The sequence below is a fragment of the Aethalodelphis obliquidens genome, unplaced genomic scaffold, assembly GCF_003676395.1.
Source record: "Aethalodelphis obliquidens isolate GAN/ISIS:26980383/991018 unplaced genomic scaffold, ASM367639v1 scaffold19, whole genome shotgun sequence".
NCBI classification, from domain to species: Eukaryota; Metazoa; Chordata; class Mammalia; order Artiodactyla; family Delphinidae; genus Aethalodelphis; species Aethalodelphis obliquidens.
In genome coordinates, this window is record NW_020837963.1 from 4,337,476 (window position 1) to 4,481,654 (window position 144,179).

General features: G+C 38.2%; 2 protein-coding genes across 6 annotated transcripts; one reads left to right on the forward strand and one right to left on the reverse strand.

The window, feature by feature from the left end:
• Positions 1-12,652: 12,652 nt before the first annotated feature.
• SMAD2 (SMAD family member 2) lies at positions 12,653-112,906 on the reverse strand. 5 transcript variants are annotated; one of them, XM_027118449.1, is made up of 12 exons: positions 112,794-112,906; positions 112,384-112,467; positions 85,405-85,693; positions 54,386-54,475; positions 53,141-53,334; positions 52,204-52,338; positions 49,756-49,830; positions 24,883-24,936; positions 23,479-23,691; positions 20,577-20,714; positions 20,249-20,393; positions 12,653-16,956 (listed from the first exon to the last, which is right to left on the reverse strand). In XM_027118449.1, exons 3-12 carry the CDS (start codon positions 85,638-85,640, stop codon positions 16,833-16,835), a joined length of 1,404 nt encoding a protein of 467 aa, XP_026974250.1. In that variant the 5' UTR covers positions 85,641-85,693; positions 112,384-112,467; positions 112,794-112,906; the 3' UTR covers positions 12,653-16,832. The 5 variants fall into 5 exon arrangements, with proteins under 5 accessions (XP_026974250.1, XP_026974251.1, XP_026974254.1 ...); XM_027118450.1 differs by having other exon boundaries at positions 112,739-112,847; XM_027118453.1 differs by lacking the exon at positions 52,204-52,338.
• LOC113626692 (proline-rich protein HaeIII subfamily 1-like) lies at positions 106,276-119,157 on the forward strand. Its single transcript, XM_027118390.1, has 6 exons — positions 106,276-106,332; positions 112,034-112,302; positions 112,475-113,259; positions 113,455-113,591; positions 114,012-114,169; positions 115,869-119,157. The coding sequence occupies exons 1-5, from the start codon at positions 106,276-106,278 to the stop codon at positions 114,036-114,038; spliced, it is 1,275 nt and encodes a 424-aa protein (XP_026974191.1). The 3' UTR covers positions 114,039-114,169; positions 115,869-119,157.
• The last annotated feature ends 25,022 nt before the right edge of the window (positions 119,158-144,179 follow it).

The window sequence follows — 144,179 nt, forward strand, 5'->3', positions numbered from 1 at the left end:
GGGACAAAGAAGTTTGGAGAGAATAAAGAGAGGTCCTTGGTGGGGGTGATATCTGAACGGGGCTTTGAGGGATGACTAACGTTATATCAGGCTGAAGAGAGAAGGACATTCAAGGTACTAGGACCAAAACAGGCAAACACTGAAGCCAGAAAGAGCAAGTCTGGGGTAAGAATGTCTATGTAGAGCCAATACTTTGATAATATTAAAGATTCCATCTTCCTCATCAGTTTTCCTCCTGCAGTCTTTCCAATAAAGCAAGGCCATGCTTAATAATGGCAGAACAGAAAAGGCTGTGTACTAGAGTAATAGCATTGTAACTACTCAGCTGTGACGTTTAGAGTCTTTATTTATTATTTTATTATTCTTTGATATCTCTAGGATGAAGATAAGGAGTCTTGAAAGTTGGGTTTTATTGAGAATGAAAAGGGAGTTCTAAATTCTAAGAACTCCATTCACATATCAAAAGCAAACTTGGACAACTGAACGTGGAGATTTACTCTAAGCCATAGATACAGGGAACTTGGGATATGAGGTAAGGAGAGTCGTTTCATTAGGGAGAAAGTAGAAAGACTCCTAGCGTAGGGAGAGAGAAGGATTCAGAAAGGAAGAGTAGGTTTTAAAGAAGTAAGAACATCTGTGACTTCACTGTGTGTGTGTGTGTGTGTGTGTGTGTGTGTGTGTAGGGGGCAGGATGGGGATGGAGGGTGAGACAGAAATTGCATGATGGGTAAATGGACCACTTTCCTAGGCATAGCCTGGGGAAGATTGCGAGCCACTCAGAGAAGTCCTTCTTGTGACTCAGAGGCATATGCAATACGGCTTAGGGGCACTAGCTCATGATTGGTAGAGGGAGCTGACCAGCTAGTCTGAGAAGACTCTGTTGGCTTCCCAAAGCTTGAGCAAGATGCTCAGGACATCCCAACGTTCCAACCTCCCCCTTTTCCAAGAGTCAGCAGATAAAGAGTCCTAAAGTTGGAAAATGAAGGCTGTTGAAAGGGGAGACCTTGAAACCATGGGCAATGGCAGAGTTGTGGTCAGCAGCGGGACATGCCAACATGTGAACAAAAGCCAAGGAGTCATTCACATGCACCAGCAGATTCAGTAAGGACAGTAGCCACTGAACAGAGACAGCAGGATGGAACAGCAGAAGCAAGACTGCCCAAGGACCTGAGCACAGTCACTGAAGAACCGCTTCCCCCATCACCCAGAGGTGACTTCTACTCCCCCATCCACTAGAGCCATCTCGGGGAGGAAGACTGAAAGACACTTTGAAAAGCTGAGCATTTATTCCAAAGAGGCAATTTGAAGCCCAACATAAACTGTTGGAATAAGAGAATGAGTTATCTTTGACTGGCAAGTTTAAGGTCATCTACCTCTTCCCACACCCTCCTAAATAAAGCCAGATGGGGCTGATGAGGAATTTTCAATTAATTATATGAAATAAAGAAAGTGCAACTTACTTTTGCACAGTCTAAGTTGCAATGTGTGGGAGGTGGGAAAATGGAATAGCATTGACGGGGCAAGGTCTGAAAGCTCACAGGGAAATGCGGTCTAAAGCAGGGGTTTGCTGACTGACAGTCACTTTGGGCTTTCTAAAAATGCAGCTCTCACTGTTCCTTTCCAGACCTGCTAAATCAGAATCCCTCAGGGGAGGCCAGGGAAGCTGCATTTTAAAAGCTCTCCCTGTGACTACATTTCGGAAAACAGTTATCTAAGCACTGGTACAAGAATTAGCCTTGGACAGGACGTCACTTCCTCCCAGTCTGAGGGAAAAGACAAGTGCAGCACCCAATGGCAAGTTCAGTAATTGGAGAAGTGACTTCAGCCAGTAAGGTGGTAGGATAGAAAATCGAGATGGCTGGTACAAACTGGTCTCAACATGCTTGGCTGTGAACAGCAGGACAGAAAGTCGTTACGGGGTTGCAAGGAAGTTTGTCTTCATTTTCCTGTTGTCTTTTAAAGTGGGAGTTACTGAGGACATATAGGCTGCAGGAAGGGGCAAGTGGCCACTGAGAACTGAAAACCTGAGAAGGAATAACTGATTGGAAACCTTCTAGAGGAGCCAGGCAGAACCAGCTGGGCTCAGAGTCCATGGCTTAGTCGTGACACAAGACAACTTTTTCTCTGCCACTGGGCTGAGGAGGGGAGAAAGAGGCACTGGTGGTGAGGAGAATGAAAGTTCTGGAGAGTCACCGTGGGACTGGGGGGGGGGGGGGGGCGGGTCACCTAAGGGCCGATAAAGATACATCTCACCGTGGGGCCTCTTAGAACCTGGAGATAAGATCAACTTTCCTTGCAAATTTTAGCTCCCAGTCCACATTTAGCAAAGACAAAAATACCCAAAGGCTTTCTTCAGGGAGGGCTGTGGAAGTGGATTGGAATGGAAGGAAATTCTTTTTTTTTTTTTTAACTATATCTATGTATTGTTCAGAAGTTTTGGTTTTCATGAAAAAAATGTTCTTATATAACCATGTAGCTTTTAAAAAAAATACCAAAGCGCACTATGACATTTTTGGATTGTATGTAAAACGCATAATACTTTTGGATAATATAAGTTAGAAAATAAGAAAAGATAGAACTTCATCTAATAACTGCCTAAACAATTTACCAAAACATGAACAAGGAAGTAATCACGAATGGTTTAATGTAATATTACTAATTGATTAACTTGGCATGTTTAATACTATGTATGTCCAATACATTTTCTATGCTCATTATATCCGAACATAATGCTAGCTGATCAATAAAATTCTTTGGTTCCACTGCACACTTTTATTTTAGGACACTTGCAACAGACATGACAAAGAAATGTTTAGTTTCAAATACACTAATGAAAGTATATAGTCATTTAAGGCACATTAAAAAAATCATGCAGAGAAAATGTCTAAAATGTTTATATTTAATTTCAAACACCAAATTTGTGTGTTGCTCAAAAAAAGTTAAAAAAAATTGTCCATTATGGCTTGCTGAATGGCTTAATTTTAGAGATTTTTCTTATGATCTGTAATAGCTTTCTCTAACTCAACGTGCTGCTGGAGATACTTCAGACATTTCCTGTTAAAAATACATATACATCCAAAGCAAGGAGGAGAAGAAAAAATTACACCACCTAAACAGTGGTTTTCTCTGGTGGTTGTAATCTGGATTATTTTTTTGCTGGTGCTTTTGTATTTTACAAAAATAATGGGTGTATTATAAAGTTAAATATAGTTTCATCCACTGTGCCCCCCGTAAAAGACCACAGAATATTTCTGTGTATTTACATGAATGTGATAAACAAAAGGAGTTGTGTGGCCATTAAAGAGGAATATGGGGAAGGGGAGCTCATTTAAACATATATTCGAGGAGGTATATACTCAGTTCTCTGAAAAATGTGGTAAGGAAACATTGGGCACCTAAAAGTTGAAGGCTGAAGTCAATTCCACTTTCCAGGGCTACCAAGCCTAGCCATGTCTCCAAAGAAACGCTCGCTCCCCAACTTCAACAGCAGAGACTCGGACCCTCCAGACAATTTTGATACTTGTAATAAACAGGACACAGATAATTGTGGTGTTTCCTTTTTTAAAATGTGTGTCAGAGTTACAACATACCGTGATCCATCATTATTATTGGTGAACCTTTCCTAAAGCACTTCAGGCCTCCAAAAAGGTCCAGCGTTAGGTACAGCAGGCATACAGCTTCTTTGTACGTAAGAAGTCCCAGAAAGGTTTTGGAAGTGGCATTAATGAACGTAAAGTTCATCATTAAGAGAAAACGTTTCTCTGAATCAAAGGCTTCTTTTTACCTCATTTGTGAGGTGGACTCTCCTAGTTCTGTACAAGCCAGGCTCAAAGTTTAGAGGGTGCTGATTCTGGTCATATGATAATGACCAGGGGCAACCGCAAGAACCTAGAGTAGACAGAAAATACACTGCTTTGGTTTTAACTCACCTTCATGGCGTATGTTAGAAGAGGCTTCTACTTAATGCTCCATGGACTGAAAACACTTGAACCAAATATATCCCAGCTTGGGATGTCCTCAGCTTCCCCACATTTCCCACTCTTCACTGGCAAACAAGTACAACAGTGAGACAGCACAAAGCGTGGGCACGGTGGATTGATTGCTGTTAGGGCCCCAATTCTTCACCCTCCTGGTACCCTCCTCCTTTGCCATTTCACTGTGTGGTGCCTTTCCACTCTGAGCTTTGCTTGGGGCTTGCTTCTGGGGAATGCCGATCAGTCAGTAGGGAGGGTGCAGACTTGAAAGGGGCTCCTGGGACTGGGCTCGGTTGCTGTTCCCTCCTGCCACCTCATGGAAACATGCCTGGGGTAGCTGCAGGAGGATGAGACACAGAAAAGGGCTGAGTCAAGGCCACCTCCCCAGCGAGCCAGGCAAAACTAGAACTACCCAGAGACGCCCCATCTAAATCACTGACCTAACTCGTAAACTAAATGAATGTTTGCAATTGCACGCCACTGGGCTTTTATGGTTGTTATGCATTACTTCTGTGGCAACGGTTAACTGCTCCCATAGGTTTTCATTTACTTGACATCTCTCAGTGTGGTATCTCTTGCCGCTTTTCTGAGGCAGGTTTGGTAGCAAAGACCTTCTTTGCTGCCACCACCTCCTGACACTCCCTCGACTGTGGATTCAGTCCTCCAGCGCTGAGCTTCTACTCTGTGTAAAGTGTTCTCATTTAATCCTCATAACCACCCTGAAAAGCAACTTCCTCATTTTGGGGAATTGGAGGAAATGAGGAACTTGAAGCAGCAGACTGTTGAAATTATCTATCTGATGTCACCATAAATTGGCAGAATCAGGGCCCAAATGGAAGACCTCTGATTCTGAGTTCAGCTGTATTTTCCATTACATCAGAAATGATAACCAAGGCTTAAAACTAGCAGAATGTGATTCTGTCCAAAGTCATTAAAGACAGAAAAAGTTTGTTTTAAAAAGGCAACTGAGTTTTATTCCATTATCCAAGATAACTGAAGTAGTTGACCATTACAGGGCTCTTTTCTTCAAGCATCCCGCCCTTAGCATTTTTGTTGCTTAAATGTCCTTTAAGACATTGGTATTCCCAGTTGAGAAACAGCCAACCAGGAGACTAAATTATATAAATCTTCCATTTCTCAGTTTTATCTAAGATTTTATGTTCAATACCCCTTTTCAGCCAATCACTAATTATGTAAATTGTAAATGTGAAGATTAGTTGTTCCTTGGTGGCAATACTCAATAGAATAAAAGTACACCCACAAAACTAGAAATTAAGAGAGGATACACAAAATATACACCCATGTTAAAGGTGATTTTCTGAAGGATGTAATAACAAGCCAGATTCTTAGGCATCTCTCCCTTTTGTGATTTTGGCTCTTAAAAAACAGAAACAAATCAATTAAATATTCTAAGATAAGGCAGTTTTCTAAGGGTTAATTGCAGGAGGTTATAGGGGTAGGATGGAAATGGGGGAAGCAGAACATAGAGAATTAAGTAACATTTTGCTGAATGAAAATCACACCATATGAGATGTCACATAGACACTGCTAGAAACTTTACTCCAAATTTAGTTTACCAAGTCTAGCTTGATTTTATTAACATATTTGATTTTATACTTATGTTAACTTAAGCACCTAGATACTGGAATGATAAAAGACAGGAAAACAACTGTTTAGTTAAAAAGTAGTTAAACTTTTAGAGGATAACGTTTTGTCAGTGGGTGTTGCTTTAGAATTTAAAAACTGAATTTTACTTTGCATCTTACTTCCTTTATGCATGTAACTTGGAGCAGAAAATTCCCCCTTTAACAACTTCAGAGCAAAGCAAGAAACCACAGTGGTTTGCAGGCCACTAATTCTGTTACAGATGAAAGCATTCAATTATCTCTATAAAATTCAATTCCTTAGAAAATGTGTTTATGATTGACTAAGTACGTTTTTAAAATGTGGTGATACCACATGCTATTATTCAAGATTTTGATTTAAAAGTTGGAACAAAGTAACTTGTGGTTCTTGGGTAAAACAAAGACACTAATCTGTTTTTTCAATATAAAAGTATTTTCATTATAAAAAGGCAACCTAGAATACTTTTTATTCCAGATGTTAGGCTAGGCTTGTGTAAATCTTCATTTTTTCCCACTACAGCCTAAACATACTTAAAAACTGCAATCATTTAAAAGTGGGTCATCAGTTATATTAATATCTTATTTACATGGCATTTATGTTTAAAATAGTGTGATCAAATACTGCCAATAACAAGTTAAAATAGCTTAGAGATAAGATCTCTCATGGAAAAAACCTTAACAAGATCTAAAAACAGAGTTAATTCTAGCTTAAGTTCAAGATGGGTGGTCTCAATGGAATCACTGTTGGGCAGTGGTTAAGGCCTCTCTGATGATTGCTACTTCTCACCATAAAAGTCTACAAATACACAAAATTCTGCATAAAATTTCAGAGGGTTCTCTAGATTAATCATCTCCAGCTGTGAGAAGAAAGTTAAATTTCACTTAATACACACACACATATATGTACATGTTTAAACTCCCCCCGCCCCAAACCAGCAGTCCATCCTTGGCTGGGGTTATGGCTGGTGTTCTCATGTCCTCTGCCCCAGCCAGCCAGCTCAGTAGCACAATCTCTGTGTAGATTACAAGACCCAAGGTGTAGAGTTATGTATGGCTTTTACCTCCTGGCTATCTAGGTGCTATTATTAGATGTGGGCTTCACAGTAGCACCTGCCTAGCTTGTGGTTGTCAGTTTTCTGCTCACCATTCATAGCAGCTCAGTAAAGTTGTCCAGCTTTCATGCACGTTCAGATCCACAAGTTCTGTTCCAAGACCTCATTTTGACTGGCCCCAAAAGTCCTCTCCATCTATCCAAATTCAATGCATCCTTGAACACTGTGCTTAAATCGTATCTTGTCCTTCCTCGTCCTGCACCACACAGTTCAGAAACAACTTCTCCTTCCTCTGTGATCTTATCCTTCCTGAACTACTTTCTAAACTTTTTAAACAAACTTATTGCTGCACAGCATTAAAGCAGGTACAAAAAAATTGAAGATTATAAAAACTATGGCAAATCCCTATCTCAAATAAGGTCATGTAGCTTGGACTGGAGCACAGTAACATACTCTGTTCTCATAGCTTCCTAAAGATCGTGTTGGCTTATCACAGAACTTGCTACCCATAAGTCTGATTCAATGTTCTTGCCCTCAGTTAGTGTGGTCCGCTTTAAGAATGTAATTAAGTCTATGTGCAAACTAGCATCCGATCAATTCTACAAGTATTTTCATATCTATTCATTGCAGCAGAAAACAGCTTTTATGTATGCCTTTGACTTTTTCTTTTAGATCCCTACATTTGCAAACTTTTAATTTTTAGGTTGGGCTCATCTTGTATTATTTTGATGAAAAGGATGAGTCTGTTAAAAAGAAGCTGGATAACTGCATGGTGCAAATATATTCTTGGGCAGCGGATGAACATGACCTTCACCCTAGTCCTTGGGCACACCTCACGCTGAGAACGAGGGCACTGGAGTACATCTGTGTGATATTAATAGGCATGCTTCCCACACTAGGACTTCCAATTTCTTTTGAAGCAAGTGCGAAAAAAGGATTTGCCAACTGGAGAGAAAGGCCAAACATACAAATAATACTTCTCTCCTACCCTTCAGTCCCTTGAATATGCACAATTATGGACACTGGGGTTGCTATAAAAAATCTTCCGACACAGATAACCAGTGTCACTAACACCAGGGTAACAAGCAGGAAAGTTCCCAGGGTGAAGTGACGATGGAAAAGGATCTCTTCTAGTCATCTGTCAACTGAAGTGATGTTGCAGTTCAATACTGGAAGGCTCCTTTTAGATTGTTTATAGAGTTGTATGGTGTAGCAATTTAAGTAGGATTTGTTCAAGTAGGTTTCCTACCAACACAAAATTGTTAATGAAATCAAGCTAGGCCCTGGGCTGTTCAATGCCAAGCAGCATAGTGTATTTTAGATTTTGAGGTCCCTTTTGTTGCATCCTAACGTAGGTGTCTTAAATGGTCTAATGAAAGCAGTCTGCTAATGAGAGAAGTATTGATTCATCCTAGGAACTGAGTTCCTGCGAGGCACAAAGAAAGTCTGGTTGATCTAAAAAGTTTGTTTTTCAATTATTTCATGATGATATTAATTATGAGTACACCTTATGTATTATTTTTCAATGAAATCTTTAAAAGAATACCATTTGCTGTTTCTGCTAAGAGTACATTTTGAAGGTAAATGTGAATTTCACTTTCTAGTCCATTTACAGCACAGATCATGTGTATTAGATCATTATTTGGTACAGGCAAGCTCTGAAGTAAACTAAAATGCCTAACCTACTAGCACTATGAGGTGCGTTTTGTGTGTGTATACTAAGCAGTGCGTTATCTGTCTGCCAGGGGAGTGGGATAATCTTTTTATATAACACCAAACTTAAAAAATAAAAAGATGCACTCAATAGCATAATTGCATTATGTGAAAATACACATAACAAATTTTGTTTGTTTCTGTACAATTTAGAGTGTGGTCAGCAAAATATAATCCCCTCTAAAAAAAGATCAGTTTAAGTCAAAATCAATGAAAACGATTAAAAATTAGTCCCATAATAACATGGTAAACAACTCAAATCGCTTCTTTTTAATGCTAGGAAAAATGTTCACCTTTCAATGGTGACAGTACTATTAACACAGGTAGAGAGCCAACAAGGTAAAAAGTGAAAGCACATACACAGACACACATAAATATATATAAAATTTGACCAGAAATCACAGGACATTTAAGCAACGTTTTCTTAACTTTGTTTTTTTTTTGTACTTTAAATAGACTAAAATATTTGGTGTGGGTGGTGGGAAGGAAATCAGTATTTCACAATTTTAACTTGAAAACCAGCTGAAATAAAGCCTCAGCTCACTGTTTAATTAAAAAAAAAAGGAAACACATCATATTTTGACAATCATAGGATTAAAGCTTACAAAGAACACATCTACCATCTACATCACAGTGCACAGAGGATGCAGTCTGAGGACTACCACAGGGAAACAATAACAGACTCTGCATCCATCATATTGCATTACAAAATTAATGCCGTCTTAGAAAAATCTCACCTCCCGTGGTCGGTGTTGCAGCTGGTAAGCACCTGAGGGGTAGGAGGCTATCAGAACTTAGGGTGCTGCTCAGTCTGGATCAGGACACCCAATTCCTTCACCTGCCATTGGCTGATGCATTTAATAATCTCAATACAACATTCACTGAGAATAAACATAGTAATGCCACATTCTGGCTTCTTGAGCAGGATAGTCTGGGGAATGTAGTAGAGGATAGAGCATCAAAGGCCATATTTTCCCTCAAGAGAGAAGAAATCCACAGCATTACTCAGTTTTCCTTTACTGTGAAAATTTAAATTTAACCCCATAAAGACATGATCTGTACTTACATATACACACAGGTTCTGAAGAACTTTGCTATCTAGTTGCCTCTTCTGTTTCATTAAACCACCAGTTACCTTCCCTGGATTACTGTGTTAGTCTCACTACCACGTTGGTGCCATTAGCTATTATTGGTATAAATCTCACATTCCATACACAATAGTAAGTGACTGGAGGACACATATGCTATAGGGCAGCTGAATTTAACCGCAACTATTACAATGTTTAAGGTGAGGGTAAGTCACAAGAACACTTAAGGCTATCAGCTCCTCCTTGGTGTGCCTGGGGACTTCCTGGGTTTAGCACTCAAAGTCCTGCATCCAGGGGACTGCCTCAGTCCCAGGCACACCAGGGCAGTTGGTCACCCTAAGAACACTACTCACTCCTCCCTTATTATCGCTAGAGAAAGTGTAAGAATTTTCAAGAGTAAATAGGGCTACTTACGAGGGAACTGGCTTAAAAATATTTTTAGGACATTTGCTAATCATTAGTTCCTAGAAATATCTTATTTAACAGTGTCAATTTTAAGAATAGTTGGTAGAACATAAGCAAATTGTTGAGCAGTGTATAAAAGTTCATCCTTGAAACCTGTTTTCCCACAAATCCTCTATACGTTCTTCTGGTTTTGTCCAGTTATATAGCATTTTAGCGTATCTTTTTGAGATTTTGAGAGCTAAATGAATAATAGTTTTATATTTTTTCATATTATTTTCTTTTTAGGTGAAAACACGCTTTGCCAACTATTTCCTACATTCTTGTTTCATATATTAACATGAAGACTGCCAACTGGGGCTATTTCCCTCAGATTACAAAGGCCCAGAATTATGTTACTTTTAACTGTGCTCTACCAGAAGGTCTGGCCTTGGGAAAAGATGGCTAAAAAAAAAAAAAATTCTCAGATATGAATGTTTTTATTTTGCCTACAAAATGCTGTGATCTAGCTCAACAACCACACAACTGCTTTCATCTTAATCTTTATAGTTTTTCTTGTTTTGCTGTCTTGTATAGAAATGGTTAGTGTCACAGTTTCACTATCACTAATAAAAAGATATAAATGTTTATGCCTTAAAGGCCAGGGTCAAAACAGCAAAAATGAAGCCTGAGGTAAAGTTGGTCTGAGAAATGACCATTTTGGGTTCTACATTTTGCCAAAAAATAGGGTGTTTTTTGAAAATGTAAAAGCCATGCATGTTACCTACTTGCTATGTATGTGATAATTCTTTCTCCTGATTAAAATTAATGTGTGTATATTAGTTACATAAAACCAACAAATGACTACATTCTTAATGCAGGTACGTACATTCATCAGAAAAGGACCCTAATCGTTTTCACCAACATTTTTTTTTGCTGTTTGAACAATCCAAGAACATGAATAAAGAGAGTGACAAACAAGTATTTTCTTAGGAACTTACTGAGAAAGGAAAATCTCTTTGGAAGAAAAAGACTTTAGTAAGACTTCTATTCCTATGGACAAATGCTGAGAACTAACTTTGTCACAGCACTGTAATCGGTAGGACTGACAGAACCAGAAATATGGCAAGTCACCTAGTGACTAACGCTGCAAAACCGCCAAAAGCTTTAAAGCCACAGGGAGAAAGAAGAGTCAAGTGTGAAATGAAAACTCTGTAATAGTGAAGCACTTTTAAAATTCTAAACCCTCACTTTTGTCCTTAAATCAATATATTACGGATTTCATGGTTCAATAAATTAGCATCTTTAATTAGAAAGAGAAAGTAAATCCCTACCCCTCACCCAAAAGAGCAAACTGGAAATTCTATAGAAAGTAAGAGCTTTTTTTTTTTCTTTTTTAAAAGAGGGTAGAAGAATATAATTGGGGGGGAAATTTGGTTGGAGAAACATCTAAAAGTCCTTTGTGTGGAGTCAATGAATCCTCACTTCACTCCTAACATCAGTGGTACTATTCTTTCAAAGGGCCCTCACATCTCAATCAATGGTGAAATTTTGGGTCTATTATGGATCTCATGGCAGCAAGCCAATTGACACTGAAGTTAACTCAGGCTAATACACTCTGGTCAGATCCTCTGTGAATCAGAAATGGCCCAAAGAACTTTGGAAAATCCATTTCTGTTGAGCACAGCTAAGAAAGTCATCTTGAGGCTACCCTTCAATACAGGAAAACTTGACTTGGTAGTGGTGCTTCCCAGGGTATCTTAAGCAGCAGTCTTATGCCGGGGGAAAGAGCAGGTGTGGCGGACACACAACCTAACATTATTTTTTTTTTTAAAAAAAAAAGGTAACCTTAAGCAAGTACCTTCCAGAGACCACTCAGAGCTTTTCTTTTTTGATGTTCCAGTTATGATTCTTAATTGTCAAGCTGCCTAAAAATGGCATATTAACTGAACTGCCAAATTAGGACCCTGGCAGAATAAAAAATTTACCCTGATGGTCTGTCCATGAAAGGAAAATGTCTGCAAGAAACTTAAGAATTTTTTTACTGATATGAGATTTAAACAATAGAATCATTGAACACTGTTAAAATGTATGCAAATGACCCCTACTGTTAAGATTTTTCTGTGAGTGTATATATAAATCCATACATACACATTATATAATTTATTTCCTACTAAAAAGATTTAAGGCAGTTATGCTATATATAAAGTCAGCTATAATATCCAAGATAAAACAGTTCCTACTCAAGAAATTATATGAACACATTAGACAAGTTCTCATCATAAAAGCTATCATGAGGCTATCTATATCTAGTATAGCTCACATTTCCTGGTTGAGGTTTCAAACATAGGAATTCCACTCCAAGAGATAATTTGTCCCTCAATCCCCACACACAAAAGGTAGTCTTGAACAGACAAAATATTTATGAAAACTTGAAAAGGAAGATATAAAAGGAATTCAATAGGACTCTGACAACCTCTAGACACCACACACTATCATTATTACTCTTGATTGTACTAAATACAACAACCCAATATGCCCCAAGGTGGAAACAGGGCTAGTATTATGAGGAAATCATTGGCTGCAACTACCGGAAAAGTTGATAATCCTGAACATAATTTACAACAGAATCTGCCGATGTACGCTATCATCACAAAAACATTTAACTGGAGAGAATTTCTGAGCCATTTGTAAGATTTAAGTGACTGACCAATCTCAACAATGTCAACCTTCGTGGTGAAGAAATTAGGACCCTGGGATTGAACAGCACCATCCTTTTTGGTCTTTAGTAAAGTTCAAAGGAGAGAAACATTCCGATGTATGCAGATACAACACGGTTGGCAAGGAAGAGGGCAACTGGCAAAACCACTAGGGATACATGTTGTCAAGAGAAGGGAAGGAAGAATAAAATTCAGTTGATGAACATAAAGGACTTAGCAAAATAAAGTTCACGAAGGAAAGAAAATGGGCAATAATGTGTTATGTCTAAACCTCAATGTGTTGCACCAGAGTAAGAGACAAGATCACGGGTTGCTTATGTCCACAGTCTACTTAGTTATCTAAAGAGATACTGGGGAATGGTGGAGGGGTGGCAAACTGTGAAGCTGGAATGTTTAGCTATGAAAGTAAAGACTGTACATAAAGACAGATGCTAAGTACAGTGAGGATTGTCTTGCGTTACATTACTTCCCACCATCAACCAGACCAGGAGGGCACTGATTATTGAGTAAATGCTCAAAGTATTTAGTTATTTAAAAAAAAGAAAGATGTTAAAGGTATATTTGGACAATTTTTGGAAGAGGTAGAGAAACCAACTGGGTATATATACTCTTTTATTTGATTTCAACTAGCAAGAGACTAGACTGATTGTTTTTCAAGTTCAAAATCTTAGTCTTGATGAAACTGACAATAAAGGCACAAATAAAGTGAAATTATCAATAAAATAATTTTAACAAAGGAGAATATCTGGCAATGTTTAAAGGACAGATGAACCAAGCAAAACTAGATATGATGTGAGGTTTAAAAAAACCCCAGATATTAACAATTTGCAAATATATACTTAGAATACAGAATAAGAGTAAGAATACAGAGTAAGAATATATAGCTTTCAAGAAAAATTAGGCAGATTTTCTTCTGGCAAAGTGACAGGTCCTGAGAGAGAAAGTAACCCCACACGACTAAGATGGCTTGAGAGTCAGTACCAAATCCCAGTTATCTTTTTATTACTCAACATCTATCACACTGGGTAGGTAAAGCACAGGCATCAATAAGTGTTTATTGAACGAATGTATATCATAATGTACAACTAGCACACTAACTGGTATAGTTCAAATCTAGTCAGGAAAGTCAAACTTTTTTTTAAGCAGTAAAACTTTTTTAAGAAAGAAATCATTCTATTGGAGTTCCTACGTGGAACTCCAACACAGAATAAAAATGAAGCTGCCACTGGCCAGGCCAAAGTCAGTGGGAATGTCACCAGCCTCCAATTCCCTAAACCAGCCCTAAGGTGTATGTAATCCACTGTGAAAACCACCATTCATCTTAGAAATGTGACAGAAAGCATGATCATTCAGTTCTCATGTTGTTAAACTGAGGAAATTACCAGCACTGTGTGGAAGAAATTCTAAATGATGTTGCTAATCTAAATAAAGACAAAATTCTACAGAGAGATCTTATCACTTAGAAGAATGAAAACAAACCCTATAAAGGGAAAAAACAATTGGCAAAAATTAGGCCACAGTGGCCAAAACAGAATGCAAAACCAGCATCGCATTAAAAAGCAAGGAAGACCACTGAACACACTCATACAAATGTAACCACCACCACCACAAAGTCAACTGCTTGACAGGTCTAACCGCTGAATACATGGGCGCTTCCAAAGAGGTGAGTCCCAGTTTCATACTGTACAGAAGAATGCCACCAGAACTGCAGAGATGTGACCCACTACTGAAATGCTACAGGTGGCACTGCTCTGCTTAACATATCAATGCAAGAGCAACTGCCAGGATGTTCTATCACTTTCAACCAGACAAAGAACAGTGTTCCCTAACATCACTACAAGTCCTCTAGTAAGCAAACACTTCCAAAGGGCAGAGCCTCCACATTTCCAACAGGTCTGACTGTGGTAATACCTGGGACATTTACTCTATCCACAGGATGGGCTGCAGAAGTAATCATTTCGGACAGCAGGACATCTGGAAGCAAGCAGCCAGTCACTACAATGGTGAAAATCTGCCCAAGGCAGAACTGAAGAAAGGGTTGTTCAATTAAATGGTATTGACCTGGTGTAAACTTTTTACAGGAAGGATTTGAGGAAGAGGAAATATTAGTGAGAATGACACATGAAGCAATCTATCACAAAGTAAGGCCACCTTCAACTATTATAAACTGTAGAACCAATCTGATCCTCAAGTTTGGACCTGTGTAGAGGTTTTTGTATAAAGCACAAACACCTAGTAAATTATGAGTTTCCTTTCAAATAAGCCTTTGCATTTGATGCCATTTTCTTTGCCAAGAATGCCTATTTTTCTCTCCACAAGGCTTGCTCCTTTCTCACCGAAGTGTTAGCTCAAGCATCACTACCTTTCAGAAGCATTCCCCCTGCTATGCTTTATCACAGTACCCTGTTTTATCTCCTTCATAGACAAATAAGCTAATTAAGCATTATAGAAACTGCTATCTCAGCAAAGGCAAGGGCCTTATCTGTCTTGTTCACCTTTACCCAAAGGCTAAGAAAGTTCCTGGCACACATAACAGGTGAACAATAAATATTTGTTGAATGAATAAAAAATTACTATACCAAGTTTACATAAACACATACATGCATACACAAATATAGGAAAATGGGGAATATCTAATAGAAAACAACCAATGCTGAAAGTACTGAAAATAACACCTGTAGATAAAGGTGAATATGGTTTCAAAAAACAAGTACCAAAGATAATCTGTCTTTAAAAATATGAAAACTTACTAGAAGGGGACCAGGAGTGGTTACTTTCCATTTCTACTGAGATGCAAACAAGAAATGTTTAAACTGCAATGAGTTAACAATAAACATAAGGATTATCTGCTGCAGGGTGGATTCCAACAGAGTTTCTGACATCTCCTGTCACTGTAGAGCAAAATGCATGGTTGGTTCTAACAGTCACCACATATTCAGGATTAGTTAAGAACAGCTCAGAGTGTAGGTAATTATAAGCTAAAAAACTTGCTAAACTGCTTCTCCCCCAAATTTTAAAATTCAGAATTCATAATTATGTAAAATAACATAGATTGTATAAATTTAATACAACATACCTTAAAAACAGATGGCCTTTACCTGCTGATCATACCTCAGCATTACTTTTCTAGGTATTCTGCTGAAGCAATTACATTTACAAAAGGCCCATTCCATAATACAATCTGGTAACTAAATCAAATGGAACTCAACTCAAAGAGCACTAGGTTTGCTACTGAAATATTTTAAAATACCTTTTTAAAGAGCGTTTATCTCTATAGATTGAATTTTTAAAAAGGATAAATATATTGAAATAATTGTAGCATATCCCTGAAAATAATTATACTGCCACCTGTGCATTTTTTATGAGGTGTAAAGATAAATCAAAAGACTGCTAGGTTACACAAGTCTATTACCATCTGCTGAAACTGAAATCTGGTGTAAGACAAAGGGACTTACTCCATATGATTTGTTACCATACCCCAGAATTAACTGGTGCTGGCGGTATCAGTGCAACCATTATTGGTGATGGATGTCACGCTACACTGTTTTGGTATCAGGACAAAAGTGGAAATGGAGGAGAGGTCTGGAAAAATTTCCGTAAGGTTTTAGCAATAAGTAAACAAACACAAAAAGAATGAATATTTAAGACCCACTGAACACATTAAGGTCAAGGATTTCAAAAGTTAATCCACTTTTCTTCCCCCAAGAGTTTATTTTTGGTAAAAGGCAGAAAAATTAGTTTTTCTACAAGGGAAATCTGCTTCTAAATGATAATTTGAAAATCTTGATATATATTATATATTAAAAAAGACACACAAAAATAACGAAGAAGTGGGAATAACAGATTAGGTACTGTAACTTTATAAAGGCTTGCCTAAATCAAGAAGCAGCACACACACACCTAATTTATGCAAACTAAAAATGTATACAAACAGCACAATACTGTGATACTGGATCATGATACATTACCTGTACACATAACTACTACTGTTATTAATAAACCTTTGGGACACTCAGTTTTATGCCCAACAAGACATCAGTAAGTCTTTAAAATCTTCTCTTCCTCCTTTATGGGAGGGTATTTCTAGACACTAATTTTCCCATCTAATATTCAAACATAGGAAACCGATTCCACAAGGTGCTTTAATTGATGAGACCTCAAGTGCTGTTTTCTCTTGAATTTTTGGATAGTAAACAGTCCACGGGGACCACACACAAATACTATGACAGAAGAGTTGGTACATTAAGTCTTTTGATGGGACTTGACTGGTGACAAAGCTTTATGACATGCTTGAGCAACGCACTGAAGGGGATCCCATCTGAGTTAATACTTTGTCCAACCACTGTAGAGGTCCATTCAGATGAAGTTCAATCCAGCAAGGAGTGCTTGTTACTGTCTGCCTTCTGTTAAAAGAATGCAAGAAAATAATTATGAAATTAAAAGAATAACATGGCTATGGAAGAATTTAGATAAATCAAAAGGTTGTATCAATATATACTAAAACCTAGATTCTTTTCTGACAGAGTATCAAGTTTGCATATCTACTATTTTAAAAACTGTTTAATCCTCAAAGTACTTATGTGACTTTTTTTCTTTTAAAGAGAAAAAAAACACAGTTTTCCCCTCAAATTAAAATTAGTAGAGTAACCTTATATTTACCATCCAAAATGGGACACCTTTAAGAGAGAATGTAGTCACTATAAATAATCACTGCCAGGGCAAGAGACGTAAACCAGCACTGTCCCAAGCAAACCAGAATATATAAAGTCACCCTACTTATTAATCATCCACAGCACAGAAGATACTCAAATAGCAAATGAAGTCCAAATGGAATAGGATTCAAATTTAAAGTATAGCAAAACAAAAGAGAATTCTGACCCAAGCTAATCACAGAACGTTAAGAGTTGGGGTTCAACTTTCCCTGACAAAGCCAACAACCAACATCCCTTTTAGCAAAATCATGCAGGCTTTTACTAAGAAGCACCTTTAGTACTTCAAACAAAATGAGCTACCCTCTGGGAATCGCAAATTGTTCAATGACATCCTGTCACTTCCACATACTGATTTTAGTTCTTATTTATTATATACAATAAGTCAGTAAGTCTGCTTGCTTCTTCGACATGACAGCCCTTCAAACATGAGAAAAGGCCATTATCAACTCTTCACCTCCATGTGACACATGCTCAATATGATTTAAAACTGTATCTCAAAGGATGTGGTTTTCTGTAGCAGATGGTGTCAGTGCCCCACTATACTCTTCAGATTTTCAGTGTTCTAGTCTAGCCAATTTCCAATTGTAGGCATCTGCATTTCTGTGCCTGAGAACTTCTCTGCTCCGTCCACATATATAGCAGATCAGAAGTGCCAGGAAATTAACATCCCCAGGAATAGACCTCAAGCAATGACACAGGAATTGGCATTTAAAGGTCCAGTTTCCCTTCCCTCTGGGTGGGATAATTCTGTGTGTTCTTTACTGTTTTCCAAAGTTTTCCTAAGGGAACAGCTCTAGTGACCCACCCACTAGAGTAGATGGGTTAAGAATGGTACTGGCTGCCTTTCCTCCCTACCTCTCTTCCCTACTTCCTCCTTCCTGACCAGTGCTCCCTCCATTTCCTGAATAAACTTCTTGCATGCAAACCCTTGTCTCAGGGTCTGAGACACACATTATGTGTCCCCCAACTGTTTATTCGTTTCAGTACTAATTCACTTAACTGAGACATATTTCTCAATTAACTATGAATTCTTTACACATCTATGTTTCCTGCTTACTACATGTCCTGATTTTTACGCTAAGCAATCAAGCTGGCAGTAAAGAAACTAAAAGATAGTTTTAGAAATCCAACCATTAGATCTATCTCCTCCGCACCAGTGTCATTAAGGATAAAAGGTTCCACAGTTCACAGATATATAGGTATTTGATTTATTTTGATCTGTAAATGTTAAAGGAAACTACTTTATTATCCAAAGTAGATGTACCTGACTCCATTATCCATGAAAACATACTGTATATTACTGCTTCTCATATAGATTTTAAATTAGCTCGGGGTTAAAGAACAGCAGAGTCCACAGTGAATGAAGGGCAGTATCTCTCTCTACCAATCAAAACTGGTCTTAACAGGAGACCCACAGATATACATGGAATTCTCCCTGACCTATGCAATTCATATCTAATTCCACTGAATTTCTACCATGTTCTTCAACATTATGATCTTTTGAAGAGAAAAAAAAAATGTCTGACCTAATAAACTGGTATCAGATGGTACTATCTGAATCTAATTTTAATATCAACTATCAATCTAATTTAATATCAATAAAATCTAATTTTATTAACAATTTGATAATTTTTTATCAAAGGGAAAAAAAACCTCAGCATTCTTTAAAGTTATCACATCTCAAAGGGGAAATGATTAAAACAAAAGAGAGCTACAGCAAAGTCAAAAAGTGAATTCTTCTACTAACATAACTTGGACAAAATAGTGACAAGTCTTCATTCTAGAATATACATACATAACACATATATTTATAAAAGTATTCAAACCAGTAGATCTCAAATCTCACCATCACAAAAGTCATACACCTCACAAAACTTAATACAGGGAATCAAGTTCAAATGAAATGAAATAAATTCTGAAGAAGGGCCCAAACTGCTGAATGAAACAGGAGTACTATTACCATTCTATATGAATATCTTCTTAAGCAGACATTCAGACAGTAAGCAATGTGAACTGAAGAAAGACTAAGTATTTCACTTATACTTTCATTCTTTAATATGCTGATGAAGTATTCCCTGTCTTTGCTGTGGAATCCAATCAACTGTTTAATTTATCAATAGCGTAATCTATCTTACCCCTTGATGACAGATTAGCTTTGGTAAAACTTAATTACATAACTGCTACTTACTATCCTTAGAGAAGAGGTTAAGAGTCAAGCAGAGCTTTCCTCAAGTCCCGTCTCTACCACTAAGAATGTGTCCTTGGGCAAACTATCAAATCTTCTCTAAGCCTATTTCCAAATAAATATTAGTCTGGACCATTTTTTACCTTAGAAAGATTGCAACCTTATAAAGAAAGGATAAAGACAGCAACAGTAATTCTTAGCCATGTTGAAAGGCGTGAGATACTGCACCTAAAACACAGCACAGTGCCTGGCACCTAACAAGTACTGCCTTCTATTACTGAATGAAGTTCCACCTTTTAACCTTATACTGAAGTTGTCTCAACTTATTTGTCCAGCCTTATTCTTCTTTACTTTCTATACTCCAGTCAAACTGAACTGTACTCTACTGCCAGGATCATCACTTCCCACCCCACAAACCTGTGACTACCGAAATCCTAGGCATCTTTCAGAACCCAGACCCTGTGTCATCACTACCTCCCCCAGCCCCAGCGAAACATCTCTCCTTCCATGAACTGACATAACCCTTCCAATATGCCATTTATGGTATTTAACACTCTGCATTCTATTACAGTACCCGTCCATACACGTTTTAATTCTTTGTTCCATAATGCCAGCACAGGAATTTGCAACAGTTTTGAATCCAGAGGCCTCCAACTTTCTTTTGTTATTTTACATAAAGATCTGCTGACTCTATAAACCTCAAGGAAAATAAATACACATGAACTTCAGAAGATACAAAGAATGAAAGAAAAAAGAATTACGTTGTGGAAATTTAAGAACCGAATATGTATTTCATACCGGTATTCTGCTCCCCACCCTTTCACAAAACTCATTCTTATGGTGCACATTCTAGTTAGCTGATACACGGCTTCAAAACCCTGATTAACAGACTGAGCCAGAAGAGCAGCAAATTCCTGGTTGTTGAAGATCTTCAGGTTACAGCCTACGATTGAGAAAAAGATTTAAAAATTATGTAAAAAGAATATTACTATTAGAAAATCATTTTAAAAGGGCTACAGATTTTAGAATATGAGCATGCAAATCATCTCCTGATTCCTAAAAGTAATAGCAAAGAAAAACTCAGCAAGTTGATACAATAGGTTTATTTACATTGTTGTATCCATACCTGGTGGAATTTTGCACACTGTTGCAGGGTGCCAGCCGTATCTCTGATTACAATTGGGGCTCTGCACAAAGATTGCACTATCACTTAGGCACTCAGCAAAAACTTCTCCACCTATGTAATATAAGCGCACTCCTCTTCCTAAAACAAAATATATATGGAATCAGTTTTACAACATTTACTATTTCAGCATGACTTTCAAAGAGTCTTCTCAGAGGATAGTAAAATGACATAAAGTATTTTGATGACTTTTTCCATAGCTATGCTTTTTTGAAATCTAACTTTGAAACATACCACTGTACATTTTTCCAAGTATTTTTTAAAAATGATTTTATTGATTTGTAAAGATAATACGTGCTTATCAAAAATACTTAAGCAACGCAGAAAAGTGAATGGATAGCAAAATAAAGAATTTTATACAAATTACAGTTATTTCTAAATAAATAAAAGAATTCATTTGAAGGAATTAACTAATGTCTGGATTAATATGCCTTCATTATAATAAACAGTATTTCTTTAAAGAGCCCACTATGGTTAAGAAAAAAGGTAATAAAAATTATCAAGAGATCAGAGTCATCTGCCCCTTTTATAACTATATATATTATGGGGGCAACTAGGTCCCTATTTATATAAGCAGAATTAGATAAGAAAAAATTATATTGGGAGATTTTAATATACCTTTCAGAATTTGACAGATCAAATATATACATAAAATATGAGCAGATCAAATATACATAAAATATTAGCAATACAAGGATTAAAGAAAAAATTGTGAAAAGCAGAATTCTAAGATAGCACTTAAGATTCTCACCCTGGTGTATTTATCTTCTCAATTATTCAATCAAACACTAATCTACATACTGCTTAAAGGGATTTTTCAGATGTAATTAAGTTCTCAAATCAACTGACCATAAGAAACTAAGACTACCTTTGGTGGGCCTGACTTAATCAGGTGACAGCCCTTAAAAGGGACTGGGCTGGCCCTGGTGAAAGTGATTCAAAGTGTGAGCAACAGGAATTCAACACAACAGAGTCTTCACTGCTGACTGTGAAGATGGAGGGGGCCACGCAGGTGGCCTCTAGTTGCTGATAGCAGCCTCTAGCTTACAGTCTGCAGGAAATGAGGATCTCAGCGCCACAACTTCAAGGAAGTGAACTCTGCAATAATCACCTGTGAGCTTGGAAAAGGACCTCAAGCTTCAGATGAGAACACAGCCCAGCTGACCCTTTGATTTCCCTTTGTGAGACCCTGAGGAGACTCCTAACCCACAAAAACTGTGACACAGTAAATTTGTGTGGTTTTAGGCTGGTAAATGTGTGGTAATATGTTACGCAGCAAAAGAAAATTAATAAAAACCAACAAGCCAGATTTACTACATAAATATGGAACCTGGTGCCCAGTTCTCTTAATGACTACAGAATACTTATATAAAAAATAAAGTTGTTCACTTGACCATTAGGAAAACATTAAGTCCAAAAAGTAGAGATTTTTCAGGCTATAGTTTCTGATCAAAAGCACCCAATAAACTAGAAATCAAAAGTAAAAAAAGATAATCCAATAATTACAGCACTCTAAAATTTTGTACAGAAGTAAATAAGGTAGGGTAAACCTTTTGTTAAATGTTTATGCAGAGCCCTAATTAGAACATGGAAAAATCAGAACTGTTTTACTGAAAAGAGGGCAGATATTCAGAGGCCTTCCTCACCTGTAAGATACCTGAGTACCTTAGGAAGATGATATAAAATATACACATCAAGCAAGATTTGAGAAATTCCACATGGAGCCAACTAACAGACCTCTGAAGTCACTAGCACTTTGCAATATCACATTGACTCTTTAGTGATCAGCATTATTTCTCATAGGAGGTGATGGTTAATTAAATGAACAGAAGCAAATTATTATCAAAAGAAGTTACTTTAAGGTGATGAGAACTATGTTAGTTATTTTTGTGGCGCTCAAACTATTTTTTACCTCATTGTCAAAAAACTACTGACGACCCAAAGAGTTGTTGTTTATGTGGATTACATCTATGCAAACTTACCATATTATGTGTGAAAACTGAGATTCAAAAAAATTAATTCATTTGAAAATCAAAATAATAAACCCACTACATATTAACATAAACAAGTTTGTGAAAAATAACTATTTTGCAAACCAAAGAAAAAATTAGTGAGAAGAGTAGCAATGTTTTATATTTTTGCAAATATCCTTAATGTCTGGCTTAAGAGAAGACAGTAGAATTCTCATCAGAGTCTACGTTTAATTCCTTGCAAAATCGTAAGCCTTGTAAGCCTCTGGAATACTTCACTGTACAGTCAAGAGAGAACAAGAGTGAAAATGGCAAACAGCATCTTAGTACCACTGTGAAAATTGTTTTTACCTCACCAACTTGCTGAAAGGGTGCCTGGGATTACCACATTTTGAGATTCTATGAATTATTTTTGAACAAATTAAATGGTCGTTCTTGTTTTAGATATCCTGCATCAGATTAACAGTGTGCAGATCTGACATATGAATTCACTGAAAGGGGGAAAAAACTAGGAGATGTAAACAAACTGAAAGAAAAACTCATGATTTGTTAAAATTACATCCCTAAAATCTGAACATGACAATTTTATGACTGGTAGGGGCTCAGCAGAGTAGTTATTTTAACACGTATTTATTGAAGGACTTCCCAGTATCGAGGGTGCCAAATTAACAGAAGCTCAAGATAAAAGTTCACAGACAGAAGGATCACCAGGATCTACTAAAAGCTGTGAAGCTGTGCACTTCAACATGACTGCCCTTAAGGTGGGAGAGAGAAGGCAGGCTTTTTTGCACACAATCTCTTGATGTGGTAAACCACATAATGCTCACATTATGAGTATATGGCACTGGTTTTTCACATAAGGGAAAAAAACATACCTATATGTCTTCTTGTCATTTCTACTGTAGCATTTCTGTTGACGTTAGAGAGTAAACCTAGGCAGAACCTCTCTGAATTTGATGGATCTGTGAAGCCGTCTACGGTGAGTGAGGGCTGTGATGCATGGAAGGTCTCTCCAACCCTCTGGTTTAATTCGTAATACGCTATTGAACACCAAAATGCAGGTTCTGAGTAAGTAACAGGCTGCAAATCTGGGGCAGAAAGAACAAACACATAAAAGAAATGTGTGTGAATAATTCAAGCCACCTCAAGCCAAGAATAGACTGAATATCATCACCTTTACATGTTCTATGCCAGCCTACACTGGCAACAGCCCAGGAAACAGACTTAACATCTACATCACGAACTCCAGATTCCAAAGAGCACTCCAGATTTTCAATTTCTCAAATATCCCCTATCTCATTAAGTCATTCTAATCTTCAAACAGCTTTCTTAGACTTTATGGTGGATCATTTATTCTAACAGTAGTTTTACCCTGCTTGTGCCACAGTCAATTTGCATTATAAAGTTAATTTTGGGTAGGACAGAGTAGAACAAAGCTGAAGCAAAGATTAATGAGTCAAAAGCCACAGGGGAAAAAAAGATGTCATGATAGGATACAAAATACAACATATTTTTGACATTTGTCTATTTTAACATGAGATTCTCACTGAGTTACCCTAGTTACAAAAATAGAAAACCCAAATATACACAAGAAACAGAAAGTAATAAAACATACAAAAAAAAGAAGAAAACATACAGTATGCAAGTGGAAACAGAATATAAATCAAAAGAATCTACATATTTCACGGGAAAATGAGGATCACATGTATTTAAGTGCTGTCATTTTGATTAAAATGCATCATAAGCAATATCATGGGAAAAAAATGACAATTTTGTAGAACAAATTCCAATGTGTAGAAACTGAAAAGAAATTGTGAAATAGTGAGGTAAAATGAAGACCAAGAATAAACTACAGACCGTATACACACATATATACATATGTATTAGCTATCACATATATATATCATCTCCCATACTACATGTACATGTGAGTGATATATGTCTATATATATTTATACACACATCTCATATGAATAATTGCTATTATAAAATACATCAGAAACTAAATATATACATAAAAATCTAGCCATATAAGAACATTTTTCATGAATATGATTTCCATGAATAAAAAGATTATTAACTTCTTGTATGTGCCAGGAGAAAAGAGTTTTAGTAATATTGAGGCACATTATCAGTATCATTTTTAGAAAGCACTAAGTTGAACAATCATTTGATTATTCGCTGGGATCTCTTTCTCATATATATGGAAAATAATTACCAGAAAGGACATTTAATTAAAAAGGTATAAAAACAGTAGGGGAAAAGTATTTGCAACTTACCCAAACTATGATTAACAGGGGAAAGAGTAGTAGGAGATAGTTCTGCTGGAGATCCTGAAACAAAAGATTCAATTTTAAACCAGCTGTAAAAGTATTTCCATAAGTTCTAACCAAATAAATAATAAAACTGATTGTATCTGGTTGTAATGGTCACAGATGATACACAGATAATTTACATACCAAGGATTCAAAATATACAACTGCTTAATGGAAGTTTAATTTTGGAAGCTTCAATAGATAAAAGATACAAAAAAGTCCTGGCTTCAAGCTACCCTCTTCCAAAGGCATCCAATGTTGCCAGTTCTTTGTGTACCTTTCCAGAAATATTCTTCAAACCATATAATATATTGTGTTCTGTGCCTCCTGCTTTTTATGTACAAATGGTAACACAGTTCTGAACTTTGCTTTTATATTACTTATTCTATCAGAAATGTTGATATGTTTCCCTTTTACTTATGTATCTATTTATCCATCCATCCATCCATTCATCTATTAGCTGCATAACATTACATTATGGAATATTATGATCCCATATTGATGGATATTCAGGTTATCTTCAATCTTTTGCTTTAAGAACCAAGATTCCAATAACTAATCTCGCACACTATGCGCATTCTCAATTGTATCTTAAGGGTAGGCTCTAAAAGAGAAACTGCCAAATCAAAGGGTTGTCCATCTGTAATTTGATAAATTTTGCCAAAATTGTCATCTATAGAGGTTGTACCAGTTTACATTCCCAGCAACAACATAAATAGGGGAGGCTCATGTGCTATTGTTGATAAGTAAGAACAAGGTCTTAACAAGTATAGTTTTAATTTGTATCTCTCTTATAAATGACACTGAGCAGTTGAATACTTGTTTATATTTTATTTCCTTCCTGTGAATAGTCTGTTCTTTTCTTTTGCTCAATTTTCTATTGTGGTGTTGATCACTTTTCTCACTGATTTACAGAAGGCTCTTTATTGTTTTAGTGATATTAGTCCTTTCATGGTATGGGATGTAAATATTTGGTCATCTGGCTTATGATTCTTCATCCCAATTTTGACTAAGCAGTATTAAAAAAAACTTTTATGTGATATAATTTACCAATCATTTTGGGGTATGTCACATTTTGATAAAACAGTGGTGATACCAGAAATTCTTGTCTTACTCTTAACTTTAAGGAACTACTTCTAGTATTTGCCCATTAAGTATGATGCTGGCTGTGAGGATGAGAGAGAGAAAATTCTTTATTTAGGAATTCTGAATCAATAATCGTATGCAATACTGGTCTGCAGATTTATGTTGCAAGCACAAATGTTACGCTGTCTCATAAAGACAAGCTAGAAGATTTAAGTCTTTTCTATGCTCTGTAACAGTTTATTTAAACTACTTAGCATTGGAATAACACATTCTTTAATATTTCAGTAGAATTCCCATGTGAAATTCTTTGCAGTTAAAAATTTTCTAGGGTTTATTCTAAGACACTTCTCTATTGCTTCTATGAAGGTTGACTGTTCAGGCAGCTCTATTTCCTGCAGTCAGTTTCAGTAAATTATATTTATTAGAAAAGTATTCATTTCTTCCAGTTTTAGGTAAACTTGCTAAAATCTAATCAAGAAAATAAGGGAGGAGGGGGCACAAACACATAAAATAAGAAAAAGAAGGAAGAACCACAGACACAAGAAAAACAGTGACTGAGATTACTTCACTCAATTTCATGCAACTAAATTTTAAAACATATTTGTTGTAAACTGTTGTTAAATAATATTATAATTGCAGGAAAAATTTTGTTTTCTTATCATTATTCTCTACATATTTTGAAAATGTTACCCAAAAAAGCATGACTTACAGCCCCCAAGCTTTAAAAATATAGCAATGGCATAGATGTAGAATAAGGTCAGATGCCCCCTGTGGACCTCTCCCCTCTCCACACTATAACCATGACCTAAAATACCAGGCAACACAGGTGAAACAGCAATTTCCACATAAACAAATGAATCAAAAATAAAGAACAGGTGATAATGATTTTTGAGAAGACAGAACAGCCTTCCATAACAAAGTTCTTATGTTCTTTTTTTATTCTTCAGTTTGAAAAATCTGTTGGCAAGTCACAACAGGTACAGCTATGAAAGGTCAAAATATATTTAGAACAATGAACTAAAACTCACTGCTGTTTCCTGAAGCTGAGATAAAATAAACAAAGCCACTATTAGAAATGGAGGAAACTGCCCAATTTTTCATCTTTTAACTGTTTACTCCCTCTATTAAATACTTATAAGAAGTGACTAGTAGAGTCACAGTTCATTAATTTAGACTAAGAGGAGTCCAGTCAGATGTGATAAAAGTTAGAAATATATATTATGAAAAGGAAAGTCGATTAAAATCATATATAAAATTTTTAGAAGTTAAATTAAGCTAAAAATTTATTAGCTAACAGAAGTTTTTAGAAACTTTTTTCTTAAACAGAGCCAGGTTAAATGATGATTAACCTATTAGTTATTCGTATATACATGCTTCTACTGAAGTCTGGAACTTCCAGTTATGAGAAGTAATGATCTCACTATTTAAAGCTAGTTTCTATTACTTGCAGCTAAAACATCTAGAGAAATCCTTGTGCACATAACCTTGCATACAAGTTCGCAGATATTTGTAGGATACATTTTTTCAACAAGGAAATGTTAGATCAAAAGGAATGTGAGGTTAAATTTTTATAAGTACCAAAGTACCCTCCCAAAATGTTTAGACCCACCAACAGTTTACGAGCGTTTCTTCATGCCATGTCACTACCTTCTGACATATAACAATTTGAAAGGTTTAAATGGGGCAACTCTGATATTTAAAAATTTTACTTATTTTTATTTTGTTATAAATAGTGCACTCATGTTCTTTATGTCCCTTTTCTATTAACTACTGTCTTTTTCCTCTTTATTTGTAAGTTTTAAATTTAGAAATCAGTTATTAGGCTTGTCATACATTTACAAACATTTCCCCAAGATTTTTGGTTTGTTTTGGTAGGTCTTTCAAGGTTAAAAACAAATTTTTATAACATTATTTTTTAGAGTTTTAGGTTCACAGCAAAATTGAGCATAATTTACAAGAGTTCCCATATACCCATACATGTATAACCTCGCCTGCCATCAGAGTCGCGTGCCACAACGTCAATTTATTGTAACTGAGGAACCTACACAGACATCATTATCACTCGAAGCCCTTAATTTACATTAGGGTTCATCCTTGGTTCTGTACTTTCTACAAATTTTGACAAATGTATAATGACATGTATTCACTATTGTAGTTTCATACCAAATAGTTACACTTCCCTAAAAATCTTCTGTGCTTACCTGTTCATCCCTCCCTGCCCTCTAGCCCCTAGCAATCACTGATCTTGTTACTGTCTCTATAGTTGTTTGTGCCTTTTCCGGAACATCACATAGCTGGAATCATAAAGTATGTAGTCTTCTCAGATTGGCTTCTTTGACTTGTAATATGCATTTAATGTTCCATGTATTTTCATGCCTTTATTTAGCAGTTTTCATTTTAGCACTGAATAACATTCCATTGTCTGGATATGCCACAGTTTATTTATTCATTCACTTACTGAAGGACATCTTGGTTGCTTCCAAATTTTGGCAATTATGAATAAAGCCACTAAAAACATCCATGTGCAAGTTTCTGTGTGTACATAAATTTTCAACTATTTTAGGTGAATACTAAGGAGCATGACTGCTGATCACATGGGAAGAGTATGTTTAGTTTTGTAAGAGACTGCCAATCTGTCTTCCAAAGTGGCTGTACCATTCATTTTGCATTCCCATCAGCAATGATCTTGTTGCTCCACATCCTTGGCAGAATTCAGACTTTGATCATTCTAACAGGTGTGTAGTGGTAACATTTTAAATTTTATATATTCAAATTTATCAACCTTTTCTTCTATGGTTTTATATGTTGCATAGTTCTTGCTCAGATTATTTTAAAAATTCTTCAATGCCATGTCCTAGAAATTAGAGTCTCATTTTTTAATTTAAGCATTTTCTCTAAATGGAATTCATTTTGGTATGAGATAAGTTACATGCTTAGTATCTATAACTTTTTGAGAAATATTAAAATTACTTTGAATTTCTTGAGCAAAATTAACGGCAAAGAAATGTATATTTTACTTTTATAAGTTTCAGTGTGTTAACTAACCATAAGTTACTATCATTCAAATAAGAAAATAAAAATAGACTTATTCTTTCAAAAGGCATATATGGAAGAACAGGAAAGTTAAAGGCCTTAAAATCATTTAGTTTTATCTTCTTTGCATTCATATTACAGAGATAATCCCGAAGAACTAAAATTATCTACGATTTTGTTTTTATACCAAAAAAGGCTTAAACATATGCTTTAAAAGAATCTCATTTACTGAATACACAGACCAATCGCATTCACAAACCCTTCAAAAAACTGAGAATCACGATGGATTATTCCTTCAACCATATCCCTACCTAATCACCAAACAAGTCTTACCTCAGCAATATATTGCAAAGGCAGGCATTTCTCCCCATGTCATCTGAAACGAGCCAGAGGAAGTCTAGTGCAGTAGTTAAGAACAGAATTTCTAGAATCTGAGATCCTAGGTGCAAATTCCTCTGTCACTTTCTACCTATCTTTCTATGATGTTCATTGCAGTACTGTTTTTTATGAATTACATATAATGTTTAAAGTTTCTTGTTTTACCTGTTTATTTTTTATAATGAACATCCACTTGTTGCATAATTCAAAATGCTGCATTATAATTTTAACCTGTAAAATACTGTTTAACTTTTATTTGACATAGAACGGTAAAAATGAGATTAAGCAAAAATAAAAGAAATAGGTACTATGTCAATTCCACTTTAAAAATACACACTTCCTTCATGTTTCTTTATTATGTTCTATGTATTTCCAAATTTTCTACAAGCATGAATTATGTTCATAATGAGAATACAGTTGCTCTTCTTGTGTTTTTATTTGTACCTTCTGTAGGGTTCCCCTTATGGCTAGAATGTAGAAGACTGTTGGAAAAAACCTTGCTCCTACAATAAGAAAATATCAGAAACACTAAAAAAAATTATATTTTTTACCAAAAAGTGACCCAAAAACTATAGATCCATTTAAGTCTAAGTGAAGTAGTTTAGAGAAGGATGAGCTCTTCCTATTTAAGTAGAGAGTGGTAACCATTTTCATTGCTGGGAGTATCTGCCAAGTTAGGACACAAACACATGTAGGATTGTACTTGCCAAAGGAGAAACCAGCTGAAATTTTAATGGCCGCACGCTGGCAACTGGAATCTGAGAAGCCCAACCACAGATACAGTCTTCTTCATTAGCCAATTCTAACCCTCATGTCTTTAGCTGAGTAGTACATGCTAGCACAGGAAGTTTCAGGCAAAGGCTGCAAAGCAGTGAGAGATCCTATAGTCTCACCATACTCATATCTGAAAGACCTGCTGAGGTAGGGGACTGCCCCTCCTTAAAACCTGAGGTGATTTGATGTTAAGAATTAAATTATCACCTATTCAACTCAACTCCTAATATATGGAAGAGATTAGATCCCCAACTTAGCAACCAGAGAAAGAAAAGGGTGAGTCTTTCATAAGGAAAATATTATCTATATTACACTCTAGTATTATTTTATATACAATATCCAGCATCCAACTAAAAAAACATGAGACATGCAAAGAAGTAGGAAAAACTGACCCATAATCAAGACTTTAAAGTTAACACAAGCAAAACTACATATAAACCAGATACTGGACTTATCAGATAAAGAGTTTAAAATCGAAGTTATGAAACTGAAAAACAGATTATCTGAAATGAAGTCACTGAACTGGCTTAGAGAAGACCAAAAGTTAGACACACATATACCTTATCACTTGATTTTCAACAAAGAAACCAAGGTAAATCAATGAAGAAAGAAAAGTATCTTCAACTTATGGTGCTAAAACAACTGGACAAATGTCTACAGGAAAAGAAGAGCAGAAATGGAAAAAATGGTAGGTAAATACAAAACATTACTTTTCAATTCTTTAAAATAATTTTTTTAAAAACCTCAAAGTCTAAAGGAAAAAATAACATTTGGGGGTTTATACATATTTATAAATAAAATATATGAAAACACTAGCACAAACGACAGAGGTAGGTGAATGGAATTATAGTGTTGTAAAGTTCCTATATTTCACATGAAGTTGTAAAATATTACAATTTAAGTAACATTCTAAATAGAAGATGATGATAGGGGATATACACTGTAATCACGAGAACACTCACTGAGAAAATAATACTAAGTGATACTGCTACAAATTCAAGAGAGTAAACAGAGTGGATTCAAATATAAATATATTCGATTAATCTAAAGAAGTCAGAAAATCAGGAACAGAGGAACAAAAACCAGATAGCACAGACAAAAAAGAAATAGAAAAATGGTAACCCAAACCCAATGATTATTAAGAACTACATTAATTATAAAGGAACTAAATACTCCAATTAAAAGACAATGATTGTTGGGCTTCCCTGGTGGCGCAGTGGTTGAGAATCTGCCTGCCAATGCAGGGGATATGGGTTCGAGCCCTAGTCTGGGAAAATCCCACATGCTGCGGAGCAACTGGGCCTGTGAGCCACAACTACTGAGCATGCGTGTCTGGAGCCTATGCTCCGCAACAAGAGAGGCCACGACAGTGACAGGCCCGCGCACTGTGATGAAGAGTGGCCCCCGCTTACCACAACTAGAGAAAGCCCTCGCACAGAAATGAAGACCCAACACAGCCAAAAATAAATAAATATATTAAAAAAAAAAGAAAAGACAATGATTGTTAGATTAAGTAAGACATAGAAAGGTATCCACAAGAGACACATTTTAAATTTAAAGATGCAGGTAGACCAAAAGTAAAAGGATGGTAAAAGTAAATATACCATGCCACCTGTGAAATAAGAATATATGGTGATGTTTATATGAGACACATTTTATAAAAAGGGTCACTTCATCAGCAGGACAATTTAAATGTGCACCACTTAATAACAGAGATTCAAAATACATGAAGCAGGGGCTTCCCTGGTGGCACAGTGGTTGAGAGTCCGCCTGCCAATGCAGGGGACACGGGTTCGTGCCCCGGTCTGGGAAGATCCCACATGCCGCAGAGTGGCTAGGCCCGTGAGCCATGGCCGCTGAGCCTACGCGTCCAAAGCCTGTGCTCCGCAGTGCGAGAGGCCACAGCAGTGAGAGGCCCATGTACCGCAAAAAAAAAAAAAAAAAAAAATACATGAAGCAAAAACTGACAGGACTAAAAGGAAAAACAGACAAATCCAAAGTCACAGTTAAGAGATTTTAACCCTCCTCTCTGTGACTGGTATAACAAATAGAAAGAAATCAGACAGAGTCAAGATTTAAACAATACCATCAATGATCCTAAGTGACACTTAGAGTAACACTACAATTGAACAACATTTTTAAAAGTATAAATGGAACTCTCATCAAGATAAATAAGCCATGTTGTGGCATAAAATAATTTTTAGTAAATTTCAAAGGACTGAAATCATACATAGTGTATTTGATTCATAATGGAATTAAGTGAGAAATCAATGAACTATATAGAAAACCCCCATACTTCTAAAAGACCAGACTTCTAAATAATCATGGATCAAAGAAGATATCACAAGAATTCGAAAAAACTTTAATGATAATAATAATTAAATAACAACGAAAGGGGGGGCGCCTTCAAGATGGGGGAGGAGTAAAACATGGGAGATCACCTTCCTCCCCACAAATACATCAAAACTACATCTACATGTGGAACAACTCCTACAGAACACCTACTGAACGCTGGCAGAAGACCTCAGACTTCCCAAAAGGCAAGAAACTCCCCACGCACCTGGGTAGGGCAAAAGAAAAAAGAAAAAACAGAGACAAAAGAATAGGGACGGGACCTGCACCTCTGGAAGGGAGCTGTGGAGGAGGAAAAGTTTCCACACACTAGGAAGCCCCTTCAATGGCGGAGACGCAGGGTAGCGGGGGGGAAGCTTCGGAGCCACGGAGGAGAGCACAGCAACAGGGGTGCAGAGGGCAAAGCGGAGAGATTCCCCCACAGAGGATGGGTGCCGACCGGCACTCACCAGCCTGACAGGCTTCCCTGTTCAGCTGCCGGGGCAGGTGAGCGCTGAGCGCTGAGGCTCAGGCTTCGGAGGTCAGATCCCAGGGAGAGGACTGGGGTTGGCTGCATGAACACAGCCTGAAGGGGGCTAGTGCACCACAGCTAGCCAGGAGGGAGTCTAGGAAAAAGTCTGGACCTGCCTAAGAGGTAAGAGACCATTATTGTTTCAGGGTGAGCGAGGAGAGGGGATTCAGAGAAACACCTAAACGAGCTCCAGAGATGGGCTCAAGCCACAGCTATCAGCGCGGACCCCAGAGATGGGGATGAGACACTAACACTGCTGCTGCAGCCACCAAGAAGCCTGTGTGCGAGCACAGGTCACTATCCACACCTCCCCACCCGGGAGCCTGTGCAGCCCGCCACTGCCAGGGTCCCGTGATCCAGGGACAACGTCCCTGGGAGAACACATGGTGCGCCTCAGGCTGGTGCAACGTCACGCCGGCCTCGGCCACCGCAGGCTCGCCCCTCATTTTGTACCCCTCACTCCCCCGAGCCCGAGTGAGAAAGAGCCCCCTAATCATCTGCTCCTTTAACCCTGTCCTGTCTGGGCGGGGAACAGATGCCCTCAGGCAACCTACACGCAGAGGTGGAGCCAAATCCAAAGCTGAGCCCCTGGGAGCTGTGCGAACAAAGAAGAGAGGCAGCTGCTCCCAGCAGCCTCGGGAGCAGCGGATTAAATCTCCACAGTCAACTTGATGTATCCTTCATCTGTGGAATACCTGAATAGACAACAAATAATCCCAAAATTGAGGTGATGGACTTTGGGAGCAACTACAGGCTTGGGGTTTGCTTTCTGCATCTAATTTGTTTCTGGTTTTATGTTATTCTTAGTTTAGTATTTAGAGTTTATTATCATTGGTAGATTTGTTCATTGATTTGGTTGCTTTCTTCCTTTTTAAATTTTTTTTATATATATATATATTTTCCTTTTTCTCATTTTGTGAGTATGTGTAAGCTTCTTTGTGTGGTTTTGCCTATATAGTTTTGCTTTTGCCATTTGTCCTAGGGTTCTGGCTGTCCTTTTGTTTTTCTTTTTTAATATAGTTTTTAATGCTTGTTATCATTGGAGAATTTGTTTTTTGGTTTGGTTGCTCTCTGCTTTCTTTCTCTCTTTTTTTTTTACTTCCTAGTTTTTTTATTTTTAATATTTTTTTTCTATTTTATTTATTTATTTTCCTACTTTCTAATTTTTTCTTCTCTCCCTTTTCTTCTGAGCCATGTGGCTGACAGGGTCTTGGTACGATGGTCGGGTGTCAGGCCTGAGCCTGTGAGGTGGGAGAGCCAAGTTCAGGACATTAGTCCACCAGAGACCTCCTGGCCCCACGGAATATCAAACAGGGAAAGGTTTCCCAGAGATCTCCACCTCAACGCTAAGACCGAGCTGCACTCAATAACCAGCAAGCTACAGTGCTGGACACCCTATGCCAAACAACTAGCAAGACAGGAACACAAAACCACCAATTAGCAGAGAGGCTGCCTAAAATGGTAAGTTCACAAACACCCCAAAACACACCACTGGACGTGGCCCTGCCCACCAGAAAGACAAGATCCAGCCTCATCCACCAGAACATGGGCGCCAGTCCCCTCTACCAGGAAGAGGTACACAACCCACTGAAACAACCTTACCCACTGGGAGCAGACACCAAAAACAACGGGAACTATGAACCTGCAGCCTGTGAAACACAGACCCCAAACACTGTAAGTTAAGCAAAATGAGAAGACAGAGAAATACACAGCAGATGCACAAGGGGAACACCCACCAGACCAAACAAATGAGGAGGAAATAGGCAGTCTACCTGAAAAAGACTTCAGAGTAATGATAGTAAAGATGATCCAAAATCTTGGAAACAGAATGGGGAAAATACAAGAAATATTTAACAAGGACCTAGAAGACCTAAAGAACACACAAACAATGATGAACAACACAATAAATGAAATTAAAAATTCCCTAGAAGAAATCAATAGCAGAATAACTGAGGCAGAAGAACGGGTAAGTGACCTGGAAGATAAAATAGTGGAAATAACTACCGCAGAGCAGAATAAAGGAAAAAGAATGACAAGAATTGAGGACAATCTGAGAGACGTCTGGGACAGCATTAAAGACACCAACATTCGAATTACTGGGGTCCCAGAAGAAGATATTAAAAAAGGGACTGAGAAAATATTTGAAGAGATTATAGTTGAAAACTTCCCTAATATGGGAAAGAAAATAGTCAATCAAGTTCAGGAAGCACAGAGAGTCCCAAACAGGATAAATTCAAGGAGGAACACGCCAAGACACATTTTAATCAAACTATCAAAAATTAAATACAAAGAAAAAATATTAAAAGCAGCAAGGGAAAAGCAACAATTAACATACGAGGGAATCCCCATAAGGTTACCAGTTGAACTTTCAGCAGAAACTCTGCAAGCCAGAAGGGAGTGGCAGGACATATTTAAAGTGATGGAAGAGAAAACCCTACAACCAAGATTACTCTACCCAGCAAGGATCTCATGAAGATTCGATGGAAGAATTAAAACCCTTACAGACAAGCAAAAGCTAAAAGAATTCAGCACCAGCAAACCAGCTATACAACAAATGCTAAAGGAACTTCTCTAGGCAGGAAACACAAGAGAAGGAAAAGACCTACAATAACAAACCTAAAACAATTAAGAAAATGGTTAACAGGAACATACATATCGATAGCTACCTTAAACGTAAATGGATTAAATGCTGCATCCAAAAGATACAGACTGGCTGAATGGATAAAAAAAGAAGACCCATATATATGCTGTCTACAAGAGACCCACTTCAGACCTAGGGACACATACACACTGAAAGTGACAGGATTGAAAAAGATATTCCACGCAAATGGAAATCAAAAGAAAATTGGAGTAGCAAATCTCATATCAGACAAAACAGACTTTGAAATAAAGACTATTACAAGAGATAAGGAAGGACACTACATAATGATCAAGGATCAATCCAAGAAGAAGATATAACAATTGTAAATATATATGCACCCAACATAGGAGCACCTCAATACTTAAGGCAAATGCTAAGAGCCATAAAAGGGGAAACTGAAGGTAACACAATCACAGTAGGGGATTTCAACACCCCACTTTCACCAATGGACTGATCATGCAAAACGAAAATAAATAAGGAAACACTAGCTTTAAATGATACATTAAACAAGAGGGACTTAACTGATATTTATAGGACATTCCATCCAGCAGATTACACTTTGTTCTCAAGTGCTCATGGAACATTCTCCAGGAGAGACCATATCGAGGGTCACAAATAAACCCTTGGTAAATTTAAGAAAACTGAAATCATATCAAGTATCTTATCCGACCACAACACTATGAGACTGGATATCAATTACAGGAAAAAATGTGTAATAAATACAAATACATGGAGGCTAAACAATACACTACTAAATAACCAAGAGATCATTGAAGAAATCAAAAAGGAAACCAAAAAATACCTAGAGACAAATGACAATGAAAACACAATGATCCAAAACCTATGGGATGCAGTAAAAGCATTTCTAAGAGGGAAGTTTATAGCTATACAAGCCTACCTCAAGAAACATCTCAAATAAACAATCTAAACTTACACCTAAAGGCACTAGAGAAAGAACTAACAAAATACAAAGTCAGCAGAAGGAAAGAAATCATACAGATCAGATCAGAAATAAAGGAAAAAGAAATGAAGGAAATGATAGCAAAGATCAATAAAACTAAAAGCTGGTTCTTTGAGAAGATAAACAGAATTGATAAGCTATTAGCCAGATTCATCAAGAAAAAAAGGGAGAAGACTCAAATCAATAGAATTAGAAATGAAAAAGGAGAAGTAACAACTGACACTGCAGAAATACAAAGGATCATGAGAGATTACTACAAGCAACTATATGCCAATAAAATGGACAACCTGGAAGAAATGGACAAATTCTTAGAAATGCACAACCTTCTGAGACTGAACCAGGAAGAAATAGAAAATATAAACAGACTAATCACAAGCACTGAAACTGAGACTGCGATCAAAAATTTTCAAACGAACAAAAGCCCAGGACCAGACAGCTTCACAGGCAAATTCTATCAAACATTTAGAGAAGAGCTAACACCTATCCTTCTGAAACTCTTCAAAACACAGCAGAGGGAGGAACACTCCCAAACTCATTCTACGAGGCCACCATCATCCTGATACCAAAACCAGACAAACATGCCACAAAAAAAGAAAACTACAAACCAATATCACTGATGAACACAGATGCAAAAATCCTCAACAAAATACTAGCAAACAGAATCCAGCAGCACATTAAAAGGATCACACACCATGATGAAGTGGGGTTTATCTCAAGAATGCAAGGATTCTTCAATGTACACAAATCAATCAATGTGATAAGCCAAATTAACAACCTGAAGGAGAAAAACCTTATGATCATCTCAATTGACGCAGAAAAAGCTTTTGACAGTATTCAACACCCATTTATCATACAAACCCTCCAGAAAGTAGGCACAGAGGGAACTTACCTCAACATAATAAAGGGCATATATGACAAACCCACAGCCAACATCATTCTCAATGGTGAAAAACTGAAACCATTTCCTCTAAGATAGGAAACAAGACAAGGATGTCCACTCTCGCCAATATTATTCAACATAGTTTTGGAGGTTTTAGCCACAGCAACCAGAGAAGAAAGAGAAATAAAAGGAATCCAAATCGGAAAAGAAGAATTAAAGCTGTCACTGTTTACCGATGGCATGATACTATACATAGAGAATCCTAAAGATGCCACCAGAAAGATACTAGAGCTAATCAATTAATTTGGTAAAGTAGCAGGATACAAAATGAATGCACAGAAATCTCTTGCATTCCTATACAGTAATGATGAGAAACCTGAAAGAGAAATTAAGGAAACACTCCCATTTATCATTGCAACAAAAAGAATAAAATACCTAGGAATAAACCTACCTAAGGAGACAAAAGACCTGTATGCAGAAAACTATAAGACACTGATGAAAGAAATGAAAGATGATACAAACAGATGGAGAGATATACCATGTTCTTCAATTGGACGAATCAATATTGTGAAAATGACTATACTACCCAAAGCAATCTAGAGATTCAATGCAATCCCTATCAAACTACCAACAGCATTTTTGACAGAACTACAACAAAAAAATTTCACAATTTGTATGGAAACACCAAAGACCCAGATTAGCCAAAGCAATCTTGAGAAAGAAAAACGGAGCTGGAAGAATCAGGATCCCTAACTTCAGACTATACTAAAAACGTACAGTAATCAAGGCAGTATGGTATTGGCACAAAAATAGAAATATAGATCAATAGAAAAGGATAGAAAGCCCAGAGATAAACCCATGCACACATGGTCACCTTATCTTTGATAAAGGAGGTAAGAATATAAGATAAACTCATGCACATATGGTCACTTTATCTTTGATAAAAGAGGTTAAGAATATACAGTGGAGAAAAGCCATCCTCTTCAGTAAGTGGTACTGGGAAAACTGGACAGCTACACGGAAAAGAATGAAATTAGAACACTCCCTAACACCATACACAAAAATAAACTCAAAATGGATTAAAGACCTAATAAAGGGCAGACACTATAAAACTTTTAGAGGACAACATAGGCAGAACACTCTATGATATAAATCAAAGCAAGGTCCTTTTTGACCCACCTCCTAGAGAAATGGAAATAAAAACAAAAATAAACAAATGGGACCTAATGAAATTTACAAGCTTTTGCACAGCAAAGGAAACCATAAACAAGATGAAAAGACAACCCTCAGGATGGGAGAAAATATTTGCAAACGAAGCAACTGACAAAGGATTAATCTCCAAAATATATAGGCAGCACATGCAGCTCAATATCAAAAAAAACAAACAACCCAATCCAAAAATGGGCAGAAGACCTAAACAGAAATTTCTCCAAAGAAGATATACAGATTGCCAACAAACACATGAAAGGATTCTCAACGTCACTTATTATTAGAGAAATGCAAATCAAAGCTACAATGAGTTATCACCTCACACTGGTCAGAATGGCTATCATCAAAGAAATCTACAAACAATAAATGCTGGAGAGGGTGTGGAGAAAAGGGAACCCTCTTGCACTGTTGGTGGGAACGTAAACTGATACAGCCACTACGGAGAACAGTATGGAGGTTCCTCAAAAAACTCAAAATAGGACTACCATATGACAGAGCAATCCCCTTACTTGGCATATACCCTGAGAAAACCATAACTCAAAAAAAGAGTCATGTACCACAATGTTCACTGCAGCTTTATTTACAATAGCCAAGACATGGAACCAACCAAAGTGTCCATCTTAGTGTCAACCTAAGATGAATGGATAAAGAATATGTATATATATACATATATACAATGGAATATAACTCAGCCATAAAAAGAAACGAAATTGAGTTATTTGTACTGAGGTGGATGGATCATACAGAGTGGAGTAAGTCAGAAAGAGAAAAACAAATACTGTATGCTAACACATATATATTAAATCTTAAAAAAAAAAAAGGTTCTGAAGAACCTTGGGGCTAGACAGGAATAAAGATGCAGACATAGAGAATGGACTTCAGGACATGGGGAGGGGGAAGGGTAGGCTGGGAGGAAATGAGAGAGTGGCATGGACATATATACACTACAAAATGTAAAACAGATAGCTATTGGAAAGCAGCTGCATAGCACAGGGAGATCAGCTCATTGCTCTTTGCCCACCAAGAGGGGTGGGATAGGGAGGGTGAGAGGGAGACGCAAGAGAGAGGCCATATGCGGATAGATGTATATGTATAGCTCATTCACTTTGTTATACAGCAGAAACTAACACACCATTATGAAGCAATTATGCTCCAATAAAGATGTTGAATAATAATAATAATAATGAAAAATAACTTATTAAAACTTTTGGTATGAAGCTAAAGTACGGCTTAGAGGGAAATTTTAATTTTAAATGCTTACATTAGAAAAGAATTAATGACCAGTCACTCCCATCAGGAAACGTGCACAATCCTCTTAGATAGCCTCATCCACCAGAGGGCAGACAGCAGAAGCAAGAAGAACTACAATCCTGCAGCCTGTGGAACAAAAACCACATTCACAGAAAGGTAGACAAGAGGAAAAGGCAGAGGGCTATATACCAGATGAAGGAACAAGATAAAACCCCAGAAAAACAACTAAATGAAGTGGAGATAAGCCAGCTTCAAGAAAAAGAATTTAGAATAATGAGAGTGAAGATGATCCAGGACCTCGGAAAAAAAATGGAGGCAAAGATCAAGAAGGTGCAAGAAATGTTTAATAAAGACCTAGAAGAATTAAAGAACAAACAGAGATGAACAATACAATAACTGAAATGACAAACACACTACGAGGAATCAACAGCAGAATAACTGAGGCAGAAGAACGGATAAGTGACCTAGAAGACAGAATGGTGGAATTCACGGCTGCAGAACAGAATAAAGAAAAAAGAATGAAAAGAAATGAACACAGCCTAAGAGACCTCTGGGACAACATTAAACACAACAACATTCGCATTATTGGGGTCCCAGAAGGAGAAGAGAGAGAGAAAGGACCCGAGCAAATATATGAAGAGATTATAGTCTAAAACTTCCCTAACACGGGAGAGGAAATAGCCACCCAAGTCCAGGAAGCGCAGACAGTCCCATACAGGATAAACCCAAGGAGAAAGACACCGAGACACACAGTAATCAAACTGGCAAAAATTAAATACAAAGAAAAATTATTGAAAGCAGCAAGGGAAAAACGACAAATAACATATAAAGGAGCTCCCATAAGGTTAACAGCTGATTTCTCAGCAGAAACTCTACAAGCCAGAAGGGAGTGGCATAACATATTTAAAGTGATGAAAGGGAAGAACCCACAACCAAGATTACTCTACCCGGCAAGGATCTCATCCAGATTTGATGGAGAAATCAAAAGCTTTACAGACAAGCAAAAGCTAAAAGAATTCAGCCCCCACAAACCAGCTCTACAACAAATGTTTAGGAACTTCTTCTCTAAGTGGGAAACACAAGAGAAGAAAAGAACCTACAAAAACAAACCCAAAACAATTAAGAAAATGGTCATAGGAACATACATATCGATAATTACCTTAAACGTGAATGGATTAAATGCCCCAATCAAAAGGCAGAGGCTCACTGAATGAATACAAAAACAAGACCCACACATATGCTGTCTCTACAAGAGACCCACTTCAGACCTATGGACACATACAGACTGAAAGTGAGGGGATGGAAAAAGATATTCCATGCAAATGGAAATCAAAAGAAAGCTGAAGTAGCAATACTCACATCAGATAAAACAGACCTTAAAATAAAGAATGTTATAGGAGACAAGGAAGGACACGACATAATGATCAAGGGATCAATCCAAGAAGAAGATATAACAATTATAAATATATATGCACCCAACATAGGAACACATCAATACATAAGGCAAGTGCTAAAAACTATAAGAGGAAATCGACAGTAACACAATAATATTGGGGGACTTTAACACCTCACTTACACCAATGGACAGATCATCCAGACAATTAATAAGGAAACACAAGCTTTAAATGACACAATAGGCTTCCCTGGTGGCACAGTGGTTGAGAGTCCACCTGCCGATGCAGGGGACACGGGTTCGTGCCCCGGTCCGGGAGGATCCCACATGCCGCGGAGCGGCTGGGCCCGTGAGCCATGGCCACTGAGCCTGTGCTCCGGAGCCTGTGCTCCACAACGGGAGAGGCCACAACAGTGAGAGGCCTGCGTACCGCAAAAAAAAAAAAAAATGACACAATAGACCAGATAGATTTAATTGATATTTATAGGACATTGCATCCAAAAACTGCAGATTACACTTTCTTCTCAAGTGCACATGAAACATTCTCCATGATGGATCACATTTTAGGTCACAAATGAAGCCTCAGTAAATTTAAGAAATTGAAATCATATCAAGCATCTTTTCTGACCACAACACTATGAGATTAGAAATCAATTACAGAGAAAAAAAGTTAAAAAAACCCACAAGCACACAGAGGCTAAACAATACATTACTAAATAACCAAGAGATCACTGAAGAAATCAAAGAGGAAATCAAAAAATACCTAGAGACAAATGACAATGAAAACATGACGATCCAAAACCTACGGGATGCAGCAAAAGCAGTTCTAAGAGGGAAGTTTACAGGAATACAATCCTACCTAAAGAAACAACAAACATCTCAAATAAACAATCTAACCTAACACCTAAAGGAACTAGAGAAAGAAGAACAACCAAAACCCAAAGTTAGTAGAAGGAAAGAAATCATAAAGATCAGAGCAGAAATAAATGAAATAGAGACAAAGAAAACAATGGCAAAGATCAATAAAACTAAAAGCTGGTTCTTTGAGAAGATAAACATAAACCATTAGCCAGACTCATCAAGAAAAAGAGGGAGAGGACTCAAAATAATAAAATTTGAAATGAAATAGAAGAAGTTACAACAGACACCGCAGAAATACAAAGCAGCCTAAGAGAATACTACAAGCAACTCTATGCCAATAAAATGGACAAATTCTGAGAAAGGTATAACCTTCCAAGACCGAACAAGGAAGAAACAGAAAATATGAGCAGACCAATCACAAGTAATGAAATTAAAACTGTGATTAAAAATCTTCCAACAAACAAAAGTTCAGGACCAGATGGCTTCACAGGTGAATTCTATCAAACATTTAGAGAAGAGCTAACACCAATCCTTCTCAAACTCTTCCAAAAAATTGCAGAGGAAGGAACACTCCCAAACTCATTCTATGAGCCCACCATCACCCTGATATCAAAACCAAGCATACTACAAAAAAAGAAAACTACAGACCAATATCACTGATGAATATAGATGTAGAAATCCACAACCAAAGACTAGCAAACAGAATCCAACAACACATTAAAAGGATCATACACCATGATCAAGTGGGATTTATCCCACGAATGCAAGGATTCTTCAATATACACAAATCAATCAATCTGATACACCATATTAACAAACTGAAGAAGAAAAACCATATCATCTCAATAGACACAGAAAAAGCTTTTGACAAAATTCAACACCCATTTACGATAAAAACTCTCCAGAAAGTGGGCATAGAAGGAACCTACCTCAACAAAATAAAGCCCATATATGACAAACCCACAGCAAATACCATTCTCAATGGTGAAAAACTGAAAGCATTTCCTCTAAGATCAGGACCACAACACGGATGTGCACTCTCGCCACTACTATTCAACATAGTTTTGGAAGTCCTAGTCACGGCGATCAGAGAAGAAAAAGAAATAAAGGGAATACAAATTGGAAAAGAAGTAATACTGTCACTGTTTGCAGATGACATGATACTACACATAGAGAATCCTGAAGATGCCACCAGAAAGATACTAGAGCTAATCAATGAATTTGGTAAAGTTGCAGGATACAAAATTAATGCACAGAAATTTCTTGCATTCCTATACACTAATGATGAAAAATCTGAAAGAGAAATTAAGGAAACACTCCCATTTACCACTGCAACAAAAAGAATAAAATACCTAGGAATAAACCTACGTAGGGAGACAAAAGACCTGTACACAGAAAACTATAAGACACTGATGAAAGAAATGAAAGATGATACAAACAGATGGAGAGATATAGCATGTTCTTGGACTGGAAGAATCAATATTGTGAAAATGACTATACTACCCAAAGTAATCTGCAGATTCAACTCAATCCCTATCAAATTACCAATGGAATTTTTCTAGAACTAGAACAAAAAATCTTAAAATTTGTATGGAGACACAAAAGACTCCGAATAACCAGAGCAGTCTTAAAGGAAAAAACGGAGCTGGAGGAATCAGACTCCCTGACTTCAGACTATACTACAAAACTACAGTAATCAAGACAATATGGTACTGGCACAAAAACAGAAATATAGATCAATGGAACAGGATAGAAAGCCCAGAGATAAACCCACACACCTATGGTCAACTAATCTATGACAAATGAGGCAAGGATATACAACGGAGAAAAGACAGTGTCTTCAATAAGTGGTGCTGGGGACACTGGACAGCTAGTTTCATGTACATGTAAAAGAACGAAATTCAAACACTCCCTAACTCCATACACAAAAATAAACTCAAAATGCATTCGAGACCTAAATATAAAACCTGACACTATAAAACTCTTAGAGGAAAACATAGGAAGAACACTCTTTGACATAAATCACAGCAAGATCTGTTTAGATCCATCTCCTAGAGTAATGGAAATAAAAACAAACAAATGGGACCTAATGAAACTTAAATGCTTTTGCACAGCAAAGGAAACTACAAACAAGACAAAAAGAAAACCCTCAGAATGGGAGAAAATATTTGCAAACGAATCAACAAAGATTAATCTCCAAAATATGTAAACAGCTCATGCAGTTCAATATTAAAGAAACAAACAACCCATCCAAAAATGGGCAGAAGACCTAAATAGACATTTCTCCGAAGAAGACATACAGATGGCAAAAAAGCACATGAAAAGCTGCTCGACATCACTAATTATTAGAGAAATGCAAATCAAAACTACAATGAGGTTTCACCTCACACCAGTCAGAATGGGCACCACCAGAAAATCTCCAAACAATAAAAGCTGGAGAGGGTGTGGAGGAAAGGGAACACTCTTGCACTGTTGGTGGGAATGTAAATGGATACAGGCACTATGGAGAACAGTGTGGAGGTTCTTTAAAAAACTAAAAAATTACCATATGACCCAGCAATCCCACTACTGGGCATATACCCTGAGAAAACCATAATTCAAAAAGAGTCATGTACCAAAATGTTCATTGCAGCTCTATTTACAATAGCCAGGACATGGAAGCAACCTAAATGCCCATCGACAGACGAATGGATAAAGAAGATGTGGTACATATATACAATGGAATATTACTCAGCCATAAAAAGGAACGAAATTGGGTCATTTGTAGAGACGTGGATGGATCTAGAGACTGTCATATACAGTGAAGTCAGTCAGAAAGAGAAAAACAAATATCGTATATTAACGCATATATGTGGAACCTAGAAAAATGGTACAGATGAACCGGTTTGCAGGGCAGAAATTGAGATACAGATGTAGAGAAGAAACGTATGGACACCAAGGGGTGAAAGTGGCTGGGGGGCGGAAGGGGGTGATGAATTGGGAGACTGGGATTGACATATATACACTAATATGTATAAAATGGATAACTCATAAGACACTGCTGTGTAAAAAAATAAACAAAATTAAATAAACAATGTATAGAGGCTCAGACAAGAAAAAAAGAATCAATCGAAAAAAATACAAAAGAATCAATGACCTAAATTTAAGCTACAAGGATCTAAAATGACCAAATTAAATGGGAAGTAAGTAGAAGAAAATAATGCAGAATAGAAATAAAATCAAGCAGTAAAAAGGCAAACACAAGAGAAAAGTTTAAGAAGCCAAAAACTGGTTCTTTAAAAATATTAACTGATAAAGCCCCTGCAAGACTTATCAAGAATAAAAGAGAAAAGTCAAACTATCAACATTTTAAGTAAAAAATGGGTCATCAAGATTTACTTGATATTGCAGACAACAAGAGGATAACAGATTAGAAATAACTTTATAGCAATAAAATCTACCATTCAGATGAACAAAATATCTTATAAGACACAAGTTAGCACACCAACACAAAAAATTGAAAATCTAAATAACTCTCAATTTAAAAAACCCTTCGCTATAAATGATGGCTTCTCTGGTAGAAGCTATCAAGTGTTTAAGGAAGAATTAATTCCAATCCTATGCAGTCTTTCAGAAAATATTAGAAAACCTCATCCAATATATTTTGATCCCAGCATAATTATGATATTGAAACTACAGAAAAACATTACAAGAAAACTAAAGACCAAAATCTCTCATAAACATAGATGTGAAAATCCTTTTAAGAACATTAGCAAATCAAATCCATAAATATTTTAAAAGTATAATTTATCATAACCAAATAAGGTCAAAATTCATTTGTTATTAGAAAAATCATTTAGTGGAATTCACTCAAGAAGAGTAAAACTGTATTATCTTCTCAATAGATGCAGAAAAAGTATGGGCAAAATTCCACAGCCACTCATTACAAACACTCAGAACGCTAGGAACAGAATGGAAAATCCTCAATCTGATAAAGATAATCTATTAAAAATCTATAATTAACATCTAACTTATTGGGGGAATTATTAAATGTATTCCCCCTATGATCAAGAACAATGCAAAAATATCCATTCTTAGTATTTCTATTCAATAGTTTACTGTAGGTCTCAGCCAGAACAGAAAAAGAAGAAAGCATAAAGATTAGAAAGCAAGAAGTAAAACTGTCTTTATTTAAGAGATGGCAAGGTAGTATGTATAGAAAATCTTAGGAATCTACAGAATACTAGATACAAAAAGTGATTTTAGCAAAGTTCAGGAAAAAAGATCAACATACAAAAATCAAATTTTATTCTATATCCTAGGAAAAAACAATTAAAAATAAAATTGAAAAATAAACATTTACAATAGCATGAAAAGGTTAAAACAGTGAAGAATGCATCTAATGACAGAAATGCTATATATCTATGCTAAAAACTGTAAAACACTGCACAGATGGCATAGCCAATAAGACCACTACCTTTAAGTTCTCAAACCTGACCCTCCGTTCTTGACAAATAACCTTATTTTCCTATTTTATTTAGAAGATTGTAGTCATGAAGATTAAACTGCTTCTGCTTCTGGATCTCAGTCCCTCAATTTACTTCTAATTTTCATGCAATCAAGTTTCTTCCTTTTTCTTAATGGTTAATTCATCCTTTTATATTTTCTTTAAATATACTCACATAGTATTTACTGTAAGTTAGGAACATTTAACTTCTTTACAAAAATTAACTATTAACAACCCTATGGGTTTGGTACTATAATTATTCCTAATTTACAAATAAGGAAACTGTGTGCCTCGGTCATCTAGCTAGTATATAGCAGAGGGACAATTCAAACTCAGGTAGTCTAGTTCAGAGTCCAACCATACTATCCTGCCGCTATGCATTTGGTTAGAGAAGCTGTCTCCTAAGTGGGGTATGTGAACCTTGTCTAGGAGTATACAAAATGACTGGCTTGCAAGAAAAAAAAATTAGAACTAAATCAAACTTATATTTCTTGTGATGTTCAGCCTGATCCTTAATGTCCACAAACTTTAAAGAATGAAGGCTTGACCGGAGAAATTTTTAAAAAAAGAAAAAGCAAAGCGAAAAATAACAGGTACTTGTTCATACAGTTCTGTATTCTGCATTATTTGTCCTACGGTTACTTTTTTGTTTGTTTATATTTATTTACTTATTTTGGTGGGGGAGGTTCACACAGCTAGATCTTAGTTCCCCGACCAGGGATTGAACCCATGCCTCCTGCAGTAGAAGCGGAGTCCTAACTACTGGACTGCCAGAGAATTCTCCTCTGGTTACCCTTTTAAAAAATATTAACTCCTTCTATTCCAGCAGAGCTTGAAAGATCAATTTAATTATGTCCTTCCCTCAGGGAAGGTATGGACCAGAGTTTAAAAACAGGTTAATTTTGTTCTAAATTGGGACCCTGCATCAGTCAGAAAATTCTTCCCATGGCACTGAGAGAACAATAGATAGCAGGTAGAAGACTGGTATTTAAACCAACTTTTAGCATCTCATGAATCAAATATTCACACTGTTACTGTCATTACACTAAATAATTTTAAATGTGTCATTTTGAAAAGACAGTAACATTTCCCCCCACTGAAACAGAATTAGAAATATTAGGTTACGTTCAAAGCTAGCCCCAAAACATTGAATTCATTTTAGTTGATTCAGCTTATTATTCACTTTTAGATTTTGACCATTATCATAACCAATGATTATATTCATCTTATTGTTCTTCCCATGTTTCAGCTATATTATAGAATAGGCATTTGTGCACTAACTGGAATCCTTATGGCCTTTTGTGCCTGGCTTCTTTCACCTAATATAATGCTTTCAAGGTTCATCAATGTTGTAGCATGCATCTGTACTTCATTCCTTTATATGGCTGAATAATATTCTAACATATGGATATAAATCATTTAATTTATCCATTAATCATTTGATAGACAGTTTGGGTTGTTTCCAATTTTGGGCTACTATGAATAATGCTTACATGAACATTTGTTTACAAGTTTAATGTGGACATGTGTTCAATTTTCTTGGGTGAAATTGCTGGGTCTATTGTTATACTATATTTAACTTTGAGGAATAGCAAATCTTTCCAAGGTAACTGAACCATTTTACATTCCCATTAGCAACATATGAAGACTCCAACTTCTCCAATCTTCATTGAGACTTCCCCCTTTTTTGATTATAGCCATTCTAGAGGGTGTGAAGTGATATGTCATTATGGTTTTGATTTGCATTTCCTTGATGATTAATGATGTCATTAGGGCATATTTTTATTGGCATTCACTTCTAAGTGTCACAGTAGCAACTGTCCATCAACATGACTGATTTAGGAATACAGTTCTTTGACACACATGCATTTCTTAGGAAGATATATTCGGAAATCTAAATGTCATTTGCCGTAAGATATTTGCATTAAGATGTATAATATAGGGAATTCCCTGGAGGTCCAGTGGTTAGGACTCTGCGCTTTCACTGCTGAGGGCAGGGAACTAAGATCCCACAAGCTGCACGGCCAAAAAAAATTTTTTTTTAAAAACATACGTTATTTCCAATGATCATCATCTACTTTTCTTGGTTATCTACTATTTTGAAAAGCTATAAGTATGATTAGCTATAGCAGAAACTTCCTCACTTGGGAGTCTAAATAATGGAAGAATTTAAACAACAGAATTATTGTAAAAGCCAACCACCCCAGCCCCCACCATGTAAAAAATAACTTAGATTATCATAACTGCAGAATGCTTTAGTATAAACTGTGTAGAAAAGCGGATGCTATAATTTGGGAGGTTGTGATATTAAGGTGTCCAATCCTTAAGATATAACCAGGGTGAAATAGATCAAAACATACAATTACAATGACATCACAGCTATTTCACTGGTGACCTGTTAGTTCTGATGGGTTATATACATTTTATTACATAACAACTGTTTTAAAGCTTTGATGTGTGTAATATCTATTACACGTCAATTTTTTCTTCACTGTGTTTTAAGCTGATAGCTAAACATTAGAAATTAATTGCATTAGGTCAGGTACAATATACAAGGTATTTTGTGTAAACAATCTACTATAATTCAGAACTCACTAGTAAGTTAAAAGAGCACTGAAAAGCTGACCCCCATCTCTTACTTCCAAGTTCCTCTGAAAGCCTGTTATTGGGATAATTAATTAGAATCTTTCATCACAAAGACATTTATTCATAGAGTACCTAAAACTTTAAACAGAAGCACAGAATATCAATATTTTAAAAAGAAAAGTGAGTGTTCTCCCATTTTTATTTGTTTACTCTAATAAGAGAAAATTCTAACAATTATTCTGCAGAGTAGCATACGTTAATCTTTCACTGACTCCTCTCTCTGATGATTCAAATATGATTATTAAATCAAGATGATTCTTTTTTTTGATATGTCCCAACTTCTCTAAATGTAAGGGTTATGAATAACTCTAGTGAGTTTCCAACAAGGCAAAAATGTGTATCTAATTACTGAGGAATTTTGAAAAATATTTTTACCTGTATCCATACTTTGGTTCAACTGTTGATCACTTGTTTCTCCATCTTCACTGATATATCCAGGAGGTGGCGTTTCTAAAAAAGTTTAGAACAAATCACGTACAGGTTCAATTTAATCTCATCGCCTTTTCTCCCAGCTACCAAAGATAACCAACAAATCACTCCAAATAACATAGGAATGTTACATAACATCTCTATAAAAAGCAATATTGGATACTGAGGGCTTAAGATTCAGGTTCTGATCCAAACCTTATAGGTGAATCCTTAAAACTTACTTGTAATATAATTGAGCTCTCTGTGCATATTTTCTTAGCTATTATTTACATATCTGGCTCATTGTCATATGTGTATTTTCTGGGGCAAGAGCCAAAAACATAACTTCAAAGATGCCTCAGTTCTGATCGGTATGTTTCAAAGAATCTAGTACCCATAATTATGATTATTTTTTAACCTAATGGCCATCATGGATGGGTACTTAAGAGATGATTAAAGGACACACAACACAGGCAAACAAGATTTTGGATTACAAAATAATACAGGCTTACATCTTACATTAGGTTCTATAGGGCAAAATATGGTAATATAGTTCAGGAATGGTCTAGCTTGAATTCTACCTAAAAAGTATATTGCTCCATGATTGCTAACCAGTAAATCTTGAATGCTTGAGGCAGAAAATTAAATTCAAATACAGACTGCTACACAAAACTGAGGCAAACTACTTCCTGAAAATACTTAAGATTCTAATGTGCCATTTCCAATATGGTTTATGAACAAAATGTTTATATTCAGGAAGCATCTGAATATCTGAATAAACTTCATGTAAAATAAAAACATTTATACAATTTTACCAATTATAATTTCAAGGAGGAAAAAATAAGTTTAAATGATGTGGGTTAAAGGCTTCCTTCATAAACTTTTTATAATCTCTCTTCAATAAGCTAACTATAAATTTTAACTTAAGTATCAAACTTTTCTTTTTAAGTGTCAGTACCCCAAAATTTTTAATGTGAGAATAAAATAAATTCTTTCATACACTCGAACAACAAAGAATACAAAAATAAGAATAAATACCATTACGTGCTATTTTAAAAGTTAAAGCAAATTAAAAAAAAGAGCTGAGCTTTGCCAGTTTAACCACTCATGTCTCAAAGGTCTAAAGAGGAAGAAATACTGAACTGATAAATATGTTATCTTTTTTCATTTTTCTCCATTATTAGTTATCTATAAAATAATAAACAACAAAGGTACTAGTGTTTTCGAGGAAATGTTAAAATTTCTTTCGCGATGGAATAAAAAGCGAATCCCAAGGTTTTGCTGTCAGTTGGAGCTGGGTAAAGCCCCACTGTCCAGAAAAGCAGATAGGTGTAATCCACTTGTGATTTTCTACTTTGTAAAATGCCCAAATCTAAACAAGTAAAGACGACAGGGAAAATAAGCCCAAACATCTCCACAAGTGAAAGCCACTAAACATTCTAACACCCTCCATATAATTATTGGGTAGGTGTCTTACAAGAGTGTATGCTTACACCTCAGTTTCCTAAGTATTGTTGAATTATACTAATTCCCACATCAGAGACTTAAGTACTCCCTCACCCAAAACACTACCCACAACCCACACGTAACCACTTCCAGTCAAATTCTTCTCCCTACTAAATGCCCTTTGTTCATCCTCCTTCCCCTCACCCTGGCCTCCACTCTCCACAACATCTTTGCCCTGTCCTAACTTTTCAAAATGTTGGTTTCCCAGCTACCCAAAAAACAGCTTTAAATCCTCTTTTGGAATAGAACAGTAGTAAAAGAAAAAAGCATTAAAATAATCAGAAAACACTTTCTAACCTTAAAACTAGCTATTTTTAAAAATCCTTCCTTTTCCTTATGTTTTCAAAATTATCTCCAATGAACAAGCATTATTTCCATGATGAGACAAAGCAATTTTTTAAATGTAGTTGAAACTCCAAGTTCCTTACATATTTTCAGTTGTATAAAATAAACATAAGAGCGGAATAGATAAATATTACACAAGGAGAAAAAAGACACTAAAAAAATCCTATGTATAGCTAAATGCTCAATCTTTTACCTTTAGTTTGTGCTAGGAAAAAAAAACAAAAAAAAAGGAAACAGACAAAAAAGGAAGAAATTATTAGCTGTTGTCCTAACAAACAGTGAAAACTAAAAGAGTAGTTTCCATATCATGGGATATTACTGGACATATAATATAATAGAGCAGAATTTGAGAACCATGCAGTTCATTTATTTATCAGCATTACTGAGTCCCAGATGAAAAACAACTAAAACAGAGGTTTTCTGATTTTCAGCACAACATACGTGTTGCTATGTCTGTAGAACTAAAAATTGTAAAAAGCCAAACCATAATTTATTAATACTTGAACATTTATGAACAAAATTTGTATCTATCTCAAATTTTAGGAGATTCTGAGGCAAAAATACCTGGGATATAATTACTCTGTGGCTCAATTCCCGCTGGGAAATTAGTGTTTTCTGGAATGGAGTGGGTATAATCATCCAGAGGTGGTAGTTCTGTTAAGATCTCAGTATGCCGTGGCACTAACACCGGAGGCAAAACTAAAAGAGTAAAAGAAATCCAAGTCAATGGCAGAGCAAAGGGTGACACCTGTATTAAAAGTTTTCATTAATTTTTGAAGTTTAGGATCCACCTACTTGGCATTATTTGGCTATTGAGAAATTGACAAACCTGATTATGATTTTAACTTGTCATAGTCCACAATCTAAATCTCCAAGTTCCAATTTATCTTGTACTTTTGGGGACAAAGTGATCCTGGTAATATTATATTACCACAGAAGTTCATAAATCCTCATCGGAAAGGTTGCAGAAACATTTGTAAAATCAGATTTGGGGTATTTTTTGAAAATATAGCTGTATTCTTTTAGTTTCAAGTATACAGTATAAGTATACAGTTCAAGTATACAGCTAAGTAAATTGAAAGTCCTGCTATGAGTTTTACCGAACTGCTTAGATGCAAATGATGTCATTAAAGTACATCAAAAAAACAAAGAGCAAAATTACTGAAAACAGGTAGTACAGCAGACAAGTAATAAGACATATCATTCAGTTCTAAGCAGACTGTGTATCTGTGGGATTAGAATTTCCTAGACATGTACTTTGATGTGAAATGCTTGCTATTCCAAGAAACTAAGATATCTTTCCCTCTAAGATATATTTTCCCATAACATGTGTTAAAAAACTTAAAAGTATTTTTAATTACTGCCAAAAAATATACTGAATTTAAGGTAATTTATTAGTTTTATACCAAAATTTCCCTGGGTCAATTAGGTATAAGAGTACCTAATACACTTAAGTTCAAGCATTTAATTAAAACAAGGGGAAAAAATCTACTTTTCCTACCTGGTGTCTCAACTCTCTGGTAGTGGTAAGGGTTTACACATACTTCATCCTTTTTAAGATTAAAAGCATATTCGCAGTTTTCAATTGCCTTGAGTTCATGATGACTGTGAAGGTCAGGCCAGCGCCATAATCGGCAATATATTACATGCGGCAGTCCTTTCCGATGAGATACCTGAAGACGACCATCAAGAGACCTATTGGGAAGCAAGGGAAAAGAAAGGTGGGAACTTCAAAAAAAAAAAATGTTCTCAATTGAGATAAATTAGTACAATAAGAGCATAAAGAAAGGAATGACAGACGTTTAGTTAGTTTTAGTGAGTACAAGGAAGAAAAATGTGTTATCTAATGGATCTCATATAAAAGTAAGCAGCAACACTAGGGTATGTTTCTTATAAATATGCTACATAAATGACTCAAATGTCAATGAACGGGTAACCGCTTGGGGAAAAAGTGATTTTTTAAAAAAAGTATCATATAGCTATACTTGAAAAACTTTTGTCAACAACTTCCATCTTTAGTGAATCAAACTCTTATTTAGGGAGGCTTTTAAGGGCATTATTTCTGTAGGTGACAGAATTGTCAAAAAAAGGAACTAGTGTGAAGAATGATAAATACCAACAATGATGTAAAAGTAACTTTACTAAAACTAATGTAACTCATTACCCAGTTGTGATTGCTTTGAGTACTGAGGTATATTTCTATACAGCTCACACATAAATGCAGATGGTGATGAATATGATGAGATGAAATGGACCAATACCAATATGCTCAAAAAAGAGAATAAGGTGATAAAAAAAAGATAACATAAAAACGAGTTAGCCTGGCATTAATTGTGATATAAGGGGTTCAGTAAATAAGTATGTGCTTATTAGTATACAGATGAGATTTAGATGATAGCAAGAAATTTAGCAAAAAACTGGTTATGTATCTACTTAAAAATTAGGCCAACGACAGATTATAATCTAACCTCACACTAAAATGAGAATATAGTTATCAAAGTTTCTATTCTTTAGGGGATGCAATAATTTAAAAAAGATTCAAAACTAGAATTTCATTGATAAAACATCAGCTGAAACATTTAATATATTTTTAATACTGGCAAGCAGTTATTTTAAATGCCATGCCTTATTTTACATTAAGGAAACATCCAAGGCAAAATTATACTAAGCAACCCACTATAGGTCTTTACAAAACACCCTCCCTCCCACAAGATCTCTAGGATTCGATAGAGGGCAGAATATTCACCTGGTTTGTTCAGAGAAGCTGTAAAGGCCTGTTGTATCCCACTGATCTATCGTATTTGGTGTACTCAGTCCCCAAATTTCAGAGCAAGTGCTGTGCATAAATTGAAAAACAAAAAATTGATGTGAACATGGAAGCATGGTTATTCAAATTACCATGATGTAAAACATGGAAAATGTACAGAATACTTCCTTCACCCAGAAAATATACATTGCTTCACTTTTTCACAGGCATTTAGTGCTGGTTTCTATATTTTCTATATGAAGGAAGCCAATAAAATGGAACATGTGACTCCAGATAAGTTATGATTATGTTTTTAAAATGTGAACACCAATGCTCTCTAGCTTAATGAAATCAATACCTATGCCTTTTCCAATTTCTTCTACTCACAACAAAGGATCCTATGCCATTAGCCTTACTAACAGTGCTTCATTTTATAACCCAGTTTTTAAAAAAAGCTTATCTAAAAATGGATGTCAACTAGTATTTTTAATATAGGTAAAATTCCAATTGAAATAGACATATACCCACAGTTAAGATTTCCAGGTTATTTGTTTGAGATACATATATATTCAGTTTTACTGAAAATTATTATTGCTCTCTTATTACTGTAAAGGACACGGAAATGGATTTTGAAGTCATTCTAGTGCAGCATACTACCTTAAAAGTTTTAAGAAATTGCTATGAGGACTAAAGATACGTGAAAGGACAAAATTCATAAAAGATAGTATGAATATGACAAAGTTGCTCTATCTAGTTTTTCTCATTAATACACCTGAAAGGCATACACCAGAAAGATCTCAAAATTTTTCTTCCACATTTCTTTCCAGAACAAGGGCAGCCCAGAGATAAGTCTGCCTATTTTCCCTGCTACCACTTCATCTGTGGGAGAAGAGAAGAAAAGGAGAAAAGAACAGGTGCTTAAAAACAGTCTGGAATGGAACTAATGACAGCCAAAGGGGTCTCAGTTATAACTAAGTCATACTTTTAAAATTAGAGTCAAAAGATAATTTCTGAAACTCTATTCCATTTCTTACATATTACAAAATCATCAAAATTTAAAGGAAGAGAAAGAAATATTTCAAAACAACTTTTGAAAATCAAATTAAACAACTGGTTAAATTCCAGATGTATACTTTGCTAATGAGCTAACTCAATCAGCATTTCAAAGGGCACTGGTGAAAAGTGCTGTCTTCCTGTGGCTGGACAACACATCAAGTGGGCTGCAGGGTTTCAGGGCTTCAGGGCTTCAGGGCTACAGGGCCTTCTGCACAGTCACTGGGCTGCAGAAACATTTCACGCCGTGCTTTGGAGGCTACAGTAAGTATAATACTGGGTGGTTTTTAAAAATACATTTTCAGACACTTTCCAGCAGCTTTCTGAGACATTTTACAGATTCTCTTGGTTTTTAGGCTTCTAACTTCCACTTCTCAGACGACAAAAATCAGAAAAAACGAAACTGGAGGATAATTCAGACCTTTCCTTTTTTCCCAAAGGTGTACTGACTAAACAACCATCACATAAATGGTCCTTTAATTCGGATATTTATCAAATATCTACTGGAAACATACAGCACCATGTAGTTTAAAACAATAAAATCAACTAAATTCTAGAGTCTCATGAATCCAAATTTAAACCTCAGAAGGAACAGTATGCATCTTACTCTTCTCTCTTTGAAAATAATTTGAGGAAAATGATTGATAAAAGAGTAGATAATGAGGCTATTCTGCTCTTATGAGACTAAAATGAACATTTCACTCAAGTTAACTCTGGAACTGACATGAGAACCAAAATGTAATAGGTCATGAAGAGCTTAAGTTGTGCTTTATTCAAGCCTTGAAATGTATCAGAGAACAATAAGCAGTAGTTGTTAAAAACAGGCAATCGATTTAGAGGCAGAAAGACCTAAATCCCAACTCTAACTCGGCCACTTTCCCACTGCCATCACAAGGTATATTTAAGCCTCAGTTCTACTGATCATTATAATCTCTCTCACACAAATTGGAAAGTTTATTTAAAAATAATAAATTTGCTTCTATCAAGTAAAATATTTCCTTGTTTATATATGAAAATTTTTCAAAGAATCAATTTATAACAAAATATACAAAGCACCTAGAATAAATGTAATTATAAATGTGTCAAAACTACACCAAGAAATATTTTAATTATTACTAAAGAACACAAAAATCAACTGAGCAAAGAGAAAAATATACATCTTCCTAGACAGGAAGATAACATCATAGCGATATCAGTTCTGTCAAATTTATATATCTGATGCACTCAATAAAAATTTTAAAAAATTGTTTAAGACCCTGATAAAATTACCTGAGATATAATGTATCAAAATAAACAAGAATGACCAGGAAAACTCTGACAAAGAAGAAACTGGCCATTACCAGATCCTGAAACACATTATAAATCCTCAGTAATGGAAATAGTATGCAATTAACAAAAGAATACACAAACAAAACAGAACAGAGATTCTGCCAGTAGAGTAGCCTCAATCAGGGAAATCTTCCTTTGGATAAAAATGAGAGCCTCTGAACAAAATATAATAAAATTAACTATTTGAAAATATAATAAAATCAACTATTTGATAACAGTGGAGAGAGACCAAAAACAGATACAAATTGAAGGGAAGTCGGCCTTTGTAAGGGGGGAACTGCACTGGATGCGAGCTGCATTTGTGTGGCTCTATATCCAAAGGCACCCCACAGTGTAAGCGATCCAGGACAACTAGACCTTAAGCAGAAAACAGCAGTTTTAAGGACCTGCAGAATCAGAGGGTGGATTTGGGGCTGCTGGAAAGGCTGGAAAGAGAAGAGGGAAATCCCATAATGACGGAAGCCACGAAGGGAAAAAAAAATCTGAATAGGGGTATGAACTCTGCCCAGACCCTTAAACTATGCATGTGGGAGAGACTGCAGAGGCCTGCTGAAAACCAGTGCTTAAAAGTCTGAAAGAACTAAGCTGAGATTTCAGCTGTTTCTTTTCTCAGAGGCAGTTTGGACTCTGAGGTCACCCAAAACTATCTGTTAGAACAAAAATCAACATTCTTCAGAGAAAGATAAGAGAATTTAGTTTCTAAAATATTTTGTCCCAAATATCCAGTATAAAAATCACAAAATACTAAACATGAGAAGAAATAAGAAAATGTTACCCCCAGTAAAAACAGACCCCCAAGATGAATTAACAGACAAGAATTTTAAAGTAACTATTATGAATATGTTCGTGGACTTAATGAACAGATGGGAATCTCAGCTGAATAATGGAAAATATAGAAACTAATTAAATGAAAACTCTAGAACTGAAAATTACAAAATCAGAAATTAAAAATTAACCTGATGGTTGGAGAAGACAGAAGAGTTGGTGAATTTGAAGATGGATCAATAGAAGTTATCTAATCAGAACTGAAATAAAAGACTGAATAACAAAATAAACAGTCTCAGTAACATGTGCAGTCCCAGAAAGAGGGGAAGCAAGAACAAGAAAAAAATTTTTAATTAATAATGGCTGAAAAATCTTCAACTTCAGTGAAAAACTAAACTTAAACTTCCAAGAAACTCAGTGAATACCAAGCAGTTTAAATACAAAACAAACAACCAAAAACATATTGGGAATATCACTGTCAAACTCCTAAAAACAAAAGATGAAAAGAAAATCTTTAAGCTGGTGAGAAGCATAAAAACTTGGCACAAAGGACTCCATCCAAACCCCTGCAGTTAGAGACTTGACCAAACTCTAACATGGCTTCTAGCAACCTAAGGCCTCGTCCCTGGTGTGACCCAGACCCTACTGAGCTCCTGCCTGGAAAAGCTCAAGGCTGCCAAAAGAATTAACCATTTGTTCCAGCCAATACTGGTCCATAGGCCCCTGACCTCCTTTTCCCAGTGCATCTATTTAAAAAGCTTACAACTGTAAATCCTTCCTGTCTCTTTGAAATGTACACATGACTCCTACAACTCAGAAGTGGAGGACCTGAAAACCATTCCTTTGAAATGTAACCAATCACCAGGAAAAATGGGGTCTCCATCTTCCAGTCTGCCCTCTGAGGGAAGGCAGAAGTCTAACTTCCGATAAATGCCATTTAGCAGACACAGATGGCCTAAATCACATGGACACTGACCAAACCTCGTACCCACTTTTTGGGTAATTTTTCACTTCCCTGACTCTGTTCCAGACCCCACTCATTAACCCCTTGCTACTCCCTCATTCTCCCAGTCACCTCTGTGCAAATCGGAAATTGGGCTCAGATCTTACCCCTGCTGGAATGGTTACTGAATAAAATCTGTTTTTACCACTTTTAACCAACAACGTGCAGTTTTGTTTAATTTTGACAGCAGCCAAACCAGAGCAATCTATACATGTAAAGGCATAAAGACGTGAATAGCAATTTCTCATCAGAAACAGTGGAAGCCAGGAGATAATGGAACAGCAGCTTTAAAGAGCTGCAAGGAAAAAACAAAACCCTCAACCTAAAATCTATAATCAACAAAAGTATCCTTCATAAAAGAAGTCAAAACAAAAATGTGTTCAGATAAACAAAAACTGAGAGACTTCTAGCGGACTCTGCACAAAGAAACGCCTAAAGGAAAATTCTTCAGGATAAAGAGAAATGACAACAGATGGAAACTAAATCAGGGGGAAATTTTTTAAAAAACTAGCAAGTATAGGTATGTAAGTAAATATGAAAGACAATATTCTGTTCGACTCTTAATTTCTACAAAAAGGATATGACCAACTACAGAAAAAAACTGTAACTCTAAAAGCATGTAGTGTAATTTATGACAATGGCAGCAGAAGCAACAGGAGGTGTTTAAAAACCACTACATTATTGCAAAGCTAAAGATGCATATTGTCGCTGTGAAAGCAACCCCCCCTCACACACACAAAGGGCAAAAGAGAGTAACTAAAGAGCATATAGCAAACTAAAATGAAATACTAAAAAATAAGCCCAAAGGAAAGAAAGGAGAAAAGAACAAAAAACAGATAACCGAAAACAGAGTAAAGAGTAAAACAAAGAGTAAGTCCAACCCATCAACGATAATGTTATACATAAATACACCACATACTCCAATAAGCCGGAGACTTGTCAGAATGAATACAGGATGCAAAATGTCTACAAAAAAAGATGTACTTTAAACATAATATATGGATGGGCTGAAAATACAAAAGTGGAAATACAAAGTTCATACAAGCAATAAGTTTAATAAAGCATAGTACCAGAAATAAGACTTCAAGTCTAAGAATATTACCGAAGTAAAAAGAGACATTAAGAGGGACAATTCATCAGAAGACATTAACAATCCTGTAAGCATTTAAAAATACAGTTTCAAAATACATGAAGCAAAAACCGACAGATCTAAAGGAAGAAATGAACAAATCAGCCATCAGAGTAATCTCAGTAACTCTTTGGACAGTCACACTACAAAGAAAAAAAAATCTATGTATCATAGAAGAGCTGCACAATACTATCAACCACCTTCTAACTGACATTTATAGAATCCTCTTCAAGTGCACATGGAATATTTAAAAGAGAGCAAAACAGTGCCTGACAATCAGCTGGTGGGTGGGTGGGTGGGTGCCTGGTTCTTTAGAAGAGGCTAGAAAACTGCCTAAATTTTTCTAGAAATGCTAATTTCTTCCCAGAAATGGCTTTCAAATTACATCACTCAAAAAACCAGACCAAACTTAGGACAATTTTCTCTTCCCTTCTACTCTTTGTGTATGGGGACATGTAGTTCAAGACCTCCCAAGGGAACTCTATCAGTTTTCATCATTATGTATTTAAAAAAGAATGGCATGTAATGAGAAGTCATCCATGGATCCTATGGTATAGTCAGTGTTTTTTGAACAAAGTCAAAGGACAAGATAGGATCTAGCACAATAACAGTGACTCAAAAAATACTTGATAAATGAGTGAACTTTATGGGGAATTCCTTTATATAAAACAGATAAAAGTAGAAAGGCTCCATGCTTACTGTAGGCATTAAACAGAAGCACAGAATAAGAGTGAGACAAGAGTACTACTACCTCTGCCTTCCCTTTAGGCCTGAGGCACCTCTATTTAACACCGGGATCCAAGAGAAACTGATCAATAATTATCTGGAGTCAACGGGCAATGACCTAAGATCAATGAACTATTTCAGACAAATGGTTTGCATTATTAGGTATCAACTGAACGTTAATGAATGAATAATCTACAGAGGTCTAAACTGAGTTTACTTCTGAGTTACATATTGTGACGTTCTTGGTTAAAAAAAATACGAGAGACCACATGCTGAGGACAGTTAATTTTAAAACTCTGAAATCCTATAGATTATGTTCTTTGGCCATAAGTGAATTAAATTAAAAATCAATGATTGAAAGATATTTAGAAAAGTCCCAAATATTTGGAAATTAACAACATACATCTAAGTAACCCATGGGTTAAAGAAGAAATGACAAAATAAAGTAGAAAATACTTTATATGATAAGGACTCCACAATATAAAAAATTGGGGAAAGGGGGGCTAAAGGCTATTGCTTAAATGTTTATATGTTTATATTAGAAAGCAGAAATATTTTAAATTAATGACTTAATTTTAGTCAACAATGATATAGTTCTAATTAACACTGTACTGGAGGTCGTAGCCAATGGCGAGAAAAAGAAAGAATATTAGAAAGAGAAGAAATAAAACTGCTTTTTTACAGCCAAACTCAAAGAAATATAAAGTAGAATGGTGGTTGTCAGGGGTATGGGGGAAATGGGGAGATGTAGGTCAAAAGATGAACTAAAAGTTCTGGGGATCTAACGTACAACATGGTGACTATAATTAACAATACAGGTATACCTCATTTTATTGTGCTTCACAGATATTGTGTATTTGGGTTTGTTTGTTTGTTTTTACAAATTGAAGATTTGCCCTGAGTCAAGCAAAATCTCCTGGTGCCATTTTTCCAACAGAATTTGCTCACTCCATGCCTCTATGTCACATTTTGGTAATTCTCACAATATTTCAAACTTTTTCATTATTATCATATTTTTTATAGTGATCTGTGATCTTTGATGTTACTATTGCAATTGTTTGGGAGAACCATGAATCACACCCATCTAAGATGCTGTATGTGTTCTGACTGCTCCACCTACCAGCCATCTCTGCCCCCACCACCTCCCCATCCCGAGACAAAACAATATTGAAATTAGGCTAATTAATAACCCAATAATGGCCTCTATGTGTTCTAGTGAAAGGAAGATTCGCACATTTCTCACTTTAAATCAAAAGTTAGAAATGATGAAGCATAACGAAGAATGTTATGTTGAAATCCCAGACAGGCCAAAACCTAAGCCACTTGCACCAAACAGTAAGCCAAATTGTGGATGCAAAAGAAAAGTTCTTGAAGGAAACTAAAAGTGCTACTCCTGTGAACACAAAAACGATTAAAAAAAAAAAGGCAAAAACGGCCTTACTGCTGATACGAATCACCAGCCCCAACACTCCCTTAAGCCAAAGCCTAATCCAAAACAAGGCCCTTTCTTCAACTCTGTGAAGGCTAAAGGAGGTGAGAAAATAGCACAAGAAAAGTTTGAAGCTAGCAGAGGTTCGTTCATGAGGTTTAAGGAAAGAGATGAGTCATCTCTGTAACATCAACGTGCAAGGTGAAGGTGCTGCTGTAAAAGTGACACCAAGGTATCTAGAAGATCTAGCTAAGGTAACTAATGAATGTGGCTACACTAACCAACAGACTTTCAATGTAGACAAAACAGCCTTATATGGGAAAAAGATGCCATCTAGGACTTCATAGCTAGAGAGAAGTCAATGCCTAGCTCCAAAGCTTTAAAGGATAGGCTGACTCTCCTAATGACTCTCTCATTAGGGACTAATGCAGTTGGTGACTTTAAAGCCAATGCTCATTTACCATTCTAGGGTCCTAGGGTCCTTAAGAATTATGCTAAATCAACTCTGCCCATGATCTATAAATGGAACAACAAAGCCTGGATGACAAAGCCTGCATTACAACATAGTTTACTGAATAACTTAAGCCCACTGTTGAGACTTACTGCTCAGAAAAAAGATTCCTTTCAAATTTTTACTGCTCACTGACAAGGCACCTGGTCACCCAAGAGCAATGATGGAGAGGTACAACAATATTAATGTTGTTATCATGGCTGCTAACACAACATCCATTCTGCAGCCCATGGATCAAGGGGTAATTTTGACTTTCAAGTCTCATCATTTGCGAAATACATTTCGTAAGGCTGTAGCTGCCATAGATAGTGATTCCTCTGATGATCTGGGCAAAGTCCACTGAAAACCTTCTGGAAAGAATTCACCATTCTAGCTGCCATTAAGAACATTCACAGGAGTTTGGAAGAATTTGATTCCAACCCTCGTGGATGACTTTGAGGGTTCAAGACTCCAGTGGAGGAAGTAACTGCAGATGTGGTGGAAACAGCCAGAATTGAAGCCTGAAGACGGGACTAAATTGTTGCCATCTCATAAGACTTTCACGGATAAGGATTTGCTTCTGATGGATGAGCAGAAAAAGTGGTTTCCTGAGATGGAATCTACTCCTGGTGAAGATATGGTGAAGGTTGTTGAAATGACAACAAAGGATTTAGAATATGACATAAACTTAGTTGATAAAGCAGCAGCAGGGTTTGAGAGGACTGACTCCAATTTTGAAAGAAGTTCTACTGTGGGTAAAATGCTATTAAATAGCGTTGCATGCTACAGAGAAATTGTTCATGAAAAGAAGAGTCAATCGATGTGGCAAACTGCAGTGCTGTCCTATTTTAAGAAATTGCCACAGCTGCTCCAAGCTTCAGGACCACCACTCCGATCAGTCAGAAGCCAGAAACATCGAGGCAAGACTCTCCGTCAGCAAAAAGACTACTATTCAGTAAAAGCTAAGATGATGGCTAGCATTCTTTTTTTTTAGCAATATTTTTAAATTAAGGTATGTACACTGTTTTTATTTTTTAAGATATAATGCTATTGCACACTTAACAGACTACAGCATAGCATAAACGTAACTTTTTGTATAGACGGGAAAGCTAAAAATTCCTAGTGATTCACTTTATTGAGATATTTGTCCTATTGTGAGGTCTGGAACAAGCCCACAATATCTCCAAGGTATGGCTGTACTGTATCATATACATGAAAGTTAAGAAAGTAGATCTTAAAAGTTACCACCACACACATACGAAAAGGTAATTATGTGAGGGGATGGACGTGTTAACTAACTTAATTGTGGTAATCATTCTGTAATATATATGTGTATCAAATCATCACACTGTATACCTTAAACTTATATTTTTCATATGTCAATAATCAATAAAGCAGGAATAAAAACACTTTTTCTGAACAATGACATAATTGTTTACACAGAAAGTCTGTGAAGCAACTTCTAGAACTAATTAGTGAATTTAGCAATGTTGTAGGATTTAATGGCAACTTATAAAAATCCATTATATTTCTATTACAGCAATAAACTATTTGAAAATTAAAAATTTAAATTCCATTTACAATGGTGTCAAAAACATAAAATACTTAGACAAAAGGTTTAATTAATGCAAGATGTGTAAGACCTGTTTACTAACAACTAAAAATCTTGCTGAAAGATATTAAATAAGCCTAAGTATATAAAGGAATACAATATATTAGATTAAATGACTCAAGATGTCCATTTTCCCTAATTCCCTAATAATATTTGCTCTATTTTTTCAAATCCATTACAATCATGATTTCAGCAAGGTATTTTTATAGCAACTGACAAGCTGATCTAATACATATATGGAAATGCAAAAGATCTTGAAAAGCAAAACATCTGGAAAAAGAAGAACACACAACATGGACGAATCTCATAAATATTTAGTTGACCAAGAGAAGCTGAACATGAAAGACTAGATACTGAATGATTCCATTTACATAAAGTTCTAGAAGGGGCAAAACAAACTGGAAGTGAAAAAAATTTCAACAGTGGTTGCCTCTTGGGGGAAAGAGGATGAAAGAACTTTCTGGGTGATTGAAATGTTCTGTATCTTGATACACTGTATATGCATTTGTCAGATCTAATCCTACTAAGCATTATGATTTGTGTACTTTACCATTTGAAAATTTTACCTAAAAATACAAACAAGGAAAAAGAAGAACTTCAGACAATGAAATAATAATCAAAATGGAAAGTAGCAACAAAAAAAATTCGTATGTTTATTTAGTATACGATAAAGTTCCCTAAGAACTGATAAGGAAAGATCTCTAAAATATAAATTAAGTGAAAAAAAAATGTACAATATTTTAGTAAGCTACTCTCTGTGTAAAAAAGGACAATTAAAACTTTAAGTATTTGCACATGCATATGGGGACGGACACACACACACACACACACACCATGAACAGGAGTTACTTGAGGTGGAGAGAGGGAGGGAAGGGTAAATTTTTTGATGTTTGTTTGTTGTTTTTATGTATGCATGTACACATAAAACATATACAGATTTTTAAACCATGTGAATGTATTGCCTTTTATCAAATTAAACAAATCAAACAAAATAATACTGCCACAGAATAAAATGTAAGTCAAGTTGTCTTGACATTTCTATTAAAAGATATGCTTCTAACCTTAGATAACTAAGAAGTACAGATTGTTATTTCCTATTCTGCGTCATTTCAGCTCACTCTGGGCATCAACTAAAGGAGGTAATAAAATGCCAGCCTGAGCCCTGTTTATTCTCTTCTAGCAAAATGTCCTCTCTATATAACATGGGCCTTTGGTACCCATTTTCTTGCACATGTATTTATGTCAACAGCCCCTTCCTAGCCACCTTTTGACTTAATTACTAATTTTTTTAGGTATACCTAGCAAATCAGGTCAATTTTTAAGACCTAGTAGTCTAAGGGATTTTTTTTTTTTTTTTTTTTGCGGCACGCAGCCCTCTCACTGTTGTGGCCTCTCCCGTTGCGGAGCACAGGCTACGGACGCGCAGGCTCAGCGGCCTTGGCTCATGGGCCCAGCCGCTCCAAGGCATGTGGGATCTTCCCGGCCCGGGGCACGAACCCGTGTCCCCTGCATCGGCAGGCAGACTCTCAACCACTGTGCCACCAGCGAAGCCCAGTCTAGGGGATTTAAATCAGGTGGTTTTAATCATTCCCTCTTCCTTAAAGATTCTTACTAACCAAAGTTTTTATTTATGGGGAAAATAATCCCCATAAGACCTTGAGCTCCCAAAGGTCTTTGTATACCTACCACCTAGCAAGCAAGGTATCTGGTGACTAAATTAATATTTTTATAGCATAAAAACTGGACCACAACGTTCCTAGGCACACTAAATCATAATACATTAAACAACAGTGGGGAAAATGGATCTCTCAGGTTTTCAGTTTGTTCACAAGGAGTGGCAAGTTACAACTGCAAGTATGTACAGTTCCTAAAAGATATTAAAAGAAACAAACCCAGGAAAAATGTTAGAGAAATAGCACTGATTGTAACAACTATTTTATAAAAGTCTTTTGCACATTCCTTATTTCAATAAATCTAAAATGCAACATTATCTTGTGTTAAACTTAAAAGGAAAAACTTCAAAATTTATTTATATGATGCACCCCAAAGTGAAAAAATGTGCACCTTAAAACCAATGAAATATGTAATAGCAATTACCTTCATAAATTAGCTGCTACATGTCAGGTACTATGTAAGACTTTAAATATATTATGGACCTTATAATCACCTGCAAGCTGTGCATTATTATCTCACTTTCAATCTGAGGAAACCGAGCCTCAGAGGGATAGTAAAACAATCTCACCAAGGTCAGATTCCTAACAAGTGGCAGGGCCAGGATTCCAGCCCACTCTTGTCCAACAATGCTCTCCACTCCACCAAGAGCTTTCTGAGCTTTTACTTTCTCACCACCTACATCAGCATTTCTGTGAATAAAACCTGGGGATCCCTGGGCACCTCAAATATAGTACTCTCAAGGGTCTGTTTGGTTCCTACAATAATTTTTTAAGTTACATTTTTATTCTGAGTAAATAGTAACTTTACATAAATCTTCTAAACACATATTCTGGATAACCTGGTAAGCACTAGTCTTGTTCGCCTGCATCATCTCGGTGTCTGGGTCTGGATCTGGGTTTGACAATCACCTCAGCACCAAAGGTAAGTAGAGAGATTGACTTAACATGTAAATGATGAGATCACCCCAAAAAGGCCAAATGATATCAGGATGTGCTAAATAAATTATGTTTCATAGTAGGCTTAGAGAAAAGAGGTAGAGAATTTAGCAACACAGGGCACATGGTAGTATGCTGGCCTCAAAAGATCCTTAGTCATTCAGCAGCACAATCACAATGGAAACAGAAAATCAAAATTAACAAATCATTAACTTGATGTTAGAATTTTCTTGGTTATAGAACTCAGTATGAATCAACCTTTTGATAAGCATAAGTTTACACTAAATTATGTTTCTAAACATTTAAACAGGGCTTCCCTGGTGGCACAGTGGTTAAGAATCCGCCTGTAAACGCAGGGGATATGGGTTCAAGCCCTGGTCCAGGAAGATCCCACGTGCTGTGGAGCAACTAAGCCCGTGAGCCACAACTAATGAGCCTGCGCTTTAGAGCCCACGAGCCACAACTACTGAGCCCACGTGCCACAACTACTGAAGCCCGTGCGCCTACCGCAACAAGAGAAGCCACCGCAAGGAGAAGCCCGCGCAACGCAACTAAGAGTAGCCCCCGCTCGCCACAACTAGAGAAAGCCCGTGAGCAGCAATGAAGACCCAACGCAACCAAACATAAATAAATAAATGTATAAGCATTTAAACAACATTAAGAGAAGTCCACAAGAAATGTCTATACGTTACTTGAACGTGAAACGTATCAACCTGCACAACACCAAGCTGTTGACAAGTAGTAAGGAAGAGAAGGATGGGTCTGAAAACATTAAACTCATAAAAATACCTGCTAGGTGAAATCCACATATCCTAAAGAAAGTATTAGACTTTATTAATTACAAAATTAACTACAGTGATAGCACTATCCCATACACATTAGCTCAACATCTCCTAAATTTGACTATCTGACTTTAGGACAGTCTAAAAACTCTTTAGTTTTAAAAAATACCATGCTAATTGGTTAAAAACAAAATTGGTCTCAGATAAATTCTACCTGCCTGATAAAAATTTGATATTGTTCATCAATGCAATTAACATAGATTATAAATTTATGTTGAAATAAGATGTAATAGACCATAAGTCATCTACGATGCTGTCCCTGCATCAATTCACAGACAGATGAGCAAGCATGTCCATGTTAGAATACCATGCAAAGTCCAATCCTTTGCATGAAACACAATTTCGTAAAGGCAGATTATCAACTGTGAAACTTTCTTGCTTACATAGACTGAATTTTAAAAATCTGGGAAAAAGAGGCTGGAACAGCTATTAAAATCATCAGGACACTAAACTGCCAAAAAAACAAAAATGGCATATAGTATATTAGTTGACCACTGGACTAACCAGATGACTTTGTAGTAAACCTGGAAGAAATCCTTATAGAATTGCCCTGTAATCACTTTTACAATAATTATCAGCAAAACCATTAAAGCTTTTTTTCATCTAAGAATAAACCTTTGAAAATTGAAGTTAAAATTTAAAATCTAGTGTACAATTTACCAACCATATATATGTATAGGTATTTTATACACACATCTACATTAACATTTTGAACTTTGGTTCAAACAGACATTGTTTGTTAATTAATATACTTTTTGAATTAAGGACGTATATTTATTTGTATACTTGTTATCAGGAGATAGAAGAGAAGTAATGTGAACTAAGCTCAAGAAAATAACACTGACTTTGAAGGCTCATACCACAGAAGCATATAAACCATTAAACAAGCTGTACTGTCCCTACAGTATTTGCACAATTTACTGCAGCAGTTAAACCACCAGTGTCAAAAGTAATAAGCCTCATTGTGTTTTACTAATTCATTATTTTTCACGAACTTCTTGTCTAAAGAGTATATTTCTTCTACAAATCAAAAGGAGTAGGATCTAGACTGTTACTGGGGAAACCCATATAAGCAATGCTGAACACTGAGTAAAATGAAAGGGTTCAACAAAAGAAACTTCACTTGAGGCTCCAGCTCGATTACTGATGTACTCATGAAACACGGACTGCTACAGAATAATCTGCAACCACCCATTCAAAATATTTTTTTCCTAAAGCATTCCTGTTTTTATTTATTTTTTTAAAATGTATTTATTTATTTATTTTTGGCTGCTTTGGGTCTTCGTTGCTGCGTGCGGGCTTCCTCTAGTTGCGGCGAGCGGGGGCTACTCTTCGTTGCGGTGCGCGGGCTTCTCACTGCGGTGGCTTCTCGTGTTGCCGAGCACGGGCTCCAGGCGTGTGGGCCTCAGCAGTTGTGGCACACGGGCTCAGTAGTTGTGGCCCACGGGCCCAGCTGCTCCGTGGCATGTGGGATCCTCCCGGGCCAGGGATCGAACCCATATCCCCTGCATTGGCAGGCGGATTCTTAACCACTGCGCCACCAGGAAAGCCCCACCCATTCAACATTATTTCTACTTATAACAGATCAGTCCTTCCATTTTGTATATGACTAGTAAGACTAAAAGTTTATATCACCACAGGAATCAAGAGCTGATAGCTGTAATAAAAAAATAAAGTCTCTGTAAGTATATGTACTACGTGTGTCTGTATACTTCACTTCACACCATTATACAGCTGAGGGATGGGCAATGGAAAAAAAGAAAATGCCTACCTCCAGATAGTTCTTTTTTTTTTTTTGGTGGTACGCGGGCCTCTCACTGTTGTGGCCTCTCCCGTTGCGGAGCACAGGCTCCGGACGCACAGGCTCAGCGGCCATGGCTCACGGGCCTAGCCTCTCCGCAGCATGTGGGATCTTCCCGGACCGGGGCACGAACCCGTGTCCCCTGCATCGGCAGGTGGACTCTGAACCACTGCGCCACCAGGGAAGCCCCCTCCAGATAGTTTTTAACCTTCACTCCATCACCAAGAAAGGAGCTTTAGGTACAACCTTGTTCTTAACGAATTAGCAAAGGATACAAGTGAACAATTAAGAAATTTTCATTGGCTACAGAAAACTTAAGCAAATTGCCAACATTTAATTTAAGCATCTGCTACGTACCTGGCACTGTTCAAAGTGCTTCATATGTATTATCTAATTTATACTCATATCAACCCTATAAAGTGAATTAACATGACCATTATTTTCATATAAAGAAATAAACGTGAGCAGTTAAATAACTCAAAAAGTGGGCTTCCCTGGGGGCGCAGTGGCTGAGAGTCCGCCTGCCGATGCAGGGGACACGGGTTCGTGCCCCGGTCTGGGAAGATCCCACATGCCGCGGAGCGGCTGGGCCCGTGAGCCATGGCCGCTGAGCCTGCGCGTCCGGAGCCTGTGCTCCGCAAAAAAAAAAAAAATAACTCAAAAAGTCACAAAGCTATTGAGGTAACAGCCAGGATTTACATCCACTTCTGGCTGGCTTAAAAGCCTAAATTTTTAAAGGTATACTTCTGCAGAATGATAGTTTAAAATCTGTAGTTTCAAACTTTTATAGGAACATGTATTAACTATGTTTTCTTACTTTCTGTATCCTTGATACTCTGGCATTTGAAGCCTTGATCCTGGAGAGACTACCCCTCCCAGGTCTAGAGGTGGCAAGAGACTCCCTTGAGAGCTCACCTTTGAAACACAAACCAACCGATCCAGAGCTCACACCCCTAACTGTTTAATCAAACTCTGACACACACCAAGCCAATATTCTTCCTGCCCTAAATCACCCTAGGGCTAGGTACTGGACAACTAGGAACCAGCCCTACAGTCCAGAGACTGGCCAAAATTACTAAAAGTATCTAATCCTAAACTTAACTCAGCATATCTACCCAGCACTATCATTCCTTCCCTGGAAAACTCCAATAAAGGCTCTGAGCCATGCTGTCCTTGCCCCAATATCTATTTATCAATCCATCTTATTTTTTGATGCGTTCAAAACTGTCGTAGATACTTCAAATCTAGACCTTAAAGAATGTGTATATTGTTAGCTAGAGCTCACGGATCACTCTTTTTTTGAGGTAATATTTACAGTGTCAAACAAATCTTAATGGTACCATTTTGTTAGTTTTATCAAATACATAAATTGGGTAACCCTCTGTCCTGCCAAGAATTCCCTCCTACCCCTTTCTCAGTTAATCCCTGTAATCCCCTCCCCCACCCCCAAAGGCAATCACTGATGTGTTGTTTTTTTTCCCACGATAGGCCATTCTGGTGGTTGTGCAGTGTATTTCACTGTTTCACAATCTGCGTTTTCCTGATGACTAACAATACTGCACACTTTCCATTTGCTCAGTGGCCCTTTCTATATCTTCTTTTGTGATGGAAATGAGCAATCTTTTGCCCATTTTTAAAATCAGGATATTCCTCTTCTCACTACTGAGTTACAGAAATTCTTTATAAAGTGTGGATACAATCCCCTTCTCAGAAATATATTTTGCAAATATTTTCTTCCACTCCATGACTTGTTTATTCATTTCTTAATGTTTTTTGATGAAATACTTTTTTAATATTGATGAAGTCTATCTTAACAACTTCCTCTTATTGCTTTCCATATCCTTTAAAGAAAAAAACCCTTTGCCTACCTCCGTCACAAACGTCTTCTCCTATACAAGCTTGATAGTCTTAACTTTTAGATGAGAACTATGATCCATTTGGAATTAATTTTTTTGAATGGTTTAAGGTGGGGCCAAGGTTCATTCTTCCAGATGGAGAATCCAGTTCTCCCAGTATTATTTATTGAAGACTTTCCTGTCCCTACTGGATTGCTTTGGCAAATCTGTCAAAAATCAAACAACCACATAAGTATCTATTTTAAGGTTCTCTATTTTATCCCATTTATCTACCTGTTTGTTTTTATGCCAGAAACACAATATATGATTACTGTGGCTTCACAGAAAGTCTTGAAGTCAGATAATTTAAGTCTTCTAACTTTGCTGATCTTTTTCAAGATTGCTTTGGACATGCTAGGTCCTAAATTTTAGGATAAGTTTGTACATTCTATGAAAACCATATATATTTTTAGGGTTTGATGGAGATTGATTTGATTCAGATTAAACTGGGAGAGAACTAACTTAATACTACTGAGTGCTCCAATTCACAAACATGGTATGTCTGTCAATTTATTGTATGGTAGTTCCAACATGAAGGTTGTCTCAGGGTTGGTTTCCATTGGTCTCCTCCTGAGAAAGGGTCACATTTTCTTTGCTCTTCATGCGTTGAGTAACTTAAAGTCTGTATGCTGGACACTGTGAACGTTACATGATGGAGATGCTAGATTCTGTTATATTCCTCTAAGTGTTAACTGTTCTTGTTTTGGCAGGCAATTAACTTGTTCACACTCAAACTCTGTCTTTGAACAATTCCAATTAATTTTTCACCAGCCTAGTGATTTCAGCAAAGTTTTTAAGGAAAATGTGGGGCTCCCCTTCTGTGGCTCTCTCCATGCCAGAATTCTCCTCTCACTCTTCAGCAACTGTGGTTGTCCTAAACTCTGATCTCTGGTTCTTCAGGACAGAAAAGGCAGGTTTCATATTGAAATTGTAGCTACCCTGCACATTCTGCATGGATAAAAGCTATAAGAACAGAAAATTCACCTCATGTCACTTGCTTCTTCCAAGGGTCAAATCTCCTTCAAAATGTTTATTTTGTTTGTTCATTCTCTAGTGCCTTATTTTTTTTCTTTTTATTTTGTGCAGAGTTTATAATTGTTATCTAGGGAGTCTAAGTCTGATAAAAGCGTATCTGGCTATATGAGAAGAATTCTCTCCCCATTTGTTTAGTCTTCTTTAATTTTTCTCATTAAGGTTTTGAAATTTCAGTGTACAGATCTTATGTCTTTAAAAAAATGTATTCCTGGGGCTTCCCTGGTGGCACAGTGGTTGAGAGTCCGCCTGCCCATGCAGGGGACACGGGTTCGTGCCCCGGTCCGGGAAGATACCACATGCTGTGGAGCGGCTAGGCCCGTGAGCCATGGCCGCTGTCCGGAGCCTGTGCTCCACAACAGGAGAGGCCACAACAGTGAGAGGCCCGCGTACCACAAAAAAAAAAAAAAAAAAAAATGTATTCCTAGGTATTTTATTGGTGCTACTATTCATAGAATTGTTTTCTTAATATTACTTCCATTTGTCTGCTGTTAATATTTATGAAAATACAACTGATATTGTAAGATGAAGCCTTGCTAAATTTACTTGTTTGCTTTAGTGACTGTTTTTGTAGATTCCTTAAGGTTTCTTACATAATCATATCATCTACAAAAAGCAAGAGTTTTGACCCATTCTTTCAGATCTTTATGCCTCTTATATTTCATTTTCCTGCCTCACTGCACTGGCTAGGTCCTCTATTAAAATAATGAATTGAAGAAGGCACAAGAATGGACATCCTTGTCCTACTTTTGATCTTAGGGAAAAGATATTATTTTGTGAGTAAGTATATTCTTAAGCCGTCAGTTTTTCTTAAATGTCCTTTATCAAACTGAGGAAACGTCTTTACATTTCTCATTAGCTGGGAGTGTTTGTCATGAATGGATGAATTTTTGTTAAATGCTTCTAACCAAGTAAAGTGATCAACACTGTTTTTCTCCTTTGTTAGTGCTGTGCATTACACTGATTAATTTTTGAATATTATAAACTAACCTTGCATTGTTGAGCTAAATCTCACTCAATCATAATGTCCTCTTTGTATACTGCTGGAGTATATGTTTTGTTAACAACTTTTTAAACCTATGTTCATGACAAGTATCAATCTCTAAATTTTCTCCTTTTGGTGCCATCTTTGTCAGGTTTTGTTATCAGGGTTATATTGACCTCATAAAATAACTCTGTTTTTCTGAGTTTCTATGCGATTGATGTTGTTTCTTGCTCAAATGCTTGAATTTACCAGTAAAACCAACTGGACCTGGAGTTTTTTTTGTGGGAAAGATTTTGATTATGAATTCAATTTCTTTAATTGATTATAGGGCTATCCAAATCTTCCACTTCCTCTTGCACCAGCCAGGGTAACATGTTTTTAAAGAAATTTGACTATTACAAATTGTTGACATAAAGTTGTTTAAAATATATCCATAGTATGCTTCTAATGTCTGTAGGATCTAGCATGATAATATCTCTTTCATTTCATACATAGCTAATTTATGGTTATGGGCGCTCTCTTTTTTTTCTCCATCAGCATTATAGGAGTTTATTCAATTTTATTGATCTTTCTAAATAATCAGCTTTTGGATTTATCATCTCTGTTGTCTCTTTTCTAATCATTGATTTTCTGCTCTTATTTTTATTATTTCTTCCTTCTACTTACTTTCCATTTTCTTTGACCTTTTTCATAGTTCCCTAGGTGACGTCTTAGATAACTTTTCTGTTCTAGTATAATTATTTAAAGCTATAAATTTCCCTTTAAGCACTGCTTTAGCTGCATCCCACTTATTTGATATGGTATAACTTGATTATCATTTAGTTTGATATATATTCTGATTTTGCTCATGGTTCTCTTCTAAATGACCCATGGGTCAAAGAATTATGATAACTTCCATTTTTAATATGTCTTGCTGGTATTAATTTCTAATTTTGTTCTACTGTTGGCAGAGAACATACTCTGTTGATTTCAATCTTTTAAAATTTATTGAGATTTGTGCCCTGCAAATAGTCTTTCCTGGTGATGTTACCAAGAGTACTTGAAAAGACTGTTATTATACTGATTTTAGATTTAGGTCTTCTATGCCTTTACTTACTTTTTTGGTCTAATTGAACTCTCCAACTATTACCACAATTTTTTGTCATTTTGACCCATTAATTCTATCCAGTTTCACTCATGTATTCTGAAGCTTTTTTTATTAAGTAGATACACATTTATGGTTATGGCTCCTCAGAGATATCATTTTATAATCTTCTGACCCTCTCGCTTCTGCAAAAGGTCACCTGTCCTTCACATCATCGTTCCCAGGTATATAACATGTCATTGCTCACGGCTGCTTTCAAGACTTTCTCTTTCATGTGTTTGACTATGATGCACCTAGGTGTGGTTTACTTTTCAATTATCCTTATTGAGTTTAATGAGGAATCTAACTCCATTCTTGATATGTGACTGCTAAGAGTTTCGAGTCCCATCATGTCCTCATCCCCTCTGCCTCAAATCTGAGCAAGCTGATAAGGAAGCCTTTGGGGCTGGTGAGAATTTTAAACCAGGCAAGTCTGGGCACACACAGGAGTGCAGGAATTATCACCCCAGCCCCATGTCTCCTGTCACTCCTTTCTCAAGTAATTTTTGGACCAGTTTGGGAGCCTGCCCTGCTTTCCCCAGAAAGCCTTATCATATGAACAATAATCTTTTTCATGCCCTTTCATTACATGTTTGGCTTCATCAGTCTCACATCAAAATCAAACTTGGGGAGGGATCCACCCCACATATAGTTCACACTGATTAAGCACTTACTATATTTCAAGCATAGCACTAAGTCCTTACACATACTGAATTACTTAATCTTCCAATAACCCACAATTTAGGCAGTTACCCCATTTGACAAATGAGATAATAGAAGCACAGAGATGAAGTGACATGTCTAAGGTCATACAGCTAGCAAGTGGCGGGGATAGAGGCTGCATTCTTAATTACCAACACTATTCTGTCTCTTATATAGTTTACTAAAAATAAAAACATAGCAAGACAAAATTAAAACAATAACTTTGGTATAGAATTTCTGATAAGTAAAGCACTATAGAATGTGCTTAATTATAAAAACTAGAGATTTCACTGTAAGAGTTATAATTTCTCAGGAAAAAAAAAACGCTTTGGACAAGGAAATTAGTAGAGCTACTCCCAAATTAAAATACGGAGAGACACTAAAATTTCCATAGAGTCCAATAAGATAAAACTGATACTCTTCTTCTTTGGTTTGGAACAGCTCTTTTTAGAAGCAGAAGAAAGGACCAAGTGGTGATTGAAAAATTTTTTACCTTTCCCTTTAAAGTTATGTTGAAAACACACTTTGAGATCTTGCTAGATGTTTCTACTGCCTTTGAAAAATAACAAAATATCTCCCACACAACTAAAATAGTCCCTATCATTGAAAAGATTTAAATATCAATTCTAAAAATAGTTGCTCAAAATATTTCAAGTCCTGGGCTTCCCTGGTGGCGCAGTGGTTGAGAGTCCGCCTGCCGATGCAGGGGACACGGGTTCGTGCCCCGGTCCGGGAAGATCCCAAATGCCGCGGAGCTGCTAGGCCCGTGAGCCATGGCTGCTGAGCCTGCGCGTCCAGAACCTGTGCTCCGCAACGGGAGAGGCCACAACAGTGAGAGGCCCCGGAACAAAAAAAAAAAAAAAAAAAAAAATGCTACATACTTCATGCAGATGTATGTAACATTCCTCCATTCTCCCCATATAGTCTACCTGTCCCCAGCACCACTAAATTTGGATTCCCAAGTTTTCAAAAGGAGAATACAGACAGCTTATTTAAAAAGCTGGATTTGTTGAGTCTTCCCATATCATTACCCTCAAGCAAGCTCCTGTCAAACTGTTTTCCTCCTTTCTGCGTAAAATTTCAGAAAGATCCCATGGCTGTTCTAGTCACACCCAAATAGATTATATATATATAACACAATAAACGTCTTTGCAGAAATTAAAATTTTACTACCCTGATCTAAATCAAAACTTTATTCTCTCATTCAATTTTGCTAATTTCACCTCTTCCAGGACTCTCTAGCTGTTACCTCTAAGGGCCCTGTAGGTTCTGGAACATCACGAAGAGGGGGTTTTAGGGGACGAGGGAACAGACTTATAAGGTCAGAAGCCCAAATGCAGCCTCTTCCCTGTAGTTAGTTCCTGTTGCAGGAATTTCTCTGGCTGTTTGGCTTGGGTCACTCTGACTTTCCAAGTTGAGCCTCTTGATCTGTTCAAGACAAGTCAACTTCAACTACCTTAGTAAAGTCCACCTGGCCCATGGGAAAATTCTTGCACCTTTGATGCACTGCACTCTGAACGTGCAGACCATTCCAACAGTGCCCTGCCTTCATTCTACTGATGCAGGAGCAGCTCCAGCTGCTCTCTCACTTTTTAGCCTTTTTCAGATGACAGTCAGGTACCAGTCTATTTATCTCCCAAACCTCATGTCAAACTGAGAAGTTCCCTGAAGCCCCTCAATTTGGATAAAGAAAGGGGAAATGCCACAGCATACCCTACTCGCTCCCAAGTTTTCACATGGGATCCCTTCCACAAACTCTTATATTTTATTTACATGGCTCAGAGGTCAGTGATGGGTTAACTGTAGCAAATACTTGTCTCAGCTAATCCTTTCTGCAAGTCCTGCATGAATGGTATAGCACCTCAATTCTCAGTGTAGGTTACTTGCAATCAGTTGTTCTCCAATTTCGGGTCTCTGAATAAATACCAGAAGAGTCCCACTTTCAAAAGCTGTTACAATTTTGCTTCCACGTAAGACATAAGCAGGTCATAGCAGGCTAATGTTCCCTATTGCAACAACTAGGGGGAAAAAAGTAACAAAAAATACTTATTCAAAGACAACGGAGAGCTATTAAAGTAATGAGATCCAAATGAACAAAGACTGCGAGAAGCGAGAACACTTTCTGGTGAACTGATGACTGTCTGTCATTTCCTTCCCTGGGGTCACCTGCAGATTCTAGGTACACGCTGAGCATCAGGCTCGGTCTGGGAAGAAAAACTCAACTGAAGAAAATAACACAGTCAAACATTTGACAATCACAAGATTCTCCTTCCTCAAAGACATCTGCCTGATTTTAAAAATGCAAGCAGCAGGAGGCCCAAGAGCCAAACTCAAGCTATGGAAGAAGAGTAGAAGTGAATCTCCCACAGTGTTTGAGGGAGTGGAGGACAGAGACCTGCCAGGCTTTTAAGCAAAATCCCAGGAGAATCTTATTTGCAGAAAAGGTACGTGCCAGTGTAGACTAAATCAAATTAAAATGGCAACCAAGCCTCAACCCTGCTCAACCCCTGAGAAGATTAAGGTGATCAGCCTATCTACCTGACAGGGGAAAGCATCATTTGCAGCATCTATAATTCTCTTGTATGCAATATATGGCGTACAATCAAAATTACACAGCACATGAAGAGGCAGGAAAATGTGATGATAATCAAAAGAATGAACGGACAATAACAGAAGCAGACCTAAAGATGATCCAGATATTAGAGATGACAGGGACTATAAAATAACTACTATAAATATATTAAAGAAAATTCAGAAAATAGAAAAAACAGGTGAAGAATAGAGATTCAGAATCTATAATATCAAAGGAACATACTAAAAATGAAAAATATAGTATTTTAAATTAAGAACTTATTGGATATGTTTAACAGAAGACTGAACATAGCAGAAAACAGGAGCAGTAAACTCAAACTTAGGTCAATAGAAAACATCCGAACTGAAAGAGGAAAAACAAAAAGAATGTAAAGATCAGAGTATAAGAGACATGTGGGACACAGTCATTTCAGTCCAATTACCAGGTAAGATTTAACACAAGATTGAAGAATATCCTAAACTGGTGTTTTACTACTATTTTTCATCTTCACAGTCTATGTGTGGTACTGTCAATTTCAGGTCCCTTAGATCAGTGGTCCCCAACCTTTTTGGCACCAGGGACCACTTTGTGGAAGACAGTTTTCCTACAGACCGGGGTAGGGGGGTGGGGGAGGTGTTTTCAGGATGATTCAAGCACACTACGTTTATTGTGCACTTTATTTCTATTATTGTTACACTGTAATATAAAATGAAATAATTATACAACTCACCATAATGCAGAATCAGTGTGAGCCCTGAGCTTGTTTTCACTTGACACTGATAGGGTTTTGATATGAATCTGCAAGCAGTTGATTTATTATGGTCTCTGTGCAGTCAAACCTCTCTGCTAATGATAATCTGTATTTGCAGCCGCTCCCCAGCACCGCCTCAGCCCCACCTCAGATCATCAGGCATTAGATTCTCCTAAGGAGCATGCAACCTAGATACCTTACAGGCGCAGTTCACAGTAGGGTTCACACTCCTATGAGAATCTAATGCTGCCGCTGATCTGACAGGAGGCGGAGCTCAGGCGGTAACGCGAGCAACGGGGAGCAGCTGTAAATACAGATGAAGCTTCGCTCACTCACCCACCGCTCACCTCCTGCTGTGCGGCCGCGTTCCTAACAGGCCATGGACCAGTACCAGTCCGTGGCCTGGGGGTTGGGGACCCCTGCCTTAGATGGTAGTGGTACATTTACTTGTATTACCAGCGGGGACGACATAGGCCTGGAAACACTCTACTACAAGACAGGCAGGAGAAGGAGCAAACAATATAGTTAAATGTTGTCCCCAATAATAATGATCTTCCTAGAATGTGGTTAGTCACATAGTCTGGGCAAACTGAAATGGTTCCAGATAAGACTGGAAAGAGACCAAAGATGCTGAGAAAATAAAAGATGGTTATAATTTTTTAAATGCTTATTATTTTAGCTAGGTTGATTCTAAGTTGAGAAATGAATTCTTTAAAGCCAATACGTTATGTGAATGGGACAAGAAAAGTGGGGATGACGCTTGTTGCATCGAGCGTTAAATTTAAAATTATATATTAATTAACCTGGGTAATAATCCTATAATTTTATAAAGGAACCTAGGTCCTAGGGCAGTTGGATGTTTTCCCTGATAAGGTAAATGATAAAAATGCCCTACCGAAGAATATATTATATACACAAAAGGGCTCTGAGCACCAGGGTCCTAGAGCATGAGCTCCCTCAAAAAAAAGAACTGTAAATGTAGGCACCACATAAAGGTTAAGGGTCTTAGCAAAGTGTCCTTCAAATTGTGTTTCACAGGACCATAGTGAAGTGCTCATTACAAGCGCCTTCACAACTTATACACAGAACATATAGAAAGAAAATGACAAGTTGGATGCTGAGGCTGGTAATCTCAAAGTTCTAGTTTGCATTTATAAAATGTTTCATTGCTTTGATGAACTGATTTTATAAATAAATGTTATACTAAATTATGATAGCTGTCTGGCAGAAATGTTTACTAAGCAAAGATAGACAATACAATTTAATGTGAGTTCTTTTAGAAAACCTGGAAGGAAAATGAAGACATGGAATATCTGTGAAAATTTCAAACAAATCATATTCATGGCTGTAGTGCTTTATAGCTTACAAACTAAACTTAACATTATTTCAAAGGACTCAAAAATAGTACTGTGAAAGAACTCAGATAGTACCACCCGTTTCACAGATGAAGAAACAGTCAAAAGTATAATCACATGCCTCAGGATTCACATTCATCAGTACTGAAGAAGCTGACTCAAAAACAAGTCATCAAACTTCAGAGTTCTTTCTGTCATAGTATTCCATATATATTATCTCATACACACACACACCCCCACACACAGTCTATTTCTATGTGTGAACGAGGGAGAGAGAATTATTCTCTTCTGAAATAATAAAAAAACACTAATTTAAGAAGAACTGAAGGATACTACAGTTTGGTTTTAAAAGACTTCTCTCTAATTCTTCCTGAGTTATCCAGAGAAGTAAAAGGGGTAGTAATACAAAATCAAAAGTAAAAGTTGACCATCTGCATAAAGTTTATTTCAATTACTCTGATATTTAAAAATTTAGAAGATGGAAAACAAAATCCAAATGTTAGCAACAGTATTAACAAGAAACATATCCTGTAAGGATATATAAGACACTAGTAATACAACTAGGTGAGGTGACAACAGGAGTGGGAGGGACACATTTTTCCACTGTATAATCTGTGTTTGAATTTGGAATCATGTACACATACTACTTTGTTTTAAGAAACATACTTTTTGAAGGAAAAAATATAAAGACATTTATTAGAATGTTAAGAAAATGAAAATATAACTGCCCTTTAACAGAAAAATTGACTTAATTTAAAGGGTAAAAAAGCAAAGCCAAGAATAGTCTAAGTATTGCCCAAAAGTTCTTTTTAAACATTTAATTGGGCTTCCCTGCTGGTGCAGTGGTTAAGAATCTGCCTGCCAATGCTAGGGACACAGGTTCAAGCCCTGGTCCGGGAAGATCCCACATGCCACAGAGCAACTAAGCCCGTGAACCACAACAACTGAAGCCCGCATGCCTAGAGCCCGTGCTCCGCAACAAGAGAAGCCACCGCAATGAGAAGCCCACACACCGCGCCGAAGAGCAGCCCCGGCTCGCCACAACTTGAGAAAGCCCGCGCACGGCAACAAAGACCCAACACAGTCAAAAAATAAATAAAAATAAATTTTAAAAAATTATTAAAAAAAAATAAAGTAAAACAAACCATAAAAAAAAATTTGATTATGCTGACTGCAAAAGTAAAACATACTTTCATAGATAAATATTACGGAAAAATTACAGGACATTTCTTTTTTTAGGTAATCCATAAATAATCACTATTAACAATTTGATGTATTTCTCTCTAAAGTTTCAAGATTAAGTGTTAACATTTTTGGAAGTATTGCTTTATCAAGTTAAGAAAATTCCTATTCCTAATTTGTTAACATGAATACTGAATTTTATAGAAAGCTCTTTCTAGATCCACCAAGATCAGAGTGTTCATAAATATGAATAGAGTATCTTACATTAATGGATTTCCTGTAGGTGAATCATACTAGCATTCCTGCAATAAACCTTACCTAGTCATGATTTTGTGGTTTTATTTTTATAATTCAAGCTTTTTCATTTATAATTTTTGCATTTGTTTTTATGAGTAAGATTGATATAAACTTTACTTTTACTATTCATTTTCAATTCTGGTATAAAATGAGTTGGGTTAAGTTTCCTTTATTATTACAGTTAAGGAAACTGTGGGTTAGGATTGGGTTTCTCTAATTCTTTGCTATTATAAACAATGCTGAAATGAACACCAGAAATCTTGGACCATACTCCTGATTATTTCCTTAAGATGAAAGATCAAAATGTAATTATGTGGTCAAAGTACCACCTTAGGAAAGCCCTTATAATTTATGTTTATGAAAATAAATTCTTCATTTATGTACAATGGATATTATCAAATTGGCATTTCAGACCTCACAGCCACTTGTTTTAAACTTTACAAGCTCTCCATCCCCACTGCTGTTTGGATTTTGCTTTACTGTAGATTAAATGCACTGAAAGTCACTTTTTTTTCTTCTGACTGATTCATTACCTAAACATCAATTGCCATTCTGATTTTATGACTGAGTTGTCCTCCATTTGTTAGTCTCAAAAAATTGAGATGGAAAAGCTTCATGAAACTTTATACTATTCAGCTCATTGTAGCTTAATAGGTTAAGATCTACCCATGAATCACTTTGTGTCACCACATAAAACAGTAGGAAGGAAGCAGTGACACATATGGGTAGTAGCTTCTATCCCTTCAGAGACAAAGCAATGAAGGCAGAGTTAATTATGTGAGGGGGATGGGAGGGATATAAAGTCAGGACTATGTTTCTAGCCGCAATTTAGTCCCACTCTAACATTAGAAGATGGGGGTTGGAGGAAAGGAAACTGTTAAGAAGAGTCAATGAAGCAGGGATTTTTAAACAGAAAACATTTGTCATTTTAAAAAATTAAGTAATTTATGTTTCATGTTCATTAATACGTGATGAGTACATCAATACGTTAAGGTATTTTATTGACAACTTATTTGCAATTTTAAGTTAATAAGCTTACAGTAAATCCACCATGAATTACATTTTAAATAATTTTGCTTAAGCTAGGGTTTGGATTCCTCTATAATGGACCCTTTCCACACCCATTCCCCACCTTTTACAGTCTATATAATTAAGAGTTGACTGAATGTTTAAATACATTTAGTAGTTAAGAGGTGACTAATAATCTGACACAATATAACTGTTCTATTATTAAAAACAAACTTTATAAAATATATGGCTCCAGAATATAGTGCAAGAAACTTAAGGTTTTTGATAAACAGCCAATATTAACAAATCTACATTTCTTGAAATATTAAAAAAAAAAAAAGACCACCAAATTAGACAAGCAAGTTTCTAAGCTTCAAGGAACTTTTAAAGAGTGAAAAACAAGATACTGGACAAGCACCACTTCACTTTCATTACTCAGGTAAAAGTGCGGGGAAAAAAATCTTTAAATGATGAAAAAGCCCTAGGATATGAAAAAAAAATCTCTAAAAACTAGACTGTAAAATGAACACTGGAAAATAAGGAAAAGAAATTCGACTAAAGGGACTTCTACAGTTTAAACAGAAGGCCTATACATTTCCATCATGAGGCTGCTTCCTACTGTATCTCCTTAAGAGACAGGACTGCATGACTCTCCTCTCAGTTCTGTTCTGCCAACAACCTCACCGCACTGGCACCGAAGCCCTAGATGAAGCTGTGCAAAAGCATGGCCCCCCGTCTTCCTGGATCACACAGCTCCCTTGGATGAGTTAGACAACATACTAACAGTCTCCCTGCCTCCACTCCTGACAGTCTCACAACCATTTTCCTCACTTCTTTACCTAAGACTCTTTGACAACTCCCCCATCACTCAATCACACTCATGTTCAGTGTGAACCCCCCAGCGCGCAGGATGTGGTGCTTCCTCCCTACCACACAGCCTCTGAGTCCTGCCATATCCCACCTCCCACCTGGCACTCCCAGGACCCCCATCACCAGTCCTCTCAACACCCCAGGGCCACTCTGGATGAATGGAGCTTATCCTGACTAAACTCCTCCTTTACCTCCACCCAACTCAGGCACCAATCTTTCTCCCGGAGGAAACCTTCCACAAGCCGCAGAGCAGGGAAGGGTCCCCACTTTGCAAACAGCTCCCTAAGCATCCATCTTTCAGAACACCTCCTGCACATTATGAAATTATCTTTCTTATTTTTTAAAGTTTACCTCCCTTACTAGGAAGTAAGCAACTCAAGAGCAAAGACTGTATGTTTATAAATGTTTACTAAACTGAAACACCAGGCACTATACAATAAAAAGTGAACACAAAAAACCTGACTTATTAACCAATTCATTAGCAAGTCCTGTCAGTTCAACTTCCAACCAAATCCATCCACTTCTGGTGGCAGCACAGCCTCCATGCCAGCCCAACCTCTGGCATCTCTGTTTTGGACTGCTTCAATAGCCTCCTCATTTCCCCGCTTGCAGACCACTATACCACACCAGTCTACTACACACACACATGCACACACACACCACTACACCACTACCCACCCCCAGCTCCAACCACGTGTGTCCGGCAGCCAGAATGATCTTTGTAAAAATATAAATGTAAAAAATTCTTTAAAAACGGATTAAGGGTTTCCCTGGTGGCGCAGTGGTTGAGAGTCCGCCTGCCGATGCAGGGGACACGGGTTCGTGCCCCGATCCGGGAAGATCCCACATGCCGCAGAGCGGCTGGGCCCGTGAGCCATGGCCACTGAGCCTGCAAGTCCAGAGCCTGTGCTCCGCAATGGGACAGGCCACAAGAGTAAGAGGCCCACATACCGAGGAAAAGAAAAAAGGATTAAAATCTGAAAATCCACTTAAAAATCTTTATTTGCTTTCTATTACATTGACACTAAAATTCAAACTGCCCTACGATGCCCTCTATGATCTGACCCTTTCCAAGTTTTGTACTCATTTTGTATCACGCCATCTCTACTGCGATACAGTAAGTCCTCCAATACAATAAGCTATATCCTGACTTGGCATCTTTACACTCACTCCTTCCTCTGCCTAGAAGACCTCCCTCAGCTAGCTGCTACTTCTCAAAGCTCAGATTAAGTGTCACAATCCAATCCAAAGCAGTTTTACCCCTCAGTCGTTGTTTTCTTTGTACTCATTACCATCTCCAATTAGATTAATCTGTCCACTTGTTTACTGTGTACATCTATCCCTGAGGAGGGCAGGAACTTTGAGTTTTGTTCATACTGTATCTATCCCATGTGCCTAAAACCAGTGCCTTGTACACAGCAGGCATTCATAAACATTTCTAAAACGAAAGAATATACCAGGAAAAGTGACTCTTATTTAAGAAATACATGAAACGAGTGAGGTAAAAGAAATGGATAATTAACCTACCAAACAAGGGAGGAAACATTCTACTCCTAGTATTTGCAAGCAGACAGGCTGGTGTTATTAGGATCTATTATCAACAAGCATCCAGAGTGTATTTCCCAAAACTCATTAGAAACGTGTCAAGTAGAATGGTTTTACGTGCCATATGCTAGCCTATGTGTATGACACTGAAAACAATCATTTTTAGAAAATGCTATAAACTGACACTCCCGCAAACCCTGTAATATGCACAACTATAGTAGTACACATTAAAACACTTAAAAACCACTTGCTACTTTATGTTAAAGAACAGTATTTCTGACAGTGGTACTGATCTGTAAATGATTAAATTTACACTAATAAAACTTCAACCTCTTAAGTAACAGGTCCTTCTCATACAAGAGGTAGGTCTTCAAGACAGGTTCTGACCACCTATGACACCTAGGAAGCTGTCTCACATACTGTTCTTTGTTAGAAGTAGTGCTGCAACTCAAGCAAAAACAATACAAAATTCATCACAATGTTAGCAGCCTCTGTTCACTCCTTACTGAAGTTTTGACCAAGGGAGGCGAAAACTGTCAGTCACTACTGCACTGGTGATAGAAAAATCTTTGAATCTTTATTCAAATGTCATTCAATCACAGAAATTAGGATAACATACAATGAAGCATTTAGGCAATGAAGGTAAATGAAGACAGTGAAGATAAAAATACAATCTAAGTATTTTATTTTGCTTGATTAAACCTTCTCACTGTTCGAGAAAATGCTTTGTAAAATAAACAAGTCTTAACGAGTTAAACAAAATTAATACGACAGGTTAAAAATAGCTGTCATATTTTAATAATCACTATTGACAGGTCACTTGAAAGTAACAAAATTTCAATAACTTCCCTTCAGATTCCTTTAAGCAATTTTCAACAGTATGGCCATCAAATTTCTGATCTAACAACACTTACCTTGGTATGGTAACACATTTAGTATTACAATTTTGAGTGGTGATGGCTTTCTCAAGCTCATCTAATCGTCCTGTTTTCTTTAGCTTCTTCACCAAACTTTTAACTGCTTTCTCACACCACTTTTCTTCCTGTCCATTCTGCTCTCCACCACCTGCTCCTCCAGATCCACCCGCTGATTTCTTCCATCCCAGCAGTCTCTTCACAACTGGTGGAGTGAATGGCAAGATGGACGACATGTTCTTACCAAAGGCAGCGATCCACTCTAAGAAAATATCCTCCTTAATCTAACCTAGAAAAGATATGGAAAGGATAATTTAGAAGCTAACTTTACAATCAACTACTAGTTTCAACATAGTATCAAAAGCAAATTACAGAATACAATAGAAATTCAAATTATTTCTTTCACAACAGACATTCAGAAGTTATCTTTTTCACCCCTGAAAATGACTTTAATAATTTAAATGAATTGTGGAAACAAATCCTTCTAAAAACAAGACAGTGTTATAAGTGGACAAATATAATAATTTTGCAAGTAAAATCTTTTATCTTTATCAACACTGGACAAGTTTATCACTACCCATACTACTTTATTTTTAACTTAGTATCAATAAAATATCTTCACCAAAAGAAAGTTTTCCTCACTTTTTAGAATTTCAATCTATTCTCAAAACACGTAACAAAAATATTTTTAAAAATTTACAAGCTCAATATCCCCAAAGTTTTAAAGTTTCATAACCAAGTATCATAAAGTAAAATGTAAAGTTATAACAAGGGAAAAGGCATGAAGTGTGAAGTAAACAAGAAGAATAAAGACATAGGGACTTCCCCAGTGGCGCAGTGGTTAAGAATCCGCCTGCAAATGCAGGGGACACGGGTTCGAGCCCTGGTCTGGGAAGATCCCACATGCCGTGGAGCAACTAAACCCATGCGCCACAACTACTGAAGCTTGTGCACCTAGAGCCCGTGCTCCGCAACAAGAGAAGCCACCGTACTGAGAAGCCTGTACACCGCAACGAAGAGTAGCCCCCGCTCACCACCACTACAGAAAGCCCGTGCGCAGCAACGAAGACCCAAAGCAGCCAAAGAAAAAAACAAAGAGTTAAAAAATATAAAAATAAAGAAATAAAGGTAAAGAGAGTCTGTGATAAAAAGATTTGGTTCACTTTTACCACCCCTTGAGAAGATTTTTAATTAAGCCTCTTTTAAAAAATATTTTCATTTATATCTAAGTAACAACATGCATAGTGAGTAAAGTCAAATATAGCTCCTCTTCTCACACCAAGAGAACCTTTTAACTTTTATTCTTGCTATTTATACCTCAGTAATGGTATCCCTTGAAATAGCAAGTTTAGATATATCTAGCGATTTTTCAACAGAAAATGAGGATTTACACCACGACCACTTGCTTTCCTCCAAGCTTAAAAATAATTATCTCCCAGGTAGTTTTGTACCTGATGAGATTAGTAGTTAACTACTACTGTATAATCATGTTTCCTTTTTTGTACAACTCTTTCCTTTCCCCAGAGCTAATTATGTTAGTTTTTCATTTGCCTAGTTTTCTAAGCACCTACTACAAATTCTTCCCACACTTTCCACCAGCCCAATTAAAATTTAATGTCAATGGCTTTAATCTCAAAGTAAGAGATAAGATAATTTACCACTTGAGGACAGAACTGGAGAGTTCAGATTTGAGAAGAATGGAAAACATTTTGAAACCTAGCTCTGAGAAATACGGTGTAAAATCAACTAGGGTGAAGTGAAATAACAAACTTTATCAGGTATTTGCCAGATTATATATCAGAAAGTATTCCATGAAGGAGTTCCACTTCTAATCAGGAGATACAGAGTCACAATAGACCATCACTTTCACCCTAACAATCAAAACAAGACAGAAAAGCTATAAAATCATGGTTTTTCTGAACCCATCAGAAAGTTTAAGATGCAAAGAAACCTAAGTGAAACTAAATTCCAGAAAGTGTTGAGTCTTGATAGAAGAGGGGCCCACAGATGGTCTCTTTCCTGGTAGAGTGGCTAAGGAGGAATAATCCCACCACAGTGAAGGTAAGGAGAAATCAGCCTAAATTTTAGTACATTTTAACAGTAACATGTAGGCTGACAAGACATTAGAATTCCAAGGATTCCACAGAGCAAGTCTGCACCACTCAACCGCTCAATCCCACAGGTCTGCACCAAGAGTTGGCCAAAATATGGCAAAGGTTGGAAGACAGGGCAGGAAAGCTAAAAGATACGCTAAGAAGCTTAGGATCTTCCTCAAATGCCCTGGGGAGGGGGTAGGGGGAGGGGTGGTGGTGAGATGTGAGAGAAATCAATCCAAGAGACTCCAGACATTCAGCTGCCAAGGGCTGAGGTGGGACAAGACAGCTGAGACAGAAACTTCCATGCAGATACTCTGGAAATTGAACTACCAAGGCGGGGGTAGGAAAGGACTGCTGAGAGAAAGCACCGGAAGGTATTACTCGTACCGAGAGATCTCACTAGGCACAAAAGCCTGGGGTAAGACTAGAGAGCAAAAAGAACTCCAGAATGACCAGGAAACCAGTAGCTAGGCTGTAAAGCAGAGAAGTCACCACAGTTCAGAAAGCTGATGGCTCAGATACAAAGCATAAAGCGATAACTGAAATTACACTAAGACAACAAATCTTACAGAAAGTAAAGTCTTAATCCCACTCTCAAGACACTTGAACTAATCAAAATAAAGTTGCAAATAAGCCCAGAACTAGCTGACTATGCACACATCTTGTTGACTTAGCCCCACAAGAAATGATGGGCCATTTCGGGGAAGTAGATAATATATACTTCAACCTGTACTGATTTTACACAAACATTCAGCATTCAATCAAAAATTACAAGACAGAGAAGAGTAGCAAACCAAAGTCAAAAGATGAAGTATTAATATAATCAGATCAGAGAGGGCCTAGATTTGGGGATTATCAGACATACTTTAAAATAACTATGATGAAAACTGATGGAAGAGATAGACAACATGAATAATGAAATGGAGAATTTAATCACAGACATTGAAGCTATTAAAAAAAAGATCACAGGGAAACATTAAAAATGAAAAATACAGTATCAGAAATTAAAGATTTCTTTAGATGGATTTAAAAACAGACAGAAATAAGCTGTGAATTTGAAGACAGGCCAAATTAAAATGCCCAGATTGAAACATGAAGAGAAAAAAAAAAAGTGTGGAAAAAAATCCCAGAACATCCAAGACCAAATGTCAATTGGGGTTTAAGTGGAGTGTAACTGGGGTCCCAGAAGGAGATGAAAAGAGAGAATGGGGCAGAAAAAGCTTAAGAAGAGATAATGGCCAAAAGCATTTCAAAAATGATGGCAGATATCAACCCACAGATGGAAAGGAAACATACAGTAGTCAATCTGCTGAATATTAAAGATAAAAATATAATGGCTGAGTGTCACTTAGGATGGCAGTGAAAACCCAGACGAAAGGGGAATCTGCACTCATTCACAAGCTCTTTTCAAAGGCTCTCAACTGAGTTCTCTTGAAAAAGAATGGCATGGGGCAAGAGAAGGGAGAGAGCTCCTCCCCTTTAAGTGGCACCTAACATGAAGCAAAAGCCTTCAACCAGGAGGGGAGATGCAGGAAAGCCTCCCACACCCAGGGCCCAAGGAAAGTTTCCCTGCCTGAAAGGGAAGAGTAAAGCAAAAGCTGTGTACTATTTGAGAGGGTGGGGGGAGCAGAGCCTATTTGCCCACCTCCCACATACAAACAAGCCTTTCACCATGTAACATAACCACAGTCTACCCCTAGAGGAAGACAGGAAACACTGCCACCACCAGTGGCAGACAAACATACCCTGATGCTAAGGAATGAATAGAAAGCAAAGCTATCGATATGACAATGGGCCAGGAGCAAGAAACTGTCTTTGGCCCAAGATCCTGCACTAATACAAAAAGCAAAGGTCTGCTACTACTAGAAGGAAAAATCCTTAACAAAATATTAGCAAATCACACCCAGTAACATATATAGAAAAAGTAATCATCATCACCAAGTGGGGTTTATCCCAAGGAGCAAAACTGGTTTAACAGTTAAAAAAAAAAAAAAAATCAAGCACCTCATTTACAGTATACAGGAGAAAAATCCTTATGATTCTCTTAACTGATGCAGGGGGAAAAAAAAAAGGCATTTGACAATGTTAATTTAATATCTATCCATGATTAAAAACCCTCAGAGAACTAGAAATAGAAAAGGGGAAGAAGTTCTTCATTCTGGAAAACGACATCTATGAAAAACCTAAAGCTAGCAACATATCTAATGATGAAACATTGAGTCCCTTTCCCTTATAACTGAGGATACGACAAGGATGTCCACTGTCACTACTTCTATTCAATAATGCACTGAATGTTCCAGCCAGCACAATAAGGCAAGAAAGAAATAAAAGGCATAAAGATTGGAAAGAAGTAAGTATATTCTCTGGTGATATGACTGTCTTCATTGGAAACTGCACAGAACCTACAAAAACACTAGTAAAATTAGGAAGTGAATTTAGCAAGGTTTCATGATAGAAGGTCAACATACAAAATTAAGTGTATCTCTACATACAAGCAAAGAACAAATGGAAAATGAAATTTAAAGAAATACCAGTTATAACTGCAACAACAACAACAAAAAACCTATAGGTCAATCTAAAGAAAGATACTCAAGACCTCTATACTAAGAACTGCAAAATATTGCTAAGGTAAATGAAAGAAGACTGAAATGAAGAGAGACCATGTTCATAGACTGGAAGACTCAATATTATTTAAATGTCCATTCTTCCCAGTTTGATATATAAATGCAATCCCTGTTGAAATCCCAGCAGGATTTTTTAAAAAGAAACTGATATGCTGATGCTAAAATTCCTATGGAACAAAAGAGATCTAGAATAATAAAACCAAGCTTGAAAAAAGAAAAAGGATTTTTGAGGACTTATACCACCTTATTTCAAGACTCACTGAAAAAGCCTTAGTAATCAAGAGTATAGAGTGGGCATAAGAAAAATAAAGATAGTGAAATAGAAGAGCGTCCAGAAATAGACCCATACATATACAGTCAACTCATTTTCTACCAAGGCGCCAAGTCAATCTATTTTCAACATTTTTTCAACAGCTTTTCAAAAATATGGAAAATAGTAAACCTCAAGCACTATCTTATACCATCCTCAATAGGAAAGCAAAATCTTAACTCTTAGAGGAAAACACAAAATACTTTTATGTCCTTAAGACATAAAAAGCACTAACCACAAAAGAAATATAAATAACACAAACCTCATCAAAACTTAAAATGCCTGCTTACCAAAAGACACCACTAAAGAACGAGTAAGTCACAGACTAGAGAAAAAATATTTGCTATAAATATTTGAGATAAAGGGCTACCATATAGAATATATAAAGAACTGCAAGTCAAAGAAAAAAGTGCACTCCATTTTTTAAAAAATAGGCAAAGGACAAATTACAGATATTGCATGAAAGAGGATACACAGGAATGGCCAATAAGCACGTTAGGAAGTGTTTAATATCAACAATCTTCAGGAAATGCAAATTAAAACCACAATGCATTTCGCACCATCTAGAATGGTTTAAAAATATTCTGACACTGTCAAATGTTGGTGAAGATGTAGAATATACTAGTTTCCTATTCCTGTTGTAACAAATTATCACAAACTCAGTGCTTTAAACCACCACAGATTTACCAAAATGAGTTTCAATGAATTCAAGAAAGTCAAAGTATACTCAGGACTGTTTCCTTCCAGAGGGTCTGACGGGAGAATTTGCTTCCTTGCCTTTTTCAGCCTTTAGTGGTCTCCCGTATTCCTTGGCTTATGCCCCATTCCTCCACCTTCAAAGCACATCACTCCAATCTCTGCTTGCATTGTCATACTGCCTTCTCCATCTCAGGTCAAACCTCCCTCTATCTGCCCTCTTATAAGGACACTTGTGATTACATTTAGGGCTCACCCAGATATTACCCAATAATCTCCCCATCTCAAGATCCTTAACCACATCTGGAAAGTCCCTTTTGCCATATAAATAACATTCACTGGTTCTGGGGACTAGGACCTGGATGTCTTTGGGGACCATTATTCAGCCTGACATATGGAGCAACTGGAAATGCTCATACCCTGTTGATGTGATGTAAAATGAATGGTACAGTGCCTTTGGAAAACTGGCAAGTTCCTAAAAAGTTAAACATACATCTACCCTGTATCACAACAATTCCACTCCTAGACATATTCAAGAAAAATGAAAACTTAAGTTCACAAAAAAAGACTTATACAAGAATGTTCATAGTAGCCATAACTCATGATGGCCCCAAACTGGAAAGAGCCCAAATCTCAAGAAAACTGAAAAAAATAAAACCAACAACTGTGGTATATTCATACAATGGGATACTGCTCAGGAACAAAAATGAGTGAGCTACTGATACACTTCACAACATGGATGAATCTCAAAAGTATCATGCTGGTTGGTGCTTTGTGACCACCTAGCGGGGTGGGATAGGGAGGGTGGGAGGGAGGGAGACGCAAGAGGGAGGAGATATGGGGATATATGTATACGTATGGCTGACTCACTTTGTTATACAGCAGAAACTAACACACCATTGTAAAGCAATTATACTCCAATAAAGATGTTAAAAAAAATCATGCTGGGAAAAAGACACTCAAAATATATACTGATTCCACTTATGACTTGCAACAACTGGGGAAACTAATACAGTGAGAGAAGTCAAATGACTGTCTCAGGAAGGGGGAGGGACACACAGAGAAATGCTTGGTCCGATGCACAAATACCTTTCTGGGGTGATAAGACTGTTTTCTATCTTATTTTGAGAAGTAATTACATGTGAGTACCCAAGTATCAAAACTCACAGAACTGAAAATTTAAAGTTTGGGCATTTATCAATGTAAATTACAATTCAAAAAAATTAAAAAGCATCTAAACAAATACATTAAGAAGTTTCAAACAAGCAAAGTTAAATGGACTTCTTTATCTAAGAACTTATCAGACCTTCAATATGCCAACGCATACTGTAAGTTTCAGAAGGGAGGACGTGGCAATTGACCAAGGATGTTAAGTAAGCCAACAAGTGTCTGCCCACAGCTTGGAGGGGAGCCTCTGCAAGCACATCTAGGTATATGTTGGGGAACAGGGCCGTGGATGTGGGAGGGATTTTTTTTTTATTATTTGAGAACAGTGAGAGCCCAAATGACATCCAATCACAAACTTATCTGGGGCAGCGGTGGCAAGGTTGCTGCAACAGAGGTATACCTTTACTTTAAAAAAAAAAAAAAAAAAGTTAGTATAATTCTCAAAAAAGGACTTTGAATTCTCAAAAGACCATTCTCAAAAATGGTCTTCCAAACTGAAGATACTTAGGCCTTGGTACAGTTTGCTAGAAAATAATGGTCACAACCTAATTAATAATCATATTCATTCCCCTCAAAAGGGAAAAACAATTAACAGGTCCCAACCTCAATTCAGGAAGACTGTCCCAAGGGTCTCCCACAAGAGGTAATATAGCATGCCAAATTTCACAAATTTATTTGGCCATAGTAACCCTTTTATAGGGACATCTCTGGAATTCCACATAACAATGCTGCCCTGGCACCCCTGATAGCCCAACTGTGGTTTAGATGCTAAAAATCTGAAAGGAGCCAAAAAGCAGGATTATGTGACTTTCTTTAGCAATACAGCAGAAATGGTGGGAAAGTGAGGTTTGCCCAGTTAGGGAACTGTAAGATAAGTAAAGAACAGCAACGAGAGCTTGACAGCAGGTAGCACCATTAAGCTGTCTAGAGTGGGAGATGCTATAATAACACACATAAATAAGTATATATAAAAATGCCATACATTATAGTACACTATAGTAAATACTATAATTTAAAAATACTATAGTATATGAAACTACAACTTGAAAAAATAAAGCAAACACAAAAAACTACATCAAACACATGTAATAATCCACCAAAGTAGACATTTGCAACTACCAGGCAGCAAAAGGTGTATTTGGCTGCCTTTGACCTCTGCTGAATTCCTACTCTGTGTCACAAAGCACGCTCTAGTGGAGCCAGCTATATAAACCTCAATACCATGTGACAGTCTTATCCAAGCACAGAGAACATGCTTATTAATTCAACCTTTGGAAGGGAGAGGTATCACAAAAGCAACACACAGCGGAAGTGCGAATAGAGAAAGAGAGAGAGAGAGAATACCAGGCAGAAAGTTCAGCAGGTTTTCAAGAGACAGGAAACGTTTTAGGAGTTACCCCAAAAAATGTAGGTATTACTAGAACTCAGAGTACAAGGAAGCAACGTGGTAGGAGAGAGGGGAGAGTGAGGCAGCCCAGTTTAAAAAACTGAAGACAAGTTAGTGCTAATGTTAGTATTACTTCAGTGATTTCAGAAACAATTCACATGTTATTGGCCAAGTGGATGTGGACAGTTTAGGGAAAAGGAGGATTCGAGAATAATGGCCACTAACCAGTGTAACTGAGCACTGTGGAATGATGCACTAATCCCTATTCAGAACACAGAAACAGAAGCAAATCTGAAGGCTAAGGTTACAGGGTCAGGATTAATACATGGCTTTACGTAAGTAACTGTGTTCATCACATAACCAGGGTGCAGCAGAAAATACAGCAGAGGCTCAGAAGAGAGGGTAGTCAGGGCAAGAGAGCACGCCCAAGCAAGGCAGAGCTAGTCCTGCGGAGAAGGCTTGGATTCTGAGGGCTCCGCAGGCACTGTTTCAGCCCCACACCGATTTTATCCTTAGAACAAAACTCTTCCTCCGTTACACGAGGGATCCCTGTTCCTTGCCAAAAACTGACAGAACAAGCAAATATAACAAGACTCTATCTAAAAGTGCCTATAACTTTAGTTTAATTAATCCATCCATGAGAATTCAGCCTAGGAAAATGAATAAAAATTAAACTTTTATATATGCAGCAAAAATGAAAGGGATTCCCAGTGTTAGGAAGAATCTGAGTAAACAGGTTCTCTGTTAGATTTCTGTTAGAAATGTTTCTTGTGAGTTAAGATGTATTCTTGGGGACCTGAAAACTTTCTGTAAAATCGTTAAAATTTTTTTTCTTCATGGAAATGAAAACATGAAATGTTTACGCCTATTCTGGGTCATCTGAATAACCTCATGACCTAGTATTGCCACATGATTTCAATGTCCCATGTCTTAGAAGAGCAGTTATGACCACTTTGGAACTATGTGTTCATTTAAAGTTACCAGCCTTAACTTGTCACGTTTTAGTAATCATGGCTGGCTGACTCCTGGCTAATTATCTCTGGAGAATTTTTCAATTATGCAATAAAATAATATTTTTCAGTAATGCTGATAATACACTTTAATTAGCTGAGCATTTTAAATAGCTAAGGTATCATATTTAGCCAATAGTTTTGAAATGTAAACAGACTGAGTTTAGGTTTTTTACAAGGTATCGACTCCTCCATGTTCCCAGTTGAAGACAAAATGGAGTAAGAAAATAAGAAAATTAGATTTATGATCAAGTTATCGAGATGTGAGTCATTTACATAATATACAGATTTCCTTCAATAGTGTGGCAGCAAGCTCTCTACTAAAGTTAGAAATGTTTTTCCAACATCTGCAAGAATTGAAAAATAAGTTCAGATTCTAACTCTGTTCCTAATTCCAGCTATAACTGATACTTATACAATGCAAGTTTCAACAGAATAGGAAGACTATCTTTACAGCTAAGTAAGAAAGCTTATCAAGTGATACCTTAGTAAAATTGGGATTCCAAGATTACTCACTGGAAAGTTTCAGTTAAGTAAGAGGTCTGATTATCCTGAACTAGCAAATAAAACCTTCAAATTATTAATAACTGTAAAATAGTTTTGCAAATAGCATTCTCTACATGTCTTATTAAACTACGGTTCATTTTCTTTGCAGAGTCTTCAACTTGCTGTTCTTTGCGTACTGTTTTTATTCTGATATAAACCCTATCACTGAATATGTATTACAAAAAAATCTCCAAATCCTTAGAATGTTTTTTCATTTTCTTACATTGTCTTTTAGTATATACAAATTTATATTTTAATATAAAATCTTTTATGACACAACTTTGCTTCTTTTTAAAGAAATCCCCTTCTGCACCCAAATACAGCAGGAAATATTTATTGAGTGCTTACTCAATGACACGTTAGTGTAATAGTCTGGTAAGCATTAACTCATTAAATTCTCATAAGAATCCAGTGGGGTGGGTACTATTATTTACCAATGAGGAATCTGAGACACAAAGAAATACCCTGATTTTATAAAGATATTGCTCCCTCTAGATATTCTTGTAGATACTTTAGATTTGCCTTTCACACTTAGGCGCCTAACTTATCAGGAATTTCTTTTTAAGGGTTGAGATGGCGATCTAAATATCTCCTGTAAGGACAGCTTATTTAATCAGCACCATTTATTAAATAGTTTATCTTTCCTTTACTAATTCAAAATGCCACTTCTGTCACATACCAAATCCCTATAAATAAATGTCTGATTGTGGACTTTATATTCTGTTCATTGGTATGCTTGTTCGTATCTACACTACTACTACTACTACTACTTTCAAGCAAGTTTTGATACCTACAAGGTGAGCGCTCCCTCATTTTTCAAATTTATATTAGTTATTTTAATTTGAGCTTGTCAAATTCCACCAAAACCCTATAGCACTTTGGAAGTGCGATGAATTTAGATTCATTTATGATATTGAGTATTCCTATTTATGAAAATGAGATATTTCCATTTATTTTGGACTTAATACCCATCAATAAGTTGTCTAATTTTCTGTACATCTCATTAAATTTGCTTATTCCTCCATCTTGGGTTTTATTGTGGCTGGAACATTAAGAAAAAAATATTTCAGTCATACAAAAAAATCAATACATTGAAACACCCTTGGATCTCCCATCCAGCTCTGTCAACTCTCAGCATTTTGCAGTATTTGATCAGATGTAAGAAATAAGACATGATAGATGGATATAGCTGAAGTCCCCTATGAACACCTTTATGATCCCACTCTCCTCCCTCTTGTTTCTCAGGGAGAGTCACTATCTTGACTTTCCCCCATGGTCATTAAAGGGTTTTGATACATATGGTATCCATACAATAAAGTTTTGCACATTTTATAAATTTGTGTCAAACTTTTAAACACTGCTCATGTAACTTCGCTTTTTTCACTCGTTATTATAACTATCCATGCTGATAGTTATAATATAGCATATATTATACATATATAATCCTCAACTCTAATGCATTCATTTAGCTGTCATATACCACTCCATTATATGACTCTATCACAGTTCACTGTCTAGTCTCCTTTTGGTTTCCACTCTTACAAGCTGCCATGAGTAGTCTGGCATATATCTTCTCATTCGTATATGAGAGCTCTTTAAGGACAGAAACTTCTGAACTTCTTGATCAAAAAAGAAGCTCCACAGCGAGAAATACAATTTCACACTGCAACCTCACACACACACACACACACACACACACACACACTCTCTTAAGAGACATTCTACCATATGTTATCCTCTGCCATTTCTCTAAATTGAGGGTTGTGAACCCTTAATGAATATGAAATCAACTTAGTTGATCCTGAGAAGTATCTTTTTTAAAAGAACAGAAAAGAAAAAAAAAGAAAAACAGAATACAGCAGAAAACAGAGCGCACTCAATTATTTCAAAAATTTTAATTCAGTCTGTGTCTCATGTAAAACATATTTCCCACCATAGGTCTGTAAAAAAACATATGAAAACCACTGCCTTAGGACAGATACCAAGGAGTTGAAATGCTGCATAGTAGGACATGCACATATACAACTTTACCAAATACTATCAACATGGTTACACTAATTGTCATTCCCACCAAGGAAATATGAGTTCCTATTTTACCCAGTATCACTAACACATTATTTGGTCCCTCAAACTTTTGTCAAAAGGATGGGGTGCAACACAGAGGGCTGTCGATGTTTAGCACTTCCCCAACTACTAAGAAGTTTGAGAGTATTTTCATGTTTACTGACTTTTCAGGATCCTATTCCTTTGAATCATTTGTTCACATTCACCATCTTTTTCTTAATTCACAGGAACTATTTATATATTCTAGATAATAGTCTTTTGTTAATTACACATGTCACATGTATCTTCACCTAGCAAGGGACTTTTGATGGCCTTTTTTATACTTAAGTAGCTCACTTTAATGTGCTCAAATTTATCAGTATTTTAATCATATGTATATATTTGTACCTTCTTAAAGATCCTTCCACATGCTGTCACCTTTTAAAAGTCAAAGTGTAAAGTTTTGCTTTTCACACTTGTAATTTTTTTGTGTGTATGATGTGAGGTAGGTATCTTCCCCTCAACAGAAATAATCAAGTACACCAGCACCATATACTGAATCTTTTCCCTAGTGATTACAAATGCTATTTGTGTTTCTAGGCTTTTTTTCTTTCCTTCCATTAGTCTGTATCTGAGACAAATACCATCATGTCTTAACCATTAAAGCTATACAATATGTCTTGAAATCTGATAAAGTGAATTCTCTTTCACCTGCGATTTTAATTGGAATGATACAATTTATAAATAAGTGGAGGAAAACTGACACGATACTGGCTTCTATTCATAAACACAAGTATATCTTCTTATAATTGAATATTATATGGGTCATATAATTTTTTCCATTAAGGTCCCATGTGTTTTTATTTTTTCCTAGGTATTTGTAGTTTGTGTTGCCATTTTAAAGGGTGGCTTTTTAAAATTTACATTTTGTTTTTTGCTGGCATATAGTAATGCACTGGTTTTTATATACAGTTGACCCTTGAACAATGAGGAGGTTAGAGGTGCTGACCCCCCATGCAGTCAAAACTTCGCATATAACTTTACAGTTAGCCCTCTGTATCACAGTTCTGCATGTGAGGATTCAACCAACCATGAATAGTGTAGTACATAGTTATTGGAAAAAAAAATCCACATAGAAGTGGACTGGCACAGACAGTTCAAACCCATGCAGTTCAAGAGTCAACTGTATTCTTTTTAAAGTCAACTTTATTGAGGCACAGCTTACATACAATAAAATGCACAGATGTTAAACATATAATTCAGTGAGTCCTGGTAAATATATACCTCCATATAACCACCATCCCAGTCAAGATACAGAATATTTTCATCATCTCAAAAAGATTCCTTGGGTCCCTTTTGAGTCAATCTACCCTTCACACCCATGATTTCTACCAAAGTAATTTTACCTGTTCTGGAAATTCACATCGTTGGAATCATGCCATAGGTACACTTCTATTTTTTAAACCAACACCATTTACTCAAATTAGGCAAGTTCCCTAATTCCTAATTTTCTAAGAATTTTTGTCAAGAATAAGTACTAAATTTTATCATATGCTTTCCTTCACCCACTGAGATTATCATACGGTTTTTCTCTTTTGATGTGTTAATGTAATGAATTTCATTTACAGGTTTTCTAATGTTTAATCATTTTTACATTCCTGAGACAAACCCTAAATAGTCACAGTGTTTTTTTTTGTTTTGAGCAAATACTAACATTTTTACCTAAAATGTTATTGCCATGTTCGTTAGTGAGATGTAGCCTACATGTTTCCCTTCTGGTACTACACTTGTCTCGATGGCTGGGAGGGTATCAAGATTACAGTTGCCTAGCAAAATGATTTTTTCTATGACATTTTGTATAACACTGGAATTACTGGTTCTTCCTAAGTTTAATAGAACTTGCCCATCTGGAATTTTCACTTGGGGTTTGGGTTTTTTGTTTGAGGATTTTTATTTAATTTCATTTTGGTGTAATATCTAACTATGAATTTAAATTTTAACATTATAATCTAATCAAGTTTCTTATTCTTAAGCCAATTTTGGTAATTTATTTTGCCAGAAATTTCCATTCTACCTGTTTTCCAATCTGAAAGCAAAAAGCTGCTCAGTGTTCTTAGTTTTGAAATCTCAATTTGGCCGCAGTCCTATCCCTTTTTCATTTCTAACACATTTGTGCCTTCTCTTCCTCCTCTATCAAACTTAGTCTTTTCAACTTAGCACCTTATGCTTAGTTGTTCCAGTTATATCTATTTTTCCCCTATTAATATTTCTCAACTTTATTTCCTTCCTTTTTCTAACTCATTACATTGTATAGTTAACTTATTTTTCTTTACTAAGTAAACATTCTTAATTCTTTAATACACATTTAAGGTTGTAAGTTTCCTAGATAGGCAAATGAACTTTTGTTGTATCCCAGTTTTCTTTGTTTTTTTGTTTTTTGTTTTGCGGTACGTGGGCCTCTCACTGTTGTGGCCCCTCCCGTTGCGGAGCACAGGCTCCGGACGCACAAGCTCAGCGGCCATGGCTCATGGGCCTAGCAGCTCAGCGGCATGTGGGATCCTCCCGGACCAGGACATGAACCCGTGTCCCCTGCATCGGCAGGCGGATTCTCAACCACTGTGCCACCAGGGAAGCCCTGTATCCCAGTTTTGATAGTATTTTCATCATCCTAAACATTTTCTAATTTTTATGAGTTGCTCTTAAATTTAGAAGTATGTTTTTTCCAGCATACAACTGTGGATTTGGGAGCTGTTGTTGCTATCCTCCTGTTATGTTTCTAACTTAACTGCACTAGGGTCCAAGGACATGATTTTTAAGGTACAAATTCTTAGGAATTTGTCAACATTTGCTCTGAGGTCTAGTACATAACCAAGTTTTGTAAAATTCCATGTGTACCAGAAAAGAATATATTTGTAATTGTTGCATGCTTGCTAACTGCACATTTCCAGTGCTGTAAAACCTTATTTTTTACCTATCTCTTCTTAAATTACTGTGAGGTATGTTAAAATCTCCTACAATGATTATTACACATTTGTTGACTTACCCTTATAATTCTGCTAATGTTACCGTATAGACTGCTATAGACTGTCCCTACCACACCTGCCCTGCCCTGCACCCAAATTCACATGTTGAAACCTAATTCCAATGTGATCGTATCTGGGGGTGGGGCCTTTGGGAAGTGATTAGGTCATGAGAGTGGAGCCCTCATGAATGGGATTAATGCCCTTATAAAAGACACCCCAGGGAATTCCCTTGCCCCCTTCTGGCATATGAGGTTACAGCAAAAAGATAGCTGTCTATGAAGTAGGAAGCGAGCCCTCACCAGACACCAAATCTGCTGGCACCTTGAACTTGGAATTCCCAGCCTCCAGAATTGTGAGAAATAGATTTCTGTTTTTATAAGGCACCCGGTCTATGGAATTCTGTTACAGCAGCCCAAATGGAGTTTATGCCTAGTACATCTTTTTGCATCTTTTCCCTTTACTTTAAAACTGTGTCATCATAGTTTCAAGTGTATCTACTAATAAAAAGCATTTAGTTAATTTTTAATTTTTCATTCTCCATTAACCAGCAAGCTTAATCTGAAATTATATATTGGTTTATGGAGATATTTAAGCTTATTTTCTATCATCTTATTTTGTTTTCTAATTCCTAAGCAATTTCTTTGCTTCTTTTTTCTCCTTTCCTGCCTTCTAGTTGAATGATCACATATTCTTTATTTCCACCGCCTCATCCCCACTGATTTGGAGTTATACATTCTATTCCAATTCTTTCAGAGGGTTATCCTTAAAAATTTTTAATGGAAAACTTTAATCAGTGGATTGCAAGTGAAGACAGCAAACAAAAAACAAACTCAACACACAATAAAGGAATTTAAAAAGAAAAAAGAAAAGACTATTTCATGAGGATAGGGAGAAGAGTAAGAAGAAAACAAGCAAAATTTTGATAACTGGAAAATGGATGGATGAGTAATAACTGTGAACAGATCAGAGACTACTTACTAACTCTAGGCTACCTGTGGAGAAACATCCTGATTTACACAGCAGAATTCTCAAAAGGCTAAGTAGCAGACACCACCAGTCACAGCAGGAACTGAGGGCCAGAAGGAGGAAGGAGATAAAATAGGCAGGATTGGGTGAGGGATATTTGAGAAGCAATCAGATACTTAGATCCACTTCCCCACTCTATGCCACTGGGTAACTGCTCCTCTCCTCTCCAGAAGACTAAATGTTTATTCTTGGCAGAGAGTAAAACAGTCTACCTGTACTAGGAGATGGCCTGGGTCCCGTTAGGAGAAGAGAGGGAGTAAATGAACATAAGCACACTAAAAGCAGACACTCCCAACCCCCTCCTCCACTGAGTTCTGGCTCCCAAGATACTAGCAGCCAGACCTTTACCCATTTAGTCAGATCAAGACTCCTCTCTGGGTTACCTGACCAACCCAGGAGGAAAAACATACAGATACTAATATTGAGAGTTTACCAACAAACGGTCCACTCAGATCACTCTACAGTGAAACTGAAAGAAGACCCACATGCTTAGTTTCCAATCAGCTTTTTAGACCCCACCTTCTTAATCAAGAATTACTTGGTTTATCTGAGAAAAAATGCAAGCAAAAACAGAAAAATGCAACCTTCAAGAAGTCTGAGACTATACAGAGAAAGAAAACATCGTCAAAATCATCACTATACCCAGAGAAACAAGAGAGAATATAGCAACCCTGAAGCAAGAGCAGCATGTTCTACAAAGGAAACATACTTTACAAAGGGAACATTCAAAGTGTAAAAGAAAAGCTCTTGGATGACTTGATAGCAGAAATGGGGGGGGGGGGGTACAACAGAAGTGTGGGAAGATACAGTATAGGAAATCTCCCAGAAAGCAGAACAAGAAGATGGAAAATAGTGGAGAAAAATGAAGAAAATTAGAGGACCAGTTCAGGAGGTCAAATGTCCAAACAGAACTTCCAGAAAGACATCAGAGATGATGGGGCGGGGGGGGGGGATTATCAGTCAAAGAAATCAAGAAATATCCCCTGAACTGAAAGATGGGAGCTTCCAGATTGAAAAGGCCCATCAAGACCCCAGGACAATGGATGAAACACATCCACGTCAAGGTTGGTGGCTATGAAACTTCTGAATGCTAAGAAGAGCCAAAAGTCTCCAGGGATAAATTTTTTGAAAGGTCATACAGAAAAGAATCAGAATGGATTTGATTTTCGCAACAGTAACACTAAGTGAAGTCAACAGAGCAATGCCCTCATGATTCTGAAAAACAATTATTTTTAACCTAGAATTCTATTACCCACCCAGGATCGAATAAAGGTATTTTCAGACATGTAACATCTCCAAATATTTTCCACACACACTCTCTCTCAAAGGAAGTCCTGAAGGATATGTTTCATCAAAAGAAAGGAGAGCAAAAGAATAGGAGATCTAACAAAGGAGAAAGGCTAAGGAACCCCATAAGATGACAGTGAACCCCATAAAATGACAGTGAAGGGGGATCCGAGGACAACTGCTGTGTACTAGGTGTAGGCAACCAGTGCAGATTGGAGCAGGTTCAAAAACATGTAGCAAAAGTAATATCAGGGGACTTGCCTGGTGGCACAGTGATTAAGAATCTGCCTGCCAATGCAGGGAACACAGGTTCAATCCCTGGTCTGGGAAGATCCCACATGCCGCGGAGCAACCAAGCCCGTGCTCCACAACTACTGAGCCTGCACTCTAGAGCCCGCAAGCCACAACTAATGAGCCCACATGCTGCAACTACTGAAGCCCATGCGCCTAGAGCCTGTGTTCCGTAACGAGAAGTCCGCGCACCGCGACGAAGAGTAGGCCCCGCTCACCGCAACTAGAGAGAGCCCACTCACAGCAACGAAGACTCAACGCAGCCAAAGATAAATAAGTTAATTAATTTTTTTTTAAAAAAGAGTAATATCAGGCTTCTCTCTAAAGTGGACAAACATCGTAAAAGTCAATGGAAGCATGACTTTCACTGATGAGACCCACTATGATCATGGTAAATGCTGAGAGTAAATGTGACAGTAAAGAACCACCTGGTATGTTTTAACCAACGTCGAGATTTCTGACGCTACAGATTATAATGCAAAGGAAAAAAAACCCGGCCTGATAAGAGGAATTCTCATGCATTCAGACTTGTTTATATATATATATGGAATTTCTTTAAGCCAGAGCCATTCAACAGAAATAGAATGCAAACCACACATGTGATTGTAAATTTTCTATTAGCTACATTAAAAAAGTAAAAATAGTTAAAAGTAATCATTTTAATAATTGTATTAATATACCCTACTATATCTCGAAAATATTATTTCAATGTGTAATCAGTATTAAAAATGGAGATATATTACACTCTATTTTTAATTAATTATTAAAAATCTAGTGTGTATTTTACAAATGCAGCCCATCTCAATTTGGACTAGCTACAGTTCAAGTGTTCAAGAGCCACATGTGGCTAGTGGCTAACTATTGAACAGAGCAGCTCTAGAAGGATACAGAACTGGGTAGCAGGAGTTAAGAGATCTGAAATATTTACTATTTTGTCCCTTTTGAATTTTGCACCATGTGCTCTTACTACCTATTCAAAAAATGAATAAAGTACATTCCCTAAAATAAATAATACAAATGTAGATATCCTCTGACCTACTTCTAGAAATCTATCCTATGTATGTGTATAATGATGTATAAACAAAGTTATTTATTACAGCACTATTTTTAATACCACAAGACTGGAAATAAATGTCCATCAACAGAGGACTGATGAAATGTATTATAGACACCCATACAGAAGAATACTGTGCAACCAAAAGAAAAAGTTTAAAAGTACTCATTATGTACTGACATGGAATAATCTACAAGATGCATTATTAAGCAAAATACAGAACCACTTTTTGTACTAAAAGGTAATATATGCACAAAGTTGCTCACATATGCATAAAATCTCTGGAGCAATACAAGAAAATCTAGTAATGCTACTTGCCTTTGGAAAGGCAACTGGGTGGCAGGGACAGGCTGGCAAAGAGACTTTTCACTGTATATCCTTTTGTATCTTTTGAATTTGGAATTTTGAATCTGAATACAATAATGTATTACCTATTTAAAAAACCCACTATGCTACATCTAGCTAGTGTCTGCTTTTTATTTACCCTGCTTGGCCTTCATGTGATATTTAAGTCCCTCTACAAAAACACTACAAACTAGTGTTTTTCTAGTTTTTCCATAGAGAAGCTTGAGGCTTGTTTTTCTCAGAGGCCACAGAAGTTTCAATGATATCGGAACAGAGATATAGATATATATATATTTTAGTATACAGTTCCCAGAATTTTATCTCCTTTCCCCAAATGGCATTACAACCCCAGCCCCAGCTACTGAATTATTTATCTAATAAATGCCCCAAGGCCAGCTTTTCCTTGACACTAACTGATTTTCTAAATTTCTGGTACCTGGGGACTTTTCTCTCCCTCTCACCCCTCCCTCTCTAGATCAGCTATATATATATAAAAACCAAAAATGTTTTACATTTTATCCAACATTTGTAGCAGGAGGAATGGGCCTAATCTATGTCTCTTTAGGTGATTTTTTAGAAATCTAGATAAAGAGAGTATAGTCAATGATGCAAAAACACTGAAGAAAGTAGTACGATAATGGAGAAAAGACTGCTAAACTTGGCAATTCAGAATTCAGTGATGACTTCTAAAAGGGCAGCAGGAAGGCGAATATGAAAAAGAGTGGCAAAAAACACTTCACAAGGTTCAAGTTTAGAACAAAGGAAGTCATTAAGTATAGAAAGTAAATGTAGATTTCAAATATCTTCAAACTGCAAATACAAAACATTCTCCAAATACCTATATAAATATTTATTTCAAAAGAAAATCAAGTTAGATATTTCAACATAAAATACTTGAAATGTGATGGTGCTGCCTCATAACGAACACCTAAGTTCCTGCTGAAATAGTATAAAATCACTATTAGATTTTTGGCCATCCACATTTAAACATGTATCACACGTTTACTAATGACCTGGATTTTTATAATTGTTTTAGTCAAAGAAACCAGGACAATAGAAAGCATTAAAAAAAAAAAAAAAGTAAAAACTAGTTTTAAGAACAACAACCAAAAAAAACCCAGATTTCTCAATTCTCACTGTAACTATGCTTTTTTCCCAAAGTTGTACGCTAGTAAGGAAAGACACTGCCAACTGGAAACCTAAGTTGGCCCCATGGAGAGCGATGGGTAATGTGCCTTTTAAAAGCAAAGAGAAAACATTCATGTGTTCAGTTTTATGGACTGTTAAAACGTAATGTTAGAGCTTGAATTTAACCCTAAAAGCAGGTCATTACTTCAGTGAAAGTCCCCATTATATGGGGACTGCTGTGTAAAGAGACTCTATCTGTTCTTTACTTGAGTTACATTCCTTTCACCTTTAATGAGTTGTGTGGAATCCATAGGTCTATATTCAGCTTGTAAACATAAAACTACATACTAGTTTATCATCCCTGGACTGTGAAAAAGGATCCAACTATTAAGAGACTACACAAGCCCAGACTCAAATCAGCACAAATATTCAGTACTCCAATCTCCCTTCAAACTCCCAGAGTCTGTATTGACCTTCTGCTGAAGCAACAAATTACACCCACATCAACTGGGTACAAGTCCTCAGGGTGTAAAAGTGCAGTTAAAGCAAAGGCTAGAGTAGCACTGCCCAACACAACTTTCTATTAAATTAAAATTAATTAAAATTAAATTCAACATTCACTTCCTCAGTCACAGAAGCCATATTTCAAGTGCTAAATAGCCACATGTGGCTGGTGTCCACTATATTGAATGGTGTGGGTCTACAGAAAGTTTCTTCTCTACGATCTACTACTCCTCTAGAGCTTCAAAGGCTTCCTGGGGGCCAAAGAATGAGAGGAAAACTGAGCAGGCAGGGCTTCAGCAACTGTCACTTCCCTTACATTTTGAGATTCTGCATAATGCTGTTGCTGTTGCTGGTAGGAGCCTTCTCTCTGGTTGCTGTTGTGTGCGTAAAGGTATGTGTGTGCATTAGGTTTGAAAACTAGTTTAGAGCAAATATGGCCAACGCACAAACCTCAGGCAAAAGCGGAACCCTCCTGATACTTAAAACATTTTATAAAGAAAAGTTTAATTGGCAGGCTTACATGAACTACAGCCTAACCACCTGTCTACAAAGTAAAAGGTTGGTCTAAACATGAAAAATTTGCATTCACTGCCATAGATAGAGCGCCTCTAGTCAACAAAAAAGTTTCCATAGTTCATTCAAATCAAGGAAGAAAGCCCATGGGCCCAGCTTCCGTTGCACCATTCATCAGGAGTTTATTCTGTGAACTTTGAAAACCAGATTCACCTCCCCACATTTTATAATGAAGGATGATTAAGACGGAGCATTTCCTTAATATTTGCAAGTCCATAACCATTATCCCGTTATAGAATTTTTGGAAAAGCTGAAGTAGCATATGCAAATGTACTTTATCTTCAACGGGCAAACTACAAGATCACAGATTTACTATGCTACTTCCTCAGATCGAGTTTCTGAACTGAAAGACTCAAGGTAATAAATCTGATGAACTTCCAGTGGCTCCTCCCAGTTATTCTTCAGCCATTAAACCTGAAGCTATGCCCTCCCGCCGAAAGAGAAGGGAGGTCACAGTAGGGCACTACAGGTTTTCAGATGCAAACTGGACATGTGTGCTGAACAGATCAAAACTAAAGTCTGCACTCACTTTCCACTGTTCTAGTCTTGAGGCCAAAGTAATTCTGAGATTTTGAAAATTACAGAACTATCTGGAAGAATTTGTGACAAGTTGACAGTAAACTCACAAATTTTAATGAGAATGAATCACTTCAGGACTTATTTTCTTAAAAGCACAAACTTAAAGATCTAAATTATCAGGCATCTGTCCTGTCAGTGTGGCTCACTTATATCTAAGAGGAACGCGTACACACTCTAGAATGTAAGGCACATATGTGAGCCACAACTACCTTAACTACCTTAATATTTCTGGTTAACTAGCCAAACCAGAGGCAGGGTCTAAATCCATCTGGCTTGGCAAAATTACATTCTCCCTACATGAAATTACTGAAATTGAAGCTCAGAGCTATCCTTGAGATGTCTACCTATAATCAGCATTGAAATATGTCCTAATTGAACACATCACAATTATATCAACCTGGAGTAATGATCAAAATTGATCAGAGAGGGCTTCCCTGGTGGGGCAATGGTTAAGAATCCACCTGCCAATATAGGGGACACGGTGAAGTTCAAGTCCTGGTCTGGGAAGATCCTACATGCCGCGGAGCAACTAAGCCCGTGTGCCACAACTACTGAGCCTGCGCTCTAGAGCCTGCGAGTCACAACTACTGAGCCCACATGCTGCCAACTACTGAAGCCCACGCGCCTAGAGCCAGTGCTCCGCAACAAGAGAAGCCACCACAATGAGAAGCCCGCACACCGCAACGAAGAGTAGCCCCTGCTCGCTGCAACTAGAGAAAGCCCATGCGCAGCAAAGAAGACCCAACACAGCCAAAAATAAATAAAATGGAATAAATTTAAAAAATTGATCAGAGATAAGCAATAAGCCTCAAACTGTGCATTTTTAAACAAAAAAGGCTGGATAACTTTTGTACTACTGGTTTAAAAACAAAAGACCCTTTTCTTTTTTCCAAATAGCTAAGGCTATAAATTACAAGGTCACCAATTAATATTTGATGGAGTAGATGGTTTAGAAAGTAACCCTGAGATAGGAAAGATGAGGATCAAAAAAAATTACCAAGGCTAATATTGGAAAGAAGTCACATAAAAGAAGCATGAAGCCCCCAACAGACAGACTAGCCAACTGTCCACACTTGTTCAGTCCTAGAAATCTCTAGCATACTTTATCCTAAAACCTGAGTGAAAAGTTGTACACGACACCCCTGCAGACTGACAAAAAAATGACTTACTCCGAAGAAAAGGTGTGGCCTGGGGTGCAACACCATTTAGATCACCTTTCTTTACTAATGGCCTAGCATGAAAGATTTTTCAGTCTGGAATCAAGGCACTCTGAATGGCAAAACAAATGAAAAGCACCTTGGTCAGAGCAGGTACTTTGGATCTGTCATAAGTCATTAGAACCATGTTCTACCCCTTTAAGAACATTTGTTAATCATCCCGAATGACAATCTAAAGTATATTATGTAGATTACCGCTCTCTTTAAATAGATTTTCCCAAATATGATTTAATCTAATCGATGAACTTTCATTACTATGTTTTCAGGTCTGGTCCTGCACTGAATGGTTCCAGACATGCTAGTTAGGCTCTGAGTATTCGTTTTTTGTGTCTTGTAGATTATCTCCATTATCCTCACCAGTCTGTTATCTGTTTTTCCTTAAAATAGACAGTAGGCTAACAGTTCCCCATCCTCCTACCCCACCCCTCACTAGACTCCCCTCAACCTCCCACATGACCCACAATCTACTTGTCTCTAATCTACTATGGGTTTAGAAGCAAGATAACTTTGCTTGTTAGAAACATTTGAAATAAATGCCAACAGGTTCTAATTAAGGGTCACAATCTCTCTCCTATGACTAGAACTGAAAGGTATGGACTAGGACAATTTGCCTACCTTAGACCTTTTCGCTAAGTGTCTGTTTCTCAAATGTATTTTATAATAGATCAAGGAGAAGAGTGTAGGAAAATCATCTGAATTAGAAAACAAGTGAAAGCTACAACCAGAAGAGAACAAAGGTCTTCTGAGAAGACCCTTAGTCTGAGGCACTGTGCTTAGGTATCTTCATCACAATCATTTACTCTTTGTATGTAATAACCTTAAGAGGAAGGTGTTATTACCTCCATTTTCAATCAGAAAACCAAGGCTCAGGAGTTAAGTAATTTGCCCAATACAGTGACTGAGAAACTGACTATACGCCTAGGTCTCTCTGACGCCAAAACCCAGGGCCTTTCCATTACACAAGATTGCAGCCCAATCCTTTTTCTCGGTTTAGCTAATTGTTTTTATACTTTATTTCTGATACTTTCATTAGAACCTGACCGATTCAGGTTTGCTTTCTTTCCCTAACCGGTTTCTATAAAAGGCAATGGATAATCAAACTAAGGCCAAATTAGGCTTAGCTCTACAAGTGTTCACCTGCTCAGCAACAAATATACTTCTGAAAGACTAGTCATATCTTCAATTTGTAGAGATTGTGCAAAAATGGTGACAAGTTCCCCCACCCCCAAAAAATACACTACCTATTCCCGGTGACAATATGAGTTAACACGTGACACCTTCCCTAGTGCTGTCCTCTAAACTCAAAAGAAAGCCGTGCAAGCATACGTTAGGAATTGGCTCAGTCCTGAATTTGTACATTAACATGATCTTCCTACTCTAAACACTGGAGGACAGGACAAGGAGATATGAAGATTTTCCACTTTTCTAATCCCATCAAGGAACAGGGATACACTTGTTCCCTGTTACTTCACTGCCTAGTTCAGGGCCTGACACACAGCAAAAGGCTGTTTTACTGTTTAATAAATGAATAAATGTTACCTGTTCAATAAATACAAGTTAGTTGTTGAATAAATGCATAACCTCTCCTGAACTGGTTTTGAAATCTTTTTATTTCACATTTTCTGACATACCTTTACAATGCAATACTTACAATCTTTCCTCTTACAGATAAAAATGGCTCCTCTACTCCCATCAAAAGACATGCCCCCCGCCATCCTCTAAAAATGACTCTTGTCCCAAGAATAAGAATGAGACTCCATCTGCCAGACTGCACTAAATACGACTTTTATATGCATTACAAAAACACCTGTGTAAAAAAGCTGCTACAAAACGAGAAGTCCTAAAGTACAAAGCCAACAAAATCAAAACCAAACAAGAATAAGGAGTGCTTTCACACCTTTAGAAAAGCCAAAGCTGAAAATATTTGCAAAATGTAAAAATTCAATAGGTCTTTGATCAGCAGGTTATGTAACTAAACTATTTTTCACTCACGGATTTTCCCCCAATGTGAAGTAACAAACTTTTAGCAACATGTCTGTAATATTTACAATATGAAAATGAAAAGGGGACCTTTTGCCATCTTGAAGTAGAAACAACCTTTGTTCTTACTAAAGAGAATTTCTGCTGAAATATACAAAACTATCCCCAAATTCCTACTTAAGAGTTAAAGCACACACCAAGCCTGACAAGCCACAAACAACAGGAAATTACTCTGCACAGTTCCTTACAAGATTCTTATTTCATGAACCTTACAGATTGTGTGTGTAGAGATCTGACCATTTATGACTAGGCACAGGTTAACTTACAGCCTTGAAAAACCAAACTTTGTTGAACTCCTATAATGTGAAATCACTGTACAAGGTAAGAACGGAGTATAAAAACCAAGTTCTAACAGCAATTTCTTACTAAAACAAGTCCAGAAATGGATGTTACCAATCACATTACATTAATTAAAACAGACCAATGAACTACTTTAAACTCAATTTTAACATTAAGAGTGTAAGTGGGTAATCACCTTAGATATGCCCATAGACTTGAACTATTCTTACTTACTACCACAGCTAATTTTATGGCAAAAAAAAAAAAAAAAAACACTAAGGAACTTTAAAAATAAAATCAGTGTTACTTCCTGAATTTAATATAAATGTTTTCTAAATGACCTTTTGGTGGAGAAAATTCTATCAATACCCTGTATGGTTTTTTAAGGCAAATGAAAAAAAAATCCTCCAACCATGATACATTTATGAAATCCATTTTACATTATTTCTCCCATCTCTGTGTATATTTGCTTCACTTATTTATTCACATCAAAACTTACCAAATTTAATTTAATTATTTACCTTACACATGTATGTGAGAAAAACTTTTTTTTAAAGGGTATCAAAACTAGAAAATTAGCTAATGTATTTTCAGAATAATAGAAAATGTATTATCTTACTAGTCTCAAGGAAATCACCCTTACAATCAGTGGTGAAGGTTCAATTCACATGAAATCAGAAGAAAAGGAACTAATCATTCAGAATTCTGGAAATTAATTCAAATTTCAGGGACCATTTTTGGAAAAATGGAGTTTGCGTGATCACTTGTTTATTTATTAATTACTTGCGTCGTTTTAAAAGTTTAAAACACCAAAATTTAGGATACTCCAAACTGTAACAAACATGCCAGGACTTAGATGGAAAATGCTACTTCATTTTCGTTTTACCTGGAAATTTTTTTCTTTTTAAATAAAGGTTTAGTTGACAACAAACCGGTAGTATTTAGCTTTTAAAGGGTCAGGAGAAAGAAATAACAAAACTAACCTAAGTACTGTCTTTCTTTTGTTTAGGATCAAAAGGAAACCATAACCACAAAACGGTTAAGTAAGTAAAAGACGAAAGTACTCAACCCAAGGGCAGTATCCCCCAGGAGAGAACAAAACAAAGTTGCAGATTTGAAAACCAAGTTTGAAATACGTGAAATCAATCAGCGTGCTCTCTAAAGGCGTGTGATAAAAACAAATAGGCTCCGCTCACAGAGCAACTTTCACAAGCGAGTAGAGAAGGATCTGGACAGAGTATCAGCCGTGTGCGTGTTTGTGTGAGAGCACACACAAGCGATTCTGAACCCCGAGACCAGAATGGTTAACAAAGGTTACAGCACCAAAAAAAAAAAAAAAAAAAAAAAGTGGAAGCAAAGTATCGCACGCTCCTAACTCGGCTTCCCAACAACTCCCGAAACCAGAGCTCCGTCCCTCCGGGCTTTGCAAATCACAACCACAAACTACCGAGTGTGTTCGCGGCGCAGGGGACAGGCCACAGCCGGCCCCCGCCCCGGGCAGCGGGCGGGCGGCAGCTCCGAGCGCCAACCCCTTCCCTCCAGCTGCCGACCCCGTCCCTCCGGCTGCCGGCCCCGTCCCTCCGGCTGCCCCGCCCTGCGCTCCCGCACCCCGAGGGCCCGGCGCCCCGCGGCCCCGACCTCGCCACACCCCAGCCCCCGGCCCCCGAGGCCAGGTGACGCGGCGAGCCTCACCGACCCGAGCCCCACATTGACACACCCCAGCCCCATGGGCCCGCCGGGCGCCGCGGCGTTACCTGCACCGAGGCTCCGGGTCCCGCCCCGTCAGAGCCGGGGGTCCGGGACCTTTTGTTCCTTCCTCTTCCGAATGGGATGAGGGGCTGGGAGGGGAGAGGGGAATGGGCGATTGGAGGCAGGACTGAAATCACTCTCGCGGCCGCCCGGCCACCCGCCCCGCCCCCCAGCCGGAGCCCGGCAGTCGACCCCGGCGCGCGAGGAGGGGGCGCGGGCCCGGACGCCGCCCGCGGGAAGGAGGGGGTGGGGACGCGCGTCCCGCCACCGCCCCTCCTCCCCTCGGGCGCGCGCCCGCCTCGCCCCCACCCCGGGCGGCCGGGACGGCCGAGTCCTCCCCCGCTGCGCCCGCCGGCCCACCTCCGCTTCCGCCCTGCGCCCTCCGCTGCCGGCCGCAGCGGCGCGGCGCACCCACCTCCGGGCGGCTCGCTCGGCGCTCGCTGGCTGCTGGCTGGGAGCTGCTCCTCCGCCGCCGCGGCCGAGCGGTAGACCCGCCTCCCACCCCGGGCCGCGAGCCCCGCCGATTCGCCGGCGCAGCCCCGGGGCTGGCACCCTGCCGCCCGCTGATTGGCGCCCCCGGCCGCCCGTTAGGGCGCGAGGCACGCCGGCCGAGCGCAGCGCTCGGCGCGTACGGAAGAACGGAGGAGGAAAAGAAGGAGGCCGAGCGCCCGGGAAAGGCCGGGGCGCGAGCGGGGCTCAGAGAGTCGCGGGCCACTACCTCCCCACCTCCTTTCCCTTCGGCCGCCCCGCCCCCCCGGCCGGACCGGCGGCGCGTGCAGCCAATCAGCGCACGGGGTGCTCGGGGTGTGAGCCGCGCGTCGGGGGCCTCGAATCGGAAGGGAGACGTCGCTCGCTGATTGGTCCCGCCTCCCCCGTAGAGCGTGAGGCGAGGCGTGGCCGGCGGGGCGGTGGAGGAGTGGGCAGGGTGTGATGCCCGCGGTTTCGGTTGGCTTAGTCTCCTGCGCGGTCCCACGAGAGGCTCTGGGAAGGGGAGGGGAAGGCACGTAACCTGCTGCGCTAACGACCACCCGTCCCTCACTACCTCGGCCCTGACCTCCCTCCCGGTCTCTCGCCAGCGCCACTGGGTGGGGCCTGTCGGGGGCCGCCTGGCCCACCTTCAGTAGTCAAGCCGGGAGTGGATACGTGCTCATCCCCGGGGAAGCCCAGAGGACGGGACGAGCCACGGGCAGAAGAGGTTTCTGCAGAAGCTCGGGTACCGGACCCGCTCTGGGCGCGCCCTTCTGCGAATGAGTGGGCGGGGCCCTCGTGGTGGTAAACGGGGGCGGGGTCCGAGATGTAAATAAGCCCAGGGCTGAGATCTTTTCTGGGATGTAGGGCCAGGGAAAGGGGATGCCAGGTATTTTTCTTTAACCGGAACCGTCGTTCTGTCTTCGTTAAAAATGGTGCTAGTAATGCATGCTCTGAATGGTCTTGTGAAGTCTAGAACATAAGTGCCTGGCACGATGCCCCTCAATTGCTGAGTTATCTTCCCTTCCCCTTCATTTCTGCACTGTTCAGGCGCTGTTAGGCCCCATCCTCGCTCATCTGCACGACAAGCCGCTAAGCCGCTGGCTTCGCAAAGCTAGTGGAGTCATAACCCCAATCGGGTAACTTTGTCACTTTTACCTTACAGACACCCGAGCCTCTGCCGAAATATTGAACCCAACCAGTCACATCAAGCATTTATTAAGCACCTACTGTGTTAGGCAGAGAGCACCGTAGAACTGAAGGTGAAAAGAAACTTAGATCTCAAATCAGTAAGCAGGAAGTACCAAGTGACCACTTCAAACAGTAAGACTTCTTGAAATATATTTTTTTCTGAAGTGAAGGCTTCCCTGAGGAGGGTACCTTCAGTTGAATGTGGAGAGATACTTGGTCATCCTCTGAGTCTTACAGGTTTTCCAAATATCCTTTAAAAATCTCCTGCATTTCCTCCATCTCTCTCCTCAAACATGGAAGTACTTTTCTCATCGAAAGTTTGTGATGAAGAGCATGCTCCAAATATGTGACCTTTGGCAAGTGAAACTCACCTGCAATGATAGCTACTTAAATATAGTTGAGTGATGATTAAATAAAGTAATAATTATGAAAGTGACTAGCACAGGGCTAAGTTAAAAGAAAACCAATAATCATTATCCTTTCTTCCCTTCTGTTGCCTGCAACACATATGCTAAGATGAACCCATTCAGCAGAAATTCTACCTTCAAAAGTTTACCCCCAGGGTGGTGTCTCCCATTGTCAGTTTAGAGGCAGCTCTACTCACCCCTTTTTAAAAACAGCTTGCGAAGGGGATCTAGGAAGCCAATCGGTGGAGCTGTTCCACATCCTAATACTTCTCTTTCCGCTTCCCAGAGCCACCAGGGAGGATGTTCTAGGGCAAAGGCTATTCGATTTAGAAGTAGGAGGGCTGTTTATGGTTTTTGGTCCTTCTCCCTACTAACACAGCCAACAGTTTTTATATGAAATGGCCTATAAAAAGCTACCCTGGGTCACACAAGTATTTTCTCCTATGTGACCAGGGTGTGCATTTGGCTGTCTATGTGGGTGAATAGAAATAGAAACAGAAGCAGATCTGGCTGGAATTCCAGAAGAATCTGCTCCCAGTACAGGAGTTAGGTACTTTGAGGGGCACATTAATTCAATGGATAATATGCTTGAGGTCTAAGACCATCTCTCCAAAGTGTCAGACTTTGGATCCCTAACTCTTTCATTTAGGAAGCCTTCCAGGATTTGTAGGATTGAGGAAAGGGGAGGAGGGGCAATCTGGCTACCAATGCAGTCCCCAAAAGGCTTAGAAAAGGAGCATCCCTTCTCAGCTAGAAATGCATCTAAGCCAAAGTGGGTCAAGATAGAAACTGAAGGCAGATGGAGCAGAGATTGCCGTGGCAACAATCAACTTGGAAATCCACTAGGGTATCTCAAGACCTATCAGTAGGTCCCTATTGTATAAATTATATTGAGTAAGTCTTATGTTTATATGGATAGACACCTTGTTTAACCTTTTGTTGTGCATGATACTGAAAAATCAAATCAAAATCAATTCAGAATCTATTTAAAAGTAGTAAAATGTACTGGAAATACATATAAGGAAAATGGTAATGGTGGTTGCTTCTAGAAAGAGAACCTTGAAGTCATGAGTGGAAAACTTAAATTTTATCATTAATTCTTCTGTAGAGTTTTAAAGAAGATATATATGTGTATTTATATATACACACACATATATATGTACGTATATATATATCTATATATATATATCCATGTATTGATTTTTCAAAAGCTAGAACTCATATTCAAAAGCTAGAACTCTGCTAAATTTGTAAAGCTTTTCCTGGTTACTCCAGCCCAGAGGATATCACTCACCTATAAATTTTCTCTCATGGTCAGAATGATTTACATACCATGACTTTGCTTCGAGTAATGTCTTGATCTGTTAGTTTAGTCTTGAGCGGGTTTTTAACTTCTCATGTGAGTGTTTTGTCTCACCATTTAGATTGCAGATTCCTGAAGGACAAGGACGGCAAGCATCTTGCTCTCAGTTGTTTCCCCACAACCTAAGATAAAAAATACCACGTAATTGAAGAAGTGTGAAATACAGCATTTGTATGGCAGAAAAAGGCTGTATGTGTGTCAAAGGTCTGCAAGCATTCTACGTAGCTTTGCCCCATCCTTCCAGTTTGTAGTTACCCTCAGTACAACTATTGAGTATCTTGTCAACATCCAATCTCTATATATGCTCATCCTCGTGGAACTAAGTTGCAGTGAGTATTACTACATCTTAAAGAAGGATCCAGTTATTTGCAACTGATTAAATGAGATAACCTAAGTACAAAATGTAAAGAACAAATGTATGGGGTTACTTTTGTTGTAAATGAAGAAATCCAACACAGCTGGATTTTTATCTCAATACAATGAAATTTGATATTTTAAATGAACTTATGTTGAAGATGTGTCCACCTGCCTCTACACACACACACACACACACACACACACACACACACACACACAGAGTCCTCATTCACATGGTAATTTTTATTAAGATAAAAAATATTTAATATCTGATGGGAAATGCTGGAGACAAGAATATAGCATATACAAGAAAAAAATTAACTTCAGCAAATATTTATCAGGTATCTGTTATGTGCCTATCATAAAAGCATTGGTTTTTCATGGTGGAAAGTCCTCATTCCATGGCCAAAATCACTCAAGAAAATAAAACGTACAAATAGGTTTTTTAGTTTAAAGGTAATGACATTGGGAGAGAAGCTGGCTCTGGTTGAGAGAAAAACATTTGGAGAAAACAAATTATATTTCTCATCGTTCTCCAGGCATCTGATAATTAATATTATATTTCTTTTCTGTACATTTAAAAGCATAAAGAATTACTGGATAATTTATCATTGGATAGTTAATCCAATGATTGTTCAAATACTACTTGGAAAATTATGCAGTGCAATGAGCACTCCCATAAAGGCATTTAAATGGTATCTGAGATCTCCATATTTTGGAAAAAACTAAACAGGGGCCAATGTCTAAACCCTGGAAGAACAATGGACAAATTATTCAAAGTTCTATTGTGAGAGGGATAACTTGGTAGTCAGATGTCAACAATAGGGCCTTATGCCTTGATTATAATTGTCTGTGTGTGACAATATTGACTGAGCCAGGCGGCTGCTAGGCAGGATAAGTGTATGAAGGTATAATACTCTTAGAAAATTTCAACCTTATTAGCATAATTGCTCTGATGAAGACTGAAGAGCTTATTTAACATAACTGACTAGAGTAGACAATAGATGCATAATCAGTGTCCTAATGATTGAATTAATGAGCCCCAATTGTTTGTCCTTACTGTAAGGAGTCCTCAGCTATGAAAAAGACATTTTGCTGAAAGAGTCTGACAATTGTGTTAGCTGATGAGTGGCCAGAATGTAATTAATGATGTGAGAGAGACAATTACTACTGGGTTCTAAAGACTGCAATTGTGACTTTCAAGGGGTGAATTACATAGCTACATAGAAGTTTCATATCAGCTCCTCCTTGCCTTCATACAGTAATGGAGCCTGATCAATGCTCTTATTTTGCAGCTAAAGAAACCGAGGCCCAGGCTTTTCCAGAGACCCATGACCACTTTGTGTCAGGGGTTATACACATAGTGTCTTACCTTTCCTGCTCTGATACTGCCCACTGACTCTTTGACCTGTCCCTGATCTACAGCCTCACCTATGCCTTTGCTACTCTCTTCAATCTCCCTTTTACCTTCTATGCATATGTCCAGACCAACTATTTCACAGCTAAAATGGGGCAAATTTCCTCTCTCCACCTAAACCCCAACACTAGACAAATATGTCTATCTCCACATCTATTCTCCCAGGCACCTCCTGTGGAAGACCTGCTCCTCCTTCTGGAAGAGGCTTTTTCGTCTACCTATTCTCTGTTCCCTTGACCACCCAGTCTAGATTAGAACCACCCGCTCCACACACGCATTCCAGTCACACTATCATATCACCTTTTAAAAGTTTTCTTTAAAACTCTTTATCATTATCTAGAATTATCATGTCCACTATTTCTGTACTGTGACTTATTATTTGTCACTTCTCCCTGCTGAATGTAAGCTCTTTAAGAGCAGGAAACATGTCTGTTTTGTTCACCAGAATATTCCTACTGAAGCATGTCTATTTTGTCCACCATATTATCCCTACTTCAAGCATACCTGGAGGCACTCAATACATATTTTTGAATGGATCGATAATTTTCCCTCAAGCTCAAAGCATGTGAAAAATAAACTCATCATCTTCTGTTTTCCTTTCTGGGTGTGTTTTAGCCCAGTTCCCTAGAAAACAGACCCTGATGCAAGGATGCTGGTCCTTTCTTTAGGAGATATTATCCCAGGGCAGGAACAGGGAAAAGGCAAGGAAGAATGGAGAGCTATGCACAGGGATGCATTACTGTGCTGAACACTGCTTCATGGAAAGACTTGAGGAGATACAGCCAATCTCTTGACAGCTGCAACCACTTGGCCAGACAGACAATATGGAGGACTCATGCCTTGGAACATTCAAGGAAGAGAGGAATTTTATCTTTGTCTCCTGTCTCTTTGTCATTGGTCAAAGCTTGTCCCACAGGGAGCTAACTTTCCCATACTTCCCAGTTGTGTTATCCATATTCTTTGATAGTCACTCAGAAAGCAGGTCCCTGCCCTGGAGTTCAGAAGTGGTGGGAAGAGACTGTTGGTATGTGGCTGGTCATCCTTGGGCTGTCAAACCACAAGGGACTTAACTAAGTCGCTCATGGTGGCAGCTGAGACAGGAGCAAGAGGCCCAAAAAGCCTGAGAAGACACATAAACGGGGCCTAATGTAGAGTACTTGTTACCACAACAATGGTAGGAACAGGTCTGTTTGATTCGCTGCATTGTATCAGCACCTCCCACAATAAGTGATGATTACATGTTTGTTGAAGGAACGCATGCATAAATGGCATCACCATCTCTTGATTTACTTAAGCCAAAATCTTGGAGTCATCTGTGATCTTCCTTCTTAATTCCTATATTGAGGACAAAGATTCCTCTACCTCCTTAATATATCTCAGATCTAATTCCTCTTGTTCAAGCTCACTGCCTTGATTCATAACTTTAGCATCTTTCATTGTAATGCTTGCTATAGCTCCTTAATTGGTCTTCCCGTCTCTGGTATTCCTCTCCTCCAATTCTTTCTCTTTCCTGGCAGAATTTTCTAAAAATTATAGTGTGTTTTCTTTTCTTTTTTCTTTTTTTTTGTGGTATGCGGGCCTCTCACTGTTGTGGCCTCTCCTGTTGCGGAGCACAGGCTCCGGACGCGCAGGCTCAGCGGCCATGGCTCACGGGCCCAGCCGCTCCGCGGCATGTGGGATCTTCCCGGACCGGGGCACGAACCCGTGTCCCCTGCATCGGCAGGCGGACTCTCAACCACTGCGCCACCAGGGAAGCCCTATAGTGTGTTTTCTGAATGCAAATCTGATTATGTCACTATGTTGATTAAACTGATAGTTTGTTTAAAAGGATCGAATCAAGACTCTTTAGCGTAACCCAAAAGATCCTTCACAATCTGTCCTAGGCTAGTCTCTTTAGCTTTACACCTCACCACTCCCCACCTTGTCCTTATATCCCAGCCAGACTGAAATCCTGGCGTTTTTCCCAATACACCATGCTCTCCCATTCCTCAGTGCCTATGCTGTGCTCTTTGTTCTGCCTGGAATACATTTGTGCCTGAGGAACCTCTACTCATACTTCAAAACGCTGTTTCCAGGTAGCTGCCTTCATCCACTGATCAATCCATCCCCCACCCACTCACCCATGCAAGATTCATTGTAACTTTCAAGTTTCTTAGTTGCAAGCAGCAGAAGAAACTGACATTGCTGACTTAAGGAGAGAGGCAGTTTGTGAAAGGGTATTGGGTGGCTGACAAAATTGCTGGGAAGTCTGCAGAAACAGGCTCCGACAGTAAGCAAGAGCAAGGAAGTCTGGGCAGCAGCTAGGATCACAACCAACATCACAGCACAACACATTGAAGGAGGTGACCACCACCGTTCAAAACAGGATACCTCAGCTTACACTTCCAGTTCAGTAGCACTGGACACAGGTACCATCCACCATTGGCACTCCCAGCGCTATTGCTCCTGGAAACCAGATGTCACTGCAGTGGCTGTTATTGCCCCCAGAATGGATTCTCCACCAAACCTACTTTGTTTTACTAGGGCTCCCTCTTTGAAGCCTGTGGCGGATCCATTAGGTTTACTAAGCTTAACATACGTTCCTTGCTCGAATTGCAGGCAGGTCTGGGAAAGTAAGGAGCTGACATTTTTTGAGACCTATATTGTTAATGGGATCTGCTTCACCCCAATAATCATTAGATTACCCCCCAGAAAGGAAAGGAGGTCAGATTTTGGGAAACCCCAAATGACAAATGTTCTCAAATTCGCTCAACAAATAAATTGGCATCTGCCCGTACTGGATTCTCTTTGAGGCACTAAGGATACAAAATTGACTGAGGTGCCTATACCCACTGGGATGTATAGTCAAAAAGACAAAAAATAACAAGTGTTGGCAAAGATGTAGATAAATTGATGGGAGGAATGTAAAATAGTGGACTTTGGAAAACAGTCTGGCAGTTCCTCAAAAGATTAAACAGAGTAACTATATGACCCAACAATTCCACTCCTAGGTGTATACCCAAGGGAAATGGCATCATATACTCACTTAAAAACATACACAATTGTTCATAGCAGCGTTATTCATAAGAGCCAAAAAGTGGAAACAAAGACCTGTCAACTGATGAATGGACAAAGTGTGGCATACCCATGCAATGGAATATTATTTGGCCATGAAAAGTAATGAACCACATGGATGAACCTTGAAAGCATTATGCTAAGTGAAAGAAGCCAGTCACAAGGGGTCACATACTCTATGATTCCATCTATATGAAACATCCAGCATAGGCAAATCTGAAAGGATAGAGAGTAGATTAGTGGTTGGCTAAGTCTGAGAGCCGAGGTGGATAGGATAGGGACTAACTGCTAATGGGTACAGAGTTTCTTGCTGGAGTAACAAAATGTTCTAAAATAGATTATGATGTTGACTGTACAAATCTGTGAATATACTAAAAACTATTGAATTGTATCCTTTAAATGGATGAATTGTGTGGTGCGTCTCAATAAAGTTGTTTTTGAAAAAATGACTAAGATAGAAAAGGCTCTCTTTCCTCAAGGAGCTGAAATGCTTGTGGGACAGCAAACAAGCAGGAAACAATACAACTTACCGGTCAGCCTCTTCCTCACTCCTACGTCTTCTTTCTTTATTCCTCAGCAGGGAATAGATCCCCTCCTCCCTGTCACAGGACTTATTATATTTTTTATCCTCTTTCTCTGAAAAGTGAGATCCTTGAGGTAGGGTATGTGTCTTTGAACTTTAAGTCAACAGGGCTAGACGCAGTGCCTGGCATATAGTGGGCTTTTAATAATTGCTTGTTGAATGGTGAATAAATGACATAGCCAGGACTAGAATGAGGGTGTCCTAAGTCCCAGATCAGCACTCCTTCCAGTTACATTGGTGCCTGAAATGAAGACTCCCTAAATCGGACGGCCAGCCAGGAGAAGTCTACACAAAAACAATAGTGCTTTTGCAAGCTGTCAGTTTGCACGTACGCGTTTACCTTTTCCTCGGTACACGTAATTTTGCTCTTTTCTTCCTCATTATGCTTACAGCTTTCCCCCTTGAGTTCATCACGCTGTAGCAGTTTGGCTGGCATCTGTAGCATCATGTAGTTGTGACCCCTCCGCAGTGAATGGGGCTCCCTGGGTTATACACACAGGGGTTCAAAGGCCCAGGTTTTAGAGATTTGGTTTTTCACTTACCAGGAAGCACCAAGTAGAACTCTTACAAGTAACGGTTATTTAGAAAAATATTTTTTTACAGCCTACTCAGGTGTAACTTTGCAACAAATGCTCTCTACAGTTTTTCCAAAACAGCTTTATTGAGATATAATTCACATACAATGCAATTTGCCCATTTAAACTGTACACTTCAATGGTTTTTAGTATATTCACAGAGCTATGCAGTGATCATCACAATCAAAGTTTAGAACATTTTGTCACCCTCAAAATCAACCTCATACCGTTAGCATTCACTCCCCTTCCTCCCTCCCCTTACCCCAGCCCTAGCCAACCACTAATCTAGTCTTTTGCTTTTATATATTTGCTTTTTGTGGATGTCTCATGTAAGTGGACTCATACAGTATGTGGCCTCTTGTGACTGGCTTCCTTCACTTAACATAAGTTTTCAAGGTTCATCGATGTGGTAGCCCGCCTCAGAACTTCATTCCTTTTCGTGGCCAAATAATATTCCATTGTGTGGCTACGCCACATTTTATTTATCCCTTCATCAGTTGATGGGCATTTGGGTTGTTTCTACTTTTCAACTCTCCTGAATAATGCTGCCATGAACATTCTTATATAAATTTTTATACTACTCTCTAGATCATAACTTTATTCTAAAATTTCCTCTCCCCTTCTGACCAGCTCTAAGTATGCTGTCCATCAGTCTACAAGATTCTGCCAGGCTTTTTATAAAGGATTATTCATGGATATTGAAAGCTTGGCAAACATACAGCATTGCTGCTATTGGAATTGGCTGCCAATATATAAAATATTTCACTGAACTAATGAAACAATTATCTCTCCAGTGACATTTTGTGACTTCTGTTCAACGATGCCAAGGAGCCAAGTTTTCCATTCATTCAGCAGAGCTATGTGTTCCTGGAAAATCAACCCTGTATTAGGGACTGTGCACTGTGCTGGGAAGAGAAGGAACAGGACACAGTCCTTGTCCTGCAGGATCTGTTAATATTCTGTGGAGGAGGCGGTTTACTGGGTTTGGTCAGGGTAGGCTTCCCAGAAGAAGAGGCAACTATAGCTAAGATAATACTGACAGGAGTTAGCCAGGCAAGGAGTCAAGAAAGTGAAGGAAAGCAGATGTGCTGAGGCCCGGATGTGAGAGGAGCATGTCTGCGTGGGAAGGAGGAAGAAAAAGAGAGAGAAAGGAGAGGGCATGAGGAGGTGGGGAAAGAGGTGACACTGAACAAGAATGCCAAGTAAAGAAAAGATCACCACTTGAAGGAGAAGGGTTCAAAACTCAGCAGAAGTAAGCAGTCGATGTTTGACCCTCTTAAAAAAAAACAAACACAAGAGCTTGTTGAAAAACATACACTATGAAAAAGAATTCATGATTTGTTATTTTTCAATCTTCTTATTAGAAGCAAATATGTTTCCTTTTTTTTTTTTTTTTTGCGGTACGCGGGCCTCTCACTCTTGTGGCCTCTCCCGTTGCGGAGCACAGGCTCCGGCCGCGCAGGCTCAGCGGCCATGGCTCACGGGCCCAGCCGCTCCGCGGCATGTGGGATCTTCCCGGTCCGGGCCACGAACCCGTGTCCCCTGCATCGGCAGGCGGACTCTCAACCACTGCGCCACCAGGGAAGACCCCGCAAATATGTTTCCTTTTAATCAAAATTTTCAAATTTGGTGCCAACTTGTAATAACAGTAATGTGTTAAATTGTTATATTTTATCATTTAATAAATATGGATTTAGACCCTCCTATATACAAGAGATTACTCTGATCTCTGTGGCTATAAAATGTTTCCTAATGCTTGGTTCTTCACTTGCAGGTATTAAATGGTAAATCAAGGAAGACATGAAGAAAGTGAAAACAACCACAAAGATATTTTATATATCATATATATTTAATGAATTACTTATTTAGAACAACAAGCACTACAAAATAATTCAAAAGAGTCTCAGTACTAACCTCTCTCCTTAGCACAATTATAATTAATACAATTTTTTAAAGAGAGCCCTATACCAAGAGGCCTTCAACTAAGAGTCTTTCAAATAACTTTGCTTTGGAAATCTTTGTATCCTCTGGTGCAATTCAGGGTGGAACCATGGGAGTGTAATAAATACACATTTATTAAACATTACAGGCAAAGCACTATCCTGTGAAGGAAACGCACCTGCTGGAGTAGGCGTGGAGGGCTGTTTGCCGTTTTCAGTAACATAGGAGCTGAGACTTGCGGGAGGTGAAGGAGCCAGCCATGTGGAGATCTGGGGAAGGAGGCTCTCAGGCAGTGGGAAGAGTGAGTGCAATGGCCCTGGGGCAGGAGCATGCCAGGCAGGCCAGTTAAGGCACAACAAGGAGGGGCAGAGTGAGCAGGGAGAGAGTGGGGAAAGGGTGGGGATGAGGGGGTCAGGTAGGGGCCGTTTTAGGGACTGTGACTCTTAATCTGAGTAAGATGAGGATTTCTGGCATATGCAGCTGTGAGGTTGCAGGTGTGGAATAAAGGGATAGTAGGATTAGCCAGGGTTGGGCTTTTGCCACATGAAAATAAAGAATTGGGAGGGGGCAAAGGAACGAGGAGTAATTACAATGCTGAATTCTTCCACTTATCATTGTTGTGTAACCAGCCACCTCAAAACACAGCAGCATGAAACAACCGCAGATCCTGTGTGTCAGGAATTGGGGCAGGACACAGTGGGGATGGCTTTCCTGTATTCTACGACGTCTGGGGTCTCAGCTGGGAAACCCGAGGGCTGGAGGGCGGGCTGATCCCTCTCATGCTGGCGTCGTGCGGACGTATCTTCACTCCCATGTCTGGCGGGTCACGCTGACTGCTGGCCAGCACACCTACACACATGGTCTCTTCATGCGGCCCAGCTTCCTCACAGCCCAGCAGTCTAAAGGGCCTCTCAAGGCTCCCAAAGTGAAGGTCCTGAGAGAAAGTGGAAGCTGCCGGTGTCTTAAGGCCTGAGCCTGGAAATTGGCACAACGTCACTCCCACCATGTTCTACTGGTCAAGTAGTCACAGAGCCCAGATTCAAGGAGAAGGGACTTAAGTGGCAAAGAAGAATCATGTTTAAAATACAGGACCAATTGAACTCATTTAAAGAGAGAGAGTGGTTATAGGGCAAGAAAAGGCCATAGGAACGTACTTGGAGAATACTCTATAATTTGGAAGTAAGAAATATGAAGAGAATCTGGCCAAGGAGAGTATGATGGTAGTAGAAAAACCAGGAGAATACGATGATTGTTTCAAGAAAAAAGTAATGATCCACTGAGCCTAGTGTTGCTGATTGATAGGTCTGAAACATAAGCCTGAGAAGTGACCTTGGACATGGCAAGGTGGAGAATATTGATATTGTGACAATGGCAGGTTTAGTAAAGCTGTGGGGATGAAAGTCTGATTAGATTGGGTTAAAGATAGAATGGGGCAGAGAAAGTAAGGACAGCAAATATAAGACATGTCGTTTGAGTTATTTTGTAAAGAGTAATAGAAAAATAGGACAGACCGGTGAAGGGAGATGCAGGTTAAAGGAGGATAAGATGGAACATATAAGATTTTATAGGCTGAAGTGAATGATCTAGTAGACATGGGGATATAATGGTACAGGACAGAGAGGATACTGGTGGGACTGATGTCCTTGAGTTGGTGAGAGTGGATGGGACCTGGTGCACAGTGGAGTGTTTAGCCTAAAATGGCAGCATGGATGGTCCACCTGATGCATACATTCTCCATGGGCGTGAACGCTGGTTCTTACTCTCTTTATGTCTAAAGCTCAGACATACATATAGTACATAAACAGATATACAGTATATCTGTGGGATTAATATTTCATGGGGGCACAGTTAGGGGAAAATATATCTAATGAAAACTCCTTAAGGAGCATGGTGATGAAAAAAAGATTGAGAAATACTGATCTATTATAACTGAAAAGAAGACAGAGCACATGAATAGATACTAGGTGTTCGGATGCCATGGTAAGAAACGTGGAAGCTCTCTCTGATAACATCTATATTCTTAGTGAAATAGGAACAAGAAGAATCAAATATGAGGAGATAAAAGGGAGTTTTGCAGGTTTGACAGGGGATGAAAAAGTTTGAAATTGATGTTTTGGAAGTTAGAAGGAATTAACTAATGATTCACTTTATGTTGGTGGACATTTTAATGTGAGACCCACTGGCGCATTTGTATGCTTTTCTTCAGCCACATTCAGCAGCTCAGTTCAAGCAGAGATTGGGCAGGGATGTATCCAAAAGAGTGACTATATCCATCATCGATGTCCCACTCAATCCCAGTGGTCCCCATAACTGAATGTTTTCGGGTTTTACACCAAGCACCTACAACTCTCCATCTGAGAACTTCCTGTTGGCCTGTGTTCCAGCCAGGCCAGAAGTGCTGGGAAGCCAGTGCCCCCAAGAGTAATCTTCAGCCAGTGTTGGATGGGATGCCCCCAGTTTCCTTGCCCCTGGGTGGGACAGGGGAGAATAACCCCTGATGAGTGCTCTGCACAGCTGCTCAAAAAATGCCATTTATTCAGTTCCTTCCCTTCTGTTTCTGACGTCCCTATACCCCTACTAATGCTTTCTGAGATCACTTCCCAAATATACTACTCACACTCAAATCCTTATATGAGGGTCAGCTTCTGAGAGAACCAAACCAGGACAATGACAAACCATAGTTTTTAAGCCATGTAATGAGAGAATTAAGGACATGATGTAAGGGGTGGGAGAAAAAGGGTTGAAAGACAGTGAAAGGTAATAGGACCAATGGCTTTCAGGGCCCAATGAGATCAAAGAATGTTGGAGTCAGGGCACCAGACATAGTGATTATGAGATTATGAAGTTATTGGTGAAGACAGAGTTTAAGGTATGACCATGGGGATGTGTGACTTGGTGGGGTGGAGAGTAAGACCATTGCAGGTAAAGGGTCAAGGAACTGAGAGGCCAAAGACTAGGCAAAATCACATACGGAAGAATGATTATCTTTTACTTGCCTTCTGCCTCTCCCATTAAATAATATAATCCACCTAAAGGTGTTAGTATAGGGTTTGGCACATGGTAAGTGCTTAATAAATGTCAGTAGAGGCCCACAGTGGTCAGTAGAGGCACGTGATCCAAACCACACCAGTCAGTCCTTCCCAAGGAGTGTTACAACTCAATCCATTGAAGAAGTGCTCTCTTTCCTCTTTGGTTGTGAGGTTGGAAAGTTGCAGCTGCCTATGGCAACCTACACTGCCCCGCTGAGATAAAGAAGGAGTTAGCATAACACAAAGACTGAAGCAGAAAGCACATGGAGAGAGGATCCTGGCAGTTTGATTCCCAAGAGTCAGTTCTCTCTACAGCTAGATTTACCCTCCCTTCTTTACAATGATTGTTTGGTTTCAATAAAACTTTTGTAAAAACTTCCATTTTGGGAAGCAACCTAAGTGTCCATCGACAGATGAATGGATAAAGAAGATGTGGCACATATATACAATGGAATATTACTCAGCCATAAAAAGAAATGAAATTGAGTTATTTGTAGTGAAGTGGATGGACCTAGAGTCTGTCATACAGAGTGAAGTAAGCCAGAAAGAGAAAAACAAATACCATATGCTAATGCATATATATGGAATCTAAAAAAAAGCATGGTTCTGATGAACCTAGGGGCAGGACAGGAATAAAGACACAGACGTAGAGAATGGACTTGAGGACACGGGAAGGGTAAGTGTAAGCTGGGACAAAGTGAGAGAGTGGCATGGACATATATACACTACCAAATGTGAATTAGATAGCTAGTGGGAAGCAGCCACATAGCACAGGGAGATCAGCTCTCTGCTCTGTGACCACCTAGAGGGGTGGGATAGGGAGGGTGGGAGGGAGATACAAGAGGGAGGAGATATGGAGATATATGTATATGTATAGCTGATTCACTTTGTTATAAAGCAGAAACTAACACACCATTGTAAAGCAATTATACTTCCATAAAGATGTTAATTAATTAATTAATTAATTAATTAACAAAAAAACCCACTTTCATTTTGGATTTCCCCGGTGGTCCAGTGGTTAAGACTCCACGCTTCCAATGCAGAGGGCTTGGGTTTGATCCCTGGTCGGGGAACTAAGATACCACATGTGGTGGAGTGGCTAAAAAAAAAAAAGAAAAGAAAAACACTTTCATTTTGTTTTGCTTCAACTAGTTCGAATGGACTTTCTATTGTTTGCAACAATAATAAAAGAATAAAATAATAAGGGAATTCGCCTCTTGCCTCACGCTGGCCAAAGTGACCTGATGCATCGTTCATACATGGAGATCTTTCAGAGCCCAGTGAGGAGGAAGTATGATGAGATTTGAAGAACATCTGACTAAGGCTCATACCTGAGTTTGTCTCAACTCTGCCATTTGCCAGCTGAGCATCATGCCTTGGAATTTCATTGAGAAACTCTCTAAGAGTCAGCCTTGCTAATTTAGGTTGTAGCCAAGCTGTTGGCTGCATTATCTACCTCGACTCACACAGGAGATGATGCACACGGAAGAAATTTATTTTAGAATTTTTTGCCAGAAAAAACTTTACTTCTCTCAAAGAATTGACAGGGTTTTAAAGAGAGAACTACGTAATCAATTGTTTGTTCACTTTAGCTCTCCTGGCAGCTCAGAGTCAAAAATACAACTCAGCATGGATGAACTTATAATCTGCATGTGTGAATTTTATATTTTCCTCCTAATCCTAGTATTCTATTCTAGTCTATATTTTCCTTAAACCTTATTTATATTTTACATGTGTTATATAAAAATTCCTCAAATTATTTATGGAATAAAGTATAAATAAATAAGTACACATGCTAGCGTTCAATCTGCAGAATATCCCTTCCCCTCCTTACTGTAAAATAATGGAGTTAAAATTTCCAGTGGAGATGGCAAATTCTGAACCACCCATTTTACTCCAAAGTATAGCAGTAATAGTTGACTATAAAAAATAAAACTAAAATAACACAACCAGGTTCAAAAACAAGTTAAAAATCTCCATGACCCAGAAACAATAGAAACATCAGGCAATAAAATGGGCTGAAGCCACAGCTTGATGGCCTTCTGGTCTAGAGGCAGTAGCCATGGCTAGCGTTTCAACTCCTGCAGAATAATGAGGACCAAATGTGCTCCACATGAGGTGGAGTATTGAAGTCAGGAACACTTACCTGACCGTGAAGGGAAGCTGAAAAAGAAATCTGTGCTGACTAATGTGTGAGCTTATAGCTTTTATAAAGGCAGGTGGGAAGTCTAGGGAGGTAGGAGAGAGAAACACAGGCCCACAACCAGGAACTAAAACAAGCTGCTCACTGGCCTGGTGACTGGATCTAAAGCATCCTCAGTATCATTATAGGGCAGGAAACCCAACCACATATATATAAGACCCACATTTTCAAGACCTAGATTGAGATACTGGGGTTAGGGTGGGGGAAAACATAAGAAGCAATCACAAACATACTAAATAAAGAAGGGAGAAAAAGAAACAAATATCCCTCTCAAAATGAGTTTACAAACTAAAATTACTGCAAGGCATTTGAAGAAATTTAAGGCTAAGAAGACTACAATCATAATCAGTAATGAAAATACAAATTTGCTCCATTAGAAATACATTTTAGAGGCTATTTTGAAAAAGACTTAAACATAAGTATTTTAGCATGCTAAAATCACATCCATAAAAAGAAAGACGGAAAAACAAACAAGCAAAAACAAGAACAGCTATACATGGCAAGAAGAATTGATTTAAAAATTTGAAATAAAAATATAGACTTTGAAATTAAAAACTTAATAGGCCACTTGGTACTTTTAAAGAATGAATTAGTAAATTTGATGACAGTATCACAAAATTCTCTCAGAATGCAGCACAGAACACATAAAAAGTTTTAAAGAATAGTTAAGAAATGTGGAGAATAAATTGAGAAACTACACAATACATCTAATAAAATTTCCAGAAGAGAAGAACACAGGGAATGAAGGAGAAACAATAATTGAAGAAGTGGTAGCTGAAAATTTACCAGAATTAAGGTATGATACATGTTCTTGGTTTGCAAGTATGGAATATCAAGGAAGAGAAATAAAATTAAATCCACACTTAGATACTTTACAGTAAAACTTCAAAATATCAAAAAATGAAAAAAAATTAAGAATTGTTAGAGATAGATAGATCACCTAAAACTAAATGACAGTTAGACTAATAGCATGCTTCCTGTTGGCAACAATACAGGCCAAAAAACAATGGAATAATATCCTCAAAATGCAAGAAACTATATTTGGTGAGCCTGAATTTTATGCTTAGCTAAACTGTCATTCACGATGCACAAAATAGAAACACACACACATAATCTGAGAGAGTTTACCATCTACAAATCCTACTAAAAGAGGATATTGAAACTTTTTAATTTAAGGAAGTAAAAAATGAAGATGAGAAAGAAAAAAGGAAGAAAATATTAAAAGAAGGAGAAGCAAAGGCATGGAATACAGGCATACCGTGGAAATGTTATGGATTCAGTTCAAGACTGATAAATAAAGGGGAGATCACAATTAAGTGAGTCACACAAATTTTTTGGTTTCCCAGTGCATTTAAAAGTTATGTTTACACTATACTGTAGTCTATTATGTGTGTAATAGCATTATATCTAAAAATAACAGTGTACATACCTTAATTTAAACACCCATTATTGCTTAAAAAATGCTAACCATCATCTGAGCCCTCAATGAGTGGTAGTAGTAACATCGAAGATCACTGATCACAGATCACAATAACAAATATGATAATATTGAAAAAATTGGAAATATTGCAAGAATTACCAAAATGTGACACAGACACAAAGTGAGCAAATGCCGTTGGAAAAATGGTGCTGATAGACTTGCCAATAGAATTATTCTGTACATGGTTGCCACAAACCTTCAATTTGTGAAAAATGCAATATCTTTGAAGCACAATAAAATGAAGTGCAACAAAATGAAGTATGCCTATGCAAGAAAAAATGGTGAGTACAGAATGAGAATGCATGTTTGCATAAATTTAAGTAATACTGACTGTAATAAGAATAAAGATAACTGATTATATACATTTACAAAGGGAGGGTAAATTAATATTCTAAACAATAATTAGAAGATTGCAGGCACAGTGTGCAATAGCTAAAGTGTATTCATGCTATCATGATTTTTAAAGAAGGGTAGAAATATTGAATAATTAGTTAAATACATACAAATTAAATATTTAGAGTAATCACTTTAACAAATAAAAATAATATCTATAGCTTCTCAAAAAGGGGATTTAAGAATGGGAATATAGAAAATTTTATCTATATACAGAAGTCTGGAATGGAGACAAAGAAATAAAGAATATGGTAAACAGAAAACACAAATTAAGATGGTAGAAAGAAATATATTAACAATTTTAATATATAGAAAAGGATTAAATTCACATAATAAAAGGCAGATTATCAGATTGGATTTAAAAATCCATCTAAATGTTGCTTATAAGACATACCTAAACAAAACCATATAGAAAAGTTAATAAAAGGATGGAAAAAATATACCATGCAAATACTATCCAAAAGAAAATAAGGATAGTAGTAATCTAAAAAGAATATATAATATTCATAAACGTGTTCACCTAACCACATAATGTTTAAATATACAAAATAAAAACGGATACATTTATAGAGAGAAATTGACAAATCTACAATCACAATGTAGAAACTTAACCTGCCTCTTTTAGAAATTGTTATGTCAAGCAGACAAAAAATTAGAAAGGATATAGAGATTTTGAATAACAATGGTAAGAAATATGACCCAATAGATTGTTTAGAAAACCCTGCTGGTTGGGAGGTTGGTTAACAGGCTCTTTGGGAGACGACTAGAGCAAAAACTCATAGGCTTGAGGTCTGGGACATGGGGGCATCCTTAACCAGCAAGCCCGGGCCTACAAATTCTGAATTCAAGGGCAGGGTCCCAGAGGTGCCCATTGTAGGACTGGGATTTAGTAGGGGGGGAAAGCTCAAGACATGGGCTCCTACCTTGACTGGGCCACTTTGGGCAAATCACTTTGAGCTTTCTACTTCAGTCCTACAAAACAGAGATAATAATAAAACATACATCTCTGGGGTTTGTAATGAGGATCAAGTTAATGGCTATAAAGAACTTAACACAGTTCTTGGCACATACTAAGTGCCTGCTGTGTGTAAAGCATGATGATAGTTGTAAGAATTACAAAGGCAGTGACATAGAACCTACCTTTAAATGTGCAAGATGATGATGTCCAGCAACAATTTACCAGGGATTTTGCTGCATCACTTAGCCAGACAAGAACGTGCTTTGGTATCAGACACACCCAGCTCCATAATTTTCTATGTGCCCTTTTTCCGACTCTGTTAAACCGACGTAATAATAGTGCTTATCAAATTGGATTTTGGGGAGAAATAATCGGAATAATACATTAAGCATAGTGTTGGACACATCAAAAATATTCAGTAAGTAGCTACTAATATTACCTGTAGGAGTCAGTAAATAACTATTGCCATTAATAAGATTAATAAGATTAAAAAGTAGAAAATGATGCAGAGTTAAGATAAATGAAGTTGAAGAAAAGACAAAAGATTTTAGCTGGAAAATGTACTTCAATGTACCCAAGTCCAGAATGACAGCAGGAACAATATGAGTTGGCACTAGAAAAATATTTATCTCCCCTTAGGCTAACGTTTTTATTTTTTTTTTCGGTACGCAGGCCTCTCACTGTTGTGGCCTCTCCCGTTGCGGAGCACAGGCTCCGGACGCGCAGGCTCAGCGGCCATGGCTCACGGGCCCAGCCGCTCCGCGGCATGTGGGATCTTCCCGGACCGGGGCACGAACCCGTATGCCCCTGCATCGGCAGGCAGACGCTCAACCACTGCGCCACCAGGGAAGCCCCTAGGCTAACATTTTTGATGTGATATAGGATTATCAAATTTAATCAGTCATTGTTTTTAATTCCCCCTTAACAATGGCCACATCATAGTTCTCTTCCAAGAGCCAACTGATAAAAGCCTGTAATTAAGGATCTTACTTGGATTGCAAAATCAGTGAGAAAAACCTGTCATTTTCTGATGAGGGAAGTCAGATACCAAATAATTCCTGAAGATTAATCTTAATTTTCTAACACAGATTATCGCATTTCCTATGTTACCAGTGCTTTCACATTATTAATTTTGCTCTTTTGGTTTTACAACACCTTTCTAAAATAAGTCTGGGTACATAGGATTTTCCCTATTTTTTAGAAGAATAGACAGAGGTAGAGAGAGTTCAAGTACCCATCCTAAGGCAGCTATCTAGTTAGAATCTCTTTTTTTTTTTTTAACATCTTTATTGGAGTATAATTGCTTTACATTGTTGTGTTAGTTTCTGCTGTATAACAAAGTGAATCAGCTATACGTATACTTATATCCCCATATCCTCTCCCTCTTGTGTCTCCCTCCCACCCTCCCTATCCCACCCCCTAGGTGGTCACAAAGCACCGAGCTGATCTCTCTGTGCTATGTGGCTGCTTCCCACTAGCTATCTATTTTACATTTGGTAGTGTATATATGTCCATGCCACTCTCTCACTTTGTCCCAGCTTACCCTTCCCCCTCCCCATGTCCTTAAGTCCACTCTCTACGTCTGCGTGTTTATTCCTGTCCTGCCCCTAGGTTCTTCAGAACCATTTTTTTTTTTTTTTTTAGATTCCATATATACATGTTAGCATACGGTATTTGTTTCTCTCTTTCTGACTGTATGACAGATTCTAGGTCCATCCACCTCACTACAAATATCTAGTTAGAATTTTATATGATAATATAGAAGCCAAAGAAAATAGGTCGATCAATTCAATGAAGATGCTGCATATGCAAACTAACCATCTAATAAATGAATTGATGTACGTATTCTTTTAACAAATAGTATTTGCCCTGGTTCTGGGAACATATGGAGCCTCAGTCATTGCCCTATCAGAGTAAAGAAGGAGAACAGGAGAAAGAATTTTTTTCAAAGGAGAGAGAAAACAGACAGTAGACTTAGTGGTATAGTGGACAATTAATATTTTGCTTGCCCAGAACATTCCTTTCTCTCTTTTTTTTTAAATTTATTTAATTAATTTATTTTTGGCTGCATTGCGTCTTTGTTGCTGCATTGCGGTGCGCGGGCTTCTCATTGCAGTGGCTTCTGTTGTTGCGGTGGCTTCTCTTGTTGTGGAGCACGCGCTCTAGGCATGCGGGCTTCAGTAGTTGTGGCATGTGGGCTCAGTAGTTGTGGCTCGCGGACTCTAGAGCGCAGGCTCAATAGTTGTGGCGCACGGGCTTAGTTGTTCCATGGCATGTGGGGTCTTCCTGGACCAGGGCTCGAACCCATATCCCCTGCATTGGCAGGCAGATTCTTAACCACTGCACCACCAGGGGAGTCCTCCTTTCTTCAGGGAACTGTATCTCCCTTCTCTGCAAACTGTTCCTCTTCCACTTATAAGTATCCCACAAGGGCTGCCAGGTTCTTAGATGACCACAGTTGATCAGCCCGGGAGTGGGGGCTATTGACTTAATCTGTGCCAGTCAGGACCCTACCTAGGACCACTAGCAGCCCATATGGCACCTTTGTGGAAATTAGACAAGATGTCCCTTCCTCAGGACACCTTATGGCCGTCTGTGAGGGAATTGTTGAAATCTACGATGTTCATGGTATGAACAGTGCCCCTGAGTTTGTGCAGTAACTTCCTCCAGCAGGAGTTTTGAACTTCAAACTAAAAACAATATGACAGGCAGTGTCTCTCCAAGAGCAGAGATGATAACAGTCAGGAACCAAGGACAGACATCCACTCTGACACGTGGAGAAGGCTGGTCTGCAGTGAGACACAGTGAAGTCAGTTGGTGGAAAGAAGCCAAATGCAGAGCAGAGGGAGGTGGTTCTAGTCATTTTGGGGCCATGATTCCAATTGTTCCTGGAGGCTCCACTGCATCCCTGCCTCTCCCATTGTTTGGATGTTCAACTCTTTTTATTTTTCCACAACCAAAACATTCCTCTTTTCTGCTTATGCAAGATCAAATAGAATTTTTTGTTACTTGCAACTAATGCAGCTGTGAATTTAATTTCACTAATTTCCACATCCTTCAATTTTAAAAGCTAATGCGAGAGGGCACATTAGCTTTAATCTCGACTTGATCAAGTATGATTTTTACACAAAGGGAAACAGCTCTGTCTCTATCTATTCCAACCCAGTAAGTAGTTTCTCATTCTCTGTCCATGCCTAAACAGAAAATTGCATGTTGGCTGCCCACTTTAATTGTTTGTAATCACTGAAATTTGCAATCCTATCCTGTGGTGCATTACGAGACCTCTCCTCATGGGGCATTCTTTCAGTGTGTTTTGTTGGCAGTAGCTGTAGCAAGTAGAAAATTGGGAAACGTATAAAATCCAGAGGAATATCAATTTTGGCATTTCTTTTCTTCAGTCAGAGTTTTGTTAGACATGTGTAGGGCCCTAGCAAAAATTAAATAGGACTATGGGTTTTACTACTGACCTACAGAGCTCATGCTGTTCCAAGAATCCCTCGCTATCCCCATTGGTGAATTCAAATCTAGGAGGATCAGGGTCCAGTGAGTCTCTTCCCAGAGGGAGAGATGAGGACCACTTACTGTTTAGATGCCCGTATCTTTATTTTTTTTTTTATTTTTTGTTTTTTGTTTTGTTGTGGGTTTTGTTTTTTTTTTTTGCGGTATGCGGGCCTCACACTGCTGTGGCCTCTCCCGTTGCAGAGCACAGGCTCCGGACGCGCAGGCCCAGCGGCCATGGCTCACGGGCCCAGCCGCTCCGCGGCATGTGGGATCCTCCCAGACCGGGGCACGAACCCGAGTCCCCTGCATCGGCAGGCGGACTCTCAACCACTGCGCCACCAGGGAAGCCCCGCCCGTATCTTTAGAAGGCCATCTTCCTCCCAAGTGCACATGACTCTTTCTTATGCTTCTCCTTGTCAGATTGGACTTTAGTTTATAGTCACAGCCTACTATGCAGACCAGGAAGATTGAACCTTATTTGTGTACATGCATACACACATCTAATCAAATGCAACGATAAAGTCATAAGACTAATTTTAAAACAAACATAGAAGAGCTGAGGTCCATCCTTTTCCCCATCTTCAATGTGCTTCAAAGGTTTTTTTTCTCTTTGGAACAGGAAGGAGTTATTTGGAACCATATTATCTGGCAAATCAAGTATGCAATTTCAGGTTTAAAAAATATTATTAAGTTATAAGACTGATTTTCTATGTGGCTCAAAAGCTGCTTCCAGCTTTTGAAATCAGCAAAAACTTACCAGCAATGAAAGCATCCTTAAAATAGTTATGAAATCTTCTAAAGCGATTACTCAGAAGGGGAACCACTCACTTGGATATAAGAGAATGTATATGCTTGCCATTTAAAAGAAGTTAAGCGATGAAAAGCATAAACTAATGCATCTGTACCAAATACAGCAACATAAATATTTATGTTTCTAGAATATTCATCAAATGATTCTGGAAAAATTGGCAATTCAGAGGTAGTCAAGTTAGATCTTCACCTTACACTATATCCTAAAATAAATTCCCAATATATTAAAGTGAAAAAGTAAAACCATATAAATTTTAGTGATTAAAAATGTGAATGAGGGCGTCCCTGGTGGTGCAGTGGTTGAGAGTCTGCCTGCCGATGCAGGGGACGCAGGTTGATGCCCCGGTCCGGGAGGATCCCACATGCCGCGGAGCGGCTGGGCCCGTGGGCCACGGCCACTGAGCCTGCGCGTCCGGAGCCTGTGCTCCGCAGCGGGAGAGACCACAACAGTGAGAGGCCCGCGTACCGCAAAAGAAAAAAAAGAAAAAATCTGAATGAAATATAAGTGAATATTTTAAATGGTCTTGGGACAGATTTTCTAAGTATAAAATTATGTAAGAAATATAAATGCAAGAATGATATATCTGTCAACATAAAACATAAGACCAAAATACATTTTGTAGAAACATTGTACATTAAATAAAGCAAAGAATTAATACACTTAATATTATATACAGAGCTATTCTAAAACAATAAGAAAATATTTTAAATTTATATAAACATAAGATATGTTTTTTAAAATGCTCAGCCTTCCTAGTCACCAAAAAAATTGCACATTAAAAATTTAGTAACTGGAGTAATATTTCTAAGTATCTGATTATGTCGGGTCTGTGGTGGTTTTTGTTTGTTTGTTGTTGTTGTGCTTAATGGTTCTGTGCATCTGCCTTTCACCAGCCTATGAAATCCATCTGTGTTGGGTTAAGGGGAAGGAGAGGAGCTGGGAGGGGCAGATAGAGTTCTTACTATAAGAAGAAGGAAGAGTTAATAATTTGCTTTTGATATCCAGAATAGGTTTGTATAGCATGGAAAAAGTCTTGAGAGACAAACTTTGTCAGAAGAAACAGGATTTCCAAATTTCTGTAGCTCCTATTTAACCAGACTAGGGACTAACCCAGGAAGGCTCAGAGCATGCAATTTCTTCCCCTGTGGAAGAAACTTCCATTTCTGCCCATGATGACTAAACTCTGAGATGGGAAGGCTTCAGGACAAGGAGGATATAATATCAAGACAGCAAGGAGTACAAAGACAGTCCTTTCCTGCTCAAGAGGGAAGGACACAGGAGAAAGACTGATTTTTTTCCTCTCCACTTATGCCAGGTAGACACTTAAAAACATCCAAATAAATTTGGGGGAGCCAAGGACACTGGCGCTAGCAGTTTACTTGCCCAGATGCGACATAGAAAAACCCTACTTGCGGCTACTTCAAGCGCAGAGAGAGGCTGAGGCAGCATGAGCAGGAGATGTGCAGTTAGACAAATCGTGTTCTCTTGGTTCTCCACTGCCAGCCTGCAGCAAGCAAAGGATCCACGTGAAGCCGTTCCCTTGGCAGGGGACACAGCAGTGCTGACAGGGTCAGGGGACCGCAGAAACAAACTTAAAGACCCCAGCAAAGGATGCTAGCACATCATCCCAAGAGGCCAGGTGGGGGCACGTGCCCTTCAGCAGTACCAGGTTCAGGTAGCAGATCACTCCAATCCCTGAGCAGCTGCTGCCTAATGGGGAATTGGCTTCTGAAAAGTCTGATTTTGTCAACTGAAAATACGTGTTTAACCAGAGGACACGGGAATATTGTTCACTGACAAGTCTTAAGGGCTCCCACCATTCAGGGGTGAGGCGCTCGCAAGGACTATCAGAGCACTTTCAAAGCACGATGAAACTACAACTTCTTAACACGGATAAAAGTAACTTGAGTAATCGACCACCCAGCTAACATGGCACCTATATTTCTTTCTTGAGTTTTATTTTTTCTATTATATATTTTGGTATTTTCCTATTTTATTCCATAAAATCATACATTGCCTTTGAAATAAATGAATACAATAAACATTTTTAAAAGATATGTTTTTATTTTAGACAGGAAGAGAAATCTAACAAAACTGAAGAGAATTAAGTAGAAGAAAATCTAGGCTGGTACTTTACCTAAAATTAATTTCTCTAAAGTTATGTACAGCCGGCTCTCGGTATCTTCGTGTTCCACATCTGCGGTAGGTTGAATCCACCGATGCGGAACCCGCAGATACAGAAGGCTGACTGTCCAAAGCCTTGTATATAAGGGGCTTGAACAGCCGCGGATTTTGCTGTCTGCGGGGGTCCTGGAACCAGTCCCCGGCGGATACCGAGGGGCGACTGGATCCAATAAAAATTCAAAGGTTAACAAAATTGGCCTCCTTAGTTTGGTCCCACCTTACTCATATGGGTATCTTCTTTTTTTAATTTTTTTAATTTCAAGATGAAAATGAGTCACCTCCTGAACTGATTTTAATCATCTGTATCGTGGAAGTCCAGTACATCCCTGCCTAATTAAGCATATGCTTACTAGGATTAGCTCTGGAGAAGAGATTTACTGCCTCGCGAGGAGGCTTGCGAGGCTCCAAGCGCCATCTGTGCAGTGAGCTGTGCCTGGAGGAAGGAGAGGGACAGAGATCTGGTGATTCACTGGACCTGATAAAGAGGCCGGTGAGACTCACAGAAAACAGGATATGGTTATTCTCTCGAGGCTTAGCCCAACTCCCCTGTGGTTTCCTTGATATGCTCTCTGATTTCCCAAGACCAACCTTCGGTTTTTATTGCTCTTGCAGTGGTTTTTCCACACACACCCTGGTTCAGACAGAGTGAATTAGGTAATGAACTTGTGAGCTGGTTACTTCTCCAGGAGGCCGAGAGGAACAGAGGGTCTTGCCCAAGGTCACATCACTGGCTGGTGGCAGAATGAGGACCCCACCCGGATGTCACGACTGCTCACCCAGGAGTACAAGAATTCGAGGAAGATGCTCACAGCCCACGGTGACACCACTTGTTTACTTATCAGCGCTCGTGAAACCCTTTACATTTTTATGATCCATTTGAGGGCGGCTTAAATTCAGACTAATCTGATCTCACCCGGAATTCACCACAGATGATTTCTAAACTTGGGCAGGGATGAATTGTATTTAAATAAGAGCCATTCATCTCCCTGGGACCCCCAAAGGCTGCCCTTTTCAGAGCCCCCTGCACCTGCCACTAACTGGGGTTTCTCAGTAGAGCAGCTAAAGTTTGTTTTTGTTATTATTATTATTTTGATAGGTAATATAAGCATATTGCACAGAAGTAAAAAAAATCCTGCCCACCCCCCCCCCAAATCCAGTGGAAAGTGATTCTCTTTCACACACTCAGCCTCTCAGTTTTCCCCAAACACAACTGCTGTTATCAGATTTTTGGGTATCTTTACAGAGCTAGTCCATGAATACACAAGTATATATATAATTTTATATTATATATAGATAATATATATTTTATATTATGTATGTATTTTTATACATTATATTTATAAAATTTTAAAAATGGATGGAGGTTTGCTACTTACACTGTTGCCCCTTGCTTTCTTTGTTTTCACTTGATATTTCTTGACTGCTGTTCCATGTTAGCGCATATGTAACAAGGCAGCTATATTTTCAATACCAAATATACCTAGTGCTTAAAGATCTACCTCTAAAACCATAATATTCTGTGTTCATTTACATTCAACCAAAACTTTTCTTTCTATTCCTTTCAAGATTACAACTGGGAGGATTTTTAACAGTGAATGGTCAGGATGTACAAACACACACACACATACAAGTGTTGGATACTTTCCACATACGAGTGCGATAAGCTACCATCGTATCAAGCCACAGAATCTAGCACCTCAGTGTTGGAAGGGACCTCAAAAGTCTTATGGTCTGATGTTCTGCCCAGTTAAAGAATTCCTTCCACATTCTTCCTGACAGTGTCACACAACTTCTGTTTGAGGTAAGTTCCACGTTTCCTCCCCAAATAAGCCATTCTACCTCCAGAGTAGCTAAGGTCTTCTTACATCAGGGGGAAACTTGACTTCTTATTGGTCCTTTCAGGAATCGGATGGCTGCTGCCATGGTACCTCAAGCCTTATCTTCAGACTGCGTTTCTCTGGGACCTTCCACTGCTCCCGGGCTGCCCTCCTCCATGGCAGGCACCTTGCTGCCATTTGTCTGAAAGGGAGGCACTCAGACCAGGGCAGGGCTGCAAAGTAGAGGCCTGGCCAACACAGACCAAAGGCACAGAGTCGTGCCGAGGGGCAAGAGGATATTGCTTGTGACCTTGCTCACCTTTTCCACATATTTCCCTACTTTCCTTGAAAACACCCAGAACAAGTGTTATCCCAGGGGATTAGTAGCCATATTTTCTAGGCCAAAAAGTACACGCATCGGCCAGCAGCCACATGCTTGCCTGCTCTGTGGGGAAGACACGCCCACTGTGCAGAAAGGAGCAGGCACGAGCACAGGTAGGCTGGCACTCAGCCCAAGGGCTCCCTCTTGTTCTTGCAAGTTTACGTAGAAGTGTGGCCTCCATTAGAAGTTGTGTTGTGCTGTGAAGAATATGAATTTATGATATCTATGATATCTATGATATCTATGATATCATAGATATTTGATATAGATATATATCAATAGATATCTATCTATTGATATCTATGATATCATGATATCTATGATAGAGGCCAGGCCTCTACTTTGCTTTACTTTATGATATGGCATATTTCCCACTAAGTCAATAGGCACATGGCTTTCTAGGTTCAACTTTATTAATCATGAGAGTGGTGTTTGTTCCTGAGCCCCTGGCCAATTATGGATAAATGGAAACAAACTGTGTCACCACCAGGACAAGACCATCTGGTAAGACCCTCTCTGGGGGCTGACTATTACTCTCTGTAAATGCAACACTCGTCCTCCTCCGTCGCACCCATTTCTCAGCTCCTAGATAACTCTTTGACACTTCATCCTCGTTCTTTCCCTCCACACTGCCATCACCCTAGTAACTTTCAACATTCATGCCAACGACCTGACGAATGTGTTGACTTCTGCCTCCTCAACTCCGTGGACCTCTTCTCCACTCCACAGAGCTGCCCTGTCACCCTCACCATCTCATTCAGGGCTTTGCTGAACCTGTCCTTAGACTGCCCTTTTTGCTTTCTGGCTCATCCTACAATTGTCAGCAAATGATCCTCTTTGGTGCAAACCGTTGGCCTCTGAGATGCAATACGTTTCTGGTTCTCATCTTAGCTATCTGACTTTCCTTTTCTTTCCCTGGTTTGCTAACCCGCTGTATCAGCTAAGAATGACATTTAGCTTCACATAAGAGTAACCTTACTACAGTGGCATAAGAAATAAGGATTGTTTTCCTTATGTCTCAAGTGCAGAGGTAAACAGTGCAGGACTGATGCAGTGGTCCTACAATGTTCCCAGTCTCCCAAGTGACTTCTTTCTGCTCTCCCATCCTTAGCTTGTAGCTTTCATCTTCAAGGTTAGCCACGGTGCACAGTGGCTGTTCAATCTCTCGCCTCTTGTTCTCTGTCCAGGCAGAATAAAGAAAAAGTAAGCCATGCTGCTTGCTGTAGCCACGGCTGGAAGATGGTGGGGAGTGACTTCGGCGCGCTGCTGGACCAAGAGCTCTACTCCTTCAACTGCCTCGCCGACACGCAGGCTGCGGGTCCCGCTGTCCTCAGTCTCCTCGTCCAGAACAAGGGAGAGCATGTTCTCCCACGGGCCCCTGGATGCCAGCAGAGACACCTCATGGTGGGACTATTAGGGTAAAACAGGATAACACGTGTTTAAAGAGCGTAGCTCAAGGTCTGCCACCGTGAGGGCTCCTGTTTGCTCTCCCAGCCAGGATTTCCACCTCTGCTTTGCTGTTCGCTTCTTAGCTGTCTACTCTCCATCCTGTTCTCTGGCCAGACCCTTGTCCTCCCTGGGTTCCTGTGAGGACTTGTGTGAGGTGATGGGTGTAAAGTGCAAGGGCAGTGACAAGCAGAGGGGCAGATGGGGTGACTTAGGTCAGGAGGTCCCCATGGTGGCCTCCGAGTGCCTTTCTGCTGATTCCAGCCTGACCCACCCACTAAGGCCTCTCTCTAGACAGCTCTCCTGCTTTCCCAGGTCCCAGCCTTCTCTTCTGTCCTGAGGAAGAATTCCAAGGCTCTCAAGAACAGAAGAGATTTTAGAGGCCATCTCATCCAACATCCTCCCGGGCGGGGCTTGGATTTCCCAGCGGCTCAGTGTGCACACAGGACAGGGTGCTTGCTGTCTCCGGAGGCCCCCTGTTTTGCTTGGGGGACAGTGTTGGGGACATGTGGGTGTTGAGCTGAATCTGTAACTTCTATCCTCTGGCTTTCCATGTGGACTCTACCTCGAACCTCTTCAGGTGCCTTCACAGAGGTGAACTGGCCTCTGTTCTCTCCCTCTCCCCTTCACTGGCCCTGCAGCCCCTCTCCCTCTGGCCTTTGGCCTTGGCCCTGCAGTTCCCAACCTGGTTTCCTGGGGGAGCCACAGTGGAGTGAGAGCTTTGCTATGGACCCTAGGTCCTGGGGTGACTCTTGAACTTTTCTGGGTTTTTTCCTATAAAAGTTATAACTGGCTTTGACTCTCAAGTTGAATGAAAGGCATCCAACACTAAAAAAAAAAAGAAAGAAAAGAAAAGAAAGAAAGAAGGAAGGAAGGAAGGAAGAAAAAGGAAACCACAAGGAAGAAAGGCTGTCATCTAGATGAGCGGGAATAAAAACCTTCCCAGAAATCCCCAACACACTTCTGCTTAGGTGTCATAGCTAGAAACAGTCACATGTTTATCTCTAACTGTGAGGGAGCTGGGAATGCATTTTGGGGGCAGATACAGTGCTGATCAGGGTTAAGTCCTTAAAGAAAATCAGATGGATCCTGGGTAGGCAACTACCACATTTTATTTATCCATTCATTAGTTGATGGGCTTTTAAGTTGTTTCCACTTTGGGGCTCTTATGAATGATGCTGCTGTGAACATTCATGTACAGGTTTTTGTGTGAGCATATGTTTTCATTTCTATTGGGTCCTCCAGTACTTTCTTCTAAAACAGGGGTTAGCAAGTTTTTCCAGCAAAGTACCAGATAGTAAATATTCTAGGCTTTATGGGACAATCTCTACAGAAGTGACTCAACTTTGCCATTGCAGTCAAAAAGCAGCCATAGATGATATGCAAACAAGTAAGTATGGCCGTGTTCCAATAAGACTTTATTTACGGACATTGAAATTTGAATTTCATCTAATTTTCGCATCATGAAATAGTATTCATCTTTTGATTTTTTTTCTCCAACCATTTAAAGTGTAAGAATCATTCTTCACTCACAAACCATGTGAAAAAGGGGCAGGCTGAATTTGGTCCAAGGATCACATTTAGTCAACTCTTGCTATGAAACATCATCATGTTTATTTCCTTCAAAACATTTATCCCAAACCATGTATGGTTATCTGTTTACTTATTTGTTGTGCAGTTCTTTCCACAAGAATGCAAGCTTCATCCGATGGCAGGCAATCAGCATTTTGGTGAATTAATATATGTACTCTAATTTGTTTGGTTGATCCCATATAAATAGATGTTTGAGTTGTTTTCAGTTTTGTGAAGCTACCAATGATGACGCCAGGAATGATTTTGCCAATAGGTATAAATATTTTAAGTTTTACTAGACTTGACAAATTCTCCTAAAAAGTTATACTGGCCAACATATGAGTGTACCCATTTTCCCATACCCCAGCCGACACTGGGCAAACAAAGAAATCCCATTCTTGTTTTATCTGTATTTGTCTATGTATTCGTGATGTTGTATACTTTTTCTTAATTATTGGGTCTTGATTTGCAAGAGCTCTCATGGATTTATTTTTTTGGGGGGGGGGTACGCAGGCCTCTCACTGCTGTGGCCTCTCCCGTTGCGGAGCACAGGCTCCGGACGTGCAGGCTCAGCGGCCATGGCTCACGGGCCCAGCCGCTCCGCGGCATGTGGGATCCTCCCGGACCGGGACACGAACCCGTGTCCCCTGCATCGGCAGGTGGACTCTC

Excerpts from the sequence above, each read along its gene's own strand:
- SMAD2 (XM_027118449.1), bottom strand. The coding sequence starts at position 85,640 with ATGTCGTCCATCTTGCCATTCACTCCACCAGTTGTGAAGAGACTGCTG. Across the intron at positions 52,339-53,140 it reads CCAGAGAGTTGAGACACCAG|TTTTGCCTCCGGTGTTAGTG; the intron begins GTAGGAAAAGTA and ends TTACTCTTTTAG. Across the intron at positions 20,715-23,478 it reads AATGACAAGAAGACATATAG|GAAGAGGAGTGCGCTTATAT; the intron begins GTATGTTTTTTT and ends ATTTTGTTTTAG.
- LOC113626692 (XM_027118390.1), top strand. The coding sequence starts at position 106,276 with ATGCTGTTGCTGTTGCTGGTAGGAGCCTTCTCTCTGGTTGCTGTTGTG. Across the intron at positions 112,303-112,474 it reads CCCCCGGCCCCCGAGGCCAG|GGGAGAGGGGAATGGGCGAT; the intron begins GTGACGCGGCGA and ends AGGGGCTGGGAG. Across the intron at positions 113,592-114,011 it reads AGGTTTCTGCAGAAGCTCGG|ACACCCGAGCCTCTGCCGAA; the intron begins GTACCGGACCCG and ends TTTACCTTACAG.